General features: G+C 35.7%; 5 protein-coding genes across 5 annotated transcripts; all 5 read left to right on the forward strand.

Annotated features, from left to right (window-relative positions):
- The first annotated feature begins 31,244 nt into the window (after positions 1-31,244).
- LOC121406558 (lysozyme-like) lies at positions 31,245-34,155 on the forward strand. Its single transcript, XM_041597568.1, has 3 exons — positions 31,245-31,324; positions 32,322-32,483; positions 33,647-34,155. Exons 1-3 carry the CDS (start codon positions 31,264-31,266, stop codon positions 33,874-33,876), a joined length of 453 nt encoding a protein of 150 aa, XP_041453502.1. The 5' UTR covers positions 31,245-31,263; the 3' UTR covers positions 33,877-34,155.
- Positions 34,156-47,513: 13,358 nt separating this feature from the next.
- On the forward strand, positions 47,514-55,036 carry LOC121406559 (lysozyme-like). The gene is made up of 3 exons (XM_041597569.1): positions 47,514-47,586; positions 48,413-48,577; positions 54,784-55,036. Exons 1-3 carry the CDS (start codon positions 47,526-47,528, stop codon positions 54,981-54,983), a joined length of 426 nt encoding a protein of 141 aa, XP_041453503.1. The 5' UTR covers positions 47,514-47,525; the 3' UTR covers positions 54,984-55,036.
- An 11,628-nt stretch (positions 55,037-66,664) lies between these two features.
- LOC121424209 lies at positions 66,665-88,736 on the forward strand. The gene is made up of 8 exons (XM_041619820.1): positions 66,665-67,206; positions 73,950-74,189; positions 79,439-79,525; positions 81,307-81,597; positions 82,479-82,667; positions 84,324-84,410; positions 86,046-86,142; positions 86,514-88,736. Exons 1-8 carry the CDS (start codon positions 67,113-67,115, stop codon positions 87,028-87,030), a joined length of 1,602 nt encoding a protein of 533 aa, XP_041475754.1. The 5' UTR covers positions 66,665-67,112; the 3' UTR covers positions 87,031-88,736.
- Positions 88,737-90,466: 1,730 nt separating this feature from the next.
- Positions 90,467-103,131, forward strand: LOC121424219. Its single transcript, XM_041619829.1, has 9 exons — positions 90,467-90,685; positions 91,657-91,770; positions 96,956-97,189; positions 97,885-98,220; positions 99,493-99,613; positions 99,860-100,214; positions 100,532-101,158; positions 101,893-102,142; positions 102,654-103,131. The coding sequence occupies exons 1-9, from the start codon at positions 90,610-90,612 to the stop codon at positions 102,935-102,937; spliced, it is 2,397 nt and encodes a 798-aa protein (XP_041475763.1). The 5' UTR covers positions 90,467-90,609; the 3' UTR covers positions 102,938-103,131.
- A 14,283-nt stretch (positions 103,132-117,414) lies between these two features.
- LOC121406560 lies at positions 117,415-121,551 on the forward strand. Its single transcript, XM_041597570.1, has 5 exons — positions 117,415-117,627; positions 118,235-118,365; positions 118,760-119,140; positions 119,480-119,739; positions 120,014-121,551. Exons 1-5 carry the CDS (start codon positions 117,542-117,544, stop codon positions 121,349-121,351), a joined length of 2,196 nt encoding a protein of 731 aa, XP_041453504.1. The 5' UTR covers positions 117,415-117,541; the 3' UTR covers positions 121,352-121,551.
- Positions 121,552-121,896: the final 345 nt, after the last annotated feature.

The raw sequence follows: 121,896 nt of genomic DNA on the forward strand, positions 1-121,896 counted from the left end.
GCATAATAATTGTTAATCTTTTTATTTATTTGGGGGACCAGTAAATTTTAGGTTCAGACCAGTAAAAGTTGAAAATCTGGGTATCTACTGGTCCAACAGGAATAGGTTTTGGACCAGTAACAAGTGTTAGAGTGGAGCCTATATTGATATCTGATATAGGATTAAAATGCAACTTAAAAGAAAATAAACTCAAAAAATGCTATATTATGGTATAGTGTATTCTACTCTCCTCTTAATTAATACCATAAAGTAGTCAAATCAAGCAGTTTGAAGCTCCTTGATTAAACACTATCACAGAGATTTTCTTGCTAAAAGTAAACCACCATTGTAAGGCGCGATAGCTCAGTCGGTAGAGCGGGGGATTCGTATTCCGGTGACCCGAGTTCGATTCCCACTTGGTGCACTAGTGCCCTTTGGTAAGGCATTAATCCTCAGTACCAGGTCCTTCGGAGGGGACCTTAAGCCGTCGGTCCTCTGGTTGCTTGTTTACAAGCATTCATGCTTTCTTAGCAATCAGGTAAAAAAAAAAATCACCAATCACCATTGTAATCTTATTTAGTTAAAAACAACAACAAAACACTTAAAGGGGAAGTTCACCCTGAAGAAAACTTTGTTGTAAAAATAGCAGAAAAAATAGTAAAAAATATTGGTGAAGGTTTGAGGGAAATCCGTTAAAGACTAAGAAAGTTATTAGAGTTCAAAGTTTTGGATTTGTGACGTCATAAACGAGCAGCTGCCCCATGTGTTATGTAATATAAAATGCATGAATTTCAAATTTTTGATGGTTCCTGATGACTTAATTTTGTTTTCTATTCATGATCGGATGTGAAATGATTTGTCTATTGATATACAAAAGGTACAGTGAAAACCATTTTCAATTTTCTGAGAAAATGACATTTGATTATTTTTTTACCATTTGCTATGTAGGAATGCTGCTCGCATATGACGTCACAAATCAAATAATAGAAATTCTAATAACTTTAATTATTTGATGAATTTTTCTCAAACCTTCGGCAATATTTTTATTATTTTTTCTGCTATTTTTACAATGAACTTTTTGTCAGGGTGAACTTCCCCTTTATGAGAAGCTTTGACCAGACAAGAACTGAAAAGATATAAAATCAGTACATCTGATGGATTACAAGACAAAAAAGAACAACTCATTTTTGACCTTCGATGAAGATGGGTACCAACAAGCAGCAAATAGGCCTATCTGCCTATTGGGTTCTAAAGAGAGAAGAACTTGCAAACCCTAAATTATAAATCCTGATTTTTGTTTAGAATTGATTTGGTTTTGAGGTCCTCATTGACCACCTCTTTCAATTCACATGTTAAATCAAAACAATTTCATAACAAAAAAGACTTACATATTTTAGAGGAAAAACACTTCCATCTTCCTGACCTCATTTTATTCCTTTCCATCTTGAGCAAAACCCTGGACAATACCCCCAGAAGGCATGCATAGCAAGCAGCAGCACTTGAAGATGGTATGCGCAAGAGAGCTGAAAAGAGAGACTAAAAAGCGGGCCAGTGCCGTGGGCTCTCGCACCATGCACAGCATGCTCTCCCACTCTAATTACTAGCTGGGTTAAAGTGCAGTGCAGACACGCACTTGCTTTCCATTATACATGTATGAAGCATTCACACCACACAAACATGACCCCCGTGTGAACCTGAATACTAAATTAGCAGGGGCAACAACCAGTCCAGACACTCCCTTAGTCCAGTCCCTGATCAACAATTTATCACCAGAATTGATTGGTGACTGGACGGAACTAATCCCTATAGGTGGTCATTCATGGATCAATATTCAATTCAATATGAAAACAGGAGAAATGTTCTGCTCGTATGAGACTGAATTGTGAATGAAACTGTTCCAAACATATAGGCCCTCTAATATAATTTAATGTGGACCTATATGTACATTCTGTAAGATTTTGGAATCATCAAAATGACTGAAATAGAATGTAATAAAACTAGTTTGCCGATATTCACATGTACTACACTCTACACACGAATGTGTGTATGGGACTACACAAATATTTTCGGTCCCTACACTTCACCTACCTTTTTTATATTTATATTGACTTAAAGGTATCTATAGAGAGGCTTTATCCTACAGTAATCCAGTTAACTTTTTCAGTCCCTGTCATTCCAATGGTTACATGTATTCTTCTCTTGTATTGTTTATTGAAAAGTGTTGTACATGTAATTTTTTTCAGCCGAATAAATAATAATAAAACTCTTCCTGTGAAAGAATCTGAAAGCTCACAGCAATTGTACTTCAACCTTATCCATGACCCGAGGTTCCCTTTAGGAACAAAAAGAAATCCATTAGCACTTTCATTTTTTTTTACCACATCTGACCATCCCCCTGCTAGCGCATTCCACTACAATGTACTGCCTCCATGGTTGAAGGATCACTCTTTCTATGGCTTAGGTCATTTATCTCTGACTAATCGAGGAATTCTTAGCAAATTCTGACTTGGCTATTGGCTAGACACTTTTTATGACATCATAAGCTTAAAATTGGACTAAACACACACAATCAGGTCTTGGAATAGGACCTAATACCTATTATAAGTCTCTGGCTTGGTTAAACAGTGTAAACCTATAACTCACTACCATATCAATAAAGATAAGTAATATCAAGATCCAGGACTGAAAAGGAAATTTGATTGCTGGGGATATACACCTAGAAAAAATAAAAGTGCCATGTGTTTTTTTTTAAACAAAACAATAATAGCACACAAATGAGAAGGAAGAGAAGACATAAAAAGAATGAAAAAGGGAACAAGAGGGAGAATGAAGGATAGAACTGTATGACTTTTAAAAAGTTTGAGTACCTTTAATGAGTGAAAGGCTCAAAATAAAATTGGCAAAGAGATTGGAAAAATTCAATCCGGTATGAATGCAGCCCTCTACATTAAAATGCGGACAGCCCGAAGACTATAAATTTTGCAGCCAGCTCAACGATAATCTTGACATCAAAGTTGGGCATGCATAATGCATGCTGCATGTCTATACTGCAGCTATACACACATATTCCACATTTCCCACAATTTCTGACATGATAGCAGACACTGGATACAGAATGCTCCCTGAAAATATTCATGAAATTCCAACATGTAACCTAGGCATCCTGATAAGTAACTGATGAATATGATGTATCTTCATTCATATCGAATGGTGAAGATTGTGACACTCATTCATGCAACTGTGATGTAGACAACATTATAGTTTTGTTTTGTTATACATATATGTATATATTTGCTTGTTAATCTCTTTGGAGTACTTAATACTTAGTGTTTAAAACAATTAAGAAGGTAGAATTGATTTGGATATGTGCCCCTTACATCAGGTCATGCTCCCAAACAAAGCAGAAAGAAATACTAAATATTATATTTTATGAACGACCTTCTCCCAACACCAAAGAAAAAGGGAAGAAAGATAAAGAGAAACAAACACAGAATATAATCACCCACATCCTGATGAAGCTTTGAACAAAGTGAGCGTGTCAGTGAACTGTAAAATCCTCTTGAACAATCGGCTTATTGATCTTCATTGATTTCTAACCCTCATAGTATTCAACTCACAAACTGTGACCACACTATCTTTTCCTCTTTACTGGTTGGATTAAAATAAAAAAAAACCTTTCCATTTCAATTATAGCAAACACCTCTTCTCTACCTCAGCAAGACAACAGTCACAACACCATGTAAAGAATGCAAAATTATAGCAGGTAACAAATTCATTTAACAGTATGTTGTAAAAAAAAAAAAAAAATTACTACATAGATGAAATACCAAAATTGCAAGTGCAATCAGTTCTACCAGCCAGAGATAAACAATTATCAGTGTTCAATATTTCCACAATGTGAATAGTATATTAATGAGAAATAAATCAATTCCCATCAAGCATGCCCAGAGTCAGAATGGGATTTAGCATAGAAAGTCATTTCAAAAAGGTTATTGCCCCTCCACTTTCTATGACATGATTAATTAAACTTCAATTATTTTTTTCAAATTAAAAACTAATAAACTAAATGAGACAGCACTTAATTTGCAAGGAATATTTAAGGATAAAACCATTGTACAATAAATAGTGCACTATCATTAATCGCTATGTAATTCAATAAAACAAAACATTAAATGTATATGCTTTTCACACTACAGAAATTGTCCTTTACTCTGGTGGGGATAAAGGGGGCCTCAGCCCTACTAATTTCCTGGGGTTAAAGGGGTGGTCCAGGCTGAAAATATTTATAACTTAATACACAGAGTAAAACTCGCTGAGCAAAACACTGAAAATTTCATCAAAATTGGATAACAAATTATAAAGTTATTGAAGTTTAAAGTTTAGCAATATTTTGTGAAAACAGTCGTCATGAATATTCATTTTGACGAAATTTTCGGCATTTTGCTCAGTGAATTCTACTCTATTTATTAAGCTATAAATACTTTCAGCCTGGACCACCCCTTTAAGCTTAGCCCACCTTGGTTCACACTACCGGTACATGTATGTTTTACCAAAGTGGACTAGCATGATAACCGGTATGGTACTAACTGGCCCTGTCAAAAAGCAGGATTGTCGGCTTATTGCGGTGCTTAGAAATGCAGTCTGAAACCAAACCGGGCTAGAAAAAAGTGGGGCTAAGCATTAGCCAATCGCAAAAGTCGAAATTCCACATTAATTACACGCTGTGTAAAAAAATCATCAATTTTATTCATGATCTGTGCGACAGTCCATGGTTTAGGCGTTAATCCCGGCTGAGCAAATATGGTAGTATGCAATTAAGTCTAGAAAGACAGAGTGAAACAAAAAACAAAGATAGTATGGCCTGTATTCTGAACTCGGGTTTAAAGTTGTGGTTTAAGTATGGACAGCCAATTGTTACATACATGTAAATCACTAACAGTAGAGATATAACATTTCAGCTTATTTGGCTCTCAAATCATTCATAATTGTGTAGGAAGTATAAATAAATGATTGTCTTCGCCATTGATGAATCAGGAAAGAGCACAGTAAATATAAGAAACATACAACTTAATAAAAATTTTGACACTTTTGGTTTTCCATAATTTTAGCACAGAGTTTGACAATGGTCTAAGTTGACTTCAGAATATGGGTCTATGGGTTTAAGGATAGAACTTTATGAATTCACTTATTAGTAACTCTCAAGTGGCTACACGATCATTATCTGAAAAGTGGAGACAAAATTCAATTTTCTGTTCAACTATAACTTTACGAAATAAAAACGGCAGAAGGATCAAAGAATCAAAATGGTCACTTGTATGGCTTTAAATAGGTTCAATTCATTTTACAATGAAAAAGCGAGTATCGGTTCATGTAGTTGTATCATCCTATTGCAAATCTAATGAAAATGACAAAAGGTGTTACTGGGCACATTTTTAAAATCAACATGACAATACCTCTCACATTCAGAGCCAACTCATGCTTGTAACATTTTGTACAAACAAAAAACACTTGCTCAGAAGATGATGAAATCTATGTACATTAAATGTAGCCACTGGCGGATCCAGGGGCACAGTCTGCCCGTGTTGCCCCCCCCCCCCTTTGAGAGCTAGGCATAATTAAAATCTGTAATGTAAAAATACCATTAAAACAAAAGTGTGCCCCCTCTCCTTTTTTGGAAAGTGAAGACTTTATTTGAGGAAATCCCCTTAATTTTTGGTTAAAACCCTTTTTCTTTTTTTGCTTGTCAAATTTTTCTTTGGGAAGATGTGCCCCTGCCCATTTCCACCCCTGAATGTAGCCTACATATTCCCTTCCAAATAGATATCAATAGAAAAATTATCTAGTAAAGCAAATCACACAAAAAACTATGAAAAATTCAGACCATGACTTAGTAAATCTCACTTTTCTGACATTGACGTGCGGTAGATTTCAGTACAATGAGAGCAGATGGTTCAAGCCCTTCTCTCAAAGGTTAGTCGGACAAAGGAGTTAATGATACGGCTGTAAATTACACCCGTTTCAATTACTTCCTACAATAACAGGCATTTACTTCCTTTGTACTTGCAATATGCCATTCCGTTTTTTTATGTGGCAGGACAGACATGAGATAGTGATGACTTAGTTGTTTCAGGCATCATGCCTTTTTTATTTATTCTTCATCCCATCCTTGTAACAATTTTGCATCTTGCTTTAGTGTACATCTACAATTCTACACAACATCAGGTAGAAATAACGGACCCCCCCCCTCTCTCTCTCTTTCTTTCTCCCACTCTGTCATTCCTCCTCTCTTGAACTTACTCCCTATCACCGTTTTCATACTGGCCTCAAATACTGCTACAGTCCTGGAACTGTCCAGAGACCGTAGTGGTTTGCCTTCAATGTAAATTCTCGGACCCGCAATGAACTACCCGGGATAACCTTGCCTCGCTATAGCTCCGCAACAAACTATCACGAGGCAAGCCATAGACAGCCCCGCGACTGCAGCGGTGTTCCTTCAGTGTAAAGGCAGACCGCTACAACACCAGAATGAACCACTTGTGGTATGTTTACTATAATGAGGGGGCATTGTAGTCTCATGGTTATTATTCTCGTCTTTCAATCTGAAGGACATGGGTTCGATTCGCCGCCCTCGAGCATTTTCCGAAGATAAGAATCAGGTCACTTTCAGGGTCACAAGCCTACACGCGATTGTTAGTCAGGGTGCTACATAAGCACTCGCCCGATTGCCCGGGGCAAGTAAAAGTGAGAGTCAGGCAAGTGTTTTGAAGGAAAGACCAAAACTACTTGCCTGAATTGGGCAAGCAAAATTCTCACAGTAGAATGACCAAAATTAGGGACGATATATATAATATTGACCCTAATTTTGATCATGGCAGGCAAGATAAAATCACTTTGGAAAAAGAAATGCAATAACAAAGTAGGTCAGTTCACGTCAAAAAAAGAAAAAAGGTCAATGGTTTATAAAACCACAAAATTTTCTTTTGAAGAGGTAACAAGTGGAATGCCTCTGGCCGTCTCACCTGCATCACGCGGTTCAATATAGCAGCAGTGCTGACTTTGAATACTACTCTTACTCGCACAAGATGTTCAGTGATACATGGTTACTCTTATGTCCACTTTTTATGAACTAGACCAATAAACTTACAGAGATATGATGGTTATTAAACAAAAAACCCCAACATGGCCAAAGTTCATTGACCTTACATGACCTTTGACCTTGATCATGTGACCTGAAACTCGAACATGATGTTCAGTGATACTTGATTACTCTTATGTACAAGTTTCATGAATCAGATCCATAAACTTTCAAAGTTATGATGGTAATTCAACAGATACACCCAATTCGGCCAAAGTTCATTGACCTTTGACCTTGGTCATGTGACCTGAAATGCGCACAGGATGTTCAGTGATACTTGATTACTCTAATGTCCAAGTTTCATGAACTAGACCAATAAACTTTCAAAGTTATGATGGCAATTCAACAAATACCCCGATTCGGCCAAAGTTCATTGACCCTAAATGACCTTTGACCTTAATCATGAGACCTGAAATTTGCACAAAATTTTCAGTGATGCTTGATTACTATTATGTCCAAGTTTCATGAATCAGATCCATAAACTTTCAAAGTTATGATGGGAATTCAACAGATATCCCCAATTCGGCCAAAGTTCATTGACCCTAAATGACCTTTGACCTTGGTCATGTGACATGAAACTCTAATAGGATGTTCAGTAATACTTGATTAACCTTATGGCCGAGTTTTATTAACTAGGTCCATATACTTTCTAAGTTATGACGTCATTTCAAAAACTTAACCTCAGGTTAAGATTTGATGTTGACGCTGCGCCGCCCGCCGTCGCCGTCGGAAAAGCGGCGCCTATAGTTTCACTTTGCTTCGCAGGTGAGACAAAAATTTATTTTTCAATGATTTTTGGGGCAAGTAAAATAGATTTTTGGGCAAGCATATTCCAACTTTTTAAAAACTTGCCCTACCAGACAAGTGCTTCTAAAAAGTTATGTAGCACCCTGACGGTGGTCATAAAAATACATGATACATGAAATGATACATGAAATTTATCCCGGGGCTGTGCCGGTATAACTTTTCTACTGTGAATGCATTTATGGCGCGTTTCTAGCGGCGTCGCCATCTTGCAACAGCACCGTGATAAAATTTTAAAACCAGCGTGAAGACGGTATATCTCTAATGTACTTCTCTCCCTATATCCCTCTTCCTCTCACTCTCTTCCTTTACCTCTTCTATTTTTCACCTTTTCTATCAATCATTCCCTCTAAATTTAGGTCAATTAATTAATTTGTAGCTGACCTTCTGAAATTACCTTTAATATTCCTATCCCAAATACATGTACAATGTACATCCCCTGTAGTTCAAATTAAGTTTAACACGATACAGCAGGACTAGGACCTACATGTATTTCACAGGCTTGTAATAGACTACAGTGCATTTCAGTTCAGTTTCAATGTGTTTCAATAGTGTCATTCCATAGTGTTCAGGCACCCATATTTTGTTTTCCCTTCAATTTTGTACATTTGCACATGTTTATTAAATCATGTCTACATTTACATTAAAGTGAGTAGTCCAATGCATAGTCTCTTTGGCTAGGTTCAATCAGGAGAGAAAATGAAAAAAAACTTCACTCTGCACTGGGTTGCTTTCATCAAACTTCTCCCCTCACAGCTCGCCCCTCTCATAGAAGCTTCCTCCCACATGAACCCAACATGACAACAACCTCCATATTTGACAATTCTCAGAAAATGAAACTTCCTCCACTTTCTCGGCTCTCCCTATTCCTTCAATGACCAGATATGTTGCTTGTACAAAAACAGTTTTCTTTTTCTCTCCCCCTTGTTGAATATATGACTCAAACAACAGAACTACTTTTTTCCCCAACAGGACCCCCCCCCCCACACAAAAAAGAGAGAATTGTACTGTAAAATTTTTTAAATTCTAAAATCATTGTTTACTTGTAGATCCTAGTAGATAGTCACTGTACTCAACAATGTTGTAATTTAGCATCTCAATATTTACTACCCTAGCAAAAGCTATACTTTTATTTTTTAAAATGTATTTTAACTGCATTCGTACAGTACTTGCTCACCTATGCATCCAACAATCACTGCTCTTTAATGTGACTTTGGTGACAAAAGATTGCAAATAGGTAGGCCTAAATAATAAATTCAATCAACATAAAATATTCACTAATTCTTTATTGAAGTCTTGAATAACATACATCTTTGATGCTTCAGAGACTTGGAAGCAAACCGTGTATATAAAATATGTTTGATTATATCAACTACACATCGTTATTTCCAAATCGGTGATTGAAACATACCAACAGTTGATTTATAGCTGCAGGCCTCTAATTTGTTAAAAAGGGGTCTGATTTTGAAACATAAAGAAGCTGCAAGTTGTGACTTTACTGGACGTGAATTGCAAGATCCATTTGTTGGATTAGGTGAACTTTGGGTCTGTTCATTTAGACTACATTAGGGGCTGTGTCAACCAGAACACAACACGAGGAAGATGTAATTAGTAGCCTTTATTTCAGACCTTTGCAAAACTGAAGTGTGTTTATACTGTGAAGATCAAGAAAGAATCAAGTCAATCAACATACTTAATAAATTTCAGAGTCCAAAAATAGACACACTTTCTACTCTAACAAACTTTTTTTAATTATCAAGCCCTTTTTCTGCCAGGGCCTGGTTACATGGATATCAAACTTGTATCAGGCATTCTACCACGCACCGAAAGGGTCTGTGCAAGCAAACTACTATACAAGTGTATGTGGGTCACTGGACTTTACTAGAATGGGGGGGGTCATGTGACTTGGTGAACAAAGTTCACATCATAAAACAACTGATGAATCCAATTATTTGAATATTAGGATGGGCTGATAACTACGCGTATGGAAAGTTGAAGTTAAAAAGGTAAAGTCCCACCAGAAAAAAATGTTGATTTTAATCAATATAAAAAAAATCAAACAAGCATAATGTTTACTTCAAGTTTCATCCAAATCGGATGTAAAATAAGAAAATTATAAGTTTAAAGCTTCATTTATTTTTCACCAAATAGTATATGCTCAACTCGGTGATATGCAAAGGAGAGAATCAGTGATGCCCATCACTCACTATTTCTTTTGTTTTTTATTGTTTGAATTGTACAACATTTCAATTTTAAAAGATTTGACAATAGGCCTAATGACCAATATGACTAAACCAAAAAAGGGTTAAATCAATTGTGATTCCATGTATTAAGGAAGGACTAAATCACATGACAATGAGGAGAAAATTGAGATATTTCATATACGTGTACAGTAATGAAAAACAAAAGAAATAGTGAGTGGGTGATGTCATCAGTCCCCTCATTTGTATTCGGATCAGGATGTGCATATACATTTAACTGTTTTGTAAAATTAAGCGAAACTTTGAAATGTCACAACTTTCTTTAATATTTACATCTGATTTTGATGAAATTTTGAGTGCAATGCTTGTTGGATTTTTCTTTTATTCAAATAAACTTTTTGTTGGAGTGGACCTGTCCTTTAACCAGTAGAGGCTATTCATGTGTATGATAAACACAAAGTACTGAAATGACACTAATCTTCATAAACTGAATAAGTTTTAAAATCTAAATTTAAATGTTCAGATGAAAGTGTGTTTAGGGATAATTTTTAAACGATGAATCGTTGATGCCTGGACTTGGGTTGAAATTGCTGATGGCAGAGTAGAAAATATCCTAGTCATCTAACCAATCGTCTCAGCATAAATCATATGTCAGCTAGGTGATGAATCCCCTTGGCTCAAGTACACTATTAGTCTCCTCTTCAGATGAAAGAAAAGTCTATTCTTTCACATCATGGGCTTGGAGGCTCAGTGCTATAGCACCTGACTCATGACAAGGAGGTTATGGGTTCAATACCCCAGTTAATTCATACCAGAGACTTCATAAATGTAAATCCTTCTTTATTCTTGTCAAGAAGTCTGCAGAACAGGGACTGGAGAAGGCAAGCAGGGCACACTGGAAGATCATCTGCCTAAATAGCTGAAGTGAGTAGATTTACCCTGATAAAATAATAATCATGCTCTACAGTATATCATCTCTATTCAAATTAAAATATTACATCTAGCTTTGGGTTCAAGGTCCCCATTTTCGCACAGCACTGTCCTCTATCAAGACATTTGACGTAGTCGTCTATTACCGTTTTTACACATGCTAAATTTAATGAACCCTGTACTATAGGAGGGGCTTAATTGCCCACAGCATTTCACACAGCATTTTTGCAAAGTGGGCTAACCCCATCTTTATTACGGGATTATTTGGCCCTGCAAAAAAGCAGGGTTATCCCAGCAATTGTGGTGCTAAGAGCGAGAGTACAGGGTTAAGATCACTCGTGTAAAACGAAAGTGGGCTAAGCTAGCGCTCCAATTCATGCCCCGCAACTGAGCCGGCCCTGTTGTCTAATCAGAGGTAAGCATGAACAGTGAACACGGTGATGAGAAAAGGCGCGCGCCATAAGTCAGCGAGTTAGAATTCGTGTTTTAATACTTTCCTCATCGATGCTCGTGAATATTCATGAGCTACCACTAGTCCGGGGTTAGCGAGTTTCATGTGTGAAAAGCAAGCATTCCTTATCCGGGGTTAGCAATAACAATTTGGCATGTGTGAAAAGGAAAAAAATAGTACTGGGTTAAAGATGGTACGGGGTTAGCGATATTCCGGGGCTGAGAAAATCCTGTGTAAAAGGGTATACATGTATGTTCACTACAGATACAAATATTCTAGATTTCACTCGACTTGTACTTGTACATTCGTCCACAAGAAAGAGCGTGATAACTAATGGGTCATGACATGCTGCCTAGCCCTGAAAATCTGGCGTACCATTGCAATCATGACCTGGTCGGGTGATGCGAAGGTGCAACCTGTGCTCACTTGCTTTTATTCCTCTTTACATGAGTAGGAGATATAGCGATACATTTTGGAGTTCAGAAAACAATTTTAAATATGATAAACAAATTCATTTTGTGAAAAGTCACTGAAAACCGTGTTTTATAAGGGGAACAGATCCATACATCAATTGATCTTCATGCTGAGCTTGAACAGTTGAAATGACTTCACTCACGTGCACATCGACTATGATTTAGGAGAACGGCAGAATGGAGGTGGCGAAATTCTCAATTCTGATAGTCCGCGAGGGTGAAGACCTGATGCATATGACAGGCAAAAAAAATGGTGTCATCTCGTACCAGTCGTCTATGTGGACATATGATTCTAAAAGTCTATTAACTGCATTTGGAACTCTTCACCCAGGTGCAAATACATACTGGTAGAAACAATATGTCAGCTCAACTGACCACCTTTGAGTGACAAGAATATCTTGATAGAAAGATGTGTTCCCCATACTACTTCAAAATTCAGGTAACACTTGTAACAGAAAGTGGATTTGATCTTCATTTAGAAGCAATCCTTCAGTGATTTTTAAATCTTTTACCATTCTGAATAGATTTGTGTCCAATAAAATTAACAATTTCCCACTACAGCCTGAGTACAGGTAAATTCCTCATACATGTACATGTATCCTACATTTTCCCTGAGAAACAAAGACTTAATTTTTATTCTTCATAAAGGTCAAACTCCTATGGCCATATTTTTCTCATCAAGCAAAATTACATTTTCACTTCTAACGAAAAAATGTATCAAGACTAATTCTATTATGCTTTTCACACTGCACTTTTTTCCCTTAACCCCAGGAAACTGGTGGGGCTAAGGGGGGTCTTAGCCCCACCAATTTCCCGGGGTTAAGCTTAGCCCACTTCGTTTTCACACTACGTTTAGGCAAAGTGGGCTAGCACGGTAAATAGTACGGTACTATCTGGCCCTGCAAAAAAGCAGGGCTAGCCGGCTTATTATTGTGGTGCTAGCACCACAATTGCGGTGCTAAGAGATGCAGTGTGAAACGAAACAGGGCTACTAAAGGAAAAGTGGGGCTAAGCATTACCCAATCATAGAAGTCGAAATTGCACATTAATCGCGCTCTGTATGGTAAAATCATCAATATTTATGAGCTGGGTGATTGCCCAGGGTTAAGGCGTTAACCCTGGCTCAGCAAATAGTATGGGGTTAAGAAAGACAGTGTAAATCGAAAAAAAGATAGTATGGGGTTAAGGAAATGCAGTGTGAAATGCAGTGTGAGAAGCACATACAATGTACAATGTATGCCTATGGCTGTTGGAAGAATGTGAATTACAAGTCTACATCCTGAGTTCAGTTCCCCTTACATCAGTTACAGAAACTCTCTCATGGTTTCATTTTATTGCTCTCTGTCTGAACCCATGTTGGGCCCTGTTTCATAAAACAAACTTTCAATAACAAACACTAATACTATGATAAAAAAAATGCTCCCAGTCAATCAAATGGCATGATTTCAGTGGCTTACATCAGTAGCATTGGTAGATAATTAGATACAAACTTTTGTGGCACAGCACCCCAAAGGGCACTTTACTCATAGGCCTACTTAAAAAGTGATTTAACGCAATTCAATGCCTAACAGTATTAACACATGATTAGACCTAAAAAATACCCCTTGATCCTACATAATCTGATCAAAAGTGATCCCCTACAATAAAACTACTGAAGCAAACTGATCTTAAGCCTATATTTCTTTACCAATGAATCAAATTATATTAAAAATGGTGTGAATACACCCAGCTACTTTAACTAGCCCCAATCTAATTTACATATGTTCCTCTACATGTAAATGTGGGAAAAAGCTGCCACATTAATGAGACAGTGAATATTGCAAACTCTCTGTTTAGAAAAAAGAACAATTTTTAATTTTCTATCGCAAGTTTGAGATATTTAACGTGAGATGGCAAATTCCTTGTGAACAGATACACAATGGTCAATGTTAAAGGACAAGTCCACCCCAACAAAAACTTGATTTGAATAAAAAGAGAAAACTCCAACAAGTATAACGCTGAAAATTTCATCAAAATCGGATGTAAAATAAGAAAGTTATGAAAATTTTAAAGTTTCGCTTCATTTCACAAAACAGTTATATGCACATCTTGGTTGGTACATGTAAGCAAATGAGGGAACTGATGACATCACTCACTCACTATTTCTTTTGTATTTTATTATATGAAATATGAAATATTTTGATTTTCTCGTCATTGTCATGTGAAATGAAGTTTCATTCCTCCCTGAACATGTGTAATTCTATTATTTTAACATTTTGTGGTTCAGGCAAGGAGGTCCTAATTGTCAAATTAATAAAAATTGAAATATTGCATAATTCAAACAATAAAAAAAAGAAAGAGTGAGTGACATCATCGACTCTCTCATTTGGATGTAACTGACTCGTTCATATAATTATTTTGTGAAAAATAAGCGAAACTTTGAAATGTCATAACTTTATTTTACATCCGATTTTGATGAAATTTTCAGCATTGTGCTTGTTTGATTTTTCTCTATTGATTCAAATCAACACATTTTTCTGAGGTGGACTTGACCTTTAAGAAGCACCATCAAATTCAGGAGTTCATTTTAGAGCAGCAGAGGGGCATTAATTTCAAGGGAATGGGGGACCAGTTGAGCCTCGTTCCTTCTCCCCCTCTTTCCAGCCACCCAGGACAACTCCCGAGGGAACAGGCCTAACTCAGTCTGGTAATCTAGACCACATTGCTTCCGAGACCAGAGGGGATAATGTAGACAGGAGACCATATCCATACATTTTTAACACAGTTATCAATCTTATGGGTGCCACAAATGTAACTCGATAGCCTCGCCGTGATTTTATTGTTCCGTTTTTTGCCACTTTTTGAACTTCTCACCAGGATTTCCTTCATGGGTTATAATTTAAGATGCCTGCCATCAATGCAATCAGATTGAAAATATTTCTCATTAAACAAGTATCCATCTTACAAGTAATGTGAACCAAGGTGTCACAGATTCAAACCAAGAAACTATGATTCATGACCCATGAAAATGTGTAATATGATGGCTACAACATTATCAAGTATAAAACGTTTTTTAAACTCATGATTCTGCATCAAAATACTATATCATTTTTAACTCGGTTTATATGTGAGCTGTGTCTTTTGACTTCATATTATCCTTAACCACTCACAAGCAGGGAAGCTGTCCCGCGGTGGGGGGGGGGTGGTGCACTCGACTTAAAAACTGGTGGGGTGTGCCGCGAGCGAGACAAAAAAACGGGGGCCTTGGAGCGGACTTATTGTAAAAAGGAGGGTCCTCGGAACAGGCTTCGGAACTACAAATGTTTGTGAAAACGGGGGTCCTTGGAACGGATTGCCAGCGTGTGAGTGCGTATGCATCCCTATGGAACGGGCATGCAGCTAGCCCGGCAGGTGCGCTCGTGCAGAGGCAATGGTCGCACAGTGCTCTGCAGCCGCTTTTCACCAAAATTGCAGCTCATTAAAGTTGATCAATGCGACCGGAACAGCGTAACGAAAAAATATGCGAAGCTTTGGAGCGGATTTCTTTCTTCTTTTTTCTCAATAAGAAGAAAATGCTATGCTTTGGAGCAGCTTTCGTTGTTCTTTTTCTCAATAAGACAAACATGCTATGCCTTGGAATGGAAATTTGAGCGTAAAAATGGAGGTCCCCTCCGTGGCACGTACCCACTATGCATTATATACTGAGTGCCCCCCCCCCCCCTGGAAGCAGTGCAATTATCAACAGCTTTCCATTGTAGTATAACCTTCAAATTGCTCTTTAAGTAACAGTTAATAGTTTACCTGGACCTGCTGAAAAAGTTTTGCAGTATTATAACTGTCATAACTTTTGTAAATGAATAAGAATCTGGGTGATATTTGAATTTTTAAAAGACCTTCCAAAACAAATAATACAGCTCCAAGTCACTCAAGTTAGAGGACTAACATGAAGGTACCTAACACAAACGATGATATATTCCTGTCCCTGCAGTCAACTCTTGGAAACAAATACAGACCTATGCCTACTGAAACACATATATACTAGAATTTAATTCGTCATGCGGACGAATTAGGTGGTCTGTCTTTATACTCGCAATCATGATCACTATTACCATGTTCATGCATGTCAATATGATCTTCATGATGACAACGGAATGCTCATTATGGATGGAATACTTGTGAAAGACGGGAGATGATAAAGCTCTGTGAAAAGGGTCTCTTTGATGTATGACAGTGCATGTTATATGAAAAAAGCAATTATAATCTGTTTTATCTTGCTAAATTTAAACTTTTATGCCTTTTAATTATCATAAAGGATCATGTAAGAGGTGGCAAAAAGAAAAAAAAATTGAAAAAAAAATCATCTTGTTCACCCCAGGACTCGAACCTCCGCCCTCGAGAAAGCAAGTCAAATGCGTTATCCATTGAGCTACGATATTCCCCATAGAGATTACACGTAAGCAATTCTGAGAATTACAATACCAATTTTGCAAGTGAAAAACGGGCATGATCCCGGCATCTGATCAAAAAATGGAGGGCACATTCCGAAAGCGTAGGATCTCAGCTACTACATAGTAAAAGCTCAGGGAAAACCGACAAGAAAAAATGGAGATATGGCTCACGAAATAGAGGAATGTCGAATCTAGTTTTGAGAAAAAGTCATGTCCCATAGAGATTACACGCAAAATGAGGAAAAATGACATGCCTCTTTTCATCGCTATTTTACGCAATGATGCGTTTCTCAAAACGAAAATTCATGTTAAATGACGAGAAAGAGTAGCTTCTAAACTACAATATATGAAAATCTGGGTGAAAAACGATCTATATTCAAGAAGTTACAACCAAATTTGCATAAATTTGATGACGTCATTTTAAAAAAATAAAAATTTTTAGTTTAGGCGCCATTTTGATGACGTCACGATATAATTGAGGGACATTGGTGACATGAAATCAAATCTACAACTCATACTCTATCGATATATGAAAAAAAAATTGGCGTCAACGGACTATTTAAAGAGCTACAGTGAATTTTCAAAAGGCATGTTTTTGCCCATATATGGCCTATAGTGAGAGCTCGCGCGCACACGTGCTGCAAACTTTAACGGGTGTTAATTTCGTTATTAATGGTTGTAGAAGGTTGATCAAGGTATCAAATTGTTCAAAATTTTATTATCAATGCAATGATGTAAAAAAAACGGTGTTTATGTGTTGCGTTCAGGCGTTACGCGCGGAAACGCGCGCGCGTATGTGCGCGCGCGCGCAAATTTTTGAAATGCTTAAAATGACCTGAAACGTACCCAAAAATTTTTATAGGCCATTTGGAGAATTTTTTTACCTTTGACGCACGCGTACGCGCGCGTCATGACCTCTACATGACCTTTGATGACATTGACATTTGACCCTTGACATGAAGTTAATGTCATGTAAATATTGTTAAGTTTTGTTAATTGATAATGAAGATATGATCAAATGAAGAATTTTACAAAATGGCGCGTAGATGACGTCATCATGACCATATGACCTTGAAAAGCTTATTTTGAGGTCTCTATGATAGATTCTATATATGACAAAAAAATCAGCAAAATTGATTCAGCCAATTTCGAGAAAAGTTGGCGACAAACATAGGTGCCAAGAATAAAGAAAGAAATAAAGAAATAAAGAAAGAAAATTCTGACGAAAACAATAGGTGATCTGTCATAGACAGACCACCTAATAAAGGGTAGGGCCAACCTATGATGCCATCCCTGAGGTGATGGAAGTGGCAAGTCTTCCTGAAAGATATCCTTGGTACTAGACTAGCTGAATCAGAAACATAGGCCTACTTACCCATAGATACTCATTAAGTTTGACTTTAAATATCTCACCTTAACTTGCTCAACTCACATTGCATATGGTCAGGCTTCAATAGCTGACATATAATCCCCCCCCCCCATCATTCCAGTAGAAATCAAACTAATACTGCAGAGACTAGGCGGTTTCAAACCGCCTCGATCACAAGAATCCCCGTTAAATTACGAGAACTTTTTAAGGCTAAAAAATACCCGTTAATTATTCCTGCATTCACACCGCCCCGAAACACATCCTTCGGGATAAGTTCCCGAAGTTACGAGCATGCGCAGTATGGTCTGATAAGCAGGCAAGGCGCGAGATTCAAAATCACTAGCCCAGCAGCCACCCACGCCGCCGCGCCCAACGACACGCTGGGCTAAAAGTTCCCGTAATTTGCTTTCACATCGCCAAAATACCTGCGACCTTGGAAAAATCCCCACGAAAGTTCTCGTAATTTCGCCAAGTACCTACTATTTAGCGGGTATTTTCTTTCGGGGATATTACGCGTAGTTTGCTTTCACATTACCAAAATACCTGGTATTTTCTGATCGGGGTAAATTTCCTGATCAGAGAATACCTGGAACTGGCGAACTTCGAGGCGGTCTGAAACCACCTAGAGACAATCGAAGTTTCAAATGACAGAGCTCAGTTAAATGCTGCACATGCGCGTTCAGAAAAAAGCAATCAGAAAAGTTGAAACAACATTGCTCCCATTATCTTCATGATTTCCTCCCCTAGAATTTGTATTATCACTTCCAAGCACTAGGCCTACATGTATATGGGGACAGTGTTCTTTTCTATCATCTTCACACCTGCTATCGATATAACAAATGATACATGTATAAACTTGTACATAATAAGTTAAAGGGGAATGAAACCTTTGGAACAAATAGGCTTGTGTAGAAACAGAAAAATCAAAGAATAAGAATAAAGAAAGTTTGAGAAAAATCGGACAAATAATGAGAAAGTTATGAGCATTTGAATATTGCAATCACTAATGCTATGGAGATCCTCCCATTAGCAATGCGTCAAGGATGTGTGATGTCACTGATGAACAACTTTCCCTTTGGTGGACTATAAAATACCCTAAAAATGTCTCTTTTTGCTTTTTCTTATGATGATACCAACTCTTTATCCATGATGTATTCTTAAAAAATATGTATTACATGCCCTCATGTAGAAAGAACACATGATCTATGGATAGATGTGATAAAAGAGGCAATTCAAGTGAAATATATATACTAAAGTAATGGGGAGAGTTGTTCACAAGTGACATCACACATCTTTGTCGCATTGCCAATTTGCTTTCTCCATAGGGGCGATTCCACACTAGAACTTCAAAAATATCATAAATTTCAACATGCTTTCAATAAGTCATAAGTAGTGTAATATTTTACTATGATACCTAAATTTTATGAAAATTATGAGTTTTAACCAAAAGTGAAGACAGATATAGTTTTTTGGGGGGAGAACAATGGAATTTTAAATTTTCAATAATTTTGCTCATTGAATAGTCAAGTACAAATTCCACCTGAAACAATTATTTGCAAAGCAAGAGAAGATTGAAAATATTGCAGGTCAATAGAATAATATATCATTGATGGTTCCAAATAATATCTACAACATTTTCATGATCCATAATAGGGGCAGCCCTGATTTTTCCGAACCCATTTTTGGCAATGTCCCGTACGACACATGACAATGCAAAAGTTTTTCCTACAATTTTATTTTTGATGATGCAATTTCATAAAATGAGTTTCTCTTTGTTTGACCCATGGGTGATCGATTTATCATATAAGGATCTAATTACTGCCCTTCATTTTTCAATTATTGTCCTATTAAAAAAATGTCCCGTACGACACACGCTGTGTCGTACGGGACATGTCCCGTACGACACACAATATGATAATGCATCTAATTGCAGGATTTGGATTCAGAAACCATAAATAGTAGGCATATTTAAATTCATTTAATTGATTCAACATAAAGTGAACTGAAAAAGTACTTTGTTTATCTCCATAGAACATGATTCTAAACATTTTAATTGATTTCATGTACATGATGTAGGCTTATTCTTTTGTGAATCCCTTCAGCTAAACTGGTGATTTTCACTGATCAGAGCAGGTTAATTTCTTTTCATTGAGCATGAAAAGAAAACCTTTATAATTATTTCAACCTAGCCTGGAAGATAACTTCCTCTTGCATGCTAATGTGGAATTATTATAAGATGTAAAAAAAAATCATATCAATCATCATGATCATCTATTTGGACTTCCCTTGATGATCACTATTTTTATATACAATATTGAAACTCCTTACTTTTTTCAAGTTGTAAAAAAAATCTTGAAAATAAGACAAACCATATGGTTTCATGACATGCAGATGGGTTTGAAAAAGTAGAACCGCATTTCTTTAGACAAAAAAATTGTGACCAAAAAAGGGAAAAAAGTGACAGTTGTGACATATATCATGTAGATATACATTTTATATAAAAAAATCATAACATTATGATCATTTTAGCCCATAATTTACACAAAGTTTCTTTCATTTATTGTTTAAATAGTGTTTGAAAATCATCAATTAGTTCCCTAAAATATAACTTCACACAAAACCTGAAGTTTCTCAGCTCGTAAAAATGCTGTGAACACTTGTACATTTCCCATCATGAAAAAAAATTATAACATATTGCTCCCAATTGTATATATTGAGGTTACTTAATTGTACTGTCCTGAATGACTGCTTATTAAAAGATTATTCATAAATAAGCAAGAATTTAGGGGCAATGCTCCTTCTGATTGATAAAGAGTTCATGTTTATTTATTCAGGCTGCCCAGTACAACACGCAGTGCCTGTACAACACACAAGTGTCCCGTACGACACACAAGTGTCCCGTACGACACATTATTTTGTTTATGATATATTGACAGAAATATTCACCTAATAGCGGTTTCTAACCTAATGAATGTCTTAGTTTGATGGGATTATCATTATCATCAGCCAAATAATGTGATTGAAGAAGTCAAAGTGACATAAAGTAAGAAAGTTTGGCTTCAATTTAGAGATGTCCCGTACGACACATTTTGAATGTCCCGTACGCCACAATGTTCTCGAAAATTATAATTTGCTTTATTTATTCATGAATGTTTATTTTGCTTTCTTTTGTAAATGTGTTTGTTCTTGGGTAATTGAGTGTCAATTTGAGTTCAGTTTCTATGAAATTTATCTGCCCAACTCACAGACTTTTGAGTACAAACTCGAGGTTTCTAAAAAAGCCACTTTTTCTGCGTCCGTACGACACATTACTATTTTTAATCTGTATTATACAGGATGTGAATTCAAGTCATGTTAAGTCTTGGTTTTTCTTACACTCTGGTAGTAGTTGATGACCACCTATAGTTACTAGAATATTTTTTGTTTTTTCTTGTCAAAAACTGTCAAATGTTCTCTAAATGTCCCGTACGACACGTATGGAATCACCCATAGCATTAGTGATCGCAATATTCAAATGCTCATAACTTTCTCAATATTTGTCCGATTTTTCTCAAACTTTTGTTGATCTGTTTCTTTGATTTTTCTGTTTTCACACAAGCTATCTTGTTACAATGGTTTCATTCTCCTTTAAGTGCTTATTACCTGAATTGGGTAGGTTGAGAGGGAGAGAGGAGGGAATGGCATCCTATATAAAGCACTCTGACATACAGAAATATGTTGAAATAAAATACAGTCCATGTCCCTGTCTATCAAATTCAATCCAATATCAGTACAAAAAGAGAGTAAATGAATAAATTAGTTAGTTCTTGTATAGCGCATAACACATCATAAAGTCTCTATGTGCTTCCAAAGGACTAGGATATTATTACTCTGGTTGTAGCTCAAGCAGCTTTTACATGCTTGGCATTTCAAGGAATAAATTCCTGCCAGGTACCCATTCACCTCACCTGGGTTGAGTGCAGCACAATGTGGATTAATTTCTTACTGAAGGAAACTACGCCATGGCTGAGATTTGAACCTACAACCCTCTGTTTCAAAGTCCGGAGACTAATCCATTTGGCCACAACGCTCCACATTGAGATGCATGAGAAGAACATGTACATTTAATAACATAGTGATTATTTTCTAATTTAGATGATGGTGTATAACTGATTGTATAGTTTTGTTTCTTGTTTTATATGAATTAATGAAAAGTTAAATCAAATAGCATTTAAATGAATGAACTGCCATAGGTGCACTACACGTTAATGAAAAGTAGCCATGATCACAAGGACAGCATGTTAAAAAGCATATTTTGTTCATATTCCGGAATCAAGAAAATCGCTGTTCACTAAGATGAATGATGAGAGTCTACTCCCACAAGGCAGATAAACAATTGAGGCTGATGGATCTAAGCATTGTTAAAAATAAAAAGAGAATTAATCCCTGCCAGATGTCAAAGATGAATAAAATATGAACCCAAGAAGCTCGTAAGACTGACAAGACTCATCTGGCACATGGGTTTTAACCCATACAGCCATTTGATGATCAATGCATCTAGCCTGAAGGGAATAGAGTAGTTAATACTCAGAGCCAAATTATATGTTATAATAAATATTGATAGCCAATCAGAGTAGAAGGGAAACCAGAACCAAAGCTTATTCTTTTCAAAGTTGTATCCAGTCATAATTTTTTTTTTTAAATACTAAATTAGGGGCTTTTTAGAACCAAATACACCAAAAACTCAGATAATCCTCTTACTTTGCATCTTTTATTCAATAGCTACAGATACATGTAAGCTGACATGTTCTGAAAGAAACAATACAGAAGCCATATTTTTTTTAATAATTGGAATTTGATGCAATATGGGATTTTGGGGTACTTCCCTGAAACCCCTTGAAGGAATACACATCATCTGAGCAATTCCATATCCTTGTGCCTGAAGTGAGTCCTACTATGACCGGTTAGAATCAAACAGGAAACTGCAGGTGTATCTACATGTACAATGTAAAGATGTAATGTATATTTGTACATTTTATCATTTTCTTTTTAATATTTATTTACTATCATCATCTATTTGGGGGTGTTTTTATTTTAAAAAAAAACTGAATAACAAAAACACACTGACAACATCAAAGTCATGGGCTTTACACAACAAACAACACAAAACAATACCCCATTCTTAGAGAGAAGCCTCGATCTAATAAATATGAATGGGGGAAGGCATTTGTCTAAAAAGGATTGATGTTATTTTATCATCTACCAGTGGCACATCCCCTCCATAGCAACACATTCCCATAGCTCTATCATTTACATGTAATCTAAACAGTTCATTCTGATTTCTGCAAAACAATCAAAACCATTGTGGTTTGAGCATTAAACTTTTCATTTCCAGCACTAGCAGCCAGGTATGGCTCTTTTATCGAAATAGCAACCGCAGCGTTAGAATTGTCCTAATATACCAACTTGTTTTGGTACATCAGTATCTGATATTTTCATGGGCCACAAATCTGTGGTTTGTGGGTATATGTCCTGTAGAGTTCAGAATGATAGAATAACTAAAAGACACAGCTCTAGATAACAAAAGAGAATAATGAAAAGAGGCAGACAGTCCAATAGACATGTATACATGTATTTATTATAATGCAATGATCACTTTACCGATCCATCTGCATAATTGATTCATTCTTAAATACATTGGTTCTTTTTTTTTCATTCAGTTATTCTTTCTGGACTAAACTTAATCATGGCCTTGGATGCCCTATTGACTGGTCTAAATGCCCCTCCCAATCGCCTCAATGGATATTTTTGGTGCCCTTTTCATTTTTGCCTAATAAAACAGTGGGTGATTTCAAGTTCAGTGTTGACCTTTTGGTGTTGGTGTTAGGTCAATTTTTACATGAGTATAACACCAAACACAGAATGAAGATGCTCTGAAAAGTCACTCACTTGTTGTTGAGATGTCAATAATGTGATCTGGACCAGTTTTGCAAACTCTGAATAAGTTTTGGAGCTAAGGGAAGCAATCCAAATTCCAACATTAACACCAACACCCAGTGGCCTTGGTCACCTTGTTATTAAAACATTGGATTTCATACATTCATTCATGATTCATTCATTCACCCATTCATTCTTCACTCATTCCTTCATTTATTCACTTTGTATACATGTACATTCATTCTTTCATTCATACTTTCATTCACTCCCTCACCCACCCACCCACTCATTCACCAACTTTTTGCAGCATTGATACTTCTACTAGTTGATAACTCTAAAACGCCTACTTCATTTGTGACAAAACCTTAAATTTCAGTATGGGCATCAAACACACCTCTGCACAAGCAAACACATAAGAAACAAACAAACATGCATGGGTATTTCAAACCATGACTCAAACCATGTTCATCTCACAGAACCATCATTACAGAAGCAGGGTCTTGATTTGTAATATGGATTTTCATCCTTATTGAAACAGACAAAAGAATCATGTTCTGTATTGACCCTAGCTTCATGACTATTTCTGCTCATTCTGCAGCTCTTCAGTTCAGACCTCATCCAACACTTTTGAATCCAGCTCTTTTCGTGATGGCATGATCATAACAAGCATGGTATCATTTTAAAGAGAATTTAATGATCTTTTGAATTATATCAAATATGCATTGTGTAAAATTGGGAGTTGGGAGAAATTAATGGCCAAACTCAGATTTCCAAACTTTTTTGTTCGTTATGTAGCTTTTCAATTCAGACCTCATCCAACAATTTTGAATCCTGCTCTTTTTGTGATAACATGATCATAACAAGCATGGTATCACTTTACAGAGAATTAAATGATCTTATGAATGATGTAACAAGCCCACACAGTAGAGCAATATGCATGATTTCATGTAACCCAGGAGCTTACCGTGTATTTGCCATAGACACGGAACGGGACTAGGGTAATTTATGGTCAAAATATTTATAAAACTGAATTGTGAAAACAGAAATTATGAACTTACCACGATTATATGGATGAAGGTCTAACGAGTGGCAGTATCCTGACATCGAGGCACAGACTAGAACCTCAAAAAAAAAAAAAGTTCTGTCGCGATACCTTTCCTAATTCTTTCAAAATTCACAACAAAATGGCCGATCGAGACTGGGGTAAAAGGGGAGAACTTTTCGTTTTTTGAGGTTCCAGTCTGTGCCTCGATGTCTGGATACTGCCACTCGTTAGACCTTCATCCTTATAATCGTGGTAAGTGCATAATTTCACTCCTAGTACCAATGAGGTCCAAACATTAACATGTATGGACCTTATAGGCGACATTACCAAAAAATATGGGTTGGACGATGCTGTTCTGATTTCCAACCCAAGACTTTGGTAAATGTACGCCTTAATACAAGTTGGAGTTATGTGATATAACTTTCATTTGGTCGGAAAACATTTAATACGTTCTAAAAATAGTTTAAATTAAAATGGATTATTGTTAAAACTTATATTTCAGGCCCTTTTTGTTGATTTTCGGTGAGCGTTCCACACAGCTGCGACGAGTGATCAACTCTGAAGTGATACGCGTACTGGTCAGCTGATCAGTTGGGGTTTTTTTTGTCAGACATTCATAATTTATGTTCAGCATATCAATCTTCAGTATCTTGATTTCAAAGCATCAGTATTGCAGAGAAAAGTCATTATTGATTGGAATCAGTGGCAGCATTTCTGCCCGTTCACCCTTTTGAGATTTCTAGTAAATATTTTGGAATTAAATATGTTGTTCATACTAGTTATGTGCCCCCCCCTTATGAGAATCACAGCATTATTTGTAATGGGGATATTTGGTTTATATTCTTTTCTCTTCTTGGCCTTTTTTTTTGCTTGTAAAAATTTTACTTGGAAACAATTAACAATATGACTTTCTATACATCACTTTTAGGGAGAAACTTTTTTATGGGGGTTGGGGGCTTGGGAAGCTTGCCCCCCAAAACTACTACCAATAAAAAAATATAGGAATAGAAATGAACGATAGAAAAGTGAAATATGATATAAATTTATGTCGAAATCTATTACAAAAGTGGACATTTTAACAAAATAAAAAATCAAATTTTTGCTTGCTTGCTCACTGGCAGATTTGTGATAAATTTTGCCTGATACGCCGTACCATATCTAGCCCCCTAAATTTTTAGCTTGTTATGAAACCTGACTACCCTTAGTGCTAATACATTAGCATGAAAGGGAAATTAGTTGAATTGGCAAGGGAAAAATGGCGGGAAAAAATGTAAAAGAAGGATTTAATAACAAAACCTGGTTTCCAAAGATTGAAAATAAGTAACGAGTAGAAAGAGGAATTGCGTATATAAGGTTGCTAAATTTTATGCAATACTACTACTATTACTACTACTTGATGAAATTTTCATCTAAAAAATATTATTTTCTGGCTCGCTTCGCTCCTTGCAGATTTTTTATAATTTTTTTTTCAAATCTATATCACCCGTGATTTGATTTAAAAATCTGCCACCTGTAATTGAATGGACAAAAAAAAGTCCATCCCAAAAGTAAGGTCATCTCTTCCAAAATACATGTTTTATTTCGATTTTGAATGATGTAGCCTATTTGTTTCCATCATTAAAAAAATCAAAAATAACATTTGATAATGTGCTCCCTATTATTTTTAGGGGACGTGTCCCCCTGGGATATGCGCTCATGTCGGGGGGGGTAGCCTGGAGGCTTATGTACGTCGCCATCTTGATTTCTTTGTCTTCCGCTTGGCGACAGCACGCAAATCGCGCGATTTGCGTACTGTCGCCAAGCAAAAAATAAAGAAATCAAGTTGGCGACGTAAACACGGCCGTAAGCTCTTCCCATCTTTTCATAACATTTTTCTTGTTTTTTAATGAATTCTTCTTAGAAAATGAAATGTTGGAAATGAAGTTGAACCCCTTGTACATGTTTTAGGGCTAGATCTTTTAAAGAGAAAGTAGAAATCTCGGGGGCGAAAGTTTCAGGTTTTGTACCTGTACTTGGGTGAATATAGCTTGGGATCCCAGGCGTCAGTGGGGAGTAACCATACGTAGAGTAGATGACTTTTACTCCCCAGACGCCTCCAGGCTAGGGGGGGGATGTATCGCGCCTCCCTTTCGGAATCATTATGGAAGAGTGTAAATACTCGCTGTGATCTCGATCTCATACCTATAAAAAATAGAACAGACGAACGCCTTTAACACAGATTTGTCAGCGGCATTAACAACTCTCGTAAGGGGCGCTCCATTTATAAATAAGGTTTAATGTGTAGCTGTCTACGGCAACAACATTTGTCACAAATATTTGCTGAGAATTTTGAGAAATCGTCTGAAAATTCAACAAAAGAACCGGTGAGTACCAATTAAACATTATCAATATATTTAATAGAACATATATGATCTGTATATTTTAACAATTTCTAGATAAAAATGCTTAGTTTTAGCTAGGGCTGCCCAAATGCGTGTGAGTGCAGTCCCAGTTTATTAACACGAGTAAGTACTATTGGGGTGTCGCCTAGACTAGAGACTGAGTGCATAATTTCTTGTTTTCACAATTCAGTTTTTATTTTGTCTTTTTGACAATAAATTACCCTAGGCCTAGTCCCGTGTCTATGGCAAACACACGGTAAGCCCCTGGGCTCCCTTCCGGAGTATTTAAGCCTTAAAAACCTAGGCCCTATTAATAATTTTTAGTAGAAATGCTGTTCCGTATTTTTTTTGTGTGTGTGTGAATTGTGGTTATTCAACTGGAATTTCTAGACCTCATTTCTTTTTTTTCTTTGTAATTTGGTGAGTTTTACAATATTTTCATCTTAAGTTATGATGTTCCATATTTTCTACAAATCAAAGTAAGACGATTTGTTCAAATATCACAATTAACAAACTTTTATCGTTTGACAAGAAAGTGCGTAGCATGCCATTCGCCTAGGTCCCCCAGCCCTAGGCCTACTGGATATTGCACGAATGGGACTACAAATACAAATCAATCTCAAAAGACACTGACGGAACAAGCAAGGCGCACTCGAGATTTCACGCCAATAATTATTCAAAATAACATACAATGTAAAGGAGACACAAGCTAAATAAATCAAGCTGTACACATCTAAAAAAATACCATGAAAATGAAAAACTAACCTGTCTTTCTGCAAGTTTATGATCTTTTTTGTTTCGGAGCCTAGGAGCGTCAAATCCGATGATAGTTTGCCATTGATTTTCTTGTCACTTTCTTTGCAATTTTTCGAGCTCGCAATTTCAAGATTTTTGTTTTTTTAAACAGCGCCATCTACATGAAAGAGCAAGATAATTCTCGCTTCATTTCTTCTGGAGCTGAAGTGAAAAATTGCATTTTAAGAAAGTAATTTTTACCCTGACATTTTACCGGTTTTCTTGTTACAATTTTGCAATTTAAAATTCATGTATCATAATTATCGAAAGCAGTCGTTTTAGCGTTAGAAAATTTCGACACAATAGTTTTTTATTGATCACTATAATTATGGATTCCATGTTTGGGTTTAGTTTGGTTTGAGAATTAATAGACAAATAGAAGTCAAGTAGTATATTTTGAGGACATCAATTGATATTCGTCTTTTATGTGGAGTTCCCCAAGACTTAGCTCTGGGTACGATGTTTATTTTCTAATTTATATCAATGATCTCTCAAACAGTTAATCTTTTCTCAAATCTGTATACATACGGAGGTGACAAAACTTGCAGGCGTAAACTATATTACATTATTTCTTACCTAGGATAATTTCTATATATTTTGTCATATAAGTTCAATCTGTATATCTAGGCCTACAGCTCATGGCTCAGAGTCAAAATTGAAAATGTACGGTAATGATTTAATTCAATTTTATTAAGATATAACCCCCCCAAAAAAAAAAAATCATATATTGATTTCAACAAGTAACAAAGATATGCGAGTGACTTGTTGATTCAAATTGATTGGCTTGATGTAAACCATATCACTTATACCAGTTTAAAAGAGTAGCTGTTCAAGATTTGTCTTGCAATAGCCAAAATCCTTACCGAAAGTAAAAATATTGTTATTCAATTTCAATTTATTTTATTTTCAACAGAACAAAGTTATGTGGTCGAAATAATTACAATGAACTTATACAGACAAAATAAAGTGAGGGTGTACAATATATGATATTTATCTATAAGTAAAAGTAAAACAAAACAGAGTATTATATATAAGCAAAATATCATATACATTATAAAACAAAACTCTGAAAAAATGGAGGGATCTACTAAAAAAAATAGTGCATGTATTGTGTGGACTCCTCTAAATAGTTATTTTAGAATTGCCTACGAAGACGGACACAGAGGTGACAAAACTTGCAGGCGTAAACAAACTATATTACATTATTTCTTACCTTGGAACATTTCTATATATTTTGTAATAATAAGTTCAATGTATTATCTTGGGAAATAATTATTGTTTATAAACTTCTAGAAGTACAAAAGATGGTAATTAGATATTTTATTTCCATGCCCTCTCGAATAATTTTATTATCTCAAATTGAAAGTACTGGCTATTTATTAGCTGTGTTTCGATATGTTCAAGCATGAAAACCTAAAACTATATAATAGTGTTTAACATTTAAGAATTAGGTTTAAAATTGAAATAGAATTAGAAGTTTTTTACTAAAATTTCGGATAGCTTTGTTTCATCATGCGTGTCGCTCATCTTATTTAGAATGCATCTGTTAATAAATACCGAATCCCAATCTCTGTTCCTTTGCATTGTGATGCTATAATTCAACCTTTAATTTGTTCTTCATAATGGATTATTACAAATTTAATAAATTGATTATATTTTCTCTTGTTGTATGAATTTTAATGTATCATTTATCTAAAAATATGTCATAATAAAAAAATACACCTTAATTCCAATTTTCGGCACGTCCTTGTATTCATTTTTAGTGACGCAAATCAAATTTGATCACTTTTTATTTGTACACGAAATCATTAACATTTTATGCTTCTATTACCCGATTTTCTTTAATGATGTATTCTTATACATATGTGTTTTTTTATCAAATAGAATGGATAAGTGCATGCTTAAATCTTGAATCCTTGTTGGGTTGCTCCTCTGATGTTTCAACAATGCGCCCTCTGTTTTTCATTCAAAATAAAGCGGAAACATACGCCATAGTACAATCATTATAGTTATTATAGATATGATATTGGAGTAATACTACACGGAATTGTGTAGTCCTTAGGCCTATACCAATGATACATGTACAATATACATGTATAGTACATATTCATGTCATTATTTTATTCACAATTATATTTGATGAAATGACATATCTTTATTCACCCAAGGTATGTGAAACTATATTGGAGATCATATCAGCGATACTCTTTAGATTCGTTTTTATAATTAAGAAATTATTGAAAACATAATAACGTAATCAACAAACAAAATAAAAATGAGCAATATTCTGAAAGTTCTAAGTCTGTTTTGTTATGGGCATAAGTTTTGCAGTTAATGTTTCCTTTTCCTGAATTGTGTAAGTAAAAACATTGTTTCAAACAAAATGGTTTGCTATTCCTAAGCCTTTTTTTTTGGGGGGGGGGGTCATGTTATAGGTCATATTTCAATGCGTATACAAGTGCTCTGTAACGTGTATTAAAAAGACGTTAAAATAAAACAGAGATAATATTATAACACTCAATGGCGAAACGCAGTATGATATCTAATCGCACATGTGCATAATTTCACAGGATGATAAAAGCCGTCTTGATATTCTTATCTATACATGTATAGTATTACTCATTCAAACGAAAGGAGGGGGATATGGAAGGTGTGCATGTGGTGAAGGGCAAAGAGTGAAGGAGGCTCAAGTGAAAAGGCCTGATACATTTGGACATCTTTTCAAGAGGTGACCAATGCATATAGTCTCGAATTCTTCGCTTATTCTTTAAAAAAGCAATATTTAGTATCTAAAGGATTTAGTGGCATAATGAGCAATTTTCATTTCATTTGCTTCTTTTTTTCCTTTCTGTCCCTTATTTTTTCTTCAGTGGTCGATGATATATTTTTTAATGGGGGATGGGGGAAATTGGGTCTCAAGCCCCCTCCCTCCATCTGTACGCCAGTGATATGGTTAACGAAGTTCATATTATTTCAACACTGAAGAGTTTGTGTTAACTCGTAAGCTTACATTTTCCCTAACTAGTAAAATCACGGTTCATGTCCCTCCCCCTTTTTTTGTAGAAGGGGTCGACCATGCAGAAAGTAGATCATCATGGTACAGGTGCATGTGTCACAAAACTCAGCTCTTGGGGAAAAAACAAGGGGTCACAAAATGCTTAAAATCAGCCAGAAAAAACCAAGATCATTATCCATACGACAAATTGTGAACAATTGGGGGGATGTTATATTCCCATCGCACCTATAAATAGGCCTACCTCTGATTGAAGTAGATAGGCCTACACGTCATCATGGCTTGATAACACTTTTATGAGTATGCAGATATAATTGCCATATTTCCATAGCTCGCGAACAAAGATGTTGCTGTTTTGTCTTCTGTTCCATCTTTATTTCCTGTTGGTGTCGGGTGGTGATCCCGGTAAGTGTTTAGATTTTAAGATTTTTTTTTAACTGAGAAGAAATAAAACAGAGTAATATGTAACGCGAGAATTTTTTTCTCTCTCTCTATCATTCTCTTATGTCGATTCGTATTTGTCATTCACTCCTTCTTCTGGACTTTAAAAAGTGGATTCACAATTAAACGTGTTCAAAGAAAACTATATGTTTTATTATTGGGACGCAATTAGGTGATGCTGAACGATGATGCAAAACACGCTAAAAACTAGAAAAAAAATAAATGCTGAATATTTTGTTTGCATTTGAACTTTTTTTATAAAAAGACCAGTTCACCCCAACATAAAATTGATTTGAATAGGACGAGACAAAAACCAACAAGCTTCACATTAAAGTTTTCATCAAAATCGGATGTAAAATAAGAAAGTTATGATATTTTTTTAATTTCGCTTAATTGCACAAAACATTTATTTGCACATCCTGGTCGGCATGCAAATGAAGGGACTGATGACGTCACCCACTCACTATTTATTTTGCATTTTATTACATGTATATGAAATATGAAATATTCTACTTTGCTCCTCATTGTCATGAGTGTCAATAGTTTTCTCCTCACTCAAAGTGTGGAATAACTGGAATTACTATTCTTTTTAAATTTTATGGTTCAATCAAGTTGATCCTTATTGTCAAATCTGTAGAAATGAAATATAGTATAATTCAAACAATAAAAAAAACAAAAGAAATAATTAGTGAGGGACATCATTGACTCTCTCATTTGCATATCACTGAGTTGTGCATATAACTATTTTGAGAAAATTAACCTAAACTTAAAATGTCATAACTTTCTTATTTTACATCCGATTTTGATGAAATTTTCAGCATTAAGCTAGTTTGATTTTTCTCTTTTGATTCAAATCAACGTTTTTTGGGGGGTGGAAGATAATCTCGGTCACTTCGCTTTCACTTTAGGGAGTTGTTCTATATATAAATTAACTCGATTCATTCTTCTTCTTCTCCCATAGTACCAGACGATTGTTTGGCCTGCATATGTCAAGTTGAATCTGGTTGTAAGATGCCAAACCCGGTTTGTCAAGATGATGTAGGCTCTTTATCCTGTGGTCCTTATCAAATCAAGGAAGCATACTGGCTGGATGCTACACTTTATGGTGGATCCCTCATGGGATGTGAGTTTATTAGGCCAAATCGAACAAGCATAACTCCCTCATAATCGGATCATTCGGATGTAAATTAATGTTTTGCATATTGTCATAAAGCATTTACCTGCACATTGATAATGAGAGAGACGATGATGTCGCATATTTGTTTAAAATATTCAAAATATAGGCTATAATTTTTTTTATTTGTGACCATGAAACAAAGGAGAATCGTGATATATTACAATAACACAATTATGATAAATAAATAATTCGAGGGCAAGCAACTTAAACATTTTTGGTACATTTATATTCAGACCTGGAAAGTGAAAGCTCAGAACAATGGTAATGCAAGTAAACAATTTTAATCCGAGCGTGAAGCGAGAGCTGAAATTTGTAATGTACTGAACTGAAAACGGGATAAGAAACCTGTTTATGACTGTTTGCAGTGACTCATGATCATGAGGAAACTAGATATCTCACCAACCAAACATTGCGAGCACGAAGCGCGAGCTAAAAGTGTTTGATATTCTTACCTAAAAATGATTATGCACTTTTCGTACCAATTATCAAGATGGATAACTAAACGGACAACTAATGCGAGCGCGAAGCCCAAGCTGATTTTTTTTAAATAATAAAAATTGACAATTCATAAAGACGTTTTTAATAAAGGATAACAGATATATCCAATAAACAATTATAAAAAAATCCGAAGTGCGGGCTTTTCTTTTTAGGTTTAGACCTAAAAACGGGACATTCTAATCACTTTGTAAATCATGACAAGATGCCAGCGCGATGCGCAAGCTGAAAATATTCCAATCTGAAAAACAGATAGCCTATCATTTTAAGCACGAGTTTAGATAAAAAAAAACGAGCTGTGTATCCCAATAAACAAATTAATGCGAGTATGAAAATCGAGTTGATCATGTTAACTCGTGTATATTTATTTATTTTCTTATTCATTTAATTCAATTTATTTATATTATTGCTGGTGGAAAGCGACGGGGTTCCGCGGAACCCAGGGACCCCCCTCCCCCCTTGTTATGGGACTGCTCTGTTATTATTTTTTTTTTTGCCCTCTTTCTCTGATGGGAAAATTAGGAACCATTACCTCTACGTGTGCATGTATATGTTAGTGTATATTATGCTTAATAACAAATCAAAACTTGAGTTTATCATCTAATTCCAAACAGCGTGGAAGGCATGTACTGCTGACTGGGAATGCAGCGAGGAAGCCGTGCAGGGCTATATGAAACGCTACGCCACAGAACAGCGACTTGGATTTGCACCAGGATGTGAGCAGTTTTCACGGATCCATAACGGCGGTCCTAACGGTTACCTGTACTCGAGCACAGACGCCCACTGGAACAAAGTGAATGACTGCATGCAGAGTAGTGTTTATATTGAACCTTGCTTGGAATAAGAAAGATGTGATAGTTTTGAATATAACTTAAAAATGGATAGATACATACCAAACGGTGTTATCAACATAGACCAATGGGAATAGATCACTGTGGTTGCAGATCAAAGGTGTAAAGACTTACTGCCAATTCACCATTTGGATAAAAAAATATTCAAACCAGGTCAAAGAGAGAATAGATAAAAATATATATTTCAGTTGTCACCTTTTAAAATGACATGTAATGTAATTGTTAATCATCATCGCGCAAATCTTTATTTCAATCAATCAAAATAGTAATTTTTTTACTTGAAAAAAGAATTGGGGAGGGATGCACCTACTCATTTGTATTTTGATTTTTCATCTTACTATTTGAAATGATTGTGATACAAAACTGAATAACATAAATTATAGCTGATAGCTTGATGAAATATCTACTTACAAATAAAAGAACGCCATCTGAGTTGAGTCTGGCGGCAATGATTGTCATTCAAACCCGTTGTGGTGATTTATTTTATTCATTTCTCGTTCCCCTAATCATTTGTATTTGTCATGTCCTTCTGCATGGAAACCGTGATTTCAGCTTTTTTTTCTTCAACTGCATGGTCACGTGATTCTTTATTATTTCCTAATTTCCTATTATAGAATTAAGAGAGAAAGAAAAACATTAACTCGTTACACAGTTTTGGGGGAATGTAGTGGAATGAAGGTAGTCTGATTATTCTTCTTGCACCAAGAGTGACTTAATATAGGTTCAGAGGTGATACGTGAGGGGCCATGACGAAACGCCCAATTAAATTGCATTTTTCAGACTGTGTCATCAATAGGGATTGATGCGGCAGTAACCATGGCTGTATGAAGCGAGGGGCGGGGGCCGAAACCAAAAGTTTATCAAATTGTAAAGAGAAAGATAGTTTACTTTTTCTTTGACACAATGTTACCAATTTCAGACCCGCAAACGAAAACCCCGTTTACATACATTTTCTTATCGTAAGTGTAATATCGAAAGAGGATATCGAGATTGGATAGGAGGAGGAGAGGTTTTACACTTTCACACTTCGGGCGATGAAATTTTGGTGCATCATTAAAACCATTATGGTATGATCTATTCAAAATGTATGTGTGGATGTAATTCCTCTACGTCTGATAACAGTGAATATGTCAAAACATGAAGAAAAACCCCGAGGTACACAATGGGTGCAGGACACACTAGTTAGAAGACAACAATGTCCCCTATCTTGCAAAAAATAAGAAAAGAATAAATTCGATGCATCATTAAAGAGAAAAAGATTATTATTCTATTTTTTTTGGGGGGGGGAAGTATAATATGGTCCCTTGAACTAATTATATTGAAGACAACACTTTTTTCCAACATATTAAAAATAAATCTAATAGTTGCATAAATATTACCAGTGGCGTACCGTGGGTCACGGCATTGGGGGGAGGGGGGCACCAGCAAAAATTTCGAGTCACTCAGTGAGCGCGCTTTGTGCCCTCAATTCGTATAGGCCTATTGACCTTATACATTTTAAGGACTGTGCCATTAAAACGGATATGTAATGTATCTCGCTTAACAAACAATGCGAGTGCGAGCTGAAATTTTTGTATGCATTGACCCTATACAGAGACATTCTAAGGACTATTTTTAGGAATCAGATAAGAGAATACATATCTCACCATACTCATTTACGTTGAGTGCCAAGCCCTTGCTGATTTTGTTAGAAAACATGAAACACTTTTTGTAGTCATTGGAATCATGATTAAAATACGCATCTTACTAATCAAATATTGCGAGCGCGAAGCGCGAGCTGAAAATTTTGGAAATTCAGACCCGAAGAGAAGCATTTTAAGGCTTGTTTGTAGGAATTTACGAAGACCATACGTATTTCACGTACAAAATGATGCAAGCGCGAAGCGCGAGCTGAAAATTTTGTATATATTGACCCCAAACGGACATTTTAAGGACTATTTCTTTTTTGGAATCCATTAAAGAGTATGCATATTTCACTATAGTCATCTAATGCGAGTGCCAATCGATTCACATCCAAACACATGAAGGGTTTTTTGTTTTTGTAGTCATTTTAATCATGATTATCATACGCATCTCACTAGCGCAAAGGGTGAGCTGAAAACATAGGAAATTCAGATCTGAAAATAGGCATTCTAAGGCTTGTTTGTAGGAATCTACTATGACCATACGTATTTGACTAACCAAATGATGCGAGCGCTAAGCGCAAGCTGAATTTTTTAAATTTTGATAAGAAAAAGAGACATTCTAAGGACTGCTTTCAGGAATTCATGAAGAGCAGACATATCTCATCAATCCACTAATTCGAACGTAAGCACTAATAGGATTTTTTTGTATATGGAAACCTTAAAATGGGGCTATCACTTTAAGTAGTCATGAAAAAGAAGGATATGTCACTACCTTAAAACAATAATAACTCGAAGTGCGATAAAATGTATTTAATTCAATTCAATTTCAATTTATTTCATTCAAAATTAAAAACAATTACAAGGTAAAAAAATATGTATAATCAAATAGAATGTGGAGACAGCTTGGAAGAACATTGAAGTCTTATAAAATGCTGCCACCAATAATACAAACAATTAAAACCAAGTAATATACAAAAACAAAAATGAAAAGAGAGCATATTTCAAATGAATAACAAGATGATACATATAAAATAAATTAAGCAGTAAACATATTGACTTTAAAACAGGACGTCTCAGTACAACATGATCATATATCTCGTTAAACAGACAATGCGAGTACCATGAATAATGAACAAATAGGCCCTGAGCAAATAATGTTTCATAAAGTTATGACAAAAATAATTCTTATGTAATATAACATAACATATATAATAACATTATAATGTACAATAATCTCTTCTTTCCCCACTACGTTTCTTTCTTCTCCCTCTTTTTCTCCTTTTTTTTGGCTAGCCGATGGGGGGGGGGGGAACACGTGCCCCCATGCCCCCGTAGTTACTCTACTGAATAGTACTGTTCTAGTCCATTTCCATTCAACTGTGGTCCAGGTAAATATACGATATTACGGGATTATTAAATGAAATGACTGCCGAGATCCATGCAGAACATGACCAAAAATTCTAAAAACACTGGCACTTTTCCTGTCTAGCATTCTGGTCATATTTATTAGACGAATTCCAAAAGTTCATTGTATGAAAAGATCAGACAAGGATAACAATACTGAAAATTTGATTAAAAATGGACATTAAATTTTCAAAAGCTATGACATCGCAAAAAATTGTGGATTTTGTGATAATGGGTAATCTTCAATCTAGTGTGAAAATCTTGAACACAGGAGCCCCACATTGGTGTGTGCTGTCCACAGTACGTTTGTCTTTATACACTAGTGACTGCCGATGCTCCTCAAATCAGTAACATCATTGAAGGGCAAGTCTATCCACACAAAAGGATGAATGATTTGAATAAAAAGAGAAAATCAAACTAGCATAACACTGACAATTTCATCAAAATCGGATGAAAAATAAGAAAGTTATGACATTTCTAAATTTCGCTTGATTTCAGAAAATAGTTATATGCACATCCCGGTCGATATGCAAATGAGGAACTGATGACATCACTCACAATTTCTTTTGTATTTTATTATATGAAATATAAAATATTCGTTGTCCTGTGAAACAATAAGCTTTATTTCTCCCTGAACATATTGAATGAACATTGTTCAACATTTTATTGTTCAGTCAAGTTCTTGTCAAATTTAAAATTGTATAATTCAAACAACAACAACAAAAAAGAAGTAATGAGTCAGGGACATCATCGATTATCTCATTGCATGTGACTAAACATGCAATGCACACAACTATTTTGTGAAAAATAAGCAAAACTTTAAAATGTCACAACTTTCTTAATTTACATCCGATTTTGATGAATTATCTGCATTATGCTTGTATGATTTTTCTCTATTGATTCAAATCAACATTTTTTTTCTGGGGTGGACTTAGGGTACCTTTAAATATGCTGATGATCGCGTAATCACGGGTTGCATTGAAGTCATTTATACTGAAGATTATACTAGCACAATAGAAAATCGAGTAAAATGGTGTGATGACCATTTCCTAATAATAAATGTATCGAAAACTTAGAGTTAATTGCAGATTTCAGACGAAAGTCTACTGTGCATAATCATGATAATGGCAGTTACAATTGACGGTGAAGAGTTAGAGTTACACTTTAAAAAATGAAGTGCTTATTCAGCTCTTAAAGAGCGTGTATAGTGACTGCACTTCGGAGAGCTGATTTTTCTCGTTCAAATTTGAACTAGACAAATCAGCACTCCGAAGTGCAGTCACTATACACGCTCTTTAAGAGCTGAATTAGCACTTCATTTTTTAGAGTGTAGAAGAGTTAGAATATTACAAGTATTTATGTGCAACCATAATGTAAGTCACTATTCTGGTCAAATAATATTGTAACACTGCTGATAAAGCATATCAAAGGCTTTATTTTGTAAGGATCTTGAAAAAGCTTTATGTGGAAGACAGAATCATTGTTCTTTTTACAAGTCCATCATCCAGAGTGTGATGATGTATGATATTTTGTGTTATTTTACCAACGCAACAAAATGTGCCTTGAAGAAGCTTAATTAACCCAGAAAAATAGTCCATCGCTTGTATTTATTAACTACTCCCAACAGAAGTTCCTTCCATCTATCGACAGCGTCATCCACACTGTCCGTTTCTTTTACAATAGACCAGTCAATGTCCTTGAATTCTGTTTTAAAAGCATTTTAAATCTATACCTTTTGAATTACGAAATGTGACGAGCTTAGACTTCTCATTTAATTGATGAGTGTTAAAAATTAAGAAGCTCATGGAGTGTTCACTAAGACCATTATAAATTACACCATAAGAATGAACATTTTCTCGACAGTTCGTTATCAACAAGACAGAGTTGAAGAATCTTTGTATATTATTGTGTGTTCGGAAGTGTTTATTTGTTCCAGACCACAAACATCATTTAATTGGTTGTATCGTTTTCATCCACTTGTCGGTGGTTCAAAATTAATATCTCCCATAAGAACAAGAGATTTATTAAATCCATCAAGAAAATGTTAACATAGTTTCATAGTAATCAATGTCATGTAGAGCGAAGAGGGATATACCATATATCAAGTAGGAACGGTTTATCTCTATAAATTTGTATAATAAAATTTCTATTTCATGTGGGGAAGCAGGATTCAACTGATGAGAAATTAAACTATTGTGAACATAGATAGCTACCCTTCCACTTTTTGTCATGATCTTTCCGAATAATAGAATGTTGAGGTATATAGATCTCTGCATCATTGATACTATCGTCTAATCTTGTTTCATTCAGACTAATAAATGAATATCAAAACTGCACAAAATTGATTTCATGTCGTCAAAATGCTAGAAAAGACTGTCCATATGTGGGAATTTTATTCCACTCTTTAAAAGCTGGTCGTATTTCAGCCCAAAATTATGGACAATATTCCTATCTAATTCTTTATTGGAATTATAAGATACACTTGTAGAAATGTTACTTTCACCATAAAACGGTAAATGTTTCATTGCATACTGTGGACTTTTCCAATTCAATAACATTTCTGTGTTATCATCGTATAATTTAACTGGCACCAGACCACATGATACGTGAATCCAATGGTTTACATTGCGTACATTAAAGGCCTCTTCGATTCGATTTTACAGACCTACATAATCATGATAATCCGCATGGATATTTCCTTACCATTAAAATTCCTTATCAAATTCAGCTTAAAAGAAATGTAGTTCCAAAGATGAAATAAATGAGTATTATTACTTAAACAGGTGAGATATACAAATGTCGAACATTAAAAATCAATAGAAAAAGTGATGTTACAAATTAAAAAAAGCAATGAGTTTGTTTTCGTTGGAATGATGCACCACACAGGATTCCATTACAATTCACAAGTCATAAATTCATCAACGGAAAAAGATGTTTCTTACAGTATTTTAAGATTTTCAACGGACTTTTTCAACTTCTTAGTTGTTTTCCATTACTTGCCGGCTCGGCTACGAAAATCCGCATACAGTCGTAATTCCGAAGCTTCGTTATTCCGAAGGTTCAGTTATTCCGAAGGTTCGTATTTCGGAAACTTCGTAATTCCGAAGGTTCGTAATTCCGAAGGTTCTTTCATCCGAAAACGAACCTTCGGAACAGCGAACCTTATTTCGTTTTCGGATTAACGAACATTCGAAACAACGAACCTCATTTCGTTTTCGGATTAACGAACCTTCGGAACATCGAACCTTATTTCGTTTTCGGATAATCGAACCTTCGGAATAACGCCACAAATGATCGGATTAACAAACCTTTTTACGTTTTCGGATTACCGAACATCGAGGTATATATAGGCAATATACGTGTTTCGGAATTACGAACTTCTGGAATAAAGAACCTTCGGAATTACGAAGTGTAACCCGAAAATCCACCCATATTGCGACCAAGAGACATTACTTGATTCTCTAGCTGCTCTCAGTAACTTGTAGTTTGCAAGAGATAAATCTTCCGCTATCGAGAAATCAGAATCTTTCAGCTTTCGCCTCGCCCAGATGATATCTTAGCGAGCGCGGCATGTTGTGAATTTAATAAAAATTGGCAATGATTGTGAATTATTCGGCAATGATTCGGACGAATTCGATGGTGTTGATCCCCTCATTACTGGGCCCGTCCGATGACTCCTGTCTGCATCGTTGATGCTGATTTGCTCCCAATTTATCCTCAGCCATACGAAAAATTATATTGTCGGTACTTTCTCCCTCTGATTCCGGGCAGCCAAAAATCCGAATCGAGTTCCGTCTTGAATATTACTCGGCTTCCCCGGGTCGGCTTCTTGAGACTTGTTTTGTAGATTTCGAATCTCCTCACTCTGTTCAGCTAATTTCTTCTCCATCGCTCTCAATTTCGAAGAGTTCAAATTCAAACTCAGGAAGTTGGATCGATTGAAATGCAACTTTCAACCAGCATAATGAAGACGAAGCAATTAAAGATGTACATTTCATATGCATTTATTGAACTTAGATGATGATAGCTTCATGAAAAATAACAAACAACACAAGAGTAAGTCTTAAAGTGACTATACTCTGAAGATGTCGATAAGATAAACTCTGCAAAATGGTGCAGCATTGTAAGTTGTGTTCTCAAATCCAATCTGAACCAATCTGCCTGGAGTTCAGAAATGGACCTTTTTATAATAGTCTGTTTAAGACGTCCAGCTGTTGGTCAAGCTTGAGTACCTGACCAAATCAAACAATCTGTACACGTCAAAAGTATTATTATTATTTTTCAATCTTTTTTGGGGGGGGGGGGGTCAGTGGCCTTATGAGTCAAAATTGTTTAGAGGGCCAGCCATAGCGTGTATAGGGCAAAGTTTATCTATAGCTGCTTGCTAAGCAAGCAACCAAGAATTATATTCACGTTTTTGGTCGTGAAAGTCTTCTTCATTGTCAATGGCCCTCTCAACTCCCATGTCTGCACTCCGATGGGTGGGGGGGGGGGGGTCTTCTTCTTCTTTTCTTTTTTTTTTTTAATTTTTAAATTTTTGATTGTCATTTCTTTTGTATGTTTTCCTATCATTTTGCATTATGAAACTGAATGAAGAAAACGTAAAAAATATTAAGTGATCGATAATCAAAAGATGGTGAAATAATCGAGGCACCCCCTATGCGTTTAATGGTTGCGGGGAGGTACCCGTAAAAGTTCAAAAAAGATAATGCCATGTATAAAAACATAAACATGAACATGTTATTCCACTTTATCCTGGATTTTCATTTCTTTCTCTGTCCGTCTGTTTCTAATGGTTTCCAAAAGAGAGAGAAGGGGAAAAAGGAGAGAGAATAAAAAAAAGAGAGATATGGAGATATTGTAATTTCCAACTACAAAGTCATAATTATACCTGAAGTTTGTTGATTGGAGTGAATCCGAATGATTGACGGAAATGTGATACATTGAGCTGAACGACAGCAGGACAAGCAGCAGGACATATACACTCGAATGAAAGCATTAATTGGACTAAATTAATTACAAACTTTGTGACGGGTTCGGTGACAAGAATGCGCTCTCAATTGTGTTCTAGATCTTGCCGGTTGAGAACTGGTTTTCCGCCATGATGTGTAACTGTTGTATCGATTGAAATGCAACTTTCAGCCAGCATAAATGAAGAAGAAGCAATTGAAGATAAACAGTTCATATATACATTTATTGATCTTAGATGATGATAACATGATGAAAAAAAAACAAACAACACAATAGTATGACTATACTCTGAACATGTCGATAAAATAAACTCTGCAAACTGGTGTAGTATTGTAAGTCATGATCTAAAAACCAATCTGAAAACAATCTACAGTGCGTATCAAAAAAAAATTTACACTTAGAAAAAATCCTGTATATAATCTCAAGAAGAATTTCTACGTTTTATCATTGGTACAGATCCATTTAAGCAAATGACGATATAAATGTGGAAAAATATTTCCGCTTGAGTGAGTACCACTTACTTTTGAAAAGTTAGTGAAAAATGATTTGCGCAGAACTTTGGAATATTCATGCAAATAAAAGTAGACCTTAATCATGAAGAACCTTTTTAAACTGGTTTCCTTGCCCAAAACACTTCGAAGAGTGCATTGCGCCACACACCGAGGCCTTCGTGACGATATTTGCTTTACACCGAGCTGTAATTTACATGAAATGGCTTAGGCTTGATTTTCATTTGGTTAATCATTGTCAAGCTGGGGAAAAGTGTGGAGAAACAAGTATCAAATGAAAATGAAATAAGCCAACTTTAAATGATAAAAACTTAGTGAAAAAAATGCTGGAAATGTCTGATATAAACTTTTGTTCAGATTCAGTTATGTCCTCAGATCCAGCTGGCACAAAAACATTAAAGTTGTGCTTACTGTTGAAATTTCAATTTCGGTGCCAAAAATGTTACAAAATGCTTGAACGTATTCGTTTTATTTCAACTGACTAAAAGTGCAAGGGAAATGTATGAGAAATGTTTTACAGGGTAAGTTTGATTACGCCCTTACACGGCATGAAAACGAGCTTTACAAAAATGGATAGTGCTCACTCAAGTGCAACATTCTTTCAGAACTTTTACTTTCATCGGATAGATGAGACCCAAGCCCAAGATTATGTGTGAAAAAATTACCCACATGTTGTATATTTTTTTAATTCCTAAGGCTTTTTCAAAGTGTAAACTTTTTTTGATACGCACTGTATAAACTAAAAAGCCATTCTGGAACCAATCTACATGGCGTTCAGAAATTAATCTTTTATAATAGTCTGTATAAGATGTCCGGTTGTTGGTCAAGCTTGAGTACTTGACCAAAACAACCTGTATACGTCATTTACTCTGAATTTGGGGGAGTTGACCAGTTAGTTAGAAGGAGAAATGTATGCATAAGAAGTTTAGCGCGAAGAAGAATAAGTAATACTTTTTAAAAGAAAGTTGGAGTTGGTAAACATGGTAAAGCAATGCTTTCATGATATACTTCATGTAGAAGTTTTGATTAAGTTATTGATTATGGATGGATATATTATGTGAGATAGGTCTATCTGATAACAGAAGTAAAAATTTACCCAACCAAGCTTATGTGGCGCACGCCGTTGATTATATCCTTTTGAATATCACTTCATTTAAGTTAGCATTCTTTTTTTCAGATTTATTATGTAAAATGAGTTGATGAGATGCATAATAATGAGATTGGAATTTGTAATAAAAAATGTATTACTGGGAAAGAACAATAAAAACCGAGTCCTTAAAAATAATGTCAAATTTTCAGCTCAGTGTATAAAATTTTCAACTTGCGTTTCGCGCTCTCATTATTAATCTAGCCCCTTTATCTAGTCTGAATCACTGGCATACAGATGGAGGTTGCCCATCCAAATGATATTTTCATGACCAAGAAAAACAAAAGAGGAAAGAAAAGGAAAGGGGTAAGGGTAAACTAAGTTCTGAATATTAAGTCAAAATCTATCGCAAACTTGATATTTTGTAATAAAAATGTCGACATATTTGCTCGCTCGCAACTTTTCATACGATACGCCATATCGAGCGCCCTCAAACTTTTGTGCTCATTATGCCACTGGTCAGAAGTACCTAGAGTCTGGTTAGATTAAAGCAAACAATTCTACTCGAAAACTTCGATAATAAAGACTACCCCTCACCTTTATAGGTATATAGATGGGGTTTGATTGGACCCATGGAACCCCAAAACCGAGAATGAGGGATAAAAATGGAGGGAAAAGAAAGGGCAAAAGGCCTCAAGACCTCGAATTATATGTTACCTTTATTTCTACAAGACTAGGTAAAAATTGCAAGCGCGAAACGCGAGCTGATTTTATCTTGAAAAATTGACCTGAAAATGTTATAATTTTCAATTCTCATTTGTTTTGTATGTTTTCAAATTATTTTTTTTCATTATAGACCTGAATAAAGAAAAAAAGTAAAATAAATACGGAGTGATCGATAATCAATAAAGGTGGTGAAAAAACTTGGGGCACACTGTACGTGTTTAATGGTTGTGGGGAGGAACCCGTAATTAAAAAAAGAAAACATAGACATGAGCATGTTATTCCACTTTATCCCGGATTTTTCTTTTTTTCTCTGTCCGTCTGTTTCTAACGGTTTCCAAAAGCAATACACATAAACACATCGACACAAGGGAGGAGGCATGAGGAAGAAAAAAGAAGAATGAATAAAAAAAGAGGAAGAGAGATATCGAGATATTGTAATTTCTAACTACAAAGTCATAATTATACCTGAAGTTTGTTGATTGGAGTGAATCCGAATGATTCACGCAAATGTGATACATCGAGCTGAACGACAGCAGGACAAGCAGCAGGACATAATATACACTCGAATGAAAGCATTAATTGGACTAAAGACAAAATTAATTACAAACTCTGTGACGGGTTCGGTGACAAGAATGCGCTCTCAATTTTATTTCAAAAGACATCGTTGACGCCTGATTAAAATATCATTCAAATAATCATTCCTACATTTTTCGAAAATGTCTAACTTATCTTTTCGAGAGACGAATTATCACGAAGAATATCAGCATCTTGCATACATGTCTCTCCGATCATAATGAATATTCATGTTATTTGTAAAATGATCATAGTGCAATGAACAGAAAATTCGTAGGAAAAGAATAATTCGCAGGGGGGGGGGTGTGGAGGAGTCACATTTGTCTTTGCATACAATAGGGGCTTACCCCCACCCGGACTCCCATCCCTCAATATTATCATTATATACCCTCCCCCACCCTAACCCTAACCATACACGCCCTTTTCTTCTACGACATCATCTGCTTGTTTCTTCAGGGGCTCTAGCAGGGGCGGATCCAGCTTTCACCAAGGGGGGCGAAAAAAATTAGTCGTATTTTCCCCGATCGGCCACTCAAATTTGATTTTTGTTTCTCTGAATGGGTAGTCCTAAAAGTCACTTCTTAGCTTTATTATTACAAAACATAAATAAATAATAATCTCATATGAGCCTTAATTAAATAGTGCAAGCGAGAAGCACGACCTAATTTATTTGTTAGATTTCATGTATTTTGTCCTAAGAATTGACCATTCTGAGCAATGTTTGTGATCATGAACAAGATATGTATGTAACTACATAATTAACATGAATCGCAAGTAGAAAGTTTTAATAAACCTTCTGGCCTGATCCAAAATTAAAGACCTAGCTGTTAACGACTGTTTGTAGTTACTCGTGAAAACGATACACATTTCAACAATCAAATAATACGAGCGCGAGCTGAAAATATTTGAGCTTCTGACCTAAAAATTTGACATTCTATAAGCGCATTTTGTAATCATGAACAGGATATGTATATAACTATACAATTAAGATTAGCGCGAAGCGCGAGCGGAAAAAATGAGATTTTGACCTAAAGCGGGACACTCTATTCATGTTTTGTAAATCATGAATAGGATGAGTAATGTTGTATTTTCCTTCATTAATAATGTGAAGCGCGAGAACATTTTTGATACTTTTTTTATGAAACTAGATAATTTAAGCACGTTTTGAAAAAAAAACAAGCTGCCCATCTCAATTAACATGTGTGCGCGTGTTTTTGAGAGTTAGACCTAGAATCTGGGCATTAATACATTTCAAGAGCTGAAAAAAATATATAACGATCTGAAAAGAGTCCATTTAAGCGTTCTTTCAAGCACTGTGTATGAAAATTGTGAAGTGGATATGGATTGCACTGAACAAAATGATGCTAGAGTGAAGAGCCAGCCGATTTTCAAAATCATTATATTTAGACCTAACACCGGGGCATTGTAAGGACATTTTGTCGTCGTATGACAATGATGACTATCTTCCTATTCCTCTTCCTAAGCGTGAGATGAAACTTGTCGATATTCCATTCTGAAAAAAGGTAAAATTTCATTATTAGGAAACAATTAATTATCTTATTCATCAATCTAATATTAATGAAAGCGAGAAATTTGTTGATATTAAGGCCTGAAAACTGGACATTTTAAGCATTTCTTTGATAAAGTCTTGCGGCCTACTTGAGAGCTACTCGGCCGTTGATGTAGTTCAGGAAACCCAATGAAATTGTGCAGGACAATGGGAGCGCCATTGCGGTAGCGTGGTTATGTAGAGGCCTGGTCACACCGCCCGAGCGTTGTTGGAGCAGTCGTGGAGCGGAAGGGAAAGAGAGTCGAATTTTGCTCACAAAATTGGGGGAAAAAATCAAAAACAAAAATCGAAAACAAAATAAAAACAATCGAAATCGAAAATGGTGAACGGGAGCGAGCGGTGATGATTTTTTCTCTCCGCTCCACGACCGCTCCAGCAACGTTCGGGCGGTGTGACCATGCCTTATAAGTGAACCAACCGAATGCGGTGCTACTGCGGGTAAGCCTATAGGGATTGTAGTCTGCTGTGCAAACCCTTCACTCGAGTTACGGGTCTGAACTTGCAGCCTAACCATGCCTTTTTCTGAAGGCCATCTCATGAAACAGCAAGTTTTGTATGTGATAGTCTTTGCGTGGAGACAAACTTGCTGCTCAAAGTTTCAGTCGGGGTATGTGCCTGCAAGCTATAGGGATCGGGCTGGCCGTTACGAGGCCGTAAAGTAAACATGGGTAAAATACCTCCTTACTTTTCGGGGTTTTTTTTCGGCGTTTTTCTCTCAAGTTAAAAACATCACTATTTTTAAGGGGGTGCCCCAAAATAGGGGGTTGGGGCATGCAGGCTCGCCCCTGGATATGCGCCTGTCTAGTGATGATTATTTAGGGTGAATATTCATCGATGACAGCTTTTTTATATGAATATTCATCGCGCAATGGCGTCGAGGATGGGAGGAATTCACACGGCGCGGTCTTATGTTTTCCTCGAAAATAAAACAGTATGGGTAGGTTCAAGCACACTTCAGTCGGGCGGAAAGGGTCGTTAAAGGATTCAAGGATTCAAATTCAAGATCACTGTACATACGACAATAATGAACGATGGGGATGGGGGGGGGGGGGGGGGGTTACATCCCCATCCCAACCATAGACCAACCTCGGACCGAAGTAGATACACGTCATCATGGCTTGATGACAGTATATAATGCAAACAAAATTGCCATTATTTCAGTTGCTCGCGAACAAAGATGTTGCTGTTTTGTCTCCTGTTCCATCTTTATTTCCTGTTGGTGTCGGGTGGTTATCCCGGTAAGTTTTCATACTTTAAGATTACTTGGAAAAAACCTTTTTTTTGCTAAATGAATTGTTTGAATTCGAACTTCTACTGAATTTAAAGCAGATTAATCATGTTAATGGTCGGACGGATAAGGTTGTAAATGCCACAGGAGCTAATGTCTTGTCACGGCATGGGTGGAAATCCCAGGGGGGAGGTGGCAGACACAATATCAAATGTCCCCCCTACTATCTTAGGTCTTTTATGATGGAGAGAAATATATCATTCACAATAGATATAATGCACGTATTTCGACCTTACACTTTGAGTGAAAACCTTGTTTTTTTTTGCTTGTCATTTTGGGGGGATTAATTTGACCTTACATTTTAGTTTTAGGTGATAACCCCCTTTTATTTTTTGCTTGTCAAATTTTCCAGCCCCTGGTCCCCTTACCTTTGGGTAGAGATTTCCGCCCATGTGTCACGGTATGGTACTCCTCGAAGATGAAGAAAAAGAAGAAGAAGAAGAAGAAGAAGAAAAGAGAGAAAAAGAAGAAGGGAAATGATAATAAGAAGATTATTCTCAATTACTTCGCTTTCACTTTGCAAGGAGTCGTTCTGCAAAATAACTCGATTATTTTTTCCCAGCCCCTGGTCCCCTTACCTTTGGGTAGAGATTTCCGCCCATGTGTCACGGTATGGTACTCCTCGAAGATGAAGAAAAAGAAGAAGAAGAAGAAGAAGAAAAGAGAGAAAAAGAAGAAGGGAAATGATAATAAGAAGATTATTCTCAATTACTTCGCTTTCACTTTGCAAGGAGTCGTTCTGCAAAATAACTCGATTATTTTTTCCCTTCCCATAGTACCAGACGATTGTTTGGCCTGCATCTGTATAGTTGAATCATCTGGTTGTCAGATGCCAAACCCGATTTGTGAATATGATGTAGGCTCTTTATCCTGTGGTCCTTATCAAATCAAGAAAGGATACTGGACGGATGCTACACGTTCTGGTGGATCCCTCATGGGATGTGAGTTCATTGCATTAATAGAGAAAATCGAGCAAGTATAACTAAAAAAATTCATCAAATTCGGATGTAAAATTGATGTTTTGCTTATTGTCATAACACTAATACATCAGTCACATTTGCTCTCCGGCTGCGGTACGGCGAGTCGAAAACAGCCGTTTTATTTTTAACATTTTTGTACCAGCTACATGATGTAGGTGGTTTGTATTAAAATGAATAAACGGCTGTTTTCGACTCACCTTGTAACATGTTCAATGAACAGATCCGTCTGTGTATGATGATCAACATTCTATCTAGCATTCGTTCAAAATGTTTTGGTCAAGATCAGCATTTGCGCTGTTCTAGTCCAAAAATTATGGTGGGGAGTCTGAGGCTTGAGAAATTTTCAACGTTGCTTTATTCAATACAATGGAAATGGCCTATCCCGTGCAGCATGTGTTATGTGTACATATATATAATGATCTAAGCAGCTAATCCCGTCCTCTGCCCCAAAATGTTTCTAATATTAAGCGAGAGAGCGTAGCGACTGAGCAAAATAAGATTAAAAATGATGAAGAATGTTTTTCATAAACATTTCATAACCAAAAACAATATGCCCCGATTGGAGTTATGCATGCGATTTCACTTCACGATGGGGGGGGGGGCAGAATTAGGAAGGGGGTATGCATTAATCTTTCCATTCGTTTCATTTTCTACGGGAATGAAATGAATGAAAATAAATCTTACTTTCAAGAGCGATATTTTCACATTTTAGAGAGATTTAAACGTAATAAAGTATGAGAGCCTGAGGGAATGTGGATTTTAATTTAAATTTTTAAATTTTTCGAAGTAATACATAGCGTTTGGAACACTTGATTATGAACTTTCAAATACTTATAAATCTGCAACATTTTTAAAATTATATCGCTTAAAAGAATGATGCGAGGGAAATCTCAAAATATTGGATATTTTATGTATGCAAACCTAAAAAGTGAATGCTTGGAGCATCATTTTTGTAATGGTGATGAAGAATCCCCAAGCGCGAACTGAAATTTTTAGCGCATATCTCACCAACCAAATAATGCGAACACAAAATAAGGGAACTGAAAATTTTTTATATATTCTGACCTAAAAAATATAAATTCTGAGCACTTTTTTCCCCAATGATCAGAGTGGGTATCCACTTTACCACTCGCGTTTTGCGCTCGCATTAGTCTGACATTTCGATCTGACAAAAAATGAGTTTATGTACGTTTATAGAAAAAAAAGAAGTACATCCAATACAGAATTATTGCAAATCTGAAGAGGGAGCATCTTTGAGGCTAACATCTAAACCGGGACATTCTCTTCACTTGTTGTAATCATTAAGTGGATGGGTGTCTTGCTTAATAAATAATGCGAGCGCGAAGCGCTAGCTGAACATTTTTTAATATTCCAATCTGAAAACCGGACAGTTTAAGCACGAGAACGAGCGAGCTTTGTATCTCAATAAACAAATTAATGCGAACGTGAAGATCGAGTTGAATATGTTAAGCACCATTAAGCGTGTAGGACATTATAGACTACAGCTATTTTGAAAAATAGAGGCCTGTATAAACTTCGAGAGGCATTTCGGGGTAAAGGTTGGGTACAGGAATATTTTACACAATTCCTATCTGCCGAATCTGATAAGACCTGTCCCCAAACCGATTTCTAATGTTTTGACCACCAAATTTGCATTAAAAAATGGCTGCCAAATCGACCATTGATGACCTTATTTCTACAAGAAGCTTTCTAATATTGGTTCTCATTTCGATGGATAACGTTGTAATTATGCATATTTATGCATATTTTGCAATATTAAATATGACTTAACTTGATAAATTCAGCTCAAATGTTTATTATTTTTGGTACAGATAGCATTCACAGCATTCTGAATAACTAAAATAATACTGTATAAAGTAATATCACAGTCAATACCAATGAGTTTTATTGTTTTTCTTTTTATTTCTTATTCATTTATTCATATTTTCTACCATCTTTTATTTTGTACATGATTTGAGATTTCTCAAAGTATTGATTATCAAAGACAGAAAAATAATTTGTTTCAATGATTTAATTATTTAACACTTTTTACAACAAATTTTGCACATTTTCAGGGACACACTCACCCACATCCACACCCGCATCTAATTATAAAGTACATGTGATATACTTGCAAGGGGCCTACCCATTTAAAAGCACACCATTGGTGATCCTGCGAATTTCACGAACATTTCTGTATTCAATGCGAATATATTTATTGATGGGTACAATTTCAATTTGACTGCATTGTGATTTCTTGATTATATTGATAAATCAATTTTTTTCATATCTAAAATTTTTGGTGAAATACTTAGATTTAATTGTTTAATTGTTTTACCCAATCAATATATTATTTGGTGTGTTCCGCCGTCCATCACAATCTGATTACATACATTAAGTGTCTTTTTAGCCGTATGGAGTGAACAAATCTGCTGAAAATGGGATTTCCTTGCACTATCCTTTTGTTGTTAAAACTTATCAGAACAAAACCCAACTACATGTAGATTAGAAACCAACTATTTTCTTTTGAAAGCAGACTTTATGTAGGCCAGATTTTGATGTTCTAAAATTCCACAACGAACAATTTTTGAAATCTAAATTCCACAGTGAACAATTGACTCCATAGTGCCAACGCCGAGTTTTTATCATTGGACATCATTGAGAAATTGTATGTGCATTTCCACATAGTATTTTACCAATGCGGGACTGCCCCTGACATATTACACACTAAGAAATAAAGGTTCAAAATTGAACCCCGAAAGGTTGATGCAAAATCAGCACCTTATGGGTTCAATTTCTGCGGTTGGGTTTCATGTTTGCACCCTGCGAGTTCAAAACTGCACCCTAGGGGTTCAATTTAAAATTTAGGGGTGCAGTTTTGAACCCACAGGGTGCAAAAATGAACCCAACCGCAGGGTTCAATTTTTGAACCCATAGGGTGCTGATTTTGCATCAACATTTGGGGGTTCAATTTTGAACCTTTATTTCTTAGTGTAAAAGGACTGCACTTCCTCCAGTTTGATCTATCTCTTACCAGTTTATCTAATCCTTCCTGTTCACATTGGTAACCTTCTAGGTACTAGTATTGCTGAATGAAAAATTGCCAGTTTTCATCCCTTACGGGTTCACAAGAAGGCAAGAAGACGAAAGTCATGCAAAGTCATGTTCCTTTTAAGCCATTCAACAAAATATTCCGCGGAAGAAGTGCGTATCCGAGTCATCAAGTTCGTGTTCTTGAGACATGTTCAATCCATGTCATATCCGTACAGAAAACCAGACTTTTAGTCTTGCGGGAGAATTTACTGCTTGACCATATTTTGTTAGGTATGAAATATCCGTAGCTTTCCAATAATCATAATGCCGTACATTCCACGTGTATCCCCTTGGTCATTTATCGAACTAAAATAGCTGACATCTCCATACGATATCATTTTTCGGTTAGCCAATAAAGAGATTATTTTGGAGGATGATGGGTTGCTGACATGTTCGGTCTTCTAGTTGTGATTATCAATCTGCATTTTTGTCCGGCATTATCCACAACTGTATCCAATAGCTTTCCTATCTCCGATAGGCTGTCTGTAGGTCTGCAATATCATCATCAAAGTCTGAATACAGAATTTCTTCACACTAAGAAATAAAGGTTCAAAATTGAACCCCGAAAGGTTGATGCAAAATCAGCACCCTATGGGTTCAAACATTGAACCCTGCGGTTGGGGTTCATTTTTGCACCCTGCGGGTTCAAAACTGCACCCTAAATTTTAAATTGACCCCCACGGCTGCAGTTTTGAACTCACAGGGTGCAAAAATGAACCCCAACCGCAGGGTTCAATTTTTGAACCCCAAATCAGGGGTTCAATTTTTGAACCCATAGGGTGCTGATTTTGCATCAACCTTTCGGGGTTCAATTTTGAACATGTATTTCTTAGTACGTATATTCATTATTAAAAAAAAATTGCTTGCTCTAGAAGCTCTAGTCTTCAGCTATCACTTTGATAGTTGACTCGTGGATCACCATCAGTGTGCTTTTATAATGGGCATGCCTGATGCACCTTGCAAGCATAATCACTTTGTATACTGATGCGGGTGTGGATGTGGGTGCATGTGTGTATGTTTATTCCTGAACAACAATTAAAATTTGTGGTAAAAACGATTATAATCTCATTTAATTCATTGAGGCTTAATTTTTACCTGCCATTGGTAAGGAGCCGTTGAAAGAATGGTAGAAAAGACAAAGAAATACATGTATACATAAGAAACTCAAAGAACAATAAAATATACAAGCACTGACTGTGGTATTATATTTTAAAGGCCGTAAATTATATTATTATTTCGATGTAGGGTTTTAGAGGCGCAAATATTTTTTTTGACGTCTGACGAGGTTGTTTCAAAGAGACGAAATATTAAAACTGATTTTTAACGTGCAGGCCTGCATATGTTTTCGATATTGGACGAAATGAATATTTTGCCCCGCCAACTAGAATATCATATTGATTATGCGCATGAAGTTAATTGTTACCAAAAGTCAATGATGCTAGATTTACCCCCCGCCCTTAATTCAGCTCTCCCTTCGCGGTTGCATAATACCATAGAGATATTAGTACACATCTCTATGCATAATACACACTAAGATATAAAGGTTCAAAATTGAACCCCCAAAGGTTGATGCAAAATCAGCACCCTATGGGTTCAAAAATTGAACCCTGCGGTTTGGGTTCATTTTTGCACCCTACGGGTTCAAAACTGCACCCCTAGGGGTGAACCCCTACCGCAGGGTTCAATTTTTGAACCCATAGGGTGCTGACTTTGAATCAACCTTCCGGGGTTCGATTTTGAACCTTTATTTCTTAGTGTGTATTTATAGTAGCCAAAATGTCCTCTTTATAGTAGTCAAGAGATATATATTGGTTAAATGTTAATCCTAGAGGCATTTTGGGGTAAAAGTGGAGAATGGGTTTATTTGACACAATTCAAATGTGCTGAATCTGATGAAACCTGGTGGTGTTTCATAAAGCTGTTCGTAAGTTAAGAGCGACTTTAAGAACAACTGGTGATCCTTTTGCATTCAAAATGGCTGTCAAATTGACCACATAGAATTGTATATCTGCAATATACTTATATATATATATAATATATATATATTCGTTTTCACATACATGGAAATGCAAAATCTTCCAAACATAACATGGCCCAAGCAGCAAAATTTGTTATTCTACTCGGGTTAATTAATTATGCAAATTTATGCACTGATTTTGTATTAATATTTAGATGTAGGGTATTAGAGGCGCAGATATTTGTTGAAGTCTTTTGAGGTTTTTTCAAAGAGACCAAATTTTAAAACTGATTTTTAACGTGTAAGCCTATGAAAACCATCCAATATTTTCCATATTATCACATGCACCTTTTTTTTATTCATAAACAGGATGAGCATCTATCTAAATAATAAATGCCAATGCAAAGTTCTGCGAATAGTTTATATGGCCTATTTACCTGAAGAGTTTATAGTTTTATGATTGTTCGTTGGAATTCAGGGATGGGATACATAATCTAATCAAATAATGAGAGATCGTAGTGCAAGCTGACCATTGTTAATATTCATCACTTTTTATGATTATGAAAAGGATGCGTTATTGAGTATATCGGTGAAATTAATAATGAAAATCGAATTGCGAGCAGAATAATTTGTGCATATTAACTTTAAAACGTGATAATTCAAGCCTATTGTTCCATTCACCTTTCTTATCTTATTATTCCTCCCCCTTCCCCTTCTCCCTTCTCTTTTTTGTTATAAGTTTCGCCCTCTCCTCCTATAATGTAAAAAGAAACCGATACATCTTAGGGTGTAGGTATATGCTATACTGTATACACGCTAAGAAATAAAGGTTCAAAATTGAACCCCGGAAGGTTGATGCAAAATCAGCACCCTGTGGGTTCCAAAATTGAACCCTGCGGTTGGGGATCATTTTTGCTCCCTGCAAAAATGAACCCCAACCGCCGGGTTCAATTTTTGAACCCCAAATCAGGGGTTCAATTTTTGAACCCATAGGGTGCTGATTTTGCATCAACCTTTCCGGGTTCAGTTTTTAACCTTTATTTCTAAGTGTGTATATGCTAAATTGACTTTCTCAAAAAGATAAAAACTTGAATTTGTTATTACATTTTACAAACAGCATGGAGGGAGTGTACTGCAAGCTTTGAATGCAGCGAGAAAACTGTACAGGCCTATATGACACGCTACGCCACAACAGAACGACTTGGTGAGACGCCAACATGTGAGCACTTTGCACGGATTCATAATGGTGGTCCGAGAGGTCACACTCGCGCCAGCACACTAGCCTTTTGGAAAAAAGTGAACAAATGCTTGCCTTAGAGCAGTGTCAATATTGAACCTTGCATGGAACAAAAATGGTTTAACTGTTTGAAATTTAATAAAGAATAGACATGAAAATGGAGATTATTCAAAACGGTTATATGAGCAGATTGTAGACTAAAAAATGTGATCAAATTACTTTGGGTGGAGATCAAAGCTGTATGACATAAGTAACTCACCAATTGAATATGATATACAATAATATTAAAACCAAGTCGAAGAGAGAACACATTCCGACTAAAATATTTCATTATTCACCTTTTAAAATTGCATGTATTAGTCATTAATATCATTATTTTTCTGCACTTATTGAAAAAAAAAAATCAGCTGGGAGGGATGCACCTGCCCATATGTATTAAAATGTGTCATTTTACTATTTGAAATGATTGTGATACAAAATGTAATTAAAGAAATCATTTTCAGCCATGATAGCTTGATGAGGTATCCACTTACAAATAAAAGAACGCCATCTGAGTCGAGTCTGGCGGCAACACATTCAAACCTGTCGTGCTTCTTTGTTATTTGTCATGTCCTTCTGCTAACCGTCATTTCAGCATTTTATTCCAAGTGGTCACGTGATTTATAGATTCCTGTAATACGAATTAGAGAGAAAGAAAAGGATGAACTCTTAACACATATTTGGACATGTGGTGGATGAAGGGAGTCTGATCATTCTTCTTGCACCAAGAGTGACATAATATAGGTTCAGAGGTGATACGTGAGGGGCTATGACGAAATGCACAATTAAATTGCATTTTTCAATCTGTGTCATCAATAGGGATTGATGCGGCAGTAACCATGGCTGTATATGAAGCGAGGGGCGGGGGCCGAAACCAAAAGTTTATTAAACAATGTTACTAATTTCAGACCCGCAAACGAAAACCCCATTTTACATAAATTGTCTCATTGTAAGTGTAATATCGAAAGAGGATATCGAGAGCGGATAGGAGAAGAGGTTTTACACTTTCACACTTCGGGCGATGAAATTTTGGCGCATCACACCAGGGATATGCAATAACCACTTACGGTATGATCTATTCAAAATTTATGTGTGGATGTAATCCCTCTACGTCTGATAACAGTGAATATGTCAAAACGGGAAGAAAAACCCCCGAGGTATAGAATGGGTGCAGGACACATTGGTTGGAAGACAACACTGTCCCCTATCTTGCAAAAAAAAAAAAAATAGATGCATCATTAAAGAGAGGTATATTATTTATTCTATTTTCCCATTTTTGTAAGCAATGTGGTCCCATAAGATAAAAATAATAACACTCATATGATTAAAGACTACCCTTTTTTCCAACACATTAAAAGGACATATAGTCTTGCATGGATAGTTCTGTTCTAGTCCAATTCCATTCATCTGTGGTCCGGGTAAAAATATGATATTACGAGATTATTAAATGAAACGACTGCCGAGATCCATGCAGAACATTTAACCAAAATTATTTAAAAAAAACCCGGCCTTCTAACCCTTCATGCCTAGCATTCTATTATAAGACGAATTACACTTTGTATGAAAGATCAGACAAGGATGACAAACTAATAGTATGCTGACAGTTTTATAAGTGCTGTAGATATGCATATCCTGGCCTGTATGCTTATGAAGGAACCGATGACGTCACTCACTCAAAACTGATATATATATATATATATATATAAATATATATTATATATTATATATATATTATTATATATATATATATATATATATATTATTATTATATATATATATATATATATATTATATATATATATATATATATATATATATTGTTCCATTGTTCTCTTCATCCATTTCTTTACACAATATTTAAAAAAAGAGTTGCCAAAGCTGTTGTACATGTATTTTTTTTTTTTTAAACAAGTGCACACCTAGTTACCAATAATGCATACAGCATTTCCATTTATTTGAAAGCAGGATAAAAGAGCATGGTAGATTGAATGCCTTGCTCACGGGCATAGCTGCTGCGGCCGGGGATCGAACCCCGGACTTTCCATGTATAGCCAGGCGCCTATTAGACCACTCGGCCACGGCACCTCCACATGTATAGCTTCACACACACATACACACACACACACACATATATATATATATATATATATATATATTCTAGTAACTTGGTGATAGTTCTTCTATTCACAAGAAACTGAAAACGGATGACTTAAAAGGATGGACCAGGCTAGAAATATCTATATCTCTATAGGGTGAAATTCACAAAGCAAAATGATTTAAATTTGATCAAAATCGGATCATAAATGACGAAGTTCTTGAATTATAAAGATTTGCATTATTCCAATGAAACAGTTCTTAGCATGTCCTTTTGAATATTCATTAGGTGGGCTGATGATTTCATATCGCCACTTGTTCTTTTGTATTTTATTATATGAAATTGGGTTTATTTAAAAAAAATTCTACCAAGAACTAAAACAATTGGATTGAACCGATTAAGTGCATTAGATTTTTATTACCGCAACTTATTTTATCATAATGGAGACACATCAATTACACATGAATGAAAAAATGAAAAATTTATGATTTCATGTAATAACATAACAAAAAGGAAAGTGGGGATGTGACATCATTAGCCCACCTAATGAATATTTATGACGATGTGCATATGAGCTGTTTTCACAAAATATTGATACAATTTTAGAATATGATAACTTTGTTATTTGTTATCCGATTTTGATGAAATTTTCAGCATTTTTCTCTGTGAATTTTACTTCATTTATTGAGATCATCATTTTGGGACTATCCCTTTAAGAATATTACAGATCCCCGCTTGTATGACTCCCCCGTTCACGATCAGAGACTTGTACGTCACATACTGCGTACATTGATGAAGTTCGTCTCCATGGTCTATTTGTAACGTATAGACGTCATATTAACGCCATGGGAACACATCACCAAACCCCTTTGAAAGTCACGCACTTCACATTGTAACGATCGAGTCTTGGTCATGATTTTACTTCTTGATTGTGAACCTCAAGGGTAGTGCGACATGGGGTCGACTACCCCTATGAATTTTTTCTTCAAATTAATAATACAAAAATTATAAATGAAAAAATAAAGAAAAAAAAGAAAAAAAGAAAAATGACAATAGCAAATAAGTCAATCCGTCATCACACAAAGGAGCAAAGGGCGAGTTGCTTTATTCCGAGTGCTAACTGCTGTAAGTGACAATGCATAAAGTCTAATATTTGTATCAAATAATGTCTAAGATGAAAATGATGCCACTGAAAGTAGGACGATGGAGGAGCGGACTTTTGAATCACGAAAGTCCACTCCCCCATTTGAAAAAAAATATTTAAGTGATTGTTTTATTCAATTTAATTAAGCTGTAAATAAGTAAATTTTACTTAAAACTGCTTAACTTATAAATACTTAAAAAAATTAAGGCACCTTTTCGCCTAAATTTTACTGAGTAATTTCAAATATTTTTTTTATTGTTTACAGTTAAGTATTCGTCAGGGTATCTTGAAAATCACCCCTGTAAGCATCTTATAGCGTAAGCTACGTTCCGTGGGCAACGGATTTATAAAATGTAAAAAAAAAACCAAACAAACCAAGAGATGTGATAGACAACGATGAATGATAGAAGTGTATATATATGTATTACACCTGGTATAACTTAGTTTGTAAGTTAGGCGAAACATTATGGGCAGCCAAAAGGGCCAAAATTAACAATCTCAAAAGTTAAGAAACTATCATAAATAAATGTAGTATCTTAGTCTTTCAGGAATACATGCAGCCTCTCTGACTCTCTCAGAAATGAATGATTTTTGTGATAACGTAATTGTATCCCCGCAAAACTGTGATTGTGTTTATTTCCAAGAAATGTTTTGATTCCGTGTGATTCTGCAGTTGTCTTTATTTATGTGGTTATTTCTGTAGTTATCTTTACTTCTAGAGTTTTATTATTTTTGAAATTGTTTTATTTGCGTGGTCATCTTAATCTGAACGAAGACATTCATTTGTGAAATATACTGCTATTTCACTTACGATGTTTTTCTGAATGTGTCTTATATTTCAAAATCTTTTATCTGTGATTGGCAAGATTTATTCAGAGTTGTCTTTTATTTCTCAATTATATCCATTTCTGGTTACACACTTTTATTTCTGACTTATGTTCTAGTCGTCCAAAGTAATGTATTCATTTCTGAATGTTGTATTTCTGAGATACTACATTTATTTCGGAGAGTTCTTTATTTTTGAGATTGTTAATTGTGGCCCTTTTGGCTGTCCATAGAACAGCGGGCTGCTGCAGCAAATTTGGCAGCATCAGATATAAGACAGCAAAGACAAAACTGCAGCCTCCCATGGCCCCTAGATGATGGGTTAGATAACATTTGATTGAAAAAAAGAGTCACCTTTAGGTAATCTTACCACCCCCAGAAAAATCCCCTGAAGGTACCACTGGCATGACTGGTGGACCTGAGGGGTGGGGGGTTCAATATTGTCTGTGTTCAGGCTTTTGACACATTCTGTGTCATATTATAACTTTTTCTAACTTAATTTTCCTTTTTATTGTGCAGATAAATCGGATGTTCATGCACGATTGTTAAAAAATATAATTATGTGCTATAGCCTTTCACACTTCGCCAAACGAGTGCTTCACTCTTTTACCTAACCACCCCACCCCCATCTTCTGTCGAAAATTTCAGTGCCCTTGATGGCGGAGACCTCGGTATCCCCTTAAACATGTTTTCGTGTGTGTGTTTTTTCTTCTTACATTTCTTGATTTTCTCATTTGAAATATACAGCAATCAATGTTACTGTCAGGTATGTTTTATTTATTCCATATCTAAATTATGGAGCAATTGTTTGGGGAAACACACACTCAACCTACCTAGATAAAATATTGCTTTTACAAAAGAAGGCATTGCGTGTTATTTTCAACTTCTCCTGGAGATCTCACACAGATGAGTTGTTTTTAAACAATAACATTCTAAATATAAAAACACTGTACCAATATAATTTAGGTCAATTCATGTATCAGTTAAACAATAATATGTTACCACCCATATTTAATTCTTCATTTAACAAAAACAAAACCCTTCAAAAATATCCCACACGTCAATCCGATGAATTTCATTTACCACTACCCCGGACCATCCTTGCAAAATCAATTTTTACTTTTGAAGGCCCTGGACTCTGGGGAACTATTAATAGTAACATCAAAGAATCTCCAAGCCTTAATTCTTTCAAATATAAGTTCAAAAAATTTCTTCAAGATAACCATTGAATTAAACTCTTCATCAATCAAACTCTTGTATTTTTTTAATCAAACATGTTTATCATGTCACGTACACTTTTACATCTCTTTCGTTTCCCTGTTGATCGGCGAGGTCCGTCTGTGAGTGCTGGGGCTGGATTCTGGAGACCTTTAATCTCTCTTTTTCTTATTTCCTTTTCTATTTTTATTTCCCATTTTTCCTTTTAATTCAACTGGTCATGCTCAAGTTGTTGTTTTATTTTTTTTACATGCTAAACAACTGCAAGAATATTTATTAGGAGGCTGCACTCTACAAGCTCCGCTTTTTAGCAGCCTCCTCCATTTCCAACCTGATTTGTAATAATCTTGAATATAATTTTGTGTACAGGAATATTTGAAATATGTTTTGTTATTTATATATGTCAACATGTACAGAAGAAACTGTAATTGTTGAAAATGGAAATAAACGAATGAAATGAAAAAAAATATTCTCGACTCAACTAAAAGGATGTTCGACAATCATGATGACTTGGCATGTCGCTTCTCCACTCCTTCTTCAGATCATGCTACTAAAATAGACCAGATATCTCAACAGCAATGAGTGATTTGTTATGACGATGTAAATAACTACATCGCCTTTACAAACGGAGACTTCTTAACTCTAGTCTTTCCTTTGCAATGTCAGGAGCGTATTCGCACTATACCCCCCCCCCCCAAAAAAAACTTCTTCACCAAAAAAGACTTCACACACTATCTGATCAAGCACTAGCATACTGCTCTTGTATAAATACTTAAATACAGGCTGAAATGACACATTTGTTTTTTTTTTTAACTTTTTTTTACCAGTTGCACGTTAAGCAGGTTAAGAACCCCTTAAAGGTGGAGCCATGAAATTGATTTTTGTTGTTGAAAATATCACTTTACCGATACCAGGATGGCTTGACACCACATTACTAACAAAATGAAGACAAAAACCCTTTATAACATTTAGAGTTAACTGGATAAATTGAACCACGGTTTCAAAAAGCGTACAGCTGAAATCATGTCAAATGTACTAAAACAATCTATCAGTAAGGCCGCGTGTATAAGGTCAATGACAAATTGATTTCCCCCACAACCCCCTTTCAATTCCAGGGTAACTTAAACGACCCTTAAATCAACTCTAATTTGACTGACTACCCGATAAGCTCATGAGCAAGGGCTAATTATAAAAGGGATTTAAACAGTGCGTGAGACCAAACTAGTAGCAGAGAAAATGAGATCGAATTTACGGAGTTAAAGTTCTATGGTTACCTTGTAAAAATGAGCCGGAAAATCCGACGTGTTAAAAAAGCATGATAAATTATCTATTGTAAAGATACACGAAGTCCTGAAAACATGCAAGCCTAAACAAATGCGATTCAAACTGTACAAAAACAAATGTGAATATTACCCAAAAATTCTAGCTGAATTACCTCGTATAAAGCAGCAGTTTATTTTTTAATGGAACTATGTAGCCAACCATAGACAGCTTTGTGACTATTTCATATTCCAACTTCCATAAGCCTTACCTTTGCCATATTGCCTCTGTCATTTTTACCTCTGGCACCTTGTGTTAGACTGTCACTCTGAATTTCATTTTTTTGGTCTATGCTACAAACATGAAAGAATATAAAAATTATTCATCATGAGTCATAACAGGTGTAAATCCACATTTTCGAGTTCTTGACCAGAATGATATACAAAATTAATTTATTGGGAGATCTGAATTTCTATTAGTTCAAATTTATAGTTAAAATGACAATGATTCTAGTCAAATAATTGACAACAACAGAATCGCGTAATGGATGACTACACTATAACATGACTCGAATCTTCTTAGTTTTAGATGACAGATTATAATTTACTGTCATCTTTATCGTAATATATATAACCCTCCACAGTTGCATTCCGTGGGTCACGGCGTTGGGGGGCACCAGCAAAATACTGACCTAATATAGACATTTTAAGGACAATGTAATTAAACGGATATGTATCTCACTGATCGAATAATGCGAGCGCGAAGCGCGAGCTGAATTTTTTATATTCACACCTAAAAAGGGACATTATAATCAAATTTGTGTAATCGTGATAGGTACCTGTCTCGCTAAACAATGCGAGCGCGAAGTGCGAGCTGAAATTTTTGTGTATGTTGACCCCAAACAGTGAGATTTTAAGAAATATATTTTAGGAATCCATTAAGAGTATGCATATCTCACCATAGTCATCTAATGCGAGTGCCAAGCGCTTGCTGATTTTATTAGAATTACATCTGAACACATGAAACACTTTTTGTAGTCATTGCAATCATGATTATCATACGCATCTCACTTATCAAATATCGCGAGCGCGAAGCGCGAGTTGAAAATTTATACAATTCAGACCTGAAGTTAGGCATTCTAAGATTTCTTTGTAGGAATTAACTAGGACCATACGTATTTCATTAATCAAATGATGCGAGCGCGAAGCGCGAGCTGAAAATTTTTGATATTCAGATCAGAAGAAGGGACATTTTAAGGACTGATTTTAGGAATTCATGAAGAGCAGACATATCTCACCAATCCACTTATGCGAACGTATTCACGGAAAGGAAATGTTTCATATTTATATGAAGACCTCAACATGGAGCAATCACTTTTTGAGTCATGAAAAAGAAGCATATATGTCACTACATAAAACAATGATAACTCAAGTGCTAGGAAAGATACATGTATTTGGTTTATATTGACTTGAAAACAGGAGGTTTTAGTACAACAGGATTATGTTTATCTCGTTAAATAGACAATGCGAGCGCCAGGAACATTAAAGACGTAGGCCCTGAGCAAATTATGTTTCATAAAGTTGTGATAAAAATGTTTCTTATGTGAAGTAACATACATTATTATAATATAATATAACATTATAATGAATACTATTTTCTTCTTTCCCACTACGTTTCTCTTCCTTTGTCCCTCTTTTCTCCTTTTCCCCGTTTTTTTTTTGGTCAGCCGATGGGGGGGGGGCACGTGCCCCCCATGCCCCCCCCCCGTAGTTACTCCACTGATCCTCCAGGAAGAAACGAGTCTTATTCGAAGAGAATAATGCGAGTACCGATGGTCATATGATCATTAAAACTCTGGTCACATTGACCAGAATTTGCCCCAGTTTGAACTAGAATAAAGTTGGTCAATATCGTATTGTAATCGGGCAATCGACCCAAATATGACGAGATTTTTTCATCGGCTGGTTTGCGGGCACAACTACCGTAGGCCCGGGCTTTTCAAAAAAGTAAATTGCTCATAATTTCTTATGAAAAATAACAAAATTAGTGCTTAGAATCTGCCCAAAGTTTGGTGGACTTGGGTCATGTCATTCCTTCGGACACATGTTCACCAACAGATTCCTTATTTTGACCTATCCTTTTGAGTGAGTGTAATAAGGATGTACCGCGTTATCATCTAATTAGATAAAGGAGATGTTATAACAGAGGGCAAGAATCTTGAGAAAAGTAGTCATACTCATGCATGTAAAACAAGAATTCCTGAAACTTTGACAGCTTCCCCTATGGACCCATGCATGGAAGAATAGTATTGTCATATTGACAAAACTGTATATGGGCTATCCACCATTTCATAATTCTATTAATTTTATACGGAAATACATATGCGGCGGAAGCTTTTTTTTTTGCTTGTAATTTTTTTTACCTGTGCCATCCCAAAATTTCAGGTGGACCCCCTATTTTTTTGCTTCCGCCGCCAATGCGGAAATAATATAGTATATTTAGCTATATCTAATAATCATTCAATTGAAAAGTTATTTGGGCAGCTGCAATTAGTTAAACAAAGCTAAATGAGATAACACTTTAGTCATGACGTTGTAACGGAATGATTTGATCTGTAACCTCGACTCGGCTTATAAAGGACTGTCGTGATTGTGAAAACTACTGAAGAGGATTTTGATTCAATTTTTTCGATCGACGCGGTTATTTCAGTGTGTTATGCCTTATGTGGCCTCTAAAAACTTTCCAAGATGATTGTTTCTAACATCTGTTACTCAATTGTCTTAAGGGATTATCTAACTTCGTTGGGCCTCCTCACAGAGTATAATGTATGGGGATGTCTCTGGCGAAATGCCACAATTTGTCTAGCAAATATTATGCTGTAGCATGCACGCCCCTGCCCTTAATTGCCGCTGCTTCTACCCTCCCCTCCTTATATGAATTATTTCTTTCTCTATACCTTTGTCTGTCTCCCAGTCTCTCTCCCTCTCCCTTCTTATGGGAGATTGCGTGACAGGGCGTGATGTGCTTCTGAAGTATTTTCACTTCAATTTTGACAAACTGTAATGAATAAAATAATGGTTGACAGTCATATTATCATCACCATCGTCATCAGTACTATTTTATTATCATTAATTGATGTTATTAGTATCATTATTATTATTATTATCATATAGTGGTTATTATCATTAATCATTTTCATTATAATTAACATCACTAATTACATATAAAAACGAATAAAGTGAATAAGGTAGCAAAGTGATACTTGCAGTATATACAAAATAAAAGGATATGTTTAGAGTGCCTAAAATAAATATTCTTTCATCGATTTAACAAAATATCCATGCAAGTTGTGATAACATAACAGTATTTTGGACAATATACGCATGCAACAGTGATAACTGTTGGTCATTGTAAGTTTTTGCAATTGAAGATCATGCAGTGACAGTGCAAGTAATTTGACTAGTAGACCATCCAGACTTCCAAACCTTTCGGACAATGTCGAATGACCTCTTGCTTTAAAATTTTAAATTGAAAAATATGACAAGATCAGAGTTCCCCAAGGAAGTGTTTTGAAATTATAAAAAAAGGAAAATCGTATAAAAAAGAGCTTGAAACAGCTAGTAAATAATATTCTTTCACTCAAACTTAAAATGCTTAATATGTGTTTACTGTCCAAGACACGTTAATGCTCACTCTATAGGAATGACCTGCATATGACACACAAGGGACATGGATTGAAATAACCCCGAGAGATGAGGTCATTATGACGCATCCTCACCAGGATGGGTCTCCGTTGTTAGGAAGGGGGCTTTGGGCAGGAAACGGGTACAGGAGACATGGTCTTACAGATCACCAACTACTAGACATCAACGACCCAACGAGAAAACAGTTTGTATTCCTTTCAACACTGTTAGCAACCTATAGGTATATCAGTCTTTTAAAGAATTTGTTTCCTCGCAATGCAAATATAATGAGCAAAAACAATTGAAATAAAACAATTGTTATGTTAAGAGTATGTATCACTACCAGAGCTACGATATTAGGGGACTTTGAGTTTTTTAAGGCCCATGTTGTGTTGGTAGCCAACAAAATATGCAACGACATTCTGACATCACCAAGTCAAAATATTGAACAACCCATGCAAAGGGCATTTGGTAAATGTAGAATATGGGTATAATAAAAGTTTGACGACTATTATGTAATATTATGTTGAAACAACAAAATAAATGTGATATTTACTGGTCTGGGTCTAAGTAAAGTGGAAGAGTAATTCCATTTAATTAAGATGGTGTGTGAATTCATTATCGTCACCATCGTCACCACCAACAAGTTCAATCATTATCATTATCATTATCACCATCATCATTATCATCATCATCGTCATCATCATCGTCATCATCATGATCATCATCATGATCATCATCATCATGTATGATATTATGGCTTGTAATTTTTTTTTTACTTTGTTATGCTATGCTATGTTTACCATATTTTGTACAAAATAAAATCATTGCATAATCATAATCTCCATCGCTATGATCGTCATCATTGCGTCATTGCTGTCACCATTATCTTCTTCGTCATCACCACTGTTCAATATCATTGATGATCGTTAGAAGAAGAGTGATGGCAAAGTACTGGTCTAGGACAGAATCTATCATCACTAAATCTTCCTTACAACCAGTTATTCCTTTTATCAGTTTAATCATTACCATGTCTGAGAGGATTTAAGAGCTATACAACTCAGCACAATCCGCGTATCTGTTTAATACATGTATTTGAAACTGAATCCGCTATCAAAATTATTGTCTGGTCATGAATCTTATACAACGGGAAACGAGTACGTCTAAGTTCACTGATTACATTTGCAGCACATCCATGAAGATCTTTTTGATCAAATTGATACAATTTGAAATGGTTAGCAAATTAAGCAGGTTAAAGATGCTCTTAAATTGGATAGTAATAAGAAACATGTTTATACTTCATTAATAAAATTTGAAAGGACCAATGAACGGTGTTTGTCCCCGACAACTATTTGCAAAAGCATTGTTTCCATAACAACTAATAATGCAACTTATAAGCAACAATTTGTATAGTTAATATCTTATCAGGAAGGTAACAGTCTGCAGCTGAAAGACAACAGTGGCGACAATTAGGCGAGATGAATTATAGGAAAGCATTTCGAAAAAATAATAACTTGAAGGGAATGCAACTTTTCCAAAACAAAAAGCCTTAAACATATTAAACAAAGTAATCAGACGGCACAAAAAAGGAACATAGGTCAGCGTTGAGTCTTGTCAAGGGGGCTTAGGAGTGTCGTGCCAGGATGTTTTAGTATCATTCTTTCGTCGGAGCCGAGTGACTAACAAACTTTAGAAAGCAGAACTTCTTTGCCGACAACGGCAACCCCTTGCCTTTAATTCGTTATGCTATTATCGTGCAGGGGGAGGAAGAAAGCTCGGATCCCTTACCACGGCCGATGGAAGCAACGTAGCAGCGTTAACTAATCACTTGGATTATATCACTTACAGAATATACTGTATTCGCTGCACTGATAATAGTGCAGGATTTTTCAGTCTGGCGTGAGTTATAGAGGGGACGGAGGGGTGCCCAAACTTTTGCTCAACAATGGAATTACGAATTGCCTCTGAGCGTTGGAAAATTTGGTGGAATTTATTCTCAGTCGTTATTGTTGTACTTCAAATTGAATGTTCTTTCGGAGGTAAGAATCGACAATATTTATGTATTTTCATGCTTGTTCGTAGGGACATTAAAAACATTTACATACTTTCCCTGAACGATAAAGTAAACCTGCAACAGTTAGTATGAACGTTGTGCATATGAACGAAAGAAAACGATTTCTGTTTGCTCACCGTTCCCTAATTGCTAAACTTCTTTAGTACATGAGATTTGATATTACATTGATATTCTTAATACACAGTTCGGGTGAAAATATAATACAATAGCTCTATGGTGAAGGATAAATAGTGGGTGACAAATATTCTTACTTTCGAAGACTATCCGTAAGATGAAACTATGTTATATAATTACAACCTTTATTTTGTAACTCTGTCCGGGACATGTCATAAAATTATCATACGTGACATGTTAATAATACACGTGACAAAGCATCATCAGCTTTGCGCGGACTGAGAGGGGAAAAGAGGAAGAAGTCTGTTGAATTAAGGGGGGGGGGGTGTGGGGGCACTTCCTAGTTCCTAACCTGCAATGCAACATATATATATATATATATGAACATTATACACATAAATGCAACAACAACAATAGCAACACAATCTGTGTTTAATGATTGTTACTTTAGGTCCAGCTAAGCAACCATACCTGCTAATACTTACTACTTACAACTACTTCTATATTACTACTACTACTACTACTACTACTACTACTACTACTACTACTACTACTACTACTACTACTACTACTACTACTACTACTACTACTACTACTACTACTACTAGTACTACTACTACTACTACTACTACTTCTACTACTACTACTACTACTACTACTACTACTACTACTACTACTACTACTACTTCTACTACTAATGATAATATGCAACATTTATGTAGCGCTTGATACAAATGTTTCTAAGCGCTGCATACTATTACAATGGCTTTAGCAAGGCTACCCTGATCGGGCGCATCGAGCATTCAATGAATTCCTTCCTACCGGGTACCCATTTACTCTAACTGGGTCGAGAGTGGCAAATGTAGATAAACGCCTTGCCAAAGGACGCTAGTGCTGTGGTGGGATTTGAACCCCGGACCTTGTAGTTCAAAGTCCGAAGACTTATCCACTGAGCCACAATACCTCTACATTACTACTACTGCTACTACTATACTACTACTACTACTACTACTACTACTACTACTACTACTACTACTACTACTACTACTACTACTACTACTACTACTACTACTTCTACTACTTCTTCTTCTTCTTCTTTCTACAACTACTATATTATGTCGATGATCGTTATAACAATATTGATAATAAGGATAACGCTTCTGACACTAATGTAATACGGCATACTACTGCATGACTAATCAATTCAAAATATACTCGAGAACAATGGTGTGGGGGCGAATGCTTTGCAGAAATTTAGACATGCAGAGTGCAATTGCTTCGGACCATTCTTCTATACACGCTTTAACTATGGAGTCCCACAAGAAAGTCTGCTAGACCCTACCCTAATCATAATTCATGTAACTGTAATCAATAAATGATATTTACGTGATGTGAAATGCTAATTGCATTTGATAACTTAAAAATACAAGACATGGTTTGAATCTTTGAAACTACTTGAAATCGTTTTCTGCCGTACTTGCAAACAGTAAACATGAAAGGAATGCCGTCCATGGTGATCATTCTTTCTGTCACAGTTCATCATTCCTGCCTAGAAAACTTATTTTCAGTCTATTTTCAATCATGCTCACATTATTAAATTGACTTAATTTACTTGAATTTTACTTAGCTGGATAGCAATGAAAAATTAAACTCTATACACGGACATGCGTCTACTCAATACATAGTGGACTTGGCCTCGAATCCTTTTCAATGAATGCAATGCCTGAACAGTAAACAATCGAATAATGGATTTGGCATTTCAAGATGTATTATAAGCAACTGTTCGGAAGAAATTTCCTTTAGATTTCCACATTGCCAAGTCCTTGACCAGGAGAGACACAAATCCTTGCTGGAAAGAATATAGTTTCACACAGTGTTCACAGTGTGTTCACAGAATGTTCACACTGTGTTCACAAAGTGTTCACAGTGTGTTCAAAGTATGTGCACAGTGTATTCCCAGTGTATTAACATAGTTTCCAAAGTGTGTTCACATTGTGTTCACAGAGTGTTTACATTGTGTTCACATAGTATTCAAAGTGTGGACCATGAGAAAAAGTGTTCACACATAGCACATAGTGTGACGATAGTTTCACACTGTGAATATATTTTCACACTGTAAATTCATCGACAGTGTGAATGTTACAGTGTGTTCACATGGTGTATTACGTGAAGCTGCGATTCATCAGTGTGAGGGTATTGTTTCATATTGTGGACATCTCGACGTATATGCCAGTGTGAATGTTCACAGTGTATTCCGGTGTTTGCGTATGTGAAAATGTGATTCATTCTTCTTTGGAACACTGTTCTTTCCAGTAGCGAAGATATTTCATAGGGGCGGGGGGGGGTGTAGTCAAATATGATTTTCACTTTTCTTTTGAATAAAAAGTAGTGGTACGGTACTGGGTACGAATGAGTCAGATCCTTTCTTTTGACTCCTCTTTTTCCTTTTTCTTCTTTTCTCCTCGATTCTTTAGTCCGCTTGTGAAACCATGTTTAGTTTCCCCTCCGCCACCCCCGATTCATGTCCTTGACCTTTTCGATATGACACATACAACACAAAATATCAACGACGGTACATTGTTAATTAGCGAATGAACGTCATTAATTTAGCATGTTTAATGATTAATATGTCATTGTCACATCATGCGGCAGATCTTTAGGTAAGATAATTGACTTAAGAATTAAACTGCTTATAAACCAGATTCGAGATTTATCCTTACGACAAAGAGCCTCATTGTTTGTACAGAAAACGAATTTCGTTTATCATGTTTATTTCAATAGTTTCAATGATGGAAAGGTTACTGACTCATTTACGTCAAGATGAAGATCGTAATCAATACTTGTTTTTTTTTTTTTTTGCAAAACGAAATCCTCAAATTCCAAATATCTCAGCCTTTTACCGTCATTCTACTCCGACCCCCCTCTCTCTTTGGGGGTATGTTGGGAAATATGGAAAAAATATCTCATCCAGCGGGATGAATAAGCAATGTATAATTTAATGACATTTATTCTTATCGTTATTTATTCTTATCCTTACTCTTTATTATTTTTTTGTCAAATCAAAAATAGGGACCGAGGGGGGGGGGGGGGGGGCGCAATCACTCCTATCGCATCGCCTCTCTATCCAGCGACTACTACTTTAAATTCCAAGCTGAATTAATTATTTTCTGCTAGTCTGAACAATTTTGATGTTGTGAACAAATATTCTTTTGGCTTTTTCCTCAACAAAAATTTACATATGAATATAAGGTCATTTTTCTAATCTTTCACGTGACCTTTTAATTGACCCATAAATCGGATATGGTGGTGGGAAAGGGGCGGGCGCGGTAGGGGACTCGAAGGAAAAAAAATCATGGCCTTAATGGTATATATCAATTTCACTCTAAATTAGACTCGGCGCCCTCTCTCGCTAGTGTAATAGTTTTTCATAATTAAATTTGAAGCTCATGAATGCTGATTTGCATGGTTTGTGTATATGCAAAGATTTTGATTTGATTTGATTTATTGTTTTCTTCTGCTTTCATAACATTGTTTACAATACAATTTTCATTACGTAACAAACATAATATATCGGTAATTGATTTAGGTCTGTATCGTAAAGAAAAAAAATACTAAATAAAAAAAGTCATTCTAAACAAATATGATCTACTACCAACAAAAAATTATAACATTTACAGTTAGCAGGAGAAGGGTTGTCATTATAAACAGATTGCTAGAAAAAACATGACACTCACCGGGAATGAAACTCATTAAATCAATAAATACATTTATAAAGCAGAATGGAAAGGTTATTTCATTCATAATTTTATAATGATGAATATGGAGATGATTAGAATGAGTATGATGGTGATAATGGTGAAAATGGAGGCCATGATGGAGATGATGATGATGAGGGGGCAAAGAGGATTTCGTAAGATCTTTGCCCCCTAAAGAGGGGGGGGGGGGGGTGACTGTCACCCATAGGCTTCTAGACAAAATCAAACATTCGAATGTGTGTTTGTGTGTTAGGGTGTGTGTGTGTGTGGGGGGGGGTGGTAAAGTACCTCAGGATCGCCGCCTGTGATTCTAATGATTGTTTACGCTTTGCTTGTCCAGAAGTGATTCATAAAAAAACAACAACTTAAAAAACAACTTAGTACCGAATTTTTATGAAGACATTTGTAAATCATACCCTAAAGAATATCACTGAGAATCATTTTTACGGTATTTCTGATCTCATAATGAATTTAAATTTTGAAAATGAAAATACAGGCTTTAACTTATAGGCAAGTAATTCAAGAGGTGGAACAAAAAACCAAAACACAAAGCGATGATTCACTGTCACGTGGGAGGGCAGCGCGTTCGGTAAGAATTAAAGTCAGGATATGAAAAATGATGAGAGGTACCTTGGAGAAACACAGGGTGGTAATGACAGGAAACGGAAAATGTATGGGAGGGGATGTGTGTGTGTGTGTACGGGGGGGGGGGGGAAGGGTAAATGGGAATTCGATTGTCGGACATCTACATGGCTTTTTATGTGATGATGATGATGATGATGACGATGATGATAAGAACAAAAATAACGATAATAATAATGTTAATGATAACAAAAGCAATAATGATAATTAATTGATGATACTCATCATAATACCATTATTATTATCAAACACCAACGTTCTAAAAATTGCTGTTTATTTTCTTTTCATTGTTCAAGCCTCAGGCTTATCGCATACTTGGTATCTATATTAAAAAAAAATTTGACGTCTAGTGAATTTACTATTCCCAAATCCATTTTTAGGAATAATAAGGTGTATTTTAAGGGATTGATTTTAGTTTCTAGTTGTTTTGATCTTGGATTATTTTTGTTAAATTTTTGTAGATTTTGATGCTGTGTGCATTATCATACTCATACATGAGATTTGTTGTTATAATGATGATAATAATAATGATGATGATGATAATAGTGATGATGATGATGATGATGATAATGATGATGATAATAATAATAGTAATAATAATGATAATATTGATTATAATAATAATAATAATGATAATAATAACAATAATACCAATAATAATGGTTGGTGTTTCAAATAAAAAAAACATGTTCTTAATTTGAGCGATACCGGATCAGGACCCTGTTGCATAAAAGTTACCATGATGGTATCGAATCCTTTAATTTGATTGGTTAATGATCAGCGTTACCATGGTAGTTACCATTGGATGACAAAGTTACTAGTAAGTTTTATGCAACGGGGCCCCAGACCATCAAGCGTTTTAAATGTTTATATCATAGCTCAAAGATTAACGTTTTAAAGTCCGAAAGCGCTCTTCAGTAAAAATTTCAATTAATCGTGGTCTTATTAGATGCAAACCTGCATGTCTTGCCCAATACAGTTTGAAAACTGTTTTGTTTTTATTTTTGTTATAAGAAGCTATGAATAATTCAAACATGTGACATTGTGAAGGCATATTACCTCGAGTGAAGGTCATGCACTCCTGGGACATATTGATAAATTCATGAACACCCAATTCTCCCCTTCTCCTGATTTTCAGGAGTTTCCCCGGTAACCTTTACGGGAATGTTGTCAGCACTGACACGTTACCATAGTAACAATCAGCCACCTGTTCTTTTCAGCCAATCAAAGCCAAGGAAAGTTGTTAGATCTGACATCTTTCCTTTGACGGCAATGATGATGAAACGCCTGACTACGAGTTTTTTAGGATTAAATAAAGAACTTATAAATATCAAGGAGTTCATGAACAGAACCAAATATATAATGTAATTTGTTTTATCAAAATAGATCTACACCTGTATGTGCTTTTCTTAGCGTCCTGACTATGCTCGCTCACAAAATTAAGTTATGTTGTCGACCTGAACCATAAGATACGTGATTAAAAACCTCGATTTTATTTGGCTGCTTGGTTTTTTTTACCATGTAGTTACGATAATGGTAAAGTTACCATAATTGTAAGTCTTTAAGTGTTGCGCATTCTATATCTGATGTGTGGAGCCAGCAAGCATAGATGAACAGTTTGATCAATTTAGACTCTATTGATAAAATATATATCTAAATTCCTTGTTTTTTCAGTATCTTAAATCATACTGAAAAACTCCTGAATACTCCAGAAAATATGGAGAAGTGAAATAGTGAACATTTGTATTTGCGAAACATAATAGGATCTGGTATGAGAACATATAAAAACATGTTTATTGTCGATTTGTATTTACTTTAGAGTGGAACTCCTGTTTGGGTTTTCTGTATTTTTCATAACTTGAATAATGATGTAACCATCAAAAACACAATTTCCACCCCTTGCAAGTTATAAACAGATAGAATAACCTTAGCTCATTTGAATAATTGTATACTTTCCATAATTTTTAGTGTTCATCTTATGCTAATTCATTTTGAAAGTAGAAGCCGTGTGAATACTTTTGATCCGCTTTCTTCTTGTTTTCACGTTCATGAATTTACTGTCAAAATGACACTTAAATTTGTATTCATGTTATTACCCATATCGCCTGTTTTAATTGTTATAATTCAAATTACTCCGTACTTGTTTGTTCCCACTGAAACAGCATTGAAAATATCAAATATGAAATTGTTTCCACAGAACTGCGGCTTGGTGGTGGTCGCACGCCACGAGAGGGCAGGCTTGAAGTTGCCTACGAGAATAACATCCAACCGGGCAAATGGGCCTCTGTATGCGGGGACGGCTGGACCAACGAGGATGCCATCGTTGCCTGTAACGAGGCAGGGTTCCCTGGCCCAGCAGTGGCTGTCAGGCATGCCCGGGAAAGATATGGAGAGAGTTACCTCAATATCATGCTGACAAATGTCGACTGTAAACCAGGTTTGTTTATCCAGCCACTTCAATCATTTTCTACTAATCATAATGCTCATCCTTTGAAAAATAAATTGCCCCTTTAAAGAGCTGAACCCTAGAAAGTCGACCCCAAACGTATATCCATTGAAAACATGTCTGTAAAACCCATATTATACAAATTTCGCTACCGCACGCAAAGCCTCGTTTTTTCTTTTAAATATGATTTTATTGAAAAATAATCATTTGTCAAAATAGTTTCATTTGTACATTATTGTACTCTTCTTGGTGGCCCTGCACTATTCTAGTAACAACATTTTAGGTAGCATCAACAGTCATTGCAGTTATCATTAAACTTAGCTATAAAACAAAACAAAATAAAATGTTGTTTTTGCTCTCTAATGCTTCATTTTTTTATATTTTCATTTAGATTATGAACAATGATACCATCATGTATGCTATAGGGAACCTGTTTCACAAGCTTTGCTTCCACATGACAGCTATTTCGTTATTCTTGGTCACTAACAATTATTTAACTGCTTTCACGAATGTATCTTATCAATATATTTCAATGAAATTTAATTTGTATTTCTTCCATAATGATGTTGAGATGTGCAAACTGTATACACTTTGCTGTTATTGTAGAAATAAATGAAATGAATGAATAAATGAGTAACCACTTAACATTTTCCCCTTTTTCCCCAAATGTATCCAGGACACATAATACTACGCTAGTTAACAACAACAAGCCTCGCAAAAACAACAATATACTATCTGGCAAACTACTTTACGACCAATATCACATTTCGTAAAATACTGTTATCGCAGTAGCGAAATATTGTATCACTCTAGCGACTGAACGGCGTCGAACTTTGTATAGAACATAAGAAAATGTTAAATCCATTCATTACGTTAATATTGTCATTTGTGAGAAATTGAACCTGAATATTCAATTACCAGCGGTCATCGAATTGACAAAATTAATATCAAATTTAACAGGCGTGACAAACATCTGTCATATCATATACTGTAAGCAGACACCCATGATCAGTCAATGACTATACTTTCGTTTGATTTGTATAATTAACAAGACACAAGTAGACTTAAAAAAAATCCGATTTAAAGTGCTCTAACTCTTCTGAAAATTTTTAAAGCGATGTAAAACCACAAATCCAGATATAAATTCACCAAATATCGTCGTGATACTGTACATTGTTGGCAGTATAGAGTGTCGCCCACCTCCCCGAAATTGTCAATCTTGTTATTTTCAAAATTTAAACAGATTCCAAAAGAAGGGTTACAGCAACTCCTTCGGTTTTAATCAAAAGGCTCATAAAAATATTGTTTGATAGATGGAGAAGAATTGCACATATTTTAATGGTGAAAACATTACTGAACTCGGATGCAAAATAAAAAAATAATTAATAAGTTCACTAAATTTTACAAAGGAGTTTAAAAAATTGAGAAAAAACAAACAAACAAACAAGCTTAATGGTGTTAATGTTATCAAATTCAGATGAACGCAAATAAAATAATTGCATTTCAAAGTCTTACATTTTTTTCACACAATATGGGAACTGACGACATCACACAATCCCTATTCCTTTTGTACGTTGTTATGATGATAAAAATGAAATATATTAAGGCTTTTCTCGTATGAACATGAAGTAAAGTCATTATTCAAAGTCATTATGATTCAATCAACAACTTCTTTATCATGAAATCCACACCAATCGGGATATAATAATGATATATTAACGGAGGAGAAACAATGAGTAACCAGTGTCGTGTGTCTTGTGAAGTTAAACAACCCTATTTTTTCTTCTAAAGTATCAACTTGATTGTTCCACAATGTTTCAGTTCCGATTCTGATAAAATTTACAGTGCATGCTTTTTTAGGTTTCTCTTTAAGTCAAAGAAAATATATACGAGCCATTTAATAGGAGTAACTTAAATTCACGCAGGAATTAAATGATCATAACATTAAATTAAATTATTTGAATGTGAAATTGAGCGGGAAAACCTATACTGCAAATTAATGGCAAATGTCCTGATATCTTTTATGTTCCATTTACTGCATGATTGCGATTTAGAAATGTTTACTTATATCAAGTAAACTGTAAAATCAAATATTGTCAAACTCTACGTACTGGATAGTAATTCTTGATAAGTTACTTTATACAAACGTATACTGATCAACATCAAAGTCAGAGAATACCTATAGGCCATCATGCACCGACTGATCAAATTATACTTCAAACGTTTTCTCTTAAAACAGAGCAACATTTTATACGATTTAAAATATATATTTGTCACAAGTTAAAAGTAAATGATTATTAATCAGTCAATAAAACAAGTTGGTTAGACATTAACTAAGATGTAAGTAAAAAATCACATTGATTCTTAAAAAAACACTTTTTGTCCATCTTTTATAGATAATGAATTGTTATATCATACATACTTAAAAATGTATTTTTAAGAAAATTGTGAAAAGTACTTTTTAAAAGAAAAAACTACGGTAGTAGCACACATACATGACAAACAACAGGACGAATATAATGACCAGGATAATAGTAAAATTTAATTCAAAAAAATTTAATTTAATTCCATGTCACCTCTTATAGTACCTCTTTATAAGTCAATTATGCTATGACTCGTATTGGCATTGATGTAAAAATATATTCTACAACGAGCGACTACCCTTCCTGATCTGGGTACTTATATCTAGACACAAGTAGGCTGTGAAATTTCCGATCTGAAAACTTAAGAAGGAAATTATCAATTTTTTTTCTTTGAATGCAGTATCGCTTTCATTTCTTGCTCGCATGATAACTGGCTTGAAGTTGAGATACTGTGCACTGTTATTATGAGAGCCAGTACACTTCTGTTGGAATATGTATAAAGAGAGAGAGAGAGAGAGGAGGGGGCATATCAATTCGAGTGCAAATCTAATTTCCCTCTTATTTCAGCAGAGACTTGGGCCCCTATGTTTAAAAAATTGTTACAAATTGAAATAGGAGCATTCTTCACATTATATTACAACTTGGCAGACATGGCAGAGGTTTGCATAGAAACAACCTCCTGGCGTACAGATAGGGGCTTGGGCCGTAGACTCCCAAAATATTTGCGACAAAGAAGACAGGGAGGAAAGAAAAAGGAAAGGAGAAGGGTGAAATGTAATATTAATTTTTGAATAAATATATCAAAATCTATTGCAAAATTATATTTTAAAATTAAAGGAATATTGTCACACACTCTGACCACCTATTGAATATAAATCTCACAAAGTTTTGTTAATAGTTTATTAAGATTGACTCCAAATATACATATTCTAATAAAAGCGTATATAAAATATATACGTTATAATGTTATACTAAATGCACAATAAATAATAAGAAATATTTCAACTTTGGATGGACAAGATAAATCTATATATTAAGGTATCATGACATTAAGCGCGCGACTGGAGCGTGTCGTCACAAATTTAAATCTAAAAAAAACACATAGCTCTGAGATTAATTTTATTTTGCTAAAACAAGGTCTCTTTTAAAATGTTCCTGTAATTCCTCTAATTACATCGAAGTCGAGTTTTCATCAAGCTGGACTTGCCCTTTCATTGTTTTACATTGTCTCTGTACACTGGAGTGTACTGACAATATCAAGTTTGAAATATTTTACAGTACACTCATAGTTGAGCAATAAATAGCATAGCGGTAGAGGGTAATAACAGACGTCTTCCTGGAGTATGAAGGGAACGGATATTAATAGATACGCACGTGGATACCAGAAACGATGCAACAGTGTCATACACAGTGCTATAGATACAGGGTGTCTAAAAAGAGACGAGGAAAACAAAATGATATGCCCTAGATAGACAGAACATTGCCAAAGATACATTACATGAGTCTCCATTGCTGCAGGGGTTTAAAATGAAGAAGAAGCCATACATGCCATATTGAACGGGTTTATTGCGCAGATCGTATCCTTCATTAATACACTATTAGCAGATGGTGTGTAAATTCATGTATATCATACTCGTTCATACACAAGTATAGGGTGTCTAAAAACTAAAAATTGAAATCAGAGAATAATACTGTACATGTAGAGTGTGGATAGAAACGAAAGTCACATATATGATCCTAATATCAGAAGATATATATAATCAAATTGTATCAATGGGTACATCAGTTGACAAAATGCACAACCGTACTATTAATGGAGTAGAGGTATGGTAGAATGTACACCTTACACTCTAAAAAAATCGAATGTTAAATCAACATTTTCCAAATGTTACATCCAACCTTGTATAAAGCTGAATCCAACATTTTAAGTATTGGGTAGAACCATTTAAAGTGGTAAATGCAACATTTAGAATATGTTGTCACTCCTCCAACCTTTCAAATGTTTAGTTAACATTTCTTTGTTTTTAGAGTGTACATTTAAGAGCAAATAATGGATGCTTGGGTGTATACTGAAATCAAAAGAGTTAATAATGAGGTTTTGAAAGCAGACATCCTCTTGAAATGGAAAGTAAATCGGATATTAATAGTTTTAAAAATATTTCTGCCTGAAGAGAAACATGAATACAAGGTATCCAGAAGAAAGATACAACGAAATAATAGGGTAGGCCAGAAACATTCTTATCCTGTTCATGTATGATATGTATTTGCATAACTTGATATCTGAAAAGCTATGTATCAAACTATGTAAAAATGAATGGCCTGAGATTAAGACTTCCTCCTGATAAGAAAAAGAGGAAATATCAATAAATAACAAATAGACCCAATATCTGTGTTCTCCGTCAATTGGATGTCAACATGCACATGTGGAAGGTAATGTAGGCTATATACTTCTACTACTACTACTACTACTACTACTACTACAAATGATGATGATAATAATAATAATGATGATAATGATAATAATAACAATAATAATTATAATAATAATGATAATAATGATAATAATATGCAGCATTTGTGTAACGCTTGATACGATTTTTAAGCGCTGCATACTATTACCCGCTGATCAGACGCTCGGGCATTCAAGAAATTCCTTCCTACCGGGTTCCCATTTACTTTACCTGGGTGGAAAATGGCAAATATAGATAAACGCCTTGCCAAAGGACGCGAGCGCTACGGGAGGATTTTAACCCCGGACCTTGCGGTTCATATAGTCTGGAGACTTATCCAATGAGCCACAACACCTATGCTTGTTAATAGATGTCCATGTTAACTTTTCGTGATATTTCTTTATCTTTTTCTCTTCACCTTATACAGAAGTTCCAAATCTGATGCATTGTCGGAATACAACGGCAGACGTCAGACCCTGCAGGACAGGTCGAGAAGCTGGAGCTATTTGTCAACGTAAGATTATTATTATTTATCTGGGCCCCATCTTACAAAGAGATACAACGTCATCATCTAAAAAAAAGCATCATTGTTCATCATATTTTCTCGATATGATATCCATTCATAAATTCATAATTTTCTTGAAAATTCTGTGTTGTTTTTTGTTTAAAAAAGATATTGTGCTAATTTCCTGAGGAAACTAATAATGATGGATTTAGTGAGGTTGATCTTATCAATCGTAGGTCTTCGGAAGACCATGAAGACGGAGCCCAGGAAAAAATGTAAATAAGATCAGATAACTTTAGTGCAGGAATTACGCTATGTATCTTTTTTTTCTCAATAGATTAATAAGTGAGGCAAATGGTATTTGTCAAGAAACCATAAATATTACCTTGCAGAAAATTGGGGACATTTTAGTATTAATGATCTTTGTACGTGTTGAATGGATTGTCTGCGCTAAATCTTGTCAAATCTGGCACAACGTTTGATGATAATGATATCGTGTACACGTTAATTTATTAATCGTCCTCTTAGATAATCATTCTTGGAGGATGCCGTTAAGATTTTAATGGAGACCATAGGTTTGTATTAATTGGTAATAGCAACCCATTTTTAATAACCACTTTTCCAAGGCACATTGTAGTTGAATGATTATCATGTGATTAATCTTATACACATTATCTCAGTCTATATCACTTGTTATATCTATAAGACATTAAAATAGTTACCACTTAATTGTGAACAGCTGCTGACGTAACTATGTAATAGCTATAATAAAATTGATTGATGATCGTTGATAAAAAGAACCGTTTCCATGATCTTGCTGTCATTTTCTATTAAAATACTTGACCTTCATCACAAATTCAATTTAAAGGATTTATTTTCAATTTCTTTTTAAATACATTAATAATTCCCAAAACAGAAATTTTATAAATTGTTCAGTTGGTATAAGATCCAGGATTACATATTCGGCTGAGCTAGAAAGTGGATCGATTTCCACAGAATTTTATGAAAAACAAAAAGAAACAAATAATTCAAAAACATAACTGATTTCTCTGAAAGGGGAGTGTCACCTACAATGGGAAGCACAATATTATTTGAGTTGACTATGAATTAGCCAAAAGTGTACAATTCTGTTTTTCTATCCCTGGTTTACCGAATTTATATTCTCATGCTTGACTGGTTAAGAAATCAGTAGATCTTTGAAATTTATTGTGCCCCAAGAAGGTAGTTTACCGACACAAACTGATCGGTATCTGTTTCGTGCGGCTGTCCATAGTCAAATAAGTGATTTAAAAGATTTGCATTCTCTCTGGAACTTTCTCCTAGAAATTTCATAGGGTGTTGAGTGTAATTCACTAAGACTCCTTGAAGGCAATTGAGATTCAAGTATATAGCTACATATTTAGAGCTCAGCAAATTATAACTTGCAACCACACAAGCCTACTTCGGGCGTTTACGGATTGTGAAAAGTGAAATGGTGGGTGTTTCATAAAGCTGTTCGTAAGATAAGAATCACTTTACGCACGACTGGTTATCCTTTCTTGTGCTATGTGATATCCCTATGTAATTGAGATATGACCTGAGAACATGTTCTAGTCGTGCGCAAAGTCGTTCGTAACTTTACGAACAGCTTTATGAAACACCCACCTGATATGACATGTATGAGGCAAGATGAACAACATCTGAAAATAAATTTCGAATACTCTCATTAAAACTGAGGCTAGACCCCCGATAAAATGTCTGTTCTCAATGATAGGCCATTGCTGTCTTTTCTCTGCTTCGTTCCTTTACAGCACCGAGTTTCCAAGGGTGTTTCAAGACGGTGGAGAGTACCATCCAAAGCGATGCCGTCATGATCAACAGGAACATGACAGTTGATTCATGTATGGCATACTGTATGAACAGGACTATGCGATTTAGTGGTGTCTCGGTGGACCACTGTAGCTGCTGGAACTTCATGCCAAACACCACGACAGAACTGTTTTCTGTTGAACCTCATCACTGCCTCCAGCACTGTCCAGCGAACCCTCTGCAGGTCTGTGGTGGGGTCAGTGGCATCATGAAGACCTTTGTCATCTACGACAGTATGTGGAAATTTTTTTCATATAGTTCTCTCAAAACATCTTCAAAATGCACGGTATTGAATTAATAAGAAATATTGTAAAGTGTAAAGTAGTCCCTTATTCACAGCAATTATATCTCAATGGTGTTCTTGGTCCTGGCTATTCTTCATTACTAATTGCAGGTCTTACCCGGCCATAGACCAATGTCTTTCAGACGTATTTGGGGCAAATTACTATTTTTATTCATAATCAACGTATGCCTTACCATGCACGTGGCCATTTATAAAATATTACAAACGTATCTCTAACCAGTTATTAATGGGCTGTTTGTCTTTGATATGTAGCAGGGCAACAGGTCAGATCAACCACGTCAAAAACACAAATATACTTAACCCAATATGTTCCTAATATTACTACACTCTTTTTGAGTATTTAAGGGTCACTTCATCTTCATTAAAATGGTTCTAAATACTTCTAAAGAGTTAACGAAGCTCAAATATTTATCGTAAGGCCAATAACAATTCTACGTGATCCTACGTCATGATCTTTTTTTTAATCCATGACGACAGTGGTAAACATGGTAAAGTTTTGGTGTATCACATGAAACTTTTTAATCAGCGTCAGACAAAGAGATCAATGTATTTGAAATAATAAAGAACAAATGACGTTAATCATAATTAACTCGTATCATATAAAAAAAAAAGTATTTTTATTGCATGCAAGGACATTTCGTCTTTGACATGTAGAGCAAAGTTTGAATCCTCATTTTATGCCGAAGTTATAAAAACGATACCTAACCAGGACATGACGAGAACGTTATTTTAAACATCATTATCATCTGCCGGTTTAGAATGGGATTTGCTGGTGTGAACAAAGTTTTCTTTCGTACTCTCTTCTGACAGCATACGTTGGATTTTGCAACGATCCTGGGGACATCATGAATGGATATCGTGACAGCGACTGGTTTCAGTTTGGTGCCACGGTGAACTTCCAGTGTGAAGAGGGCTACGAGATACAGGGTAGTGAGAACCTTACATGCATCGAATCAGGTCCTGGGTACGACTGGAACGATGCCTCACCGATTTGTACCAGTAAGTCCATCATCCCCGCACATAAAGTTAATCATGAAAATAAAGAAGACACAATAATTAACAACATTGTCCAGTTTCAAGAGGTGTCGGGATTCATAAGAGGGCGCTATAGCTCAAGCAGTAGAGAACTATTTCTATTGAAGATGAGCAGGTGCTTATTTAGAATGGGAAGTTAGTCGAGTCATGTGGCCCTACTAGTAGGTCCATAGTCGAATCGAGGACCCAGTTTTCTATCCAAGTCGATGGGCTAGTGAGTGACCTCTAAAAAGGATCTATGTGTACAGGCAAGCCACAATCCGATGTCTGTAAAGAGTAAACAAGTGGAGCGCCTCACCTGCATCACGCGATTCAATACAGCAGCAGTGCTGACTTTGAAAACTACTATAAAATAATTATTCACCATCCATATAATGATACAATACTACGTTCATTGACAATAAGTGACATTTGACCTTGATCATGCAACCTAAGACTTGTCAGTGATACTTGATTACCCCTTTATCCACATTTTATAAACTAAATCTATAAACTTTCAAAGTTATGATGGTAATTCAACAGATACCCCCAACATGGCCAAAGTTATTGACCTTTGACCTTGGTCATGTGACCTGAAACTTGCACAGTATATTCAGTGATACTTGATTAGTCTCATGTCAAAGTTGTATGAACTAGACCAATAAACTTCCAAGTTACGATGGTAATTAAACAAATACCCCCAACTTGTCCAAAGTTCATTAACCTTAAATGACCTTTGACCTTGATCATGTGACCTGAAACTCGCACAGGATGTGTAGTGATACTTGATTACTCTTATGTCTAAGTTTCATGAATCAGATCCATAAACGTTTAAAGTTCAACAAATACCCCCATTTGGCAAAAGTTCATTGACCCTAAATGACCTTTGACCTCAGTCATTTGACTCGAAACTCAGGCAGGATGTTTAGCAATACTTGATTAACCTTATGTCTAAGTTTCAGGAACTATGTCCATATACTTTCTAAGTTATGCTGTCATTTCAAAAACTTAACCTTCGGTTAAGATTTGGTGTTGACGCCGCCGCCGCCGTCGGAAAAGCGGCGCCTATAGTCTCACTCTGCTTCGCAGGTGAGAACAAAAACAACAATGTTTCCGCGTGCAGGGCGCTAAAGTACAGCAGAATACTTAGATAGGGCATTGTTATCATGGCTATGATCAATCATTATTAAGTATGCGTTTTTATAATTATCAATAAATCAGGATAATTAACCCATACCTTGTTGTCTTGTGTAGTCTCGATAGTACATGCAAAATACAGTGAGTACCATCTTCGTGTATTGATGAATTACCCTCTTATCTAAGTTGATAAAAACTAATGATGTATAAGTACTATCTAAAACTGGCATTCGAAGTCTAATTCTTTTTGAGTTGGAACTTTGGATATTTTGTATCGCAAAGTGACTATGTTAATATTGATAAGGCGAATCAATGAAATAAAATCAAAATACATAATAATTTCGTTTAAGAGTGACCACATCAGAGCCATCTATGTACTCAAAATCTACCACTGCTATTTGGTACGAATCATTGAATGACATAGATGAACTATAATTATGTGAGCTGCCTGTTCTAAAATTAAAGTTTTTCAAAAGTATAACTCTCTTTTCTTTTCACTGATAGGAATTATTATCACAACGCAGCCACCTACTTATGAAACAGAAGGCGGCGGCATTCTCACTGATCTCAATGGAGAACAGAAATTGGAAGGTAAGTTCATTTTTTACACCTATCATTTGATCATCGTTAATTCATTGTCTATGATACTTTGTGACTTTTCTGTTAGCAGAAATACCTATATTCAATATTTGAATACTTGACATAGATTTTAAGATATGGTTACTCCGTTAAAAGTTATCAAAGAATTGTTTTTCTTGTTCTTGTTAAAGTCTCTATATCAGCCATTCTCAATTACTTTTTTTGAAGCGCCACATTTCTTGTTGAGAATCTGTAATGCTCCACTATCCATTACCCAAACCAGCAATTTATCAGCGGAGGGGATATAGAGGCCCCTGGTGGGGGTCGAAGGGGCAGAGCCCCCATAAATTTTGGAATATGAGGCCTTTTTAATTGCCCAGAGGGGCTCTAATTAATATCAACAGAAGAAATACAAATGCCAACAAACTACACAATATTAATAAAAAAAAATGACCAGTGACTCTTTCACAACATACCAATGATACCACTAGTTCAGACTGTTCTGCACCAGATCTATTGGCTGAAGCAAGTGGCGTAATGAGTAAAAAAAAATGAGGGGGCTAGATATGGCAGCTGAAGCAAAAATAGTGAACTTTTAGATACAAAAATCTATATTTTGACATAATATTAAGACATAATACAATATTCCACTCTTTCCCTTTCCCTTTCTCTTTTTTTTGGCCATGAAACACTTGGGGGCCCCAATTCCAACCCCCATCTGTATGCCAGTGGCTGAATTAGTTACGTTCCCTGATCTTTTTGCAAGGGCTGAAAATTTGGCGTTGCACTGCACTAACGCCCCAAACTACCCCTGTCTCTACAACTCACGCGCAGTATCATTCATTCAGTTCGTGTTAAGCAAGAGTGCATGCATGCAGGCAATGCATCTGAGTATATATGTATTTCACTTTTACAACTTCGGATTTTAATCGGCTCCGGAAACAAAGTTTCTGCTTGTTATGTCCCAAATTCATAATCTTTTATGATCAGGATGTTCTTTGAATATCATATTATTTGATGTTTAACTCTTAACCAAAACGTATACTCTGGAAATGCAAAATTTGAATTAGAAATCCTACCAACGGGGTTTTCAAATCACTTGTGTAGCACATAAACTCAATACAGCATAGAATAAATAAAAAGGAGAACACCATCGATCTTCCAATCATTATAATAGTGGTTATCGAGTGCTAAATTGGACAAAATTTGAGGAATTCAATTAGCAATTAAGTGTCAAGTAAACAGTTTTGGTTTTCTCTTTGTATTAAACATAATCACCAAATCCTTATTTCCAGGTTACTGGTAGATACATTTTTTTTCTCCCAAATTTTTCCTTATTTTTTTTTTATACTGGCTCCCAAGCGAGACTCCGCAAGGCTCGGTGCGCCACAAGTGGCGCACACGCCACCATTTGAGAATCCCTGCTCTATATCCTTTCCCCTCTTCCCCTATCCCCTCCTCTGCTCTCTTCCTCTCTCTATCATATAGCTATATCTATATATACATAGAGTACATTTTATATAGCTTTATCATATTACTCTTCAGGGTATTTTCAGTAGCTGATGTTATTTTTTGACGGGTTGGCAAAACGCTTATTATGAATAATGATACAATGTGCTTCTAAAGACTAAACCCTTATCTTTTCAGTCCTATACGTTGGTGTTGTTGGTGGAGGTGTTGGTCTCTTGCTTCTCATCGTTGTCATCGCTTTTGCCGTTGCCTGCTGCAAGTCGAGAAAGAAAACGTAAGTTTTACCTTTATTCATCAATTTCACTCAAAAAGTCAAGACAATGAAAGAAAAAATATCTTCACATATTTTAGAGTGTAAGCTTTTGATATCATTAAAGCTGAATGAAAAAAAGCACTCTGAATCACTATGAAATCACCACGTTTAGCCTGAAATTTTGTCATCATCTTTGGAAAGGTGTCAACTTAAAAACAAATTCTGTTCTTCTTGAAATCATAATGTTGAAAAAAAAATCATCAAAAACAAGTCTAATTTGACAACTCATACCATGGACTACGAGTGCTATTCATATATGTTTGTTATAAAACTGAATTTTGACAGTATTATTGAAATGGATAAAACTGAATCCTAACTTATGTCTTTTCCAGTGTGAAGACGCTGATCAACGAGGATGACGAAGAGGCACAGGTTGGCCGACTGAAGAAGAAGAAAAGGAAGAAATCAAAGAAAACAAAGAAAGTTAAGAAAAAGAACAGAGAACAAGACATTGATGAAAAGGATAAAGACGAGCTCGAACTCGAAATAGACACAGAAGACGACGTCGACAAGGAAGACCAATTAGAAAAGGACGAGTATGATGAGGAAGAAGCAACCTCAAACGAAAATAAAGCCAATGCAAAACTAGATGTGGGTCCTATCGCGACAGCCGATCTGAGCTATTACCAGACCGAACAGGATCAAAGCGGTAAAAACAAAAATAAACCGCTTCCATCGGCTCGTGGACAGGGACGGCCAACGTCGAGCAGCAAACCGGCTAAATTCAACTTCATCGAAACAGATCAAAGAAAGAACTCAAAGAGAAGTCGAGGTGGTTTGATGAAAAATGTCTTGTTTGTGAAAGGAAACGGGGACAATGCTTCAGATATTTTGCTCAAAGATCCTTAGGATGCTCTGGACAAACAAACATTCGAAGTAAGGACAACACATTTTAAGTTTCATAATAAAATAGGTTGGGCTATTACAATAAAGCAAACTCGTTTTCCTGACGTATTCCATTGAAATAATTAGCCATAAAATAATTGTTGTTTCCAAACACTCTTCAGTTCTACTTCTGCATGGTAGTCCTGAGTACGAAAGTTACAAATAATTTGTTTTCAGACTTTATCAGTCTTAAAGAGAAACTTTCAATAATTGTACCTACTTGGTACGAGCTAAATTCTTTTTGGAAAAAGTTTAATGATTAAAAGATTTCACTGAAACTGTATTATTCGACTTGTAAGATTGCAAGATCTACAGTCAATAAAAGAGATTTTAAAGAAGAAGTAGACCTATGTAAGTATTGATCGTAGCATCACCATCTATTCAAGCATTGTATGCCTGTATCGGTCCTTCTGAAGACAAACGGACTATTGTACATATATTTGTACTAGGCCTGCAGTGTTTTATTACAAAGAGCAATAATCATTGCATGAAATAATTTTTATTATAGAAAATGCTGTGTTTTATGCTGAGAGTTGATGATTGATGAAAGAATTGGAATGTGCAATATTCTAATTTTTCACCTGTATTGTAAATCTATAACATTCCCAAACGATATTATCGAAAGAGGAACTTATCAAGGCATTGAAACAGAATTACTCAAAACATATTGGCAATTAAAGGGGCATATCGATTCTCCAATCATAGTTATCAATATTCATAAAATCACATATGTTTTTAGGACTAACTTCAGTATAATATGGGATGTCTTTAAATTTCCTGAATGAATTTCGTTTATGAAAGTAGATCTGTATTATTTTCAATAATAAAATTGATAAAAAGTATGCTTGGAATAGAATAAACTTGCTCGCTCGTTATTAAACATAATGTACAACTACATCAGCATATTTTCTCTCTCTTTTGACATGTTTGAGCTTTAAAAATCAGGCATGTCATATTCCATTCTTTGGCAAAATAATCAACTCTGAATACAAATTCGCCATGGAGGACATTCGTCATTGATTTGGATAGTGATTGTTTCCACTACCAACGATCAAACACGAACACTTGTTTTCTATTTAAAAATCTTTTTAAAGGTTATTAGATGATACACCTTCATATGATGACAAATATGAGGTACTGAACTTATTATCATTAATTATGTTTCAATAAAATGAACAAGGTAAGATATAATGCATGTAATAATAGGTTTCTTAACATGAAAAATAAATAGTTATTCTTTCAGGGAAAGCAATATTACAGACCACAGAAAGTATGATATATTGAGTATACATACAAAATAAACATACATGTAGAGTTATAATAGGGAATTGTTGCATTAAAAGTGACTGATCAGGTATTATAATTATGTATCTTACAGTGTGTGGATAAAGTATTGTTTCGATTGCAAAATACGATTAGTTTTAAGAACTTTGCCAATTTTTATGTGATGTAAATAATATGTAAAGTGATTGCATAAACATGAATGAAATTATTACGTATTAGTGTAAAAACACCAATTTATAAATAATATTTCTATCTGCAGATCTTTAATTTGATGCGTTTGAAATTTGAAGTTCAATGTAAATGAGATTTTATTTTGAAAATCTTGCTATAAATTGCATCTCATAATGCAGCAAAGAAAAATTAATAAAATTATATATATTTCTGTATGGATGTGTTTGTAAATGCGCACATATTTGTGTTTATGTGGAAAGACCTATAAAGTAGTCGAGATATACGTACATACTGCATATTGATAAAATAGAGACTTCAGAAAGACAAGAAGATGAATAATATCACATCATGATAACTCAATGGATGACCAAGAGAAATAACGAGATGAGAGTGAAAGGGCAGATGAGAGAAGAGGAGAGGAAAAGAGGGAGTAAAACTGTGGTGTTAACCGGTGAACATAGAGGAACACACCATTTTACTCCGGTGTTAAATTGACAATGTTAGTTTAACACCAGTAGGTGTTAAACTAACACTGGTTGTTAAATTCACATTCTTTGGTGTTATGTTCAATCTCTAGGGTGTAATTCTAACACCTCAGGGTGTGGTCCACTATTAACACCAACTGGTGACAGTTTTAACACCACAGTTTTTACAGTATGGGTTAGTGAGGGTGTGCGCGCGTGTATGGAGCATGTTGAAGAGAAGGATGTGCTACTGTCTGCGGATGTATTTGAAGATGAGGTTGTTTGTGTATAGTATGTGTGTGTGGGTAGGTGTTGTTGTGTGATCTGGTGGGTGTTTCGTAAAGCTTTTATTGAAGTTACGCACGACTCTGCTCACAACTGGAATACGATCTTATGCTCAGTTACAAATGGATACAAATTGCGGAAGAAAGGATCACCAGTCGTAAAGTCATTCGTCTCTTAAGAACAGCTTGATAAAATGGTAGGTGCGTGCATACCTGGTCACGAGGGTAAGTTTGTGTATATGAAAGGTTTTGTGATGTGTTCTGTTTGGTGATGCAGTGAATGTTCGCGAACGATCTTGCTCCTGCGCGTTAGAGGATGGGCGAGTGTGCGTGTGTGTGAAGATGAATGAAGTGTGGGGAAGGGCAGCCTTTCAAAATTAATTAGGATTGCGACATAATTTTCCCGAATTTTAAGGACTGTTGCTACGGAGGAAATAAATTGGGAATATGTTCACAAAATATAAGTGTGGATCTATTCCCACAGTAATTAGAAATACAACCCTCCAAGAAATGAAATAAAACAATAGACCTCATTATGATAATGATATTAATCAATAGACATGAAATTTCTGGAAGGTGGAAATATATATGATATTACATATTTCGAAAAAGCCTATTGAAAATGGAATGTGATTGGAAGCTACGATTTAATACATTGCTTTCAAACTTAATACATGAGGACAATGAGATCACACACAGCAAAAACTCTGGTGTTAACCAGTGTACATAGAGGACCACGCCAGTTATTTTACATCGGTGTTAAATTGGTGGTGTTAGTTTTACACCTATAGGTGTTATTACAACACCTATGGTTGTTACATTTACACTCTTTGGTGTTATTTTAACACCTCAGGGTGTGGTCCTCTATTAACACCAATCGGTGTCAGTTTTAACACCACAGTTTTTACAGTGCATGAAGAACAATCGATAGTTAACTATCATTATAGTAAAGTGTCAATGATAATGATCCTAAACATAAACTTGATTTTTTTCATTTACAGCTTGGAGATTAATTTCACTTTGTTGAAAATATCCAGGGATCCATTAAATCAGGGAAGAGATTACGCACAATGCATTGTCACGAATCAATCTCCGCACTCTTCCCTTTCACATGTTTAGAAACTTTCGATCAGCAATGAAAACCGAAACAAATTGAATATAAGAAGGAAGCTAATGAGTAACAAAGAAATTAGTTAGCACGTAGATAGGCCTTCTGGAAGGTTAGTCATTGGAAATTTGTTAACATGATAGGGAGGATTAATGCAACAAACGGCTCTTTCAGAGATTTCATTAAAAAAATAGTGCTATAATATGAATGTTTTGACAAAACGTTAGTCAGGATGATTAACAAGAACCTACTTGCTGTACAAGGTGTCATCTTTTTGATCGGATGCTGTCTACTGTACACATCGTCAGGTAAAGTCGAATCATTTTTACGGTATTATGTTTTAAGCAGGATATACTGAATTTTAAAAATGCAGAGACATACGTTCTTCTGATTGAGAACCCTCTGTCGGCCCACACCCTCACCGCACATAAAAATGCATGGGTTTTATCGAGACAATTGAATTAATTTCTCACTGAGTCTGATAAACTTGAAGTAGACCGATATGACTAAATTAATGAATATAAATGAAATGGATGGTAATGTAAGGAGAAGTTGGCCCGAGGCACAACTCGAAGCAATTGATTGTTGGACTCATGTTAACGATCGATAGCGCTGTTCTTTATGCAAGTTAAGACTTATATCCTATCTTGTCCATGTAGAGGTAGGGGTGGCGACAATGTGACATTTACAATTATTCAAACTATATCCAGGTGATTTATGAATACATTGCTGCTTGACTATTCTATCATACGTATCTACTGTTTCATTTACCTTACTATCGTTACGATTGTATTTGACTAACTTTTGGTGTCACAGCAAATTGCATTTTGGTAACATATTTTTGGCAAAGTTTGCTATTTCTAAAAATGCTAAGGCTGGCAAATATTATACTAGAAGAATATAACAAGTAAAATGTTTGTAAGCCGCTTCGTTGACATTTCAATATTTTTGATAATTCAAGGACACATTTAAACATATAGTGATATCATCTCCTATAAGTGAAGATAGCACGTTGAACACTCACACATAATGACTAATAGTGAGGAAAATAGTGACTTCTAATCTTGTGCTGTTTTGAAGATTTTTATTGTTGAACTTATGCCCACATTTCAAACACCCCACTTCCATGAAATCATAATAAAAAATGTGTTATCATTAAGTATGTTGAAACATTTCCCTCACATCTAGGCATATCTCGTCAAAGCTCATTATGTCTGAACGAACTTTTTAGATGCTTCTAGAAATTCATGCAAAAATAATCACGTTTATTCATCCACAGGGAATGAAATAGTTCTCCAGGAATCTACTGATGATGTAACAATAACGCCTGTCAACTTCCCAAACGACACAGCTCCATCAGCAATCACTGTTAAGGCACCATCGAACTACCGAGGTAATCACCAACCTTATTACTTCACCCTCCCCCCTTATGTTGTTCGCTTTGCGATCTTGATCATATTCATGCAGATATGTTTTTCATAGGAATAAGATACCGAATAGGCATTCGCATACTTTGTATGCTTTATACATTGAAATTATAAGATTGAATGGAAATGAATAAATGACTGAATATATGCAATTTCATTTGATTTAGTATGTATTTTTAACTTTATTTGTCATTTGGTTATGGTTTAAATATTATATTAAAATTTGGTTGGTATTGCTTGAGTGCAGTATTTATAATTGTGATCTGCCATTTAAAGTTTTCTTTACGTTTTTGATACTCAAGGACAATGCTGGTAATGGATGCCAATGTTACTAACAATCTTAATGATGATGATAATTATTATATTATATTATAATATTAATGATAATAACAACATCCCCCTCAAAAAAATGACGCCTTATGTTTTCTTTTTAAAATGAATAAATATGAATTTTAATTTTCTATGCATCCACCAAAGCATGCACATAACACACGCACAATCGTTGGTACAATATAAACATTCAAACAAATGGAAGTGCTGCATAATTTCTTACTATGTGTCCACTTGTTGTCAAAACACACACGCACAAAGACGGTTACACTTCGTAATTCCGAAATACGTAAATTGCCTATACCTCGTTGTTCATTAATCCGAAAACGTAAAAGGGTTCGTTAATCCGGACATTTGTGGCGTTATTCCGAAGGTTCGTTATTCTGAAGGTTCGATAATCCGAAAACGAAATAAGGTTCGATGTTCCGAAGGTTCGTTAATCCGAAAACGAAATAAGGTTCGTTGTTCCGAAGATTCATTAATCCGAAAACGAAATAAGGTTCGTTAATCATTTAGTTTTCGGACTATCGAACCATTGGAGTTACGAACCTCATTTTGTTCTCGAATTATCGAACCTTCGGAATTGCGAACCTCACTTCGTTTTCGGACTAACGAACCTTCGGAATTACGAACCTCACTTCGTTTTCGGACTAACGAACCTTCGGAATTACGAACCTTCGGAGATACGAACCTTCGGAATATCTGAACCTTCGGAATAACGAAGCTTCGGAATTACGAATGTATGCGCACAAAGACAATGACAAATAATATAATCAAGGTAATGATTATACTACACTAAGTATGGTGAGGATAATCCATGCAATGACTGAATGACACAATGCCCTTTTTTATGTTTGAAATGAATTAATACAAATGATGTCATCAGAGGTCAGCATTGTCAGAATGGAATTCCTATGAATCTCGAAATTCCATAGCAGGTTAGACACAGTATCACGGACAGGAACACACGCACAACCCCACACACGCCTGCATCAACATAAATTCACAAGTGACCCAAACGCATGTAAGATAATTACGAAATTGGACGAGAAGTGAAGCTAATGACATATTCATTCATAGGATATAAGGAAAATTTGATAGTTCAGTATACATGTACATGGTCTTTGTCATTTCATATAATCGTTCAAACAGAATAAAGCGCATGAGCATGAATGTCTCCTTTGATAAAAAATGCATTAGTTTATTGAGTCCAATAATATTAATTTCCTATTTGAAAACGTGACTGAAATTCCTTCGGATTATAATTTAAATAAGAATAAGAATAAGTCAAAAATCAATCAGGATAAGTTGGAAATTTGGTTGTGACGTGTTTCGGTAGACGAGATTTCTTAGTATTTGTAATAAAGAATAAGGTCAGAAAAGTCAAAAGGAAGAATTACTGAGAAATCATATTGGAAAGAATATCCGTAATCTATACAATTCATTTTCTACGCATCACTTTCACTTCTACGTTCCATGTCAATATGCGTTGCATGATAAGATTGTTGGAACATTGACAAAAAAATGCAAAAAATGTTAGGTTCAGCCCTTATTTGACATTCTTTCGATTTTTTCTATTTTAATTCGATTAATTGTCCAATAAATGAAATTCGATACTTGTCATTAACAAGAATACAAATATTAAACAATAAGAATGATGACAATCAATACAAACAAATCCATAATTCAAATGGCTTTGCAGCTTTGCTAAGAATTGAATGATTATAAGACTCATATGTGATATTTTTATACAAAAGGTAGGCCTAGGTACAGCGTCTCATCACCAGCAAAGCAAAATCGATTTGCTACCAAATCGGTATTGCCACAACTCCATTTTAAAACTTGAAACTTCTAAGGTGAACTTCTCAGTTTAATAATAATAATAATAATTGTACATTTATATTGCGCAATTTTTATTTGGATATACTCAACTGCGCATTACAATACATAACAGATAAGCAGAAAAACAATTATTAACAGGATACGCAAAAATTTTAAAAAGTAAAATCAAGATCGCTAAGAAAAATAAGTAAAGATTAATTATTTCTACAAAATACATAACCAAAAACATGAAAAAGTTACTTCTTTTTTAAAAACTATCTTGAAAGAGGTGGGATTTCAGTTTAATTTTAAATAAGTTGACAGAGGAAGCATTTCTTATTGAGGAAGGGAGACTATTCCAGAGTTTGGGTGCAGCACTGATAAAGGCACGGTCACCCAGTGTGATCTTTGTTTTACATGGTGGGAGACTGAGGAGCATTGTGTCATGGGAACCACGAAGCCTGTAAGACTGGGTGGGTGATTTTAATTTAAGGAGTTCACTGAGATAGGTGGGGGCCATGTCATGTAGTATCTTATATGTTAGGAGCATTATTTTGAATTTGATTCGCTGACGTACTGGAAGCCAATGTAGATCGTATGGAGCAGTTTTGCTATCATTGAGTTTCAACTTACTGCTCAACATCCATCTACGAAGTTCCTGTAGACAGTGTTCAAGGGCCAAAACACAGGACTGTTCTTGTTCCCTGACTGGGCTGAAGGAAATGTATAATTGAGTGTCATCTGCATAACAGTGACAAGATATTTTTTCAGAGTATGCTTTGATAACCGAAAAAAGCCTACTAGAATAGAGGGAAAAAAGGAGAGGTCCGAGCCTGGACCCTTGGGGAATGCCCCATCTAACGTCAAATTTCTTTGAGGTAATGTCACCAATTGATATTTGTTGCTGCCTATCGGAAAGGTAAGACTGCAACCAAGACAAAGCAGAGTCTGTTATCCCAAAATCAGTTTCCAATATTTCAGCAAGTATACTATGGTCAATAGTGTCGAACGCAGCACTAAGGTCTAAGAGTACTAAAAAGGTAACTTTCTGTTGGTTCATAGCCATTAGTAAATCATTCTTGACTTTTAGTAGGGCTGTTTCTGTACTGTGAAACTTCCTGTAAGCTGACTGTGTTAAGGGGAAGAGGTTGTTACGATCGAGATGTTCCTGAATTTGAGCAGTGACTGCCCCTTCAACCAATTTTGACACATATTGAAGGTTACTTATTGGCCTGAAGTTATTGAAGTTTACTTCTGAATTAGGTTTCTTTGGCACAGGCCTAACTAACGCTAGCTTCCAACCCGAATAACACTTGGCATCATGTAATGAGAGATTTATGATTTTCGTAAGCACAGGTAGTAAGGTATCTAGACACTCAACAACCAATCTTGTTGGCATTGAATCGAGGGAACATGATTTGTTTTCTGAGGTTCATAACAATTTTCCTAACATCACTTAGTGATAGTAACTTGAAGCTCGAGAGTACGTGCTGGTTAGAAGCAGAAAAAAGCATCTCTGCAAACCATCAACACCAATCTGCTCTTCATGTAACAATGATTCAATATCACAGTGAATTTTACTACTTTTTGTTCAAAAAAGTCTCCTAGTCCATTAACAAAATCATAGTTGTCAACACTAGGAGGTATGACAAGATCACTCTTTGTCATGTTCAGTAAGGACTTTGTTATGCCAAAGAGTTTCTTTTGGTTCGAGCTATTATCAGTGATACAATCAGTGTAATACTTAGAACGGGCCTTATTCATTACGTATAATGTCCTATTTCTAGCTGTCTTAAAAGCATTAAGGTCAGAGACAGATTTGGATTTTCTCCATTTCCTTTCAGCCTTTCTTCTCTTCTTCTTTTCCATCCTTATATCATCGGTAAACCATGGAGCTCTAGGACGACTATTAACACTCTTTAAGCACATAGGGGCATGTTTATCTAGGATAGACCGTAAAGTGGAATCATATGATGAGGCTAGGTCATCAAGAGAATCAGGTGGATTTAAACAAAGTTTAGATGAGGCAAGGTCATTATTAAGTGCATCTAATCTAACATTGGATAGCTTCCTATATGACACCTTATTCACTGGCAGAGGAGTTCTACAAACATTAAGGGTACAGAAAATGGACATGTGATCAGACACCAAGGAGTCCGACCAATGTTTACTTGGCGCTCGACGTACGAAATTGCTCGCATTGGCCATAAACGTGATAGACGGGGCACTTTCGTCCATTGAGGGAGGGAGGGGTTATCCGTAGCGATTGGAGCCCGACCATAGTGGAATATTAAAGGTATGGTACGGGCTGAAAATGTTATTATCTGAATAAAAAGAGCAAAATTCACAAAGCAAAGTGCTGAAATTTCATTGAAATCGGATAACAAATAATGAAGTTATTGAATTTTAAATATTTTGTGAATACAGTTATTTGCGCATCGTCATGAATATCCATTAGGTAGGCTGATGGTGTCACATCCCCACTTTTCCTCATCTTATATTTTAACATGAAATCACAAATGTTTCATTTTTCATTCCTGTATAGATGATGTGTCTTCATTATGATGAAATAAGTTGCGGCAATAAATAAATAATGCTTTTAATCAGTTATCAATCCAATTGTTTTAGTTCTAAATAGAACAAATTTGAATAAACCTAATTTCATATAATAAAATACATCAGAACAAGTGGGGATATGACAACATCAGCCAATATAATTAATATTCATAAAGACATGCCTAGAACTGTTTCACTGGAATAATGCAAATCTTTAAAATTCAATAACTTCGTTATTTGTTATCCGATTTTGATCAAATTTTCAGCATTTTGCTTTGTGAATTTTACTCTATTTCTTGAAATAAAAGTATATCCGGCCTGGATCATCCCTTTAAGTGCTATTTCATGTCTGCGTTGTCAACAAACATTTACCGATTTAGTACTTCCAACGTAACGATCCTTAAATGCTAATGGTTCCTCAAAATTTTCTGTTTAATTCCACAGTTCTTTTGAAGTTTCTTCTGGTCCGTCTGCAAAAAGGAGAAAAAGTTACCTTTTGTAATCTGATCGAAGACAGGATCATCTCCAAGCGCCTCCTCACTCTATCTAGGAGGATCAGCCCTCCACCTCCTAACCTAATATCACCTGGAGAAAAACTTCTCATCACATTCTCCCGCGAATCCCTTCGGGTCGATAATGGCTCGTTTATTCTGAATGCGACTTTGGTGGACAAGAAAGGTAGGATTAATGTGGTTGTAAATATAACTAAAATTCGATGCTTGTGACGCATTATATGTTGGCCCATGTGGTGGAAATCGGTGACTATTGTATTCTTAAATTATTTCAATTGCAGTAGTGTCGTTTTTCCATCGTTGAATATTAGCTTCTGCTGAAGATTAGTCCTAATAAAAAATCAAATTATTCCATATTTCCCATATTTTATGGATTGGACGTGTCATCACCACCTTTTTTTTCGTACCCCTCTTATTAGCTTCAAGTTCGTTGATCGTACGTGTAAAACATTTATTCCGAGGTGATCGTAGCAACAATAAATAGAACATAAAACATGGTAAACATCGCACAAACAATCGAAACCTAATCAAAAAAAATTTCTTCAAAATGAAAAATATCAAAATTGAGAAAAACCTCAACAAATACACAATGAGCACAATGAAGGGTAGCGGTATTTGCCTCGGCAACAATTTGTTCGATGGAAAAGTTAGACATTTAGCCAAACTTAAATATATGTTAAATCTAAACCCACTTGTTCCTTACATGATACTGAGCCCAAATGCTCATCACAATCCTAACCGTCATCCACTGGATTTTTTCCCGAGAAAACAATTATCGCATGACAAAATGCAAGATCGCCTAATAGTAGATGTACTTCTTGTCTGTTTACACCTTTCATTTTCGTAACCTGGAACCAACAGCTATTGTTACACAGCTCGGCCCTGAAGAGACTTACAACCTGACATCACCATACTACCCGAACAACTACCCCCGTCTTGCCTTCTCCTTCCAAACCATATATGCGCCAATCGGATGTAGGTTGAAATACAGAGTATTAGACTATGTCGTCGCACCAAAGGACACGATGTGCCTCAGCGAGAAGCAGATAGCTTTGAATACCGAAGGTTGCGACGTCGTAAGTCGTGGGGCAGAAAGAACGATGTCAGGAAACTTGGCATCTATCTGGTTCAGCTCTGATTCACATCAGACACGGAAGAAGGGCTTTTTTGTTTCGTTCACTTCTGTGGGAGAGACAGGTTGGTGAATAATGACTAATTAGTTCTCTTTAAGTCATACACTCATCTTGGTTTCTGAGTATATGTTCATGTTAAAAAATAAGATATGGAATATTTATCAACTTGCTATTTTAGGTATTCATACAAGAGCAGTTACGCATAGCTCTACTTAAACTTTCCATATTTTTTTTATGCAGGTTTCGATTATTCATTACATTTAAAACTTAAATTGAAGTATAAACATGAATGTAGATCACAATGTTCTGGGAACACTATACTGGAATTGCCGCAATATATTTACAATCAAGGAAATTAGGCACATCCGATGTCTTAAAAGTCAAGTCCACCTCAGAAAAAAATGTTGATTTGAATCAATAGAGAAAATTCAGACAAACACAATGCTGAAAATTTCATCAAAATAAGAAAGTTATGACATTTCAAAATTTCGCTTATTTTTAACAAAATAGTTATATGAACGAGCCAGTTACATCCAAATGTGAGAGAGTCTGTGATGTCACTCACGCATTATTTCTTTTGTTTTTTATTGTTTGAATTATACAATATTTCAATTTTTACGAATTTGATGATTAGGACCCCTTGCCTGAGTGAAGCACAAAATGTTAAAATAATGGAATTTCAAGTGTTCAGGGAGAAATGAAACTTCATTTCACATGACAATGATGAGAAAATCAAATTATTTCACATTTCATATACTAAAATACAAAAGAAATAGTGAGTGATGTCATCAGTTTCCTCATTTACATAACAACCGAGATTGTTATTCTTGTTGAATTTTTCTCTTTTTATTCAAATCAACTTTTTTGTTGGAGTGGACTTGTTCTTTAAACACTCTCCGATTAGTGTATCGATGCAAGAATATCATGTGTTATAAGAAGGTGAGGAAAGTGGTCGATGTATTAATAAAGTAAGCCGATTAACTTAAGTAAAACAGAAAATGAGACCAAAACCTGCTTGAAATTAGGACATATCATTTAGCAGGTCAATAATTAGCCAACATAAATAGGTCCAAAGGTAACATGGGTATAAGGCAGACAGAAAAACAATAGTTCAAAATACGCTTCTAGCAGTAAAGACTTTCTCAGAGAGGAAGGTGAATAATGCGTCTTTAAAAATGTGGATTAAAAGGAAATGATGAGATAGATATTGTTTTGTGGACGAAAGCTGCAAGAAGTACAGAGAGGCAAAAGATAGAGTTAGCTAGAGATAATTGTTGCAATTAACAGGAAGATAAAAAGGCTTCTCTTTTCCCTTGCTTGCTTATGACTTTTTCAGATGACACACCCTGTATCAAGCATGGCCAGAGTCTTTCACCAGCACCACCTAACAAAGGATCAAATACAGCTAGCAAACAAACCAGGGAAAGACGAGCAGCCATCTACGAAACCACACCTCGGTAAATAGGAAACGATTTGAGCAACTCAAACAATATTTTGAATTCAATGTTATTCATGTGTGTATGATTTTTTTGTATTATAATAAGGGCATGATTATAGAATCCTCGATACGTCCTGGTGTTTCAATTAGTTCTTTCGTTCTTTGTAAAAATCCATGGCTGTTTTGATTGATAGAGCTGAAATTCTTGTACGTATCATTACCCGTGTGTTTCTGTTCTCCATTTCTCCCTTTCCCTAAATGCTAGAAATGAAAACAGAACTACCCAAACCACGACACCGCCATGGTATCAATATTCCATCTTGCAACTAGGTGGTGTCCTCCTTGCAGTTGCGATCATCGCTGTATTCCTCAATCATCTCTTGAGGCGTACTATGGATCAATGCTGTAAGACGCAGATCTCTACCATGCCAGACGCATCGATTCAAGAAAAGAGTCCCACCAGAACAAAGTCAGGATGGCGTCCAACATTAACGAGTCGCAGTTCGAAGTACGTTGTGAACCAGGTGGGAAGCGGCAGCAAAGACAAGTTGGACGGATCTGGAAAAAGTGATAGCGGTTTTGGACGTACGGACGATGACGCAGACTACATTACGATGAGGGTAAGTCCTGTGATTCTTTTTGTCAAAGGAATGGGTAAATTGTTATATTTCTTGCTACATATAGTGCCTTAGAATCAAGGAAAAGTTTGACAAAAATCTTTTATGGTTTCTATAGTCTTTAGAGCTTTCTGGAGAGCGTTACATGAAATGACTTATCTGACGTATTATCCAGTTTAACCGACAGTTAACATAGTAACGTTGCTTCTCCGCCAATCAAATCGATATTAGCTGTCAAATCTTGACCGACAGTAATGTTGATGAAACACTTTCTTGTAGTGTTGTAACTAGAACGGGACTTTATTCTATCTCTTTAATAGAAAGTGAATACTATATCAAGGGTCCCTCCTCAAAGGAATCCACAGTCCGACATCAATCAATCAAAGGGGTGGACCATACCCGGATCAAGCAGACATGGAGTAGACAGAGGATTGGTGAGGTTGAAGGATGGCCCTGATGTTGCCAGTCCCTCTGATGGCGCTCATCAACACTCCCAGCATTTCATCCCTCCACGAGTATACAAGAAGTATAACCCTTCACAGGTTAGGAAATCACAGCGCTCTCTCTTGGATGGTGATACTTACATCGTGGGGCAATCCTTTGATCCTGGCAGTCCAGGATCTTATGAAGATCCTACTCCGATTGTTTTCCAGCATCCATCAGCTTCACAGGTTAAACTAAGGGACAAGCCCGTCAACCGGAAGGCTTCATTCAACAGAAGAGCAAGTGTTTCCATGTTTAACCTCACCGATAATGACCTAGGCTTCGACGATGGCTTCCATCCACAGATGCCTCCTGAGTTTCAACAAGTAGTGGAGCGAGAGAGCTACAGTCCAAGAAGGGATCCTCCACCCGTGAAGCGCAGGGAACACTCCAGAAGTTCATCCACCGACTCATTGCCATTAGATTGCAATGACAGAGGTCGGTGTTACTCACCAATTGAACAGGTAAATATATTCACACGCAATATCTGTGACCACAAAACAACGAACTCAGAATCAATCGATGGTATGATATTCGATCGTTGTCATGATAGTGGCATTGATTGGTTGTGACTGTGACTGCAATATAAGGGGGAGTCAGGGTAGGTGTTGCGTGCCATTCTAATAACAGTTCGGTTTTTCCAAAACGCTTAGCTTAATTATTATGATAATACCACTATGAATTAAACCACTAGAAATATTTTATTCAAGTGTCATGACCTCAGGGTTATGACCATGCAGTGATAAAGGTGTTAACCAGGGCTTGATTTTTAAGCACGTTTAGACGTGATAAACCCCTACTTCTTAGACACACCAATGGATGTTATGTCGTTGACCGATTGATGTATGGATGTAAGGGCATCACAAGGTATAACGTGTCTCATGTCCCATTTAAAGTAATAAAGTATATCATTGGTGACATTACGTTTACATGAATGTGTGATGAAATGAGCCAATATTTTCGATTAAAATATGTGTTGAGTGCCAAAGAAAGGTAAAACTACATAAACCCATTGGTACTGGTTATGAGATGACCTTGAGCAACACCAGCAATCTTACCATTTCCTTAAACAAGAAATACTATCACATTTATGAACGAAAAAAACAACAACATTTATTTATAGGGCGTCAATGATGTAAGTTCTGTGCTTCATATCAATGTAAACGATTTACTCGCTTTTTACTTCCTTGTTCGTAAGGAGGATCGCTATTCTACAGCGTTGGCCAAGTTTGATGTCTTGTGCAACAGTTTCGAAACAAAGGCAAATCGACAAAGCCCAAATGTGGTCGAATATGTCAATCTCCCACCCACGAACCGGAAGTGCTATGCTGCCACTAAGAGGCCTGTAATATCGAGCTTAGGGTACTTGAAACCTTCGGAGGTTGTTCGAGCTCTCTCTACTTCCGCTTACGACCTTGCAGTTTCATCCAGTTCTACTGACGTAATTGGTGAGTGGGTAATTCATCTATTCGATTCAGTCCTTGAAACGTGCTTCATATTATTGTTTATTGAAGATCATAAGAGCGGATGAAAGACAAATCCAGAAATAAAAAAAAATGTATGAAGTACACAATAGAATGAAGCAATAAAAATCTCAGAATAGTCAATCATCATCGGGACGTTTTGTAAATGCAGCTATGCAATATTTTTTTTAAATTTGAATTGGTGATTAAAGTTTATTTCATTTTATGTTATAAGCGCTGACGTTCTTATGACTTTTGGAGCTATCGATCCCCATCCCCCACCACCACCAAGAAAAGGTTACAATGTTTACTTGTATCTAAAGGTGTCATTTCATCCAGGACCGAAATTGGCGATTCTTATAACAATATATTACATATTGGAATACCTTTATTCCTTACTTGAGATTGGAACAAAATTCGGTTTTCCCATTCAATGGGATTGGTGCCTGGTTCTGTTGATTAATCTGTACGTTTCATTTGAATTTTTTTGTAATAGATGCTTCGAAAACTCAAACTATGGGCAGTCCAATTCTTTCAAACACCCAAAGGGCGCCTACCAAATCCAACCTTTTGCTTCCCCGTCTGACAAACTCGATCGAGGTAAGGGTAAATGCACCTACAGATGATCAGAGCAGAAGCAGTAGTGACCGTGCTGGATCTGCATACAGGAGCTACTGTGAAATCGATGACATTGATCCAGGCACTGGGATGGAGTCTGCAGGAGGTCAAAGTGATCATCAAGGATATAATCTCACACAGATTCGACTTCATAGTAAATAGGTTTTATAAGGAATTGAAACTATATTGAAATATCATTAATTTTATTCATTTGGAAGAATGGTACCATTTCCTAATAGGATAAGCTTATTCATTTAAGTAAAGCTTAAATATGATTTATAGATTAAAGTGATTGGTTAACATTGGTTTGACTTTAAAAAAATCTGAGCGAGAAGGTCACACATGTCACCTGTGTCTGTGATATGTTACAAAAATGAAGCCCAGAAAAAATTGCGTTCAAAAATAATTATTGAGTGCTTCAAAAATTGAAATATAAAGTGACTAGAAACACCATCTTAATTTAATTCCATACACTACTGTGTACTATTTAGGCGTCCATAAGACGCCTATTTACAAAATTGGGGTTTGGCTTGTAGTTTTAGCTTTTCATTCTCAATAATGGTTGTTTTCAGGGATTATTAGTTCTAATACATGCACTTGTACACATTTTTCATCTTGGTTTGAGAATCTTTTAAATCGGCTGCTCACAAAGTTAAACAATACGTTTAAGGTAGATGTATATTCACCACCATTTCCTTTCGATCTGTAGGCCCTGCTTAATAGGTTATTCATCAACTTTTCACAAGAAAAATTACCACCCCATGTATACAGGATGCAAAGCCCTTCAAAATTGACATTCGGAAAACATGATTTCAATTCCTATATTTTTTGCGTATTTCACATATCAAACTTATTTCAAGACTACCTCTGAGCTATTTGACTGAAGAGTCTTACATTGGTCCTTTTAAGTCATTGCCGGTGATTTGTTTCATGTGAGAACATTAATAGTTCGAACATCACGTAATCTCAACTGTTTATCTCAATTGCAATAGCAACAGCTAGGGAAACATTGATCTTGTGGGGTTTTTTTCCTTCATTTTTTTAGCATATAAAAACAGCCAGAGGCGACTGCTATACTTATTCTGAAATAAGATTTCCCATGGGCATCGAATATTTGTCATAGCCTTTTATGTAACATTTTGTTAGACCTATTGGTTACAAGGATTGTAAAGCCGGTCCGGGCAGTTACTGTAAATATTACATATCAAATACGAGAGTTACAATAGCTTCCTGATAAAACATTACATGGTGCTGAATACATGAACAGTTCCAAAGAATTCTCTTTCTGATTTTTAATCAATTACGTTTAACCAGTAACCAGATGTGTCAATATTATCTTCATCCGAATGATCTCGCTGTGTTCGAAACAAAGCGAATTAAATTTCTCTACGAAATATAAGGTATATATTTTTCACGGTTTAAAGAAGAATCTCGTTGTTTAAGCTGCGCCTATATGTAGGTCAGTCTAATGTAGATACAACTTCGAATGTATAATAATGGATCGTGTTTAAAAAGAATGTTTTCTTTTGTCATCACACCATGCATTCGAAGGTCATCGATCACAAAAAAGTAATGCCTCAGTAGCAAAGAAGAATATTTCTTGACTATTTTGTAATACAAGATAATGGATGGCAATTTGGCAACTTTAAGAGATGTATATAATCTTTTTTTATTTTTTTTTAGCTTTGTAACACTTTCATGCAAATTATACTTTGGACACCAAATTCAACCTGAATTATCAGTGCATGGGGAGATCGGGACTAAACATTGACTGAGACATACGAGAATCAATTCGTGTTCACGCAAATAAAAAAAAAGACTCTGACATGTGTATGTATATCAAGTTAGATGTGTAGTATGTGTATAAACAATCAAATTCAAACTGAAAATATCACCAAAAAATACAAAACAAGATTATATCTGCCGTAAAGTGTGTTCACAGTTTGTTCACACAGTGGACTATTTGCAGATGTGGTTCATTCACTCTGTGGATACATCGACAGTGTGAGTGTTTACCAGTCGCGTACAAATGAGAGGGGGGGGGGGTTGTGGCGCTTTCCCTCCAAAATTTTCAAGAGCAAGAGAAAAAAAGAAAATATATATTTTCTGAATATTACGTCAAAATTTATCACGAAATTGGTTTTTTGTAATAAAATGCTGAAATTTTCGCTCACTCGCAATTAAAAAAAAAAAAAGTTTTGACCGCTACGCCTATTTGACCCCTTCAATTTTTTTGGCTCATTGCGTCATTGTTGTTTACAATGTACAAAGCGAAATATGTGAAAATGTAATTTCACACTGTGGTCCACACTAAAGGACATTGTCCCTTCGAGTATGGAACAGTGGCAGACAAACGTGTAACCCATGTAAACAGACGTTAATGTTGGTGTATTTACCAGTGCACTGTGTCACCAGTTGGGTGTAGATACATTCGAGGAATAAAAAGGTTTGTCAACATTACATTCATGAGCTTACCATGTCGTGGTACTCAGGATGTTGTCTTGTAGAACCTGGCAATGTCATTTTGCACCACCCATTCCGAGACCCTATTCTTTACAGTTGATATAATTATTTTGGCTATTTTCCATGGCTGTCACGCTTTCAAGCTTTGCTTTTGTGACCACCCTTGCCTACTTCTATCTTCATTGTATATGTATTTATGAAATATGATTATTAATGTACAAAAATATGTGTTCATTATCCTTCTGTCAAATTTTATGCTGCTAAAACCAATAAATGAAATGAAACATCCTTTTATTTTTGTAACGCAAGTTACCGAATTTAACTCGTCAACAATTTTAGACCAAGTTTGATCGATGTTTTTTTTATTTTTATTTCGACCAGTCTATGTCTACTTTACATTTGATGCAAAGAGTAAATCATAGCACACAACAATATGAAAGATTACATTCTTAAATCCGTATACACATTAGCAACGCGTATTATAAAGGAAAAGTTCACAGAATAGTTCAAATTGCATTACCATAGATGGAATTCTTTTTGTAAAAATAGATTACAAACTTTGTAGTATGATGCATTCTTCTTTTTATTGTAATGTCTCCAACATCTGGTATTGAATTGAATACTTTTGTATATTTAAATTACAGATATTATATTATTATTATGGGTTTATAATCAAAGTACTAATTATGTGTATATGTGATGATTCTGCAGATCAAATCATATTCCATTTTTGTATTGATAAATCTTAAAAGATGTATTGAGCTCCTGTGAAGTGTAAATATTGCTTGGAGAAATACCTTTATTTTTGTTTTGTAGCTTTGGATTAAGAAATACAAACTTTTGAAATTAAAATGCAGCTCTTCCATTTGCTTTATTACCTTTTTCTCAATAAGATTTTGGTGCTATAGTTTGCGTGCACTCTTTAGGTTTTCTTTTCTATCAATTTGTCAAGAATTGATATAATATCAGTTATGCACTCATTTATACAACTAAAAGATTAGAAAGGAAAGTTGACGAAGTCTGCAGTATTTCAGTTTGTGTAACGATTAGATTATATAATTGCTTGTGTTTACATTCATATACATGTATTACACAAATCTACTATTTGGTATGAAAACTTTCGTTTCGTCTATTACATGGTCTACCTTCATTGAGTCTAATGCCATTCCGTCCATCCACATTTCGCCTAACAACCTATTTTGGTCCGATAATCACTTCATCTAATCACCAGTGCGTCTATGACCACTTCGTCCCCTAACCAGTTTGTGTAATACTCATTTTCTTCTAAGTCATTTCGTCCAATTGGCTATTAGACGAAACTGTGAGTGGATGAAATGACAATTAGAATGTGTGGATGGTAGACGATTTTATTTTAGACCAAAGGATAGCAGACGAGTTGGTAATTGGACGAATCGGCATTATACCAATTGGAAATAAACTATTTGGTATGGATGTGTGTGGGTGAAGGTGCGTGTGGGGGTGTATGTGTAGTTTATTTGATTCGACATAATTTTGATACATGATATAAATATTGAAGTAATTTTTTTTCTGTCACAAAAAAATGTTTCACATTGTTATAGAAGATAAATTTGGCAGTTTAATTTCATTTGTAATCATTTTAAAAATATTTGTAATCTCCTTGATATTGATATATTTATTTGTTTGACTGTTTATTGATTGTATACTTGCAAAGAATCTTTGTTTAAAAAAAAAATGTGTTAGATGTTGAATGAATGGGGTGTGTTTGGAGTGTGATACTATGAGAGGGCGTGGTTGTATTGAGTTTCGTGTTGCCTGTTTGCATTTTATGAATATTCTTTCATGTCTTTCATTCATTCAAGTTCTCTTGTATTTTTCGGATTTGGTAAATGTGTATGGATAGAAGGTTATATTTTACTTTACTCACTTTAAATGTCAGGGGTCTCAGAGACAAGGCTAAAAAAAAATATTTTTGAATTTTGCAAAAATAAAGGGAGTAATATTGTGTTTCTACAGGAAACCTACAGTACGGAAGATGTTGAAGAGAAGTGGAAATTAGAGTGGAATGGGTCTATATTGTTTAGTCATGGAACGAACCACAGTAGAGGTGTTTCAGTTCTCATTTCTCCAAATTTAAATATAAAAATGCATAATGTTGCTTTTTGATGAAAATGGAAGATATGTCGTTATGAAGTTAGAATTTCAACAATCTAAAATAATTTTAGTTAATTGTTACTTCCCAACAAGAGATAAGGAGAAGATGCAAATTGAATTTTTAGAGGAACTGGATAAATGTATTTCAAAGCTTTACAGCTCTGAAGAAATGATAATTATTGGGGGAGATTTTAATACAATAATGAATGGAGATTTGGATTATTCAGGTCCAAGAATATTTCATACAAACAGATTTAACGAGAAATTTGATGGATTTTTAGATAGATTAGGATTGGAAGATATATGGAGGAGGATAAATCCTGAAAAGAAACAATTTACATTCAGGCAAAAATGTCCTATTATGCAAAGTCGATTGGATTATTGGTTCGGGTCCTCTGCTTTTCAACATTTAGTTAATGGTTGTGATATTGTAGCGTCAATCACGCCAGATCATTCGGGCGTTCTGCTTCAGTTGACAAGCAGTGCAGACATGCCGCACTTAGGCAATTCATATTGGAAGTTCAACAAAAGTCTGTGCGCAGATCAGGAATTCGTGAATTTATTCAAAGATAAAGTAGTTGAATTAAAAAAAGAACGGCTCCCGAAAATAGAAGATAATTTATTGTTGTGGGATTTTTTAAAAATGAAAATGAGGGAGATTATTAATAAGTACACAAAGAAAAAAGCAAAGCTTAGGAAACATGAAATTGAAAAATTAGAGAAAGATATAAAAAGTTTGGAAATCCACCTATCGACTCAGCCTTCGAGGAAAATACTTGATGAAATGGAGGAGAAAAAGTCTAAATTGAACAAATTGTTTGATTATAGCCGACAAGGTGTAAAAATCCGATCAAGAGTTTTTTGTTTGAGGACGGAGAACAAAAAACACAATATTTTCAACAGTTATTAAAGTCAAATAAACGGAAAAGTGTAATAAAAGAAATATATGATCAAGGTGAACAGAATATAAAAGATAGGAGTGAAATATAAAAGAAGCTAAAGTCATTTTACGAAAAATTATATTCATTGAATGAAGTGATTGTAAATGAAAACTCCTTTTTCTTTAAGGATATTCCTAAATTATCCAAAGAAAGTCGAGATATTTGTGAAGGTAAAATTACTATTCAGGATTGTTTAAGTGTTTTGAAAGAAATGAAATTTAATAAAACCCCTGGAAACGACGGTTTTACTGTTGAATTTTATTATACCTTTTGGAATTTATTTGGGGACTTTTGGTGAAACTGTTAAATGAAGTGTATAATAGGGGACTATTAGCAACTTCACAAAGGCAGGGCGTAATTACACTATTAGAAAAGGAAGGCAAAAACCCTTTATACATTCAAAACTATAGACCGATCACGCTTTTAAATGTTGATTACAAGATCTTATCAAAGGTATTAGCAAAAAGATTGAAAAAGGTTCTGAATGAAATAATTCATATTGATCAAATAGGGTATGTTGAAAATAGGAACATTGGAGATGGTGTGAGATTAATCGATATTTTATTTCAGTCCTCTTTTGGAAATATTGGATATTTGATCACGGTGGACTTTGAAAAGCTTTTGATTCTATTTCCCATGATTTTCTCTTTCAGACTCTTAAATTATTTGGATTTGGCCAGTCTTTCTGTTCTTGGGTTCGTGTTTTATATACAGATATAACTAGTTATATTATGAATGGAGGTTATTCCACTGGTTATTTTGATATAAAACGAGGGGTAAGACAGGGGGACCCCCTTTATCCTTATCTGTTTTTGCTGTGCATAGAAACAATAGCTTTGGCAATAAGAGACGCTCTATATAGTTGAAGAAATTCAGTTTGGATCTCATGAAATTAAGCAAATATTGTATGCCGATGATAATCACTCTGTTTGTTAAAAATAGCAATTCTGTTAAACGGCTTATATATCTTTTGGAAGAATTCGAAAACGTGAGCGGTTTGAAGATAAACAAAGGGAAAACAAACATTTTTTTGGATGGGAAAAGATCAAGACAGACCTCAAACTTCGCTTTTTGGAAATTTGGTTCAGCAAGTTAAAATCTTAGGCGTTTATTTCTCTCTTAATGTAATAATAAAAGAAGATCTAAACTTCAAAGAGATACTTAGCAAAATAAAAAGACTTTTGGAAGGTGGAAACAAAGGGATCTAACCCTAATGGGTAAAATACATTTGTTGAAAAGTAATGCATTATCAAACTTAAATTACGTCTCGTCACTTTTAGTTGTTCCTAACTGGTTGTTCGTTGAGGTGGAACGGAGCACTTTTGAGTTTTTATGGTCGGGTAAAGACCGTATAAAGAGAAACATTATGTATCAGGATTACTCACACGGTGGGTTAAGAATTATGAATTTTAAGTTGTTCATAAAGGCCCAACGTCTAATGTGGCTGAAACGTCTATCATACGGGGAACGCAATGCTGGGTGGAAATTGTATTTTGATTTCTGTTTTAGATCACTTGGTGGGAGATTGTTATTTCTATGCGATTTTGATTTTTGCAAATTAACACAGACAATGCCACAATTTTATTCTGAAATGCTGAAGGCTTGGCAAGATATGAGAAAATATAGATGTACAAAAGAGGAAGTAAATCCGATTATATTTAATAAGAAGAATTATGTGTAAGAGGTAAAATGATTTTTGACATAGATCTTTATAATAAGGGAATATACACTGTAGATCATATTTTTGATAACGGGGTTGTGAGACCTGTGGCTTATTTTCAAAATCTTGGGGTAACTGCAGATGAGCTGCTCCACATTTTTGATATAGTATATGCTATTACAACTACTTGGAAAAATGCCTATAGCTCTATTAAATTTATAAAGATTGACGATGAGAACTTCAATATTAATTTGAATATCAGTAAGATGGAAACTACTTTTGAGGTGATAAAATAAAAAACGATGTACAATTGTTTTGATGAAAATTTACGGGAAACGTATAATTTAACATTGAAAGATAAAAACATTAATTTGAATTTTTACAGATGTTGAAATGTGTAATAGGTTTGCCCAAACCAGGAGCATAACGTCGATTAGGAAACAAAGAGAATTCGAGTTCTTACTTTTACACGGGGCGATTTATACCAAAGAACAGTTATGGAGATTTGGGTATGTTAAAGACAGTTTATGCTCTTTTTGTGGCAGGGAAACCGAATCATACATGCATATTTTTCTAAATTGTTCTAAGGTAAAACCTTAATGGAATTTTTTATTAAATATTTCTGTATGTATGAATTAAGAGATTTAGAATGGAGAGATATACATTTGGGATTTATCTGGAAGTACGAATAGAAATAATTGTGTAAACAGTATAATCTTTTTCATCAAATATGTCATTTTCCAATCCAGAACCAATAGTCAGGATCCTTCCTGCCATAAAATACAAAAATGTATTTCGGAACGTAGGGAGGAAGAAAAATGCTTGGCTATAAAATCGGGCAAATTGAGTTTGCATGTAAAGAAATGGGAAGAACTCAAGGTGAATGAGACATTGAATGCAAACAGGTGTGATGCGTCTGCTGGTGCTGTGAGTGTGTAATGGTATGTCCGCGTGTGAATGCGAGTGTGAAATGGTATGTCCGCGTGTGAATGTGAGTGTTTGCTGCCTGGGAGGGGGGGGGTTCTTCCTAAAAAAAGGTATGTGTGTGTGTGAGGGCGTGTGTGTTTTGGGGGCATGATTGTGTGGTAGGGAGTGTGGGATGCGTGGGTGAGTGAAAGATTAATATATGTAATCTTCTTCTTAAAGGCTTGTAGATTTTCATTAAAAAAGGAGTGTATTTGATTTGACATAATTTTGATATTAACATAATATAAATATTGAGGTAATTTTTTTTCACAAAAAAAGTGTTTCACATTGTTATAGAAGAAAAATTTGGCAGTTTGATTTCATTTGTAATCATTTTTAAAATATTTGTAATCTCATTGATATTGATATATTTATTTGATTGTTTATTGATTGTATACATGCAAAGAATCTTTATTTATATGAATTGTGATTGTCAACTTATTGTTTTGAAAGAGGAAGAAAATAAAATATTAAAAAAAGAAAAAAAAATGTGTGTGTGGATGTGTGTGTGTGTGTGGCGATGACTGTGACAAGAATAAATGAGAGATTATGAGACATTATTCGGAGGGAAGTATTACGACGTATGGTAAATATTATAATGATTTATGAGAGGATAATGACGATAATGATGAAAATGACGATGATATTGATAATCAATGATGGCGAAAGCAATGATTAGGATGACGAAAATTATAGAATGATGAATACCACAGAGACGATTATGATGGCGATTTTAATGGGGTTGGAAACGATGTTTGTGTTATTCATGACCATACTACAAAAATAATTGTGTGATTAATAATGATAACACCAAATTAACATAAACACTAATGATAATGAATTATAACAAAAATTACAATAGAAAATAGCAAGAACAATTGGGTTGAAAATCAAAACAAGGAGACATATCATGAACAGCTCACATATACATGTAACATGTATAAAGTCATCAATTAAAACATTTGAAATGTCATAACTAACTTTTCTGCTTTTATTGAAACCCATTTATTGTCATGATTAAATTCCCTTTTCAAATCAGACTAACACTGTATAGACTCGGAAGTGATAATTTGCTGCAAATTCCCCGTTCTGAAAATTCTGAGAGGGGGGGGGCGTTTCTCGCATGATGCGGCCAAGTTGTGGAATCAACTTCCCCAGTCACTTCGCAGTATTAGAGTGCAGGACACCTTTAATCTATACCTTCAAAACTAGACCAAGATTTAAATGCTTTGAATTTAATGTACATCTAAATCTTATTTTGTAATCTCTCTCTGGTCTCATTGGTTTCCTGTGGGGGGGGGCTGGTGTCCTTGTTCACTACAGTGCGTATCAAAAAAAAGTTTACACTTTGAAAAAGTCCTGGGAATTAAAAATATACAAGTGTGGGTAATTTTTTCACATACAATCTTGGGTTTGGGTCTCATCTATCCATGAAGCTAACAGCTCTATGATCTATCCAATGAAAGTAAAATATTTGTCAGAATGTTACACTTGAGTGAGCACTGTCCATTTTTGTAAAGCTCGCAGATATCTGTTTGCGCAGAAATGCTCGTTTTCATGCTGTTTTAAGGGGAAACGGCGAAATCAAACTTACCCTGCAAAACATTTCTCATAAATTTCCCTTGCACTTTTAATCAGTTGAAATAAGACGGATACATTCAAGCATTTTTTGCCACCCAAATTGAAATTTCAACACTTAGTAAGCACAACCTTTACCATTTTTGTGCCAGCTGGATCTGAGGACATAACTGAATCTGAACAAAAGTTTATATCGGACATCTCCAGCATTATTTCACTAAGTTTTTATCATTGAAAGTGGGTTTACATTTCATTTTTCATTTAATACTTGTTTCTCCACACTTTTCCCAAGCTTGGCAATGATTCACAAAATGAAAATCAAGCTTAAGCCATTCCATATAAATCACAGCTCAGTGTAAGCAAATATCATCACGTTGGCCTTGGTGTGTGGGGAGAGGGGTCGGGTGAAATGCTCTCTTCATGGTGTTTTGGGCAAGGAAACAAGTCAAAAAAGGTAAAAGATATCTTCAAATCAATTTCAATAGCTAAATTCTACGTGTTCTTCATGATTAAGCTATACTTTTATTCGCATAACTATTTCAAAGTTCTGCGCAAATCATTTTTCGCTAACTTTTCAAAAGTAAGTGGTGCTCACTCAAGCGGAAATATTTTTCGACAGTTATATCGTCATTTGATTAAATGGATCTGTACCAATGTTAAAGTGTGGAAAAATCTTTAGGAAATTACAAATGTATAATTTTACAGGATTTTCTCAAAGTGTAAACTTTTTTTGATACGCACTGTATAGTCCTTCTGTGAGTAGTCGGCTGACAACGCTTGTCCCTTATTGTGGGTGAACGGAACAGAAAGGAGGGTCCCGGGTCCATTCAAAATCTAGCAAGGATTTCCAGCGACTGATGCCAAATCATATACTCACTAATGTTTGTATTATTTTTTTGTAACTTTAAGTTTATTTACAGAATATGTTTATATTTGTACTTTGTTTCTGTATATACAAAATAATTGTTGCTGAGACAGCGCTTAATAAAACGACACCATTCATATTAACACTAATGATGAAGTTGATGATGGTGATAATTATGACGGTGATGATGATGATGATGATGATAGTAATAACAATGACAAAAATATAAAGATAATAATCGTTGTCATATTGTTATCATAAGATTGATACCGATAGTTGTAGTTAGAAGGGTGGTGATGCTATTCCATTTGTCTATTATTTCATATTTTTCAATAGTAAGCGATTTGTAAAGACTGAAGAATTGATTTAACCAATCCTGGAAGTAAAAAAAAATCGTAACTTAAAAATAATATGGTTCTCTTATTCATTGATACCTATCAAACAGAATAACTTTCGGTTTCCGAAAGGGATGGTATTGGTAAAGCATCAGAAGTGACCGTATGATGCATCGATCGATAAGGAAGTTTTTATTTTCAAGTGGATAAATATTGTTGAACAAAATTGATCTATTGTCCACTCCTATGAGGATTGACAGCCTTGCTACTAGAGCTAGTTTCACAGCCGATTAATATAAACACACTGATTCAAGTCTTCCCACGCGATATCATATTAAATTACATTAAGTAACGCTTGGCAGGGGCGGCACTATTATAGGGTGGCGATTGGGCGGTCACTGTCTTTATTTTCGAATTGAACACAAGAAAATGTAGAATGGAGGAATAAGATTTATGAATAGACGATTGGGTGGCTTCTGCCCCTTTCATTTTAATTCAGACAAAATGCCGCCATTCTTACGTCTTGATACCTCCCCCTTTCCTTAAGAAAGTCTGGCACGTATATTCCTACTATTATTCACTCAAGATTAGATCATAAGAAACTGAGTGATCACTTTCGGATTACTCTGACATTTCAATATTTGAGTGGCTATCGCTCAGAGTTTCTTGTACAAGACTAAATTGGTGATTTTAGAAAGAAACTCCTGAGATTCACCTGATCACTTCCAAACGACAACACGACGACTGATTAATGTCCTATCTGCGATCAATTGAAATTTGAAGACGACGACGAAAAGAAAACACAATGATAACAACAATAAATTACTGTTCGTGAGTCTTTGTAGTGCATTCAAGAAGATATCGAAACTATTTGTTTTTAAGTATAACCGGAGCGGACGAGACCACTTCACCACATAGACAACCATATTCAAATTACTAGCACATTTACAACTAATACAAGGGAGTATCATTTAGGTAAAACTGCGAGTACAACCTTATACATCGTGGTATAAGCTGTTTGAAGAACATCGACTGACTGCTCCACAAAGTCGCTACAAAAAATGTTGAAAAGAATAAGTGATTTTGTAGGTTTAGACTCATCGATGATAAAACCCGTAGCCGACAGACGTTATAGTTATATTATGCTCGGATTTTCTAATATTGTATGAGAAGAAGAGAATTTTGAGTCTGTGACTATGGGACGACGCCGACCTCATATTTTTTTATTAGGTGTTGTGATTTTCTCCGAACTGATTCCTCTTAGTTTTGCAGATGACTGTTATGGTAAATACAAGTTTATCTTTTATTTATTCTTTCTTGTACAATAAAGTAAATTTGTGTTGTTGATTGGATAAGTTATCTGATACGCTATAGGCACGTAAACATGTTTGATGTACCATTTATAATGTGTTTGATAGGTGGCAGAACTCGGAGCATTTTGCACACGGATTTTGAAATAGCTGATAATAATAACGATAACAATAATGATAATAATGCTAGCATTTATAGGGCGCTTTATACGGGTGTTTCAAGCGCACAGTTGGGGTGTCTAAGGTAAACAATGAATCTATTAAAAAAACATGCTAGTGTTGAGTAAAGCTGAGTTTTGAGGTCGGATTTTAAAATCCGCGGAAATAATCTGAAAGCTAATAGGCTCAATATTAAAGTATGTAATCATCTAGTATCACACATTATTGGTCCTTATATTTTCATAGTTATGACCACATTTTAAAAGGTTTAACCTTTGTTAAGATTCTGATGTCGACGCCTCTGCCGCCACCGTGGGAATAGTGGCCCGTATTTCGGACTTCTCACAGACGAGACCAAAGAAAATCATAAAAGTGAATGTTATTTATTATTAAAAGCCGTTTCATATTCATTTCGATAAGACAATCGAAAATGAATCTAAATCTTTTTAACAAATGTATATTTGACATATCTACTTCGGAATGAGTACATGGGAAAACTATCTGATCAATTTCGAGGTATCAACGTCACAGAGCTAACGATTCACTTTACCCTAAGAGTTCAGACCATTGCGACAGAACAGTCACTGTCATGACTGTAGAAATACCTAGTTCTAACAATCATTAATCGAAGGATGAATTCAAAACTTGAATAACGCATGTTTTAAGACTGTAGAGTGACACTGATCGGATACATCTAGGGAAACTAAATAACAAAGTCTAAAGTTCACTAAAATCAATAATGGAAATGCTAATTTTTGGAAATTTGAATGGAACATATCATTTTATTTGAGTTTTAAATAATTGAAAGAATACTAATATAACCATTTTGAAAGATTGCAAGCCTTTATTTCGGAGTAAAGGCCAAATTAGTTTCAAATCGTAGCCAATCGTACGACTGCTATGACGTCATTACGACTAGATATTGAATTCGCTTTTATTCTAAGAAGGATGATAGCATAGTCACAGATTTGAACATGGGTATTCGGTATTCGTACGATGATTTAGAACATTACACAGTAAGATATTCCAAGTCTCAATGTTAAGCCCCTTTCACAATTGACGACCAGTGTTTACGATCGCCGGGGGGAGGGGACTGCCCCCCCCCCCGACGAGTCACAACTCCTTAGGTACGCTAGTGTGGAGGTCGTACAACATTTGCATAGTTTTTTTCTCGATCTCTTGGTGTCTTGCGAGCACTCGCAGTCGTTGTAGACGATCGCACGAACTCTAGGTGGTCGTGACTTGTCGTATCTGAACTTTGAACATGTTCAAAATCCAAACGTGATCAAATACGATCGATTCACTAGCATCAGATTGTACCATCGGTCTGGAGACCCAGCGGCGTATCCAGGATTTTCCAAAGGGGGGGGGCAAATTTTTTGAGGATTTCTGGTCCGCAAAAAAAATTTAACAAGCAAAAAAAAGGAAGGTCTTCAAGTTCACAGGAGGGGTCACACGTCGGTTTTCTTTGCATTTTTTCGATCCCCGCAGGATCAGTTGTGACTCGTCAGGGGGCAGGGGTAACGTCCCCTGCATGAGTTGTGACTCGTCGGGGGGAGGAGACTGCCCCCCCCCCCTGACGAGTCACAACTCCTTAGGTACGCTAGTGTGGAGGTCGTACAACATTTGCACATGTGCTAGCTCCCTATAGAGACCAGTCTTGCGATTCGGTGCGATAATAGGCCATAGGACTGTTGTAAGACCGATCGCAACGGCTTGCAACATTGCACTACCGTTGAATTCGCATGTATGCGACCGTTCCACTCGTAGTCCCTCGTGCAACACCCGCATGTGATCGCGCGAGCACAATAAGAGCATATGCGACTTACTCCTGCAACGGGGTTTACTGGTTGTTTTTGTTGTACGACAGCTATTGCATTTGTGAAATCCTCTGTGCGATCTTATGAGATGACTAGCGATTGATGCCTGTTGCAACCTGTCGCACGACCAAAAGGTCGCAAATGGTCGTACGTCAATTGCGAAAGGGGCTTACGCATCATATTATACTATACATTTTTTTCTGAAATCGGGTCGCAGACCAATCGTAACGTGTGTGGTCACCTCTACATACTGACATTACGCACGAGTAACATGAATGCATCGGTAGGCATACACGTGAGCAGACAAGATATTATTATTATTTATTTCGGCAATGAAGTTGTTTAAATGAAAAAAAATGTGATAACTCGCAATGACAATGAAGCTTTTATCTCCTTCAGGCAAGTTACAGGAAATCACTATCCCACTTGACACGAAAGGTCAAACCTTTCAATTCAGCTTAAACACGAATAAATGCTACAACGCATTTGCCAAAGATGAAGATCATAGATTGAGACTGAGCTTCTCCAGTTTTGAAATGAATGAGGGATATGACTATGTGGAGGTTGGCGATCTCTGGGATAAAGAGACAAGGTCGAAAGATAGCTTACTCGCTCGGTTCAGGTATGGTTGTATGATCTTATCTTCTTGAACATGTCGAAGATCAGTGTGGTTTAGAGTCCCTTCATTGAAATGAGTCAATTTACCAGTTATTCTCTAAAACCTAGATAGAGATACCCTTGTTTATTTATATTTGCATGACACTGTTTATTTCTTTCAATCGTTTACTACTTGTTAAAGGACCCCCCCCCCCGACCACTAGTTATGCTGGTTTGATTTATTTCAAATTCATTAAAATCAACTTACTGCCGCGATGACTTAGGGTCGTTTCAAACGTAAATCATTGTTATGATGATTGCAATTCGTCTTTAGGATCACCGGACCTTTCACACGGAAAATTAGTAACGTAATTTGAGTGAAACTGGAAATCACCTCCGGAGTGGAATTTGAATTCGTGATTGTGATTTGCGTTCGTGATTCTACTTTGGTTTTACACGTGCTAAAATTCGTCATGAGCCTTATTTCTAACTGGAGTCATCATCCAAATTACGATTTTGTGTACCGTGTGAAAAGGCGGTTAGCCATTTTCTTACAACTGGAATACATTTTCATGATGATTAACCACTCGGTTATGTTCCTTTGTTTTCAACACTCCTTTTCATCGTTAAAGTGGGCGTGTTCTTCCCAAAGATGTCGTTTCCTTGAGCAGCGGCATGTGGATTGAATTTCTCGTTAACGATAAAATAGTTGAGTATGATAGAAGAATGGTGGAGTTCACTGTGACAGCTGAAGAACGACAAGGTAAGATAGCCATATCAAAGTGACGTCTATCCATATCAAACCGATTTGAGTGAAGTGAATTGAAACAGATTAACGAAAATTTACCTAAAGCATTTGGAAACTCAAAATTGAAGCGTTTAGAATTATGTTGTATGCATTTATTAAAAAAAAATCACAGAGTGTTCACCAGACTAGTGCAAGAATGCGAGTCACATTGCTCGCGAATACTAGTTCGTATATAACAATTTTATTTTTTAAAGTAATTCGTTTTATACAAGCATGACAATTATAAGATTGGGGAAGCTTCTCTTATTTTAAAGTTGTTATCCGTTTGGTTAAAAAGGTTAAAGAATGACATTGAGCGAAAAATCAAAACAGTACATGCCTCTTTATCCATGCTGAATCATTTCCTCAGTTGACACCAAGCTACCATGCCCGACCCAACCACCTCGGAACATGTCACACCCGGCGTCGGAGGGAAACTACAGCAACAACGACTACCAGCTCTGGTGGATACAAACAACCTCACCGTGCAACATCACAGTATATCCGATAGAATTTTGGTTAGGGCAGCAATACGACTTAGTCTTTCTGACGGAAAACATCAAAGGACCATTCCAAAGGCACACCTCCTTCAATCTTACTGGCAGGAGAGAACTGCAGTATCTCCAAGGGAAGGCTTATACATCAAAAGGCAAAGACCTGGTTGTCGTTTTCACTTCTAATTTTGAAGTTCAGAGGCCCGGATTCACCTTCATATTGTCTGCAAATTCTACTGACGGAAAATATCCGACATGTGAGTGGAGGCACGTTTTTACTCTTGTTCACAAAACTCGATTAGCATAGTTTTTGTAATGGAAACTAATGCAAAATAAATCAAAGGGTGATTTTGTAAACAAGTTTTCAAAAACAATTATTACAATTATTACGATAAGAACGTACAAATTTACATCTTTGAAAAAGACAATGAACACCTTTCAAACGTGCAACTTTCGGGTTATTGCGAAAGGTGATGCGTTAAACTCTTTTCCTCGAGGGCGTTATGAGCCTAAACTCATAACGTGATTCTTTTTTCACAGTGTTCTTTTAAGAACAAGTTTTAAAAAGTAATGCCTGTAAAAATATCTTGTTGCAGATGCTCCGACAACGGAGTATCCAAGCAAGTCCCAGATGTACCAAACAACGTCAGTGACTACTATACATATTGGTCAGGAAGATCAAGAACATAAAACAAAATTCTCCCTTATGGTCGTTGGTGTGTCTACAGTCGCTGTTGCAGTATCGGCTCTTCTCCTCGTTGCAGTGGTCAGATGCTATATTTCTGGCTCAAAGACTGGGACCTACAGCAGAGACAGTTGGAACAAGTACTGTCCTACTGCCAGATCTGCATCTTCTGTGAGTTTCATTCTCGATTACTGTTAGTTTATCACCTAAAGGATTGTTGTTAATCCAACAAGGTCTTGCACCAATACGTTTTCTCGGTTTGAAATCGCAAAGAGCGCCCATTCCATGCATATCCCCCAAAATAATTATTCTTGATAGGTATTGACTCTTTAAACTCCATAAATGAACTGACTTTATTCCTTTATCTTGACAAGCCATTGCAGCAAATACCGCTTTTACAATTTTGTAATTATTAACTCTTGAATCGCTTCTTGTTCCATTGCAGGGAAGTTCTCTTGGTCGCTTCATCTCCTTTTTTCGTTACCCTGACGAAAGCTTCAGTGAGGGTTACTCATCTGGAACACTCTCATCAAATACTTATTCCTCTGGTTCCTTCAGTGGTGGTTCATCCCTGTACAGTAGTTATACTTCATCCTCAAATTCCTACCGATCCTCCATCTATGCTAGAATACGTACGCTATTTAGTACTCGTCATGACAGTGACGACTTTTCCGTTTTTCGTGGATCTCCTTCGGGTAATCTTCTATCCACATTTCATCCACAAAGCTCGGAAAACACACGCTCTGAATCATCAGATGAAGAACATCCCGTCCAGACCGGAGATCCGAATTCGTATAGACGATTATCATTTAGAGCGATAAGGAACGCGTTCCAAAATCAATTGCACAGAACTCCTATGACTAACTTGCTATCAGTGAGATCAAGTTTTTCACGGAGCACGGATAGAACGAGTACGGAAGGTTCGTCGCAGGATATATATTCTTTAGTTGCCGATGGGGAGGCCGACGAGAATAATGATGATTCTTTTTTCACAACTGACACAACAGCAAGGATGAAAGTACAACATACTTACTTCAAAGGCTGCACACTTGGATATGATCCTATTTCGCAGCCGGTACAGAGTACTGCAAACCTGATACCCGGTGGGTTAGATGGCGCTCCTGCAATGGATCAACAAGAAATCATTTTAGGACAACATGAAGCAGGTGATAGAGCACGGATCACCAGACCACGAAAAATATTGCACACCTATTTCCAAGGACAGAATAGGTTAAGCTCAGGTCGTTGTCGAAGGAGTTCACTGGGGAGGCCGCTGCCATCAATTCCAGATCGACAAAGAGGAGATGATGACAGGGAGACACTGATAAACAATGTCACGTATGAAACACTTTCTGTAGATTCCAAGTTTGCTCTTGATCGGGAAACTGGTACTGATTCTTCAAAATTACGTGCCGATGATGATTCTGTACATAGACATGGAGACCGAAGCGAGAGGGATGGCAGAAACCTATCAGGGTATGAAGCCAGTGGGAGTACTGAAGATCATCATGATGAATCAAAGACTAAAGACCACTTACTGCATCACATCTCCCCTCAACCACTCAATGGTTTAGCATGCGCATGTACGGTAGATGATAATCCTGACGATACACCATTTCCACACAGTGACCGCATTGTTCTAACGAAATCGAATAATGCGAGATCTGATAGCAATGAGCTACATGATGAATCAACATCACCTTCAGAAATAAGTCAGCTCTATAGTAAAATGAACAAAAGAAAGATTTTACATACGTATTTCAGAGGACATGCTCAAACTTAGAGTGATTTTGAGGCATTATGCTCATAATAATGGTGCTTTCGAAAACACGTTGGAAGGGAAAGAGGACCTGCCCATGAAGGATGCAGGTTGGGGAGGAAATTCCATTGAAAAGTGGATACCATGCGCGACCAAGTGGTCTCGAAAACCACCATAAATATGTATTTTCCATATTCAGAAAATGCACCCCTTAACAAGTCTGTAACAAGTATTGGCGTATGAAACCCTACCCTTAACAAGTATTGGTAACAAAACGATACCCTATATGTCACGGACGTCGGTTTTACCTTTACCTACATCATTGGGTTTAGATTACGGCCCCACCTCTCACACCTCGCGCAAATCGGACTCTAAACACGTTGACTGTTGAGGCAAAAAGTACATCCTTTATAAAACATTTTAAGTATTTTTTATACCCTCGCAAATTGACCCTAAACACGTAGCTTTCCTAGCAAAATAAATAGGGCAAGGCGGGTAAGTTGTGACACTTTTTGCTTTTTGCATGTTAGAATTGATATGGCGAATGATCTTGTAGAAATAAGTACCTT

This window comes from Lytechinus variegatus, chromosome 1 (genome assembly GCF_018143015.1).
Source record: "Lytechinus variegatus isolate NC3 chromosome 1, Lvar_3.0, whole genome shotgun sequence".
NCBI lineage: Eukaryota > Metazoa > Echinodermata > Echinoidea > Temnopleuroida > Toxopneustidae > Lytechinus > Lytechinus variegatus.

Excerpts from the sequence above, each read along its gene's own strand:
- LOC121424209 (XM_041619820.1), top strand. The coding sequence starts at position 67,113 with ATGGAATTACGAATTGCCTCTGAGCGTTGGAAAATTTGGTGGAATTTA. Across the intron at positions 82,668-84,323 it reads TGCCTCACCGATTTGTACCA|GAATTATTATCACAACGCAG; the intron begins GTAAGTCCATCA and ends TTTCACTGATAG. Across the intron at positions 84,411-86,045 it reads TGGAGAACAGAAATTGGAAG|TCCTATACGTTGGTGTTGTT; the intron begins GTAAGTTCATTT and ends TTATCTTTTCAG.
- LOC121406560 (XM_041597570.1), top strand. The coding sequence starts at position 117,542 with ATGAATGAGGGATATGACTATGTGGAGGTTGGCGATCTCTGGGATAAA. Across the intron at positions 117,628-118,234 it reads AGCTTACTCGCTCGGTTCAG|TGGGCGTGTTCTTCCCAAAG; the intron begins GTATGGTTGTAT and ends TCATCGTTAAAG. Across the intron at positions 119,740-120,013 it reads CTGCCAGATCTGCATCTTCT|GGAAGTTCTCTTGGTCGCTT; the intron begins GTGAGTTTCATT and ends GTTCCATTGCAG.
- LOC121406559 (XM_041597569.1), top strand. The coding sequence starts at position 47,526 with ATGTTGCTGTTTTGTCTCCTGTTCCATCTTTATTTCCTGTTGGTGTCG. Across the intron at positions 47,587-48,412 it reads GGTGTCGGGTGGTTATCCCG|TACCAGACGATTGTTTGGCC; the intron begins GTAAGTTTTCAT and ends CCCTTCCCATAG. Across the intron at positions 48,578-54,783 it reads TGGTGGATCCCTCATGGGAT|CATGGAGGGAGTGTACTGCA; the intron begins GTGAGTTCATTG and ends TTTTACAAACAG.
- LOC121406558 (XM_041597568.1), top strand. The coding sequence starts at position 31,264 with ATGTTGCTGTTTTGTCTTCTGTTCCATCTTTATTTCCTGTTGGTGTCG. Across the intron at positions 31,325-32,321 it reads GGTGTCGGGTGGTGATCCCG|TACCAGACGATTGTTTGGCC; the intron begins GTAAGTGTTTAG and ends CTTCTCCCATAG. Across the intron at positions 32,484-33,646 it reads TGGTGGATCCCTCATGGGAT|CGTGGAAGGCATGTACTGCT; the intron begins GTGAGTTTATTA and ends AATTCCAAACAG.
- LOC121424219 (XM_041619829.1), top strand. The coding sequence starts at position 90,610 with ATGATTAACAAGAACCTACTTGCTGTACAAGGTGTCATCTTTTTGATC. Across the intron at positions 91,771-96,955 it reads GGCACCATCGAACTACCGAG|TTCTTTTGAAGTTTCTTCTG; the intron begins GTAATCACCAAC and ends TTAATTCCACAG. Across the intron at positions 98,221-99,492 it reads CACTTCTGTGGGAGAGACAG|ATGACACACCCTGTATCAAG; the intron begins GTTGGTGAATAA and ends TGACTTTTTCAG.